The 143,733-nt window shown below is 34.5% G+C and overlaps 12 protein-coding genes, 3 long non-coding RNA genes, 1 other non-coding gene and 2 pseudogenes across 21 annotated transcripts; 8 read left to right on the top strand and 10 right to left on the bottom strand.

Annotated features, from left to right (window-relative positions):
* The first annotated feature begins 4,417 nt into the window (after window positions 1-4,417).
* Window positions 4,418-7,012, top strand: LOC125588938. 3 transcript variants are annotated; one of them, XR_007325127.1, is made up of 4 exons: window positions 4,422-4,929; window positions 5,041-5,104; window positions 5,331-5,578; window positions 6,405-7,012. It is a non-coding gene; the product is annotated as an uncharacterized LOC125588938 (long non-coding RNA). The 3 variants fall into 3 exon arrangements; XR_007325125.1 differs by having other exon boundaries at window positions 4,421-4,929; window positions 5,041-5,578; XR_007325126.1 differs by having other exon boundaries at window positions 4,418-4,929; window positions 5,041-7,012.
* A 16,930-nt stretch (window positions 7,013-23,942) lies between these two features.
* On the bottom strand, window positions 23,943-25,790 carry LOC111207061 (annotated as a pseudogene).
* Window positions 25,791-26,016: 226 nt separating this feature from the next.
* On the top strand, window positions 26,017-27,094 carry BNAC06G20540D. The gene is made up of 2 exons (XM_013854498.3): window positions 26,017-26,424; window positions 26,501-27,094. The coding sequence occupies exons 1-2, from the start codon at window positions 26,128-26,130 to the stop codon at window positions 26,936-26,938; spliced, it is 735 nt and encodes a 244-aa protein (XP_013709952.1). The 5' UTR covers window positions 26,017-26,127; the 3' UTR covers window positions 26,939-27,094.
* Window positions 27,095-31,179: 4,085 nt separating this feature from the next.
* On the bottom strand, window positions 31,180-37,145 carry LOC106381021 (synaptonemal complex protein 1). 4 transcript variants are annotated; one of them, XM_048760357.1, is made up of 19 exons: window positions 36,885-37,055; window positions 36,672-36,785; window positions 36,462-36,525; window positions 36,079-36,286; window positions 35,876-36,001; window positions 35,608-35,706; window positions 34,581-35,257; window positions 34,240-34,488; window positions 34,030-34,158; window positions 33,868-33,936; window positions 33,682-33,792; window positions 33,347-33,454; window positions 33,158-33,268; window positions 32,987-33,073; window positions 32,796-32,897; window positions 32,608-32,715; window positions 32,453-32,536; window positions 32,298-32,360; window positions 31,180-31,660 (listed from the first exon to the last, which is right to left on the bottom strand). In XM_048760357.1, exons 4-19 carry the CDS (start codon window positions 36,194-36,196, stop codon window positions 31,556-31,558), a joined length of 2,346 nt encoding a protein of 781 aa, XP_048616314.1. In that variant the 5' UTR covers window positions 36,197-36,286; window positions 36,462-36,525; window positions 36,672-36,785; window positions 36,885-37,055; the 3' UTR covers window positions 31,180-31,555. The 4 variants fall into 4 exon arrangements, with proteins under 4 accessions (XP_048616314.1, XP_013676336.1, XP_013676337.1 ...); XM_013820882.3 differs by lacking the exon at window positions 36,462-36,525 and having other exon boundaries at window positions 36,736-36,785; window positions 36,885-37,145; XM_013820883.3 differs by having other exon boundaries at window positions 36,462-36,785.
* Window positions 37,146-39,674: 2,529 nt separating this feature from the next.
* Window positions 39,675-42,001, top strand: LOC106381020 (probable mitochondrial adenine nucleotide transporter BTL2). Its single transcript, XM_013820881.2, has 4 exons — window positions 39,675-40,110; window positions 40,186-40,489; window positions 41,238-41,705; window positions 41,802-42,001. Exons 1-4 carry the CDS (start codon window positions 39,755-39,757, stop codon window positions 41,868-41,870), a joined length of 1,197 nt encoding a protein of 398 aa, XP_013676335.1. The 5' UTR covers window positions 39,675-39,754; the 3' UTR covers window positions 41,871-42,001.
* On the bottom strand, window positions 41,965-46,098 carry LOC106381019 (probable pectin methyltransferase QUA2). The gene is made up of 9 exons (XM_013820880.3): window positions 45,735-46,098; window positions 44,724-45,424; window positions 44,518-44,647; window positions 44,195-44,435; window positions 43,900-44,113; window positions 43,646-43,821; window positions 43,013-43,316; window positions 42,796-42,937; window positions 41,965-42,464 (listed from the first exon to the last, which is right to left on the bottom strand). Exons 2-9 carry the CDS (start codon window positions 45,410-45,412, stop codon window positions 42,306-42,308), a joined length of 2,055 nt encoding a protein of 684 aa, XP_013676334.1. The 5' UTR covers window positions 45,413-45,424; window positions 45,735-46,098; the 3' UTR covers window positions 41,965-42,305.
* A 28,255-nt stretch (window positions 46,099-74,353) lies between these two features.
* TRNAM-CAU lies at window positions 74,354-74,438 on the bottom strand. Its single transcript is given in 2 exon segments — window positions 74,354-74,389; window positions 74,401-74,438. It is a non-coding gene; the product is annotated as a tRNA-Met (tRNA).
* Window positions 74,439-77,121: 2,683 nt separating this feature from the next.
* On the top strand, window positions 77,122-81,423 carry LOC106381018 (RNA-binding protein 24). Its single transcript, XM_048760356.1, has 6 exons — window positions 77,122-77,644; window positions 77,915-78,038; window positions 78,466-78,586; window positions 78,955-78,991; window positions 79,272-79,551; window positions 81,021-81,423. Exons 1-6 carry the CDS (start codon window positions 77,459-77,461, stop codon window positions 81,113-81,115), a joined length of 843 nt encoding a protein of 280 aa, XP_048616313.1. The 5' UTR covers window positions 77,122-77,458; the 3' UTR covers window positions 81,116-81,423.
* A 612-nt stretch (window positions 81,424-82,035) lies between these two features.
* Window positions 82,036-84,157, bottom strand: LOC106381016 (serine/threonine-protein kinase SRK2C-like). The gene is made up of 6 exons (XM_013820876.3): window positions 83,670-84,157; window positions 83,503-83,577; window positions 83,303-83,404; window positions 83,153-83,206; window positions 82,642-83,031; window positions 82,036-82,439 (listed from the first exon to the last, which is right to left on the bottom strand). The coding sequence occupies exons 1-6, from the start codon at window positions 83,787-83,789 to the stop codon at window positions 82,152-82,154; spliced, it is 1,029 nt and encodes a 342-aa protein (XP_013676330.2). The 5' UTR covers window positions 83,790-84,157; the 3' UTR covers window positions 82,036-82,151.
* A 3,818-nt stretch (window positions 84,158-87,975) lies between these two features.
* Window positions 87,976-89,833, top strand: LOC106381014 (14-3-3-like protein GF14 omega). Its single transcript, XM_013820875.3, has 4 exons — window positions 87,976-88,692; window positions 89,015-89,137; window positions 89,254-89,370; window positions 89,462-89,833. Exons 1-4 carry the CDS (start codon window positions 88,213-88,215, stop codon window positions 89,522-89,524), a joined length of 783 nt encoding a protein of 260 aa, XP_013676329.1. The 5' UTR covers window positions 87,976-88,212; the 3' UTR covers window positions 89,525-89,833.
* A 2,911-nt stretch (window positions 89,834-92,744) lies between these two features.
* On the bottom strand, window positions 92,745-94,014 carry LOC106379333 (VQ motif-containing protein 9-like). Its single transcript, XM_048760354.1, has one exon. The coding sequence runs from the start codon at window positions 93,727-93,729 to the stop codon at window positions 93,004-93,006; it is 726 nt and encodes a 241-aa protein (XP_048616311.1). The 5' UTR covers window positions 93,730-94,014; the 3' UTR covers window positions 92,745-93,003.
* A 13,125-nt stretch (window positions 94,015-107,139) lies between these two features.
* Window positions 107,140-108,027, bottom strand: LOC106377934 (glutathione S-transferase T3-like). The gene has a single exon (XM_013818146.2). The coding sequence runs from the start codon at window positions 108,025-108,027 to the stop codon at window positions 107,140-107,142; it is 888 nt and encodes a 295-aa protein (XP_013673600.2).
* Window positions 108,028-115,420: 7,393 nt separating this feature from the next.
* Window positions 115,421-126,852, bottom strand: LOC106381013 (glutathione S-transferase U23). The gene is made up of 2 exons (XM_013820874.3): window positions 126,369-126,852; window positions 115,421-115,974 (listed from the first exon to the last, which is right to left on the bottom strand). The coding sequence occupies exons 1-2, from the start codon at window positions 126,681-126,683 to the stop codon at window positions 115,627-115,629; spliced, it is 663 nt and encodes a 220-aa protein (XP_013676328.1). The 5' UTR covers window positions 126,684-126,852; the 3' UTR covers window positions 115,421-115,626.
* On the top strand, window positions 116,890-120,382 carry LOC106450618 (annotated as a pseudogene).
* LOC125588687 lies at window positions 121,886-125,976 on the top strand. Its single transcript, XR_007324838.1, has 2 exons — window positions 121,886-124,505; window positions 124,608-125,976. It is a non-coding gene; the product is annotated as an uncharacterized LOC125588687 (long non-coding RNA).
* A 526-nt stretch (window positions 126,853-127,378) lies between the features above and the next one.
* LOC106379332 (glutathione S-transferase U22) lies at window positions 127,379-128,593 on the bottom strand. Its single transcript, XM_013819317.3, has 2 exons — window positions 128,146-128,593; window positions 127,379-127,892 (listed from the first exon to the last, which is right to left on the bottom strand). Exons 1-2 carry the CDS (start codon window positions 128,461-128,463, stop codon window positions 127,551-127,553), a joined length of 660 nt encoding a protein of 219 aa, XP_013674771.1. The 5' UTR covers window positions 128,464-128,593; the 3' UTR covers window positions 127,379-127,550.
* Window positions 128,594-128,773: 180 nt separating this feature from the next.
* LOC106379331 lies at window positions 128,774-129,653 on the top strand. The gene is made up of 3 exons (XR_007324837.1): window positions 128,774-129,220; window positions 129,308-129,358; window positions 129,519-129,653. It is a non-coding gene; the product is annotated as an uncharacterized LOC106379331 (long non-coding RNA).
* An 11,225-nt stretch (window positions 129,654-140,878) lies between these two features.
* On the bottom strand, window positions 140,879-141,845 carry LOC106381012 (glutathione S-transferase U20). Its single transcript, NM_001316205.1, has 2 exons — window positions 141,531-141,845; window positions 140,879-141,217 (listed from the first exon to the last, which is right to left on the bottom strand). The coding sequence occupies exons 1-2, from the start codon at window positions 141,843-141,845 to the stop codon at window positions 140,879-140,881; spliced, it is 654 nt and encodes a 217-aa protein (NP_001303134.1).
* Window positions 141,846-143,733: the final 1,888 nt, after the last annotated feature.

Below are 143,733 nucleotides of genomic sequence, written 5' to 3'. Positions count from 1 at the left end.
TGCCGACTGCTCCCAACTTTTCCGTGCCGGCAGTCTGAATCTTCTTAGCCTTCGGTTCGAAGACACCCCGAAAAGGCCAAGACTGGGCTAAGCGTGGACTCACAAAACTATTAGAGGCTCCCGTGTCGAATAAAGTGTGAGCTGACTTTCCTCCAACCGAAACCGATCCTACACGAGATTTTGCTAACTACACATGACAACCACAAACCAAAATACTCAAACACAACAAGTATGAAAAAGTCACATACCCGCTATCGGTTCAACTCCTTGGGGATCTCCAACTGTAAAGACCCGTGGAGCGATGGCTGGACGCTTCGGTGGTGGTGGAAGCGCTGCATTGCCTCTCCTCGGACAATCTCTGTAGATGTGACCCGGCTGGTTGCAGCCGTAACAGTTCCTCGCTGCCACTGCTGGTGCTACTGCTGCTGCTGGCGCTGCAACCTGAGTACGTGGCGGCTTCCTACAATTCTTCGAGATATGCCCAACCAGACCACAGTTAAAGCACTGGAGACACTCTCCAAAATGCTGGCGACGACAACGCCCACAACGGGGTGCTACAGTCTGCTCCCAAGGCCTCTTCTGCGACCCCGAAGCCCCTCCTGCCTTAGGCTGAACTGCTTTGGAGAACTTCTGCTCCTCACCCATACATTTCTCCTGCACAGCCGCCTTCTCTACCAGATCCTCCAAACTGGTGTAGGTAACCACACTGCACCTACCACGAAGCTCTACTCGCATCCCATCTAAGAACCTCCTGATCAGATCCTCTTCATCTATGTTGTTACCCACAAATCTGCGGAGCTGGTTAAACTCCCGCTCATACTCCCTGACAGACTTTGCACCCTGCCTCAAATGCTCGAAATCATTCTTCTTCTCATGCAAAGCTTCCCTCGGAAAATACTTCTTGTTGAACGCGTAAAGAAAATCATCATATGTCAGCTCGCCACGGTGCATCAATCTCACTCCATCCCACCAGATTGATGCATCTCCGCGCAAATACAACTCAGCGATGTTTAGCTTGAGCCTTGGTGGGCACGAGATGGTCTTCAAACACTTATCCAAATTGTGCTTCCAATCGTGAGCAACTGTAGGTTCCGTCGTTCCAGTGAAATGCTCCAAACTCACATACTTCATCTGTCCCAACACCCTGATAAATGTCTCATCAACCTCGGGCACCTGAACTGGGAATGCAGGTGGCGGTGGTGGAACCTGAAAAACTCCTGGAACCGGCTGAACAGGAACCTGAGGGTACTGCTGGACTGGAGCCGGCTGATGTGGAACCTGATGATAATGCTGAACCTGAACTGGTGGAGCCTGCTGCATGCGAATCTGCGGACCCTGCTGTACTGCAGCCATCTGTCTGGCAACCTCCTGAGCAGCTATTCGGGCAGCCTCCTGGGCAGCTTGCTGGACTGTCTCCTGTGCAGCCTGCCTAGCCGCATACTGAACCATCTGTCTCAAAGCATCCTGATCAATAGGCGGAGCCGCCTGCTGCGGAACTGCGGGCTGGACATGCTCATCCTCAGCCTCTCTAGCAACTCTGGGAGTCTGAGTACGAACAACTCTCTTCCTGGGCGCCATCTGAAGGAAAAGCGAAAAAGTTAACTTATGCCGATTTGTGGTTACCAACATTTAAGAAGGAGTGATACCGAACGGAAAGGTGCTATTTATTTTTATTTTCAAAGTTCCCAAATCCCCGAAAATATTTTGAAATCGTCTAAAATCGTTTAAACCGAATAAACCAAGGTCTCCAAAATCGCCATCCCGGGTCGGAGCCGGGACGGAACCCGCTCTGATACCAAAATGTGACACCCCGATTTACATAATAAAATGTTACGATAAGTAAATAGCTCTGATACCAAAATGTGACACCCGTCACTTTCGAAATAGTAAAAATAATTCGATAAGTACAAATATCTGAAATGTCCATATATAAATATTTGAAAGTCCACATCCACGCTTGAATTCCATAATATAAAATAAAATCTGAAACATAAAGTACGACATAAACCGAGAGTCCGAAATACGAAATAACATAAACGATAAAAGCCCAAAGGCCTAGAGGCCCGATAACGATAAAAGCGATAAAAAGATAGATGCCCAAAAGCCCAATAGTAGTAAAAGCCCAAAAGCACCGGTCCGGTATAATCACTTCTGCTCGTCGGTCTCACCTGAAAGGGGGAAAGAAGGAGGGGTGAGCGACAGGGGAATCGCCCAGTGAGGTATGGGATGCTAATCCGCAAACCACTGACTCAGTTCATAGCACTACTAAAATGTAGGCCTAGCTCTAGCATGAAACAAACACGGTGTCGATTACACCACACAAAACAATCAACATATGTCTAGAGGACTAGACATGCTACAACCAATGCGATGATATCATACCGCATTTCCTTCATAAGGATATATATCTATAAATATAATTCTACAAGCGTCGTAAGTACAGTAGTCCACTCTGTACCCTCCGCAAATCCACGGCCTAGTGCAGAAATCTCTGCACCCCGCAATCTCAAACAATGCAGCCTAGTACAAACGTCTTTGTACCCCGCTAAACACACGGCCTAGTACAGATATCTCCGTACCCCGCGATCTCTCAAACAAGGCGTAGCTAGCACAGACGTCATGTGCCCCCGCAATCACACGGCCTAGTACAAACGTCTCTGTACCCCGCAAATTCCGCGGCCTAGTGCAGATACCTATGCACCCCGCAATCTCAACACATGGACTAACATATATACATATATATAATTAACAATTTTTAGCAGCAATCATTTCAATCAACCGTTGAATCCTCTATTATCATATTTCCGGTTTAACAATCAATATCAATAACGAACAACCAAGACTCTCAAACAGACTCGATTCAAAGAGACGGATCCATGTTTCGAAACTAAACTTTCCATAATGGTAGTACTAAACTAGCTCGGGATTTAACGGAGTAGCCCTCACCTTAGCAATGAAGATAAGTGGTATATATGAACTCCAGCTGCTCAAATGGACTCCAAATCTGAAATCAGATCGAAATTTCGAGTCAGAACGCCTTTCGAACGGTTTAAAACGGGTATTTACGGAAAAGTCAACCCGCTGGTCAAAGATCAATTATTTAATTAATTAATTAATTAATTAATTAATTAATTAATCCGGTTTTATCTTAATCGATTTCCAATTGATTTTAACCGACCGGTTTAACCTAACCGAATTGAAATCAATTTAAACCGGCTAACCGATCGGTTAACCGAGTCAACCGAGTTGACTCACTGAGTTGACTCGGCCGAGTTGACCGAGTCGCCGGTGAGTCACCGGTGTCGGTCACCGGCGGCGACGGCGGAGCTGCGGCGGCTTACCGGAAAGTGGGCCGGCGGCGACGGCGGAGCTGCGGCGGCGGACGGTGGTCCGGCGGCGGAGCTGCGGTGGCGACGATTTCCGGCGGCGGCGCGTGCGTTTCACGCGCGCGCGAAGGGCGGTTTTCTGGAGGCGCGTACGGCTTCGTCCGGGCTCCGTTTGAGGCGTGGTTGGTGTCTACGGCTTCGTATCGACGAGAGGAACACGATGATGGCCTTGGATGCACGAGATTCGCAATGGTTAAGAAGTTATGGTCGATTTACTAAAACGGCCGAAACTTAACTCAAAAACATGGCGGTTTTCAATTACCTTTGGTTGCGGATGATGGTGGTGACAAGCTGAACGTGATCACGGCACACGGTTGCTCCGGCGACGAGCTCAGGTGAGCTTTCTCTCTCTTTCTCTCTTTCTCTCTCTCTCTTTAAAGAAGTTGGAGATGGTGGAGATGGTGGGGATGGTGGAGATGGTGGGGATAGTGGAGATGGTGGGTCATTACAGTAAGTGTGTACCAAACCACTTCTAAGACACAGAGCTAGCCAATCAGTTCAAATCTCTGGATCTAAGTGATAATAAGTTCTTTGCACACTAGAAATACGGGGTAAGTAACAGTAGTTTGTTTAGTTATGGTTTCTGCATCTTTGCTGGGAAGGAATAAAGACGCAGTGCTGGACGTTGGTAGAAAAGATGAGATTGACGTGGAAAGGCATAGAGTATCACCCAAACAAAAAGAAATAAATACTCTATTCTCGTACAAAGAAAGACATAGAGCACCGTGTGGATGAGAACTGGTGGACGTGGGCTTTAGTGGTAAGATTGTCTGCGTCCAGCTGGACTGGATCCTGTGGATGGTATTCGGGTGACCACTTGTGATAGTTACAAAACCTGAATAACTAAGTAGTACTTAAAACAACTTACAAACTGAACTTGAAACACCTGACGACTCAAACTTGGATCTACTAACAACTTGAACTTAATTAATTAGATACTTAATTTGGAATTGAAACTAAAAACAACTAGACCTTAGACCATGATTATCGCAACATCTTAAGTGGGTTTTTAAAGTAAATAACTCATTTAAATAAATCAAAACAAAATAAAAAAGAGATTATCGATCCTTAACTAGGGATTTTGGAAACCGATCCTTAGCTTGGTTTCCAACCACGTGTCCACTCGACGTCTCCTCCGATTCTCCGCCTCCAACCTTCCTCGTCGTAGTCTGCGGACCTTCCTCTCACCCAGCGGTTGTACACCACCATAGACGATGGAGACTTCTCGGAAGAAGAGTTTGTCAGAGCTCCTCTCGCACTCCTCTGATTCCGCGGCGGGAGCTGAGGAGGAGGCGGCGGAGGAAGAGGCGGAAACTTGCCGTCGGTTACGATCGCCTTGGGGTTGTCGAGTTTGAACAGGGATCCCTTGGGGGAAACGTAACGGCTCTCCGGTGGATCTATGGATCGTTTGAGAAACCGTCGGAGAAGAAGAAGGGGCATGTGCTTCCCATGGCCGAGATATAATCCTCACTCAAATTGATCGAGATATCATCCAACGTTGAAGAGTTGTGTTACTATCCTCTCAAATCTCTCCCCAACAATGGTAAATTGACATGCGTCTGTTCTTGTTTTGTGTTTCTTCCTCTCTTAATTATGACTTTTGCTGATTGATTCTGTAAAATCATTTGATGAGAAAATTGAACCTGATCTAAAGGTGACAGCGATGAGAAAATTGAACCTGATCACCTTCTTGTTCTTGTACACGGCATCTTAGCCAGGTATGATATGCCTTTGCATCTTGGTTCTTGTATTATAGATGCCTCTCATTCAGGTTGGGATAGTAAAAGCTTGCAAGTATTGTTGTATCTGAAATTTTGTTTTTATCATTCCTGCTACATTCTGTTTTATAGTCCACTTAATGTATAGGTATGGGTTGTTCTAGTCTTGAACTTGAGTGTATAAGCTGATTATCTGTCTCCATATGATGTGAGAGAGAGAATATAGGTTAGACAAGTTGTCCAAAAGAGCAACAGCTTAAAGAAGATTTCCTTTTTAGCACACTCCCTCGGTGGCTTATTTGCCAGACATGCTGTTGCCGTTCTTTATTCAGCAGCAGTGTCACAAGCCAGTCATGGTGCTACTCTCTCTAACTCTGGGAACTCACATCTTCCGCGAGGTAGCCTTGCTGGGCTCGAGCCGATGAATTCATTACCTTGGCAACACCTCATCTAGGAGTGAGAGGCAGAAAGCAGGTTCTATCCATTTCCTGTTATAATAATTGGAACTCATCAATTGTTTAGTATGATGTTAAAACGGTAGTTCTTTGGTCCCTCCCATTTTTGGAATTATGTGACTGATCATAGAGGAAATTGTAGTGTCCACTCTAGCTCAACCCCCATAGCAATTACTGAGTAAAAAGAAAACAATTTTTTTTTTGAGGTTAAGATTTCGCTAAAAGAAAATCAAAATGGAACAATTGTTTGTAGAGATTCACTAGAGATGTTTTTGGCAGTTCATATAATTTTAATAATTTTTTTTTAAGAAACCTTAATTAAGAAACTCCCATTGGACCACTCAAAATGGGAGTTTCTTAACTAAAGTTCTTAGGTTACTTTTATTAATTAAAACGTCATTAAGAAACCCATTAGGGGTGATAGAGATAATCATGCTCTTAAAGACACTAATAGCTTAGATAAGCACAGACAACACACAACACACGTCAAACCAATAGTTGCGTACATCTTCCTCCTCTTTCTACTTGGATGAGGAAGGTCTTGCGCCATCATCTTTGGCGTTAACCTCGTTGTCATGTTTTTCGAGCGCAAGCTTGTACATTTCACATAGTGGCTGATTCTCAACCTCTTTCAAGTGTTTGAATCTGCTACAAAGATACTCCCTAGCCTGAGTAGCACCAATCTCCTTTTTTTTACCGCCTTCAAGTTCTCTGAGGATTCTCTTCACCTCCTGTAGCTTAGTCTCCTCTTTACATGTTCTCTTCTCCTTGTTCTTCAATTGGACGATAAATTTAACTATCATCTCAAACCTAGTTGGCGGTTTGATGACATACATCTCATGCAGGTACGTGTCGACCATGTTGGGCTTAACAGAGTGTTCACCAGTCATTTCTCCTTCTCGAACCTCAACTTTCAGAATTTTCTTGTTGCAGAAGACGTTGAAAACTTTTTCATAACCCTCAACTTCGATAGAACCATCTTCAAGCAAACGGGGAGGATCGAAGTTCGTGAGTACCAATGGAGCGAGCTTTATCGCAGTGTCATAACCCATAACCTTCCAAAATTTAGAAAGCTCAAAGACTTTGGCTTCTTCAAGAGGAATACGCGCAACATGAGAGTGAGTAGTATCCACGATGTAATGGACAGCCTTGGTAGCAAGCTCCTTAAGATACTTTGACATTTTTTTTGTGTTTTTTTTCTTTCTTTTTCTTTGAAAATCGGAGTGGAGATGGTGAAGAAGAAAGCTTGTATGTTGTATTTATTTAATATCTCTACTCTATTATTTTTGGTTACGTTTGCTCAGTTTAGATAGATTTTCCCTATTAGTGCTTGAAAACAGATTATGGAGCAGATAAACATAGTTTTCCATAACTTTATGTTTTAGGGTTTAAAAATGTGACTTTTGGCCCATGTATTCAAACGTTATATCAATAAATTTTTGGTACTCTCCTATTGAAAACACAACTCAAAAAAGGACAAACAATTATTATGTTAAACTCAAAATCACCGGTTTTCTTGATTATCTACGTGCTTCAAAGGATACACGCGAGATCGGACGGTGTAAAAGAGAAGATATAGAAGTCTGTTGTTGCCGTGTGGCAGAAATTCTAAATTGCTTTTTGACACAAGTAGTGGATGAGGAGAGGTCACTTTTAACTCACATCACACTGAAAGCAAAACAATGTGCAGTGTGTTACAACTCACTCTGACCATAGATGCGTTACGTTGGTGATGAAGAATCAATTATATTGGAAGCTTGAACCACGTCGAGATTGACAATTGGGTTATATGGCGTTTGGGTTAAACGGACGATTAAATATTACTCAATGGTTTACGGTTATTGAAAACCGGTTATCAGTTGTAACTACCCTTGCCTAATATAAAAGCAAGGCTCGTGAGTTGTATTCGATATCAGAGAAAGATAGATTGTACTAGGGTTACAAACTTTAGGTCACGACCGTTGTGATCTTGGAAGAGTTTAGTAACTTGCCTTGCCATGCCCCAGGGACGTAGCCCCACAAGTGAACTCTGGGTCATCAAATAAACTATGTATTGAGGTTTGGTCAAGACGACCGGACTTGTGCAAGTTAGCCTAACTTGCACAAGTCATGCGCGTATGGACTATGGGCCTAATCGACAAAGCCCATTAGGTCAAATTCTGATTATATCAGATGGAGAGGTCACGACAGATGACCTAACACAAGGCATACACAAGTGAAACACAGAGGAGAGGCGCGGAAGAGTGGGAGTTCGAGAGAACTCGAGACTAGGGTTGGGTCTGAAGAGAGAGAGAGCTAGAGAGAACTAGGTTCTCGGTAGGCTAGCTAGGCTCTTCTATATATACTTGTATCTCTCCGTGATTTGTAACAGAGATCAAGAGAGGTTGACAGGAACTGTAACCTCTAGATATTGTACTCTTGTGTTTGATATAATGGAAGGTTGAGAGACTGATTTCTCTCTCCGGTGAGTATAGATCCTTCTTCACATCGAGGAAGGGAGGTGAACACCGGGTTAACAAAAGTGTCTTGTGTTCCTTCTTTACTTGCTTGATTCGTGTTCCGCGTACTTGATTAGGTGACTAGGTTTACGATAAAAACTACTGTAAGCATTCAGGGAACAGACAAATCCTGAACAAGTGGAATAAGAGCTTTTGGATTCCCCAACAAGTTTCTTGGATTTTTCCTAACAAGTGGTATTAGAGCGCTGGTTGTTTGGCGATTAAGGGTTTGTCTAAGTCGAAGCTGGATTGATTCTGAAGAAGTAGAATCAGGGGATTGGTAGTCCCGATCGCGTCACGGGTTCAAGTGTAACGAATCAGAGATGACGCTGAAGGATATGCAGCATCAAAGAAAGAAGAAGATGACGTTCGTGTGTGGTATGCGAAGGAAACGTCGGAAACGGAAGAAGGTCCAATCGGATCTATTGGGTTCTGGTCTGTGAAATCAGACGCAAGTAAAGGATGTTGCTGGGTTTGCGAGAACATGAAGATCCAAAGACTGGAGTAAGAACAGCTGCACAGATGAGCGTGTTCAATAACAGTGGCACAGTTGAGCGTGTCCGTGGTCTGCATAGTTAGAGATTGATTTGATGGTTGTTTGAGATGGAGGATATCTCAAGTTGAAGACAAATTCATATTAAGTCAGAACAAGGCTTATGGAGATGAAATCAAAGTCTGATCATAAATTTCGCAGGTTTAAATCTTTAGAATAAATGGTCTCATTCCAATGGAGTCACAATAAAGGTTGTGATGGTTGGTTACTCAGGTTTTGCAACGTGTAAGAAACTGAAGCTTTCAGGATCACAAGGGATGTATGTTGTCTTTGCAAAAGATGATCAAGGTTCTGGTCTGGGTCAGATTGTGAGTTGGTCAGTTTGATTGTGGAAGAGATACGCAGTGTGGTTTTAGAAAGGTGTAAAGAATGGCATTTGGTGACACTCTGTTATCTCAGGTCTAGGGGATGCCTTAGAAGTTGAAACTGGTATGTGTGTTCAGAGGCTATTCAGATTTTGATCAGTGGTTCCAGGGTTCGGGTACGAACAGAAAGTTGCAGAGAAGTGTTCAACGCGAGGAGGCGTTGATCAGGTTTGGAACGAGACAAGGTGTTGGTACTTTGAGGCTTCAAAGTCGGTTCAGTTAAGAAGATTTGAATTGCAGGGTTGCAGGTTCAGTCATAGAGAGGTTAAGGATAAGGTGCTTGTGGTTAAAACGAAGCTCAAGTGAGGATGATTAAAGTTAAAGATCACAATGGAGCTTGTAGCAGCACTTGTTGGTTTCTTATGGCAATAATGGAGCTTGTAGCTGCACATGTTGGTTTCTTGTGGCAATAATGTGACGAAACAGATGGCGATCTGTTTTGAGTCAGCGCAAGGATATGAGTCAGTCTCATTGGGTACATGAGATGTAATGTTTCTTGTTGATAGAAACATGTTGTATCTCCACGAAGAAAAAACTAGAGCAAAAGAAAATTGTGTAAAGGCCTACACAAGTATATGTTGGAGCAAATGGCCATTTGTGGTAACAACATGTAGTAGTTCTGGTGAGGTCGTGTGACTAACAAGAACAAGCCATGGGAGAAGGCGATTCAAGGTTAGAGTTTTCTTGGAGATTCTGGTCAAAAGCAGAGGAAAATGCGCAGGAAGAATCTGGTAGAACATGTTGAGCGACACTTGTTCAGGAAGCATTGTTCACTACCACAGCTAGGAGAAGCGTGTGTGAGTTTACCTTAGAGGAATTGTCATGGTGGTCTGAGTCAGAGATTTCAGAGGAACATACTCATAAGAAATAAGGGACGGCAAGCATGGTGTTATGACCAAAGTCGTCAAGGTGGAGCTCTCGGACAAAGAGGGAAAGCTGTGAATCATCAAAAGGATGAAATTGTAATCTTCCAAGGAGAAAATACTTGCAGACTTGACAAGTATGGAAATCAGGCTTGGACAGGTCACAGTCAGGTCTGTGAGGAAGAAGGATACAAGCACCAAAGATTTTTTTTTTTTTGGTGGAGTTTGCACACTGGTGATAGTGTTGCAAGACATGTTACAGCTGAAGAAACTCTCCAAGGGCTCGAGTTTGACATGGAAGAAGCTGTAAGGGTGTATCTCGACAGGTTACAGAGGATGCACGCACCAAAGGTTTCTTGGTGGAGTTTGCGCAGGGGTGATAGTGCTGCATGACAAGTTACAGCTGAAGAAACTCGCCATGGGCTTGAGTTTGACATGGAAGAAGTTGTAAGGGTGTATCTTGACAGGTTACAGAGGATGCACGCACCAAAGGTTTCTTGGTAGAGTTTGCGCAGTGGTGATAGTGCTGCATGACAAGTTACAGCTGAAGAAACTTGCCATGGGCTTGAGTTTGACATGGAAGAAGCTGTCAGGGAGTATCTCAGGAGAGCGTCACAGGCTTAGATGATGCGAGATATGGTTAAAGGATACTAGTAGTGGACTAAATCTACTGGTAACTGTTTTCTTAGACTCAGGGAATTGAAGATGAGACTTGTGTCGAAAGTATTCACAACAAGGTGGAGTTGTGTGGCGTGACCAGTTAATATCGACAGCGTTACGAGTGTGTTCAAGGTGGAGTCTTGCTGGACAGGTAGCTGTTCGAATCAGAGGATGACTTAGGATGGAAACATGTATGTTTCGGGTTCTCTGCATGGGATTCTGTAGAAATTTATTTATGTATCTCAGGGATATGAGGTGAATCAGAAGAGTCTACAAAGGTATCATAGTTGCAGATTGGTAATGATTTGTTTGAGCAGTGCTTGAGCAGAGATTCTTTGTACCAAGAGTCTTCTTAGCTGGTTGAGCTAAGCGGTGGGTTTTGTTGGCAACAGCAGCGGTGCAGAATGATGTTTAAGATAAGGTGTTCATTCAGGTTACTGTAAAAGAAGATAGCAGTGGGTCTACTGGCTGTTGAGGTTGGTTGAGTTAAAGGGGTTTTCTGATTTGAGGCAGTGGTGATTCAGGTTCCGTAAGAGTTTCAGGCAAGCATCGGCGTCAATTTTTTTTTTGCAGAAAGATTGGATTCAAAGTTTGTATCAATAGTCATCTGATACAGTACACGTTTGAATTAGAGTCACAAGAGGTTGATTAAGTCTGACATTGCTTCAAGGTTGAGGCTGAAGTGTCGATGGTAATAATCAAGTGGATGGTGGTGACTGAAGTAATAGGAATGCATGGATTTGAAGAGATGATTGTTATTGGTAGAGCTTCGGGTTTGAGGTTCCAAGGGAAAGCAACGAAGAAGTCTTCATGTTGTATCGAGTTGGATACATGTGTGATGTTGGGAGGAAACCTGTTTAAGGAGTATTGAAGTTGAGCAGGTGAAGCTCAACAGGTGGATGAAGTCGGATGAGCTTTATTCAGAATATGTGAGGCTGAGAAGGTCGGTTCTCACGAGGCTGCAAGAGATGCAGAAGGTGAGCATGTATTTTGCTCTAGCTTCAAGAATTTTTGAAGCGACTCTGAGGATTCTCGGAGTGGTCAAGCACTAGGGTGTTTGGCACTGTCTGGCATTACACGAGTTGGCAACATGGTAGCTGCAGATAGAGCTGATTAATCATCAAGGTGGAGATTGTTACGTTGGTGATGAAGAATCAGTTAAATTGGAAGCTTGAACCACGTCGAGATTGACAATTGGGTTATATGGCGTTTGGGTTAAATGGTTGATTAAATATTATTCAGAGAAAGATAGATTGTACTAGGGTTACAAACTTTAGGTCACGGCTGTTGTGATCTTGGATGAGTTTAGTAACTTACCTTGCCAGGCCCCACGGACGTAGCCCCACCGGTGAACTCTGGGTCATCAAATAAACTATGTATTGAGGTTTGGTCAAGACGACCGGACTTGTTCAAGTTGGGCTAACTTGCACAAGTCATGCGCGTATGGATTATGGGCCTAATCGACAAAGCTCATTACGTCAAGTTCTGATTATATCAGATGGAGAGGTCACGACAGATGACCTAACACAAGGCAGACACAAGTGAAATAAGAGGAGAGGCGCGGAAGAGTGGGAGTTCGAGAGAGCTCGAGACTAGGGTTGGGTCTGAAGAGAGAGAACTAGGTTCTCGGTAGGCTAGCTAGGCTCTTCCATATATACTTGTATCTGTAGGTGATTTGTAATAGAGATCAAGAGAGGTTAATAGGAACTGTAACCTCTGGATATTATACTCTTGTGTTTGATATAATGAAAGGTTGAGAGACCGATTTCTCTCTCCGGTGAGTATAGCTCATTCTTCACATCGAGGAAGGAAGGTGAACACCGGGTTGACAAAAGTGTTTTGTGTTCCTTCTTTATTTGCTTTTCTTTACTTGATTGATTAGTGTTCTGTGTATTTGATTAAGTGACTAGGTTTGCGATAAGAATTACTGTAAGCATTCAGGAAACAGAGAAATTTTGAACAAGTGGAATAAGAGCTTTTGGATTCTCCAACAAATTTTTTGGATTTTCCCTAACGAGATGTCCAGACGAAGAGCTTTGCCTTTGGGTATGGGTACTAAAGTAAAGCCCAAATAGTCTATCGATATGATTTCGTTTTGCGCTTGGTATTTTATTAACCGATTACTCCGTAAAAAAATATTTTGAGTTTTTGTTTTTTCACCTTTAGTTCTCTCTAATAGAATATATTATGCTAGGATAAGACATGCATGATGAATTTATATGAAAATTATTTACGAAATATTGTATGGAAAAATAAAATTATACTCTTGATTGAATTTTTTTTTTTTGGTCTTTAAATAATTTTTAAAACAATTTTTGTTAATTACATAATTTTTTTATAGATGAGCTGATCCCATTTTAAAAATATTTTAGGTCAAAACTCACTTATCACGTAAGAACCTAACATTTAGGCCGAAGAATCTCAGGTCTACTATTTGGTTACAATCAAACTATGCCAGCTCGATCTTATATCATGATTTAGCAATTTAAAAATTAATTATGGTTATGAAAAATTTATGTTCACATGTAAATCATATCTATCTTCAATATTTTTCTCATTTTTGTGTCATTTTTTCATTTTGGTTATTGCTCAATATAGATATTGATTTTTGAGTTTATTCTCATTTTGTTATTTGTTTTGGCCTGAGATTTAGAAAATGTTTAAGATTTAAAATTATTAAAGAGATACATACTTAGGTTAAGATCTGCGCTTTGTACAGAATAATATTTTATATTTATTACTTATTTTATGTTTTTCTGCATATTATGAAATAATAAAATAATAATTATATTTTAAATAACTATGAAATCAGTTACTATTATGTAAAAAATTAGCGTGTGCATATAAATCAAACGACCATTTTTGTTTATTCGCAATCATTTTAGGTTAAATAAATCAAAACAATCAATCTTATCTATCGTATATGATATATAATTAAATTTTAATGATAATTACATATACATATAGTATACTTTTAATATGGATATTTATTAAATGAAGTTTCTACTCATATGATTCTATGATTATTTGCATATTTGTGTAACAAAATTTTACACCAACGATTTTTTTAACGCGGAATGTTTAATGGTTTCAATAATTTATAATCATTTTTTTTAAATGAAGATTTCAAAACTAAAATATTAACTTTTCAATATATGTTCAACGCAAATATCAAAATATAAGTATTTTCATATGATGTATAGTTTAATTTAAACGATATGAAATATATATATATATATATATTAACATAAACACCTATTAAAATAAAATTATTTATTCATATGATTTTATAATCATTGTATCTTATTATAGAAAAAAAATTAAACCTTGATCACAAATGTTTATGTGTGACTCTTAACAGTTTTAGTAATTTATACTCGTTTTGAAAAGTTCAAAATACAACATATACAAAAAAAAATCTAAATTTTTATTATATGATTAATGTAATTGTGTAATTTATTTTAATAATAAATAATTAAACAAAAATGATAGAAAATATACAGATTGTTAGCAAATCTTTATTAATTAAAATCATTAATTACCATATATATTTAAATCACATTAGGTAATTCCGTAAGCTTTATTTAAAGAAAGAATATATAATAATTTCATTTTGATAAATCAATGGTACATAATGGACATACTATATAACATAACATTTCCTAACAATTTAATTTTGGACTAACTAAATTCTCAATTGATTTTCAAACCGCGCCACGTAAGCAAAATTAGCATTCTAATTACGTGATAACTCAACATAACATTTTTTTTATTAGTACAAACTGCGTGTTATAACTTTTTAAATGTTTCCTTATTAATATATGGGAGATTTTGAGATGATCTTTGGCGATTAAAATACTGGCTTCGAGTAATCAGCATTACAGATTGCGGATAATAATTCAGTTTAATGCCCCAATTAAGATGATAAAATTTCGGCTTTTTTAGTTACATTTTTCCTTAATACTATCAAGAGCAAATTGTATGTTGTGTGGTAATTAAAAAGTGACAGCACGTGTGACCACTGCTTAATAAAACGTTGGTAAAAGTCTATTAGTTTTGATAGCAATGATAGTGTTTTAAAGGGGTTTTCATTAAAAAAATATGTTAAAATATAAAAAGTAGGAATGGTAAGAAAATAATATATATATATATATCTTGTCCAAGAAACTTCTTACAAATTTTTGAGAAATTATTACCACATATCCACTTAACAATGATAGACATGTCACTAAATAGTAAAAATTAATCATATAACTAAAATATTTAAAATTAATAATTAATATCTAGAAACTTTAAGTGAAAGACTAATGGATGATGATTCTCTAATTAATCACATACCTCTAGTGCTTCCTTGAATGCGAAGAACATATCTTTGTATCTCCTGCAATATTAGAGCACCTGCACTGACCACATATCCACTTAACAATGATAGACATGTCATTAAATAGTCAAAATTAATCATATAACTAAAATATTTAGAATTAATAATTAATATCTAGAAACTTTAAGTGAAAGACTAATGGATGATGATTCTCTAATTAATCACATAACTCTAGTGCTTTCTTAAATGCGAAGAACATATCTTTGTACCTCCTGCAATATTAGAGCACCTGCACTAGAAGAATACCTCATAAAATTTCTGACATTTATAATAATAAAAAGTTAATAAAGCAAGAGAGAGAGTGTCAAATGGTCGCATAGAGACTTTGCCAATTCCTTCAGAAATTTTTTTTTTTTTTTTTTTTTAGTTTTTTTTTTTTTCATAATAAATATTTCTTAGATGACAATTTTTAACTAATCGTTTTTTTTTTGAACGAAAGCTTTAAATCGATAAAGTTAAGACGTCGTTACGGCTGAAAGTACGTAAACCAAGTAACAAGATGAGACTCCTAAAAAGATTGAGAGCGTTGGGTTGGTTGAACTTGTCTGCGGTCCATTCCTATGAGTTTTGCCTTCATGATCACTTGAATTTCCTTGATAAGGAGGTGGGCTGATCTGCTTGTTGAGTTATGCAATCTCAGGTTCATTTCAGAAATTTATATGTCACATGTTACTTTATGATGGTTCTACGTATTATTGGTTTTAATTTATTTACACAATAAAACTATATTAATATTAAACTTATCAGGTACTCTATTAACAAATTGAACCACTAATATATTCGAAAAATATATTTGAATAATTTTCTTTTAAATCCAAACGGTAAATTCTAATAATTTAATTTTGACAAGCTTTTATTTACGCTTGTTATTTTTTCTAAGCGTTAGCCTTTTTGAATAGCAAGTCGCAACTCCTATAGAAGAAGCTTCCTCATCATGTGAGAGGAGCATATGAAAAGGGTACACTAGTCATGCTTCATGCACATAATACCTGACTAGTGTTGATGTCAAACGTGTGAATGCATCAGGAAACCTTGCTCAGAACATAAAATGAAGGAGAAAACTGGCAGTTGGATCTTTGCTCGTAACCAAGAAGATGATGCATCAGAGCTCTTTAGTGTTCCAAGTGGCAGGATATATCAGGTATCCACATATCAGTAGGCATATATACAATATAGCTGGGTTTTTTTATTAAGAATCCCATTATGGCCTCTAAAGCTTACAAACTTACACATAAACATTATGGATCGATGTTCAAGAAAGAGGACTGGAGCCTTGAGCAGGAGGCTGCCTATATTAGGGTTACGGCCCATGCAAACTATATGCTTAATACATTTCATTCTAAATTTGAAAATATTTTTACTTCAAATTCTGAATAGAATAATATCAACTCTGAAAACTAATATAAATTTTTACAAAAAAAATTAAAAATAGTGAAGTTGGATATATTTTTGTTTAGCTTCCACAAGCCATTAAAAAGAAAATTAAACCTCTTATATAAGATAGAGCAAATCCATTAAAAATTTAACTTTTTATTTTGACAGCGACAAACGATTTTGCATAAAAAACCATAAAATATGCACTTTCTAATTTTTTATATTTTTATTTTTCTATATGAAATGATAAAAAATTTGCCAAAAAAGCAAAGTTGATTAATTTCATAGCTTGGTCATAGATCCATTTAATTATTCAACATTTACTCTCTTTTTTTTTAAATATGGAACGAAACAGAATCAAATTAGACATAATTGATTTTTATGACCTTTGCTATGTACATGTTATTGAACTAATTAGGCTCATCTTCCACACTTTGATAAACGTCTTTCCTCTACTAAAAGCCATAATACAGTTCTCGTTCTCGCTCTCGCAGCAACACCTATATACAATCTTCACGCTCTTCATTGGTAAGACGACCTAGTTTTTCCTTTGCCCTATAACTATAATAAACCAAAAATTCTCGTTGAAGAATTTTTTAAACACTAAAAACTTCCATGGTTAGCCGAAAGAAAAATGTCAAAAATACTCACATTCATATTTCTAATCGAGTCAAGGTCTGATGTTTGATATCCATAACGCAGCCGAATCTCCTTGCTTTTCTTTAAAAAAAAAACAAAAGGAAAAAACTCAGGTTTGTAAATAATAAATCCTTTTTGTCAAAGACACATAGAAGAGTAATATACCTCAAAAATACTTTATATAATAGAATCATTTATGCTGATGACAAAAAGAAAGAATCATTTATATTCATCATTACCTTGGTTGTTTACGATGCTTTGATTTTACTTTCTTTTCTGAAGAACAAAGCTCTTTAACATTTTTGTTAAAAATTTTGATTGGCAAATCAAATAGTTTTTACAAAAACTAAAACTTGATTGGATGAAAAATAGTTTTTGCAAAAACAAAAACCAAAAACTAAAGCAAAAACCACAAACAATCAATTTCTCATACATCTACAATAATTCAGTTTTGAACGTGGTGATAATGATTTAAAAAGTCTAGGGATTAAATATTTTGCATTTTCATAAAATTAGGATGCCAAGAACTTTTCTGTTACTTAACTTTTATTTTTAGTATTACACAAAGAACCGTTTATTTGCTTTGCTGAAAAATGTTTTTAACTAATTCTTTTTTAAAAGTTACATAGAAATAGTGAATGACACATGTCACTAATAGAATTGTCTACTGACTTCTAGTTTATACTGTTTTATTATAGTATATAAAAGATGTTTTTTCAGAGGTGATAGGGCATTAGGCCCGACTAATCCTCCCAGATCAGATGTTGCAGTTGGTAATACTGAGACATAGCATAAAACAGTCTTTTCACTGAAAATCGAACTAGAAGCACAATAAAATGGAATTCAAGCGCTAAACCAAAGCACCCAACGCATCGCACCGTTGGTAGAGGCTGCCTAATGCCTATATATATAAGATTATATCTATATATCATCGTGTCATCATATATCATCGTGAGGTATGATCATTATATCAATAGACATTTATCAGGGATAAATTTTCAACGAAACCGTCGAAATAGGTTTAGCCCATTTTAAGTGTCATAACTCTCTCCGATCCCAACGGAAAACAATTTCAGCAATCATATCATTTGCAATACGGTAAAGCACCAAACGATGTTTGATCAGGTGTGTATGATTAACCCTTTTTGGATTTGCAACAAAAAAAAAAGACATCAGCCAAACAAAATTCTTCAATTTCTCTCGAATTAAAAAACAAGGTAAAATCAAATTTACAGAGAGGGCATCGGATTAAGCTTGTATTTATTTGCGTTATTATATAGTATTTTATTGTAGCTAATTTACAGGGAGGGTATCGGATTGGTCTAATTTTTTTCCTGCCCTATATATAATAAGTACACGAATTCAAATATGTTATTCTATATAGTAGGTCTTATATATAAACCAATGATAAGAATACGCACAAATAGTCTAAATGATTATTTATAAGGGAAAATTCCTTTAAAATACACGGACTAATTTTCATTTTTTAATACAATACACGAACTATTTTGGATCCCCGTTTATTACACGAACTAATTTTCGTTGTCTATTAAATACACAAACTTTTGAAATTCGCAGGTTTTACACATGCGTTAACTATATTTAACGGCAGTGACGACGACGTTAGTGTTTAATTAACACATGTTTAAATTTTGAAAATATTTTTTAAAAAAATACACAAACTATTTTTCATTTGCTAATAAAATACACGGACTATTTTTGGATCTCCGTTTAATACACAACCTAATTTTTATTTTCTATTAAATACACAAACTTTTGAAAATTACAGATTATGTCAACTATGTTTAGCAGAAGTGAAGACAATGTTAGTGTTTAATTGAGCATGTGGTTAAACTGTGAAGAAGAATAAATCTTAAATGTCCTCCGATAGATTATATTGTTAGCTTTCTTCTCGATTACGCTTTAATAGTGTAAATTTTGTTTTTGATGAAATTTTAATTTTTTTTTATCATAGTAGAAAGAATATATGTAGAACTTAATTCATAACACTAAACTTATTTATCATAGTGTAAATTAACCTTGAATCATAATCACTACTATCAAAGCGAAGAACAAGAATTAGAAATGCATAACACTAAACTAATTCCAAAATCAGAAACTCGTTTAAAATTACGTAGTTTTCTTCATCTTTTGTTCACGACATGGAAATCGACTCCACTTTGAATCGATATAATGGGAAATCAAAGTAAAAAAGAAGAAAATAAACATATTTTGGAGAATAAAAGAGGTTGGAACATATTAGAGTGTCAAACTCGAATTGAAACTAACTCAAATTAATATCAATTGGTTGAGGGTGAGCGTGCTTTTCACAGTTAAACCACTTGTTTAATTTAAGTATTTTCTTCACTTATGCTAAACATAGTTGACATCGTCTAAATCGATGGGTAAAATCTGCAAATTTTAAAAGTTTGTGTATTTAATAGGAAACAAAATTTAGTTTGTGTATTAAACGGGGATCAAAAAATAGTTCGTGTATTTTATTAACAAATGAAAAATAGTTTGTGTATTTTAAAAAAAAATATTTTCAAAATTTAAACACGTGTTAATTAAACATTAACGCCGTCGTCACTGCCGTTAAATATAGTTAACGCCGTCTAAAACTATGTGTAAAAGCTGGGAATTTCAAAAGTCTGTGTATTTAATAGGCAACGAAAATTAGTTCGTATATTAAATGAGAATCCAAAATAGTTCATGTATTTTATTAGCAAATGAAAATTAGTCCGTGTATTTTTAAGGAATTTTTCCTTATTTATAGCATATCTATGTTTTCCGGCAGACTATTGAAACACTAGTATACTAGGTTAAGATATGCGCCTTGCGCGCGATGAACATTTGATATATATATAATTTTTATGTATTATATGTTTTTACATATTATGAAATAATAAATATATATTAAATAATTAAAAACTGTAACTATTACGTAAATAATTAAATTGGTGCAAACACATAAATAAATTTTATTAATCCAAACAATCACTTTTTCTATTTTATATGGTATATATTTAAATTTAAATGATATTAACGTGTATATATAGTCTATTTTAATATTTATATATATTAAGTGATGATTTCTAATCATATGGTGTTTTTATCATTTCTATATTTTTATAACAAAAACTTTAAATCACTGAACAAAAATTTCATTGTGGGTTTAATAATTTTAATAATTTATAATTTTTTTAGAAAATTCAATGTAAAGTTTAAAGTTTAATATTAAACTGTCAATATTTGTTCAAAGCTTTTATAAAAATAAGCAGATTTAAAAATTAAAATATTTATGTATTTAAATGGTTTATAGTTTAATTTAAATGATATTAATATAAACATCTCTTAATCTTAATATTTATTAAATGATACTTCCTACTTATATTATTGTGTAATCATTTGTATCTTATCATAACAAAAAATTTAAATCATGAATCACAAAAAATTGAATGTGAGATTTTTAACAGTTTTAATAATCTATAGTTGTTTTTAAAATTTAAAATATAACATATGCAGAAAAATTTAAAATTTTATTATATGTTTAGTTTGGTTGTTTAATTTATTTTATTAATTTAAAATTAAACCAATATGATAGAGGTTACACTAATTTTATCAAATTAAAAAAATTAACAAATATTTCTTATTCAAAATCATTAATTTTCATATATATTTTTGCCACATTAGACAATTTCGTTAATTTTATTTAAGGTAAGAATGAATAACATTAATGATGAATTTATGGTTAGTTTAATAAAATGTTTATTATATATTTAGACGATCAACCTATTTTTCTAAGGATTCTAAGATTCATTGTGGTGATAACACATGGCTATCGCAATGCTTCTCTTTTGACATTTTTAATGTGTGATGCCTTTAAAATTTATTTGACATATTTAATGTGTGATGCATTTATTTGACATTATCAGCACATCTTCTCAAACCTAATTCTTGGGCAAATCAACTGTAATCAATAAGAACATATAGCATATTTAATTTTCATCGTCACATGCATTTTGTATTAAAAAATATAATTTTCTTGTATTAACTTCACACTATAAGTTTTCATAGTAGTATACTATTTATTATATGTTGTTGACTATCTTTCATTAATGTTATACAGAAGGCGGTCGTATAACATGATAACACTGTAAGAGTCGAGACGACTTAATAGCACGAAAGGATCAAAACTTTTTGAGTAGAGGTATTTGATCACTGCGCACGTAAAAATATTGTGTCTTTTGCATGCAACCATCTGCACAAACATTTTTTTTATCTTAACAAACATATATCTTATTCGTTACGTCCTTCCCTCTCATTATAAAATTTTGTTTGATTTTTGTACACAAATTGAGTGAATAGTTTTTTTTTTGTGTGTAAATTGTCTAAATTTGTATATATTAATATATATATATATATATATATATATGTATATACATATATATATATGTCTAGGCTATTAATCAGAATAAAGAAAGAAAAAAAAAGTTCAGTTCAAAAAAAAAAAAAAAGTTTGTTTTTGTTAAGCTTGCTTGGAAATATATAAGGCATTATATCTGCATATGTAAAAAAAGAAGCTAAAACGACATTTTTGTGGAAACAAAAAACATACAATACGTATGAAAATCTTGAAAAATGATACTCCATCTGTTCCTTAAAATTATACTCCCTCTGTTTCTAATTGTAAATAGTTTTGCTTAAAAACACGAATATTTAGAAAATTGTTATTTAAAAGAATATGTCATTTAACCAATTAATTCAACCAATTATTAAAAACCTAACATTATTTCATTGGTCACACAATATCCAATAAATGAAAAAGATGCATTGAAATATGTAAAATACTTATATTGTGAAACAAACTATTTTTGCTAAAACTACTTACATTTAGAAACGGAGAGAGTATATTCTAGATTTTTCACACATCTTAATAAAACAAATTAAATTTGCATAGTTTTTTGTGTTTATTTTTTTTTCATAATTTTAAGCCAATAAAAATTTAACTAGTGCAATTAAGTTTTTTGAAGTTTGCAATTAGTTAATAAAATATGCATTGAAAATAAAAAAGATAGATCTTTTTGAAACCAAATTTTTCTTTAGAATATGCAATTTTAAGGAACGGAGGTAGTATGTTTTTTTTAGGTGGAATTGATAGTTGTAAAATTTATGGGCTCACGCATTCTTAGTTCAGATGGTTCGATACTGTGTGATTAAATTTATGTTATATTGACAAGTAGATATATACTTAATTTTGCATTTATAATCGCTTCAAAATTATTTAATGAGAGCGGGTAGACAAGTACTGAATATTTAATTCTACCACCAGAAAATAACAACTAATTTATGTCGGAATATAATTATATTAACTGATGGACTTAGGATTATGGTTCCATCTAACCATATAGTTTAATCGTACGTGTTATTGACATTTTGTGTAGCTTTCAAACACATTTTTTTCCTTATTTTATATGCTTCAGTTTATGAAGTTAAAGTTTATAGTACGAAATAAATTGTGAAGGGAAGAAACATAAATCTTAACTGTGGTTGCATGCATGGAGGAGGGGATATGTTGGGAGCTTTAAAGGCTTTGTTCTCACATCCTTTATTAATTAGCAGTTTATAGTACGTTGTTATTTTTTTCATTTGTGTTGTAGTGTTTATATTTGTGTCATTTAGGTTATATTTATGCATGAGTTTAAACTTTAAAGGCTAATGACCGATATTTTCAAACATAAATTAATGTGTTACATACTGTTAAAGTATCATCAAATTGTGTGCACTAACGCAAAATACGAATGCCAATTATTATTTTATTGGAGTTCTATATTTGCAATATACTATATAATATGATGTCTACTAAACACACTAAACGTTTTGTTTGTTCTAAAAGTAAGCAAGATAAATATAAGTCACAAACATAAACACAATCAATCAATGAAACCCTAGCCAAAAGAACATATATGGTTTTACACGATTTGGTTTCTAATTTAACACATGATCTCCTTTAGAAAAATAACAAGTTAAATATACAAATGAAGTTATCTTTAATTCATTTTCATATGATCGAGGTGGAGCTACATATATCGAATACAACTTATTGTTTTGATCATCATGCATATTCTGAAAACACCCCTACATGGATCCTTCTCTCGGTTCCATGGATTTGTTCTTCGTCATCACCAGACCGAGTTTCAATATTGGGTCTAGATCGATTCAGATCATTAAGATGGGAGAAAACAGAAGTTCGGAATTTATTAGGAAGCTAGCCAAAAGAGCCGGAAATATAACCGAAAAGCTAAGGCTCATGACATGACATAGGAGGCCGTTGCAAGCTTTTAATTGATTTTGACTTTTTTTTTTTTTTATTTGTTGTACTACTACTCCCTCCATATCATTTTAAGTGGTGTTTAAAAAAAAAAAATTTGTTTCAAAATAATTGATGTTCTCATTATTCTAGATAGAATTTAATACTATTTAAACTTTGTGATCAGTTGCAAAATACTGATTTTTTTTTATTGGTTGAATTAATTTCATTTAATAATATTTTTATGTAACCAAGATGAATTGTATAGAAGATTGTATTTTTTTAATCCAAGTGCAAAAACCTTAAAACTCGAACTAAAGTAATATAGAGGGAGTATTAATTAAGGAATTAACATATCTAAAGAAAAACAATAATAAAGTTGTGTGAGGGAAGTTAGTTAGTAATGTGTGTTATATATCCAAAAGTGGGAGTAGGAGTTAATGTGAGTATTAAAGTTGCATCGGCATTCATCAACCTTCCCTTCTCCCATCTTTAATTTTCTTTATTGTCTCTCCATTTATTGACCTCAACTCTTCTTCCTTCACAGACTCCGGTCCTATCATCATCATAATTCATACGTGATACATACATATATACATACACACATGATCCATCCACCCATAAGAATTCACCACCAAATCCAATCTGTTTTTTGGTTCTATTTAAGAACATAAGCCATTTAATGATGACGAATGATAGTGATGGCGATATGATAATGATGATGGTGGTAGAGGATAAAGGCCAAAACAGACAGAGAAATTGGTTAGAACTTCACATCTAAGAGCATCATTATCCATGATACCCATTAAGGGTCTCTTAACCATTTTTTATTAGTATTTAAGGAGTTTATTAGGCTAAGAGACTTTGTTAAGAAATTTCTACTTTTATATCCTCCATTGCAAGTCTTTAATTTTAGAGTTCTTTAAAAAAATTGTGCATTTCTCTTAACATCAATAACTTTGTAGATGATCTTCTTGTGTTACAAGTTACGTTACAGAAACTGGATTTGGATGGAGAAACAATGTAGTAAAAAAGGAGAAGAAGGTTCTGAAGCATACTAATCGAAATGTTGCCTTAGTTGCATCTCGGTTTCACTTTTCCAAGAAGCGTGAGAGGATTGTCCTCTCATTCTTTTGCTCTTCTCTTTATCTTTGATCGCAGAGCCTCTCTTCTTGGCGTCCCGGTAACGGCTGGTCACCACAAACCGGGCATACCATCCCTCTCGCGCTTGTATATGTTTTCGGCACTCCACATTGCAGACACATCCTAAAATCATGAAAAGAAAACACTAACGAAGCTCGGATGTGATAATAGGAAAGAATATGATGAAGAGACTTAATTTATACCTTAAGAGATCTGCAGCTTCTTCTGCATTAGGATTGGTTGCAGTAGATATCCGCTTCTCACCATTCTCTGAAGATGGTGGTGGTGCATCGATATCGTTTCTTACTCTCTCATGGATCCCTACTAGTTGAGGTTTTTCTTCCACGACAACACCTATAAAACCAGCTGAAACAGTCAGTACTTAACCGAGAAAACGAAACTAGATAGAGACAACAAACTCAGTTCCTGGTTTGCTATTTCACAATATGTATGCTTTAAGGTGTACCCAAACAAGCTTCTAAATCAACCTTTCACATCTATTTTCATGTTATCCCTCTATGATCCAGTGAACCTACTAAACATGGGGATGTGAATGGCACTGGTGGGGTACCTTTAGGTTTAGCTTTCTTCTTTTTGCGGGTAAGACGCTTAGCGTGCTCAGCATCTCTAGCTGTAGCTTCTTCATCAGCTTCTATACGGTTGTTTAGAAACTCAGGTGGCCATGATATCTACACATAGAAGCAACACTATAAGCTTTCTCTAGTACCACAACCAGTTTACACACTTGAAACATCAACAAGATTTCTTTATCACATAAAAAAAAACCTAAATCTCAATTACACAAAGCTACAAATCAAATTAACTTTTCTTTCCAATCAATGATAAGAAATCATTTCAGCTTCACCGCGATCTACAAAAAGAGAATGATGATGACCTGAGAGAAAATGTCGTTAGCTGAAGGAAGGCCCGAGTGTTTAGAGCCGGAGTGAGATGCAGAGAAATCAAACACAGACGAAGAAGATCCGTATCTTTCAACTCCGTGATTCTCATCATCGTCTTCGGAGTTCTCGTAATCTCTCTCCTCTGCATCTTCTTCGTCGAGGGGACCGATAGAGACGACGATTCCACCGAGATAGACGACGGCTGGTTCCATCGACGAGAGATTCCGTCAACGAGAGATCAGATTCAAGGAGAGATGGCCAGAGACAGTCGGTTTCGTCGAGGAGTCAAGAGAGAAGGAGAGAAGAGCATCCGTCGAGAAAGAGAAGAGAAAGGTGAATGTGCGACGCGTGTCCCAAAACCCCGTCTCTTGTGCACTCTAATTAATATACGTCTCTTGTTTAATTAAGCAATTTTCTTTCTTTTTTTAAAGCTAAAAACACTAAATACCGGTCATAAGAGACCGCGATGAGGCTGCTCTAAGCCTTTAAATGAGACTGTTTGGAGTTATTGAACACACCCAACTTGGAAACTCACACATCATGCTTCACATTACTTCCCCTCTTCTTCTTCTTTTTTTCTTTTTAATTCCCCCAGAAATAAAAATATCCAATTTAAAAATGCAATAGTAACTAAATATTTTAAACTATTTATCAACCATTTTAAAATTCTTATATTGGTATTTAATTCCATTACTCCATATGAACCGGTGGAGACATTAACTCCCCTGAAGATGTTCCTACATGCATATAAATAGAGACGATCTTCGTATACTTTTAAAATCTATCTGCTCATTTCCGTATAGGATCAAAGAGAGATAGAGACAGTTTAAACTTACCTTATAAGCATAAATTACTCGGTGAAACAAAGACTGATAGGATAATGGTTTCTCGACAAGAAGGAACCCTCTACACCAGAAAGAGGGATTTCACAATCTATGGGGAAGAGTTTCATAATTCATTCAAGAAGAGCAAACAAGAAGATCCATCACAGGGCAAACTTCAGAGGCATAATTCATTCAAGAAGAGCAAACAAGAAGATCCATCACAGGGCAAACTTCAGAGGACTATGATCAATGAACGACCAAAATCAGAGAGTATGAGATCAATTACCTTTGATTTTGAACTGCATCTCCACACTCATCTACCTTCAAATTGCCAAAAATCTTTAGAGGCTAAGGTTTGTATCAAGTTCTTTGTATTTGATATCTATGTGTTATGGTATGCATCTAAAACATGCATGCTTATATTTTCAGGGATATTCGAGAGCATCTGAGGATCATAGTTCATACCCCAAAGATCCCGTGATTGTTGGACGACCTAAGATGAGCCTAGACCTAGAGCTGAACCTTTCACCTTCTTACTCACCTTCAACAACCACAACGAAGATAGATGAATCCAGAAATCACAACAAGACTGTGTCATCATCGAAGGATAAAAACTTGACAAGTCAGAGTAAGAAGACAACAATTGGGACAGGGTTAAACCGATCACTGTCTTGGCTTGCTTTTGAAGGTGGTGATGATGATCACAAGGAGCAAGAGATGGTAACAAAAGTGTGCATGAAATGCCACATGCTGGTTATGCTGTGTACATCAAGTCCTGTTTGTCCCAACTGCAAGTTCATGCACCCGCATGATCACAGCTCTACAAAACTGTTTAAACCATCAAATTTGCTGAGGCTCATGTGCTAGGCTCTACAGTGGTTACTGTCTTACTGGATCTATAATATTTGTACGGGAATAATATGAGACAGAGTCTAGACAAGGACAAAGTTATGTATATACGCTACAAGTACCAAAAAACTTAATTTTATGATTTCTATGAAAGACATTCCATCTCTTTGTTCATGGTTTAGATCTCTTAACCAGTTAATATTTGCATTGAATTGTACTTGAGATGACATATACATGTATGTTAGAGCATCTCCGAAAAGATTCTCTATTATAGAATTTTGCAAATTCCATATTTGAAGTTTCAAGGTGTTTTTCTCCAAAATCAAAATTTCAAATTTAATTTCAAACTAGATTTTGATCCGCGCATCCGCGCGGATATATTTTTCAAAAATATGTTGCTATTTGTTTTTATATCACTATTTAGGATTGGGCAAACAACTCGTATCCGAAGAACCGAACCGATTCCGATCCAAAAAAGTAGTACTAAACTCGAATCGAAATTAATTAAATATCTGAATTATTCAAAATTTTGGTATTTAGAGAACCGAAACCTTATCCGATCTGAACCAAAGTATTTCAGGTATTTGAATGTATCCGAAATAGATTTATACTAGTGTTTGCCCTGTGTGTAGCACAGGAAAAAAAATTCTTACTAAAATAAACACATTTATTTTTTCATACTAAAATAAACACAATCTGATCGTGGCTTTAACATGTATTAAAATTAAAATTTTGGGTTGAATATGTACTAAACCACATAGATCATCTCCTAATAATTTTAGGTGTTAAGAGATGACAAAGAATGTTATATATATTTTCATAGTCATAAATTATGTATAATATACATCTAGAAAATAGTCGACAAAAAAAAAAAAAAAAAAAAAATACATCTAGAAAATAATAACAATTTACAGCAGTAATAAATTAAAACATCTTTGTTTACATATTTACTTTAATCTCCTCCACACAAAACACTGCCGATGCCCGATATGCTATCTTCAATCTTCTCATTCCCTAATAAGATAAGATGTTCTAGCTTTTTTTATTACCTTATATCCATGATAAACCAAAATATATCACCCAAAAAAACTCAATAACATTGCAACTTTCCATGGTTAACTGAAAGAAAAATGATAAAATATTTACTTTAGTATTTCCATGGTCTGATTTTTAAAATCTATTTGTACAGCCTGGTCGTCCCTAGCTTTCTTATGAATAATCAACTAAAACGAACTTCAAGCTGAGTCATACAAAAAGAATAAGAAGAATGACTTTGAGAAGATAAATTTTAATTGGAATAAAAATATTCATAATGCTATCTATTTTGTTGCTAACACAAAACCCCAAAAAATTGAAGAGATGAAACGATTGAGAATAAAGAAGGGAGTGCAAATAGAAAAGAATTGAAAATTATATAGAAAATGTAACAGTTTGAAATCGTGCATAAAATTAGAGATTAGAGAAAATTTAGGGAATCAAGTTATTAAGTTCAATAAATTAGAGATCGTGTGTTCATTTTCTTTAGAGACAGTTTATTTTTAAGACTGTTTTACTTTGCGATAGATTCAGATTTTTTATGTTAATAATAACTATCAAATTCTATGATTTTAATGTCGATGATTTACCCCTTCAGCCACCTCTGACGTTATAGTGATGATTCATCAAATCTTGAGTTGAGCGGAGTTGCAAGTATTTGTCATCTTCTTTCACATTTGTTCTCTCCGTCTATAGCAAAAATGTAAAAGAATCTTTAAAAACATAATTGACAAAAACATAGAAAACTGATATCCATAAATTAATAAGCAATAGGTTACGCAGTAGTGATTATGGTTGCACAATGCACATGGGTAATAAATATAAACGTAAACGTTATATTATTGTTGCAGGACTATGAAACACTTGCTTCTTCCTTTTGATAACGTGATGTACCTCTTTATTTTGATAATTCAACCTCAAATGAAATGTAAAGAAAAAAAGTTTGAAGGCAAGATGATATAAAATTTTGTTTGTTAGAGATACAACGTAGAAGAAAGTGGAGATGATTTGATACTTTATACATGAGATGAAGAAAACAGTTTGAGAAGATATGAGTTAACGTGGGCAACTTTTTTTTCGAGAAAAATTAGGAATATAGGTGGTTACAAATTTAAATTGCATAAAAATAAGAGATGAAAACAAATCAATTAATTTTTAAAAACTTTTCCACATGGCATTATTCTATTCGTCAGGCGACTTGCGAATTAGTATATAAGGAATACTTATATATATTAATTATTTTTAGATTTAATGTACATAAAAACATCCATAATATATATGATACTTTTAAGTTGGTTTAAATACTTGAAAATATATACAAATAGTCAAAAATAAATATCTAAAATAGTTAAAGTATACTCAAAACACCAAAAAACTTAAAATAATTATTGATTCTCTGTCCAAATATTTAAACCAAACCAATTTATATGTTAAGTTTAGATACTCTAACATATGGTATTCAAATTTATATGTAATATATTATTATTTTTTTAGATTTTGGAAAATTTAGAGTATATAATGAATTTTAAAAAATTAAAATAGTTTAAATGGGTTATTCTAATCAAAATCGAACCCGCAAAGATCTGAACCGAACCCAGACCAAAATTTAGAAATATCCGAATGGAGCTGAAATATTTGATCCCAAAAACCCGAAACCCAAACAGACACGTCCCAAACCCGAATGGGTACACGAACACCCACCCTTAGTCACTATTATATATCATATATGTGTCATCATATAATTAATCGTATTTTATAAATACCATCATACAAGTAACCATATAATTAATAGTATTTTATACGTACCATCGTATAAGTAATCACATATATTATATTTTTTAAATTTTATGTGAAATATAAAAATCATACTTTAAGTTGGTGTTTGAAATTAAGCTTTGTATTGTATTTTTATTATATATATTTTAAAAAAAAATATAATGGTGATTTGAAAATATTTTAGTAAAAATCAAATTTTAAATATATGTATATTTTTGAATAAATTTTTGATATAAATCAATTTTAAATTATTATTTTAATTTGAACAATGTATATCAAGTAACATAAGCCCATTACTTTTTAATATAACATAACAGACTTCCAATTTTTCTTAATAAGATAAGTCCATTACTTTTTTTTCTTAATATACTACTATCAATGTTTCCAAACAACATAGTTAATATTTTTATATTTTTTATCTATGTTGTCAAACAAAAGCTTAAAGTACTTATACTTTAATAAGATAAATTTAACTTCAAAATTATTTGTAATTTATACTATGCTCCTTATATTTGTCATAATTAATATAAATCCATAAAACTTTTGTAGATAACTAGCACATATATAAAAATATTATAGTAATATTAATTAATAAAATTTTACACTAAATATAAAATTATAAATAGAAATACATAATTAAATATTAAACTACAAAAAATAGCACATTATTACATAAAATTATTTTATTAATGCTCCATTAATTTGGTTATACAAAATTTGTTTGGACAATATTTTAGAAGTTCCGGAGAAAATATACTAGACTATTAGTGTTGTTGTAATATTTAAATTTGTGTGATAATTATATCTTCATGTATATATCTTCTTAAATTTTTTTATTAAGTTTCGTTTGTAATATTCTTGTTGTCTAATTCTACTTTTAAAATATTATAAATCTTATTTTGATTTTTAAAAAAACTTTTATGTGTAAAATTTTAATTTATAAAAATAAATTTAAAATATTTAAAATATACAAAAGTTTTAAAGATTAAAACTATGAATGAGAAAATCCTTAAGAATCATAAATGTGATATACAATTAATTATAAGGACCAAGATGCAAATAAAAAGATGAAACTTCAAATTTAGAGTTTTGAGTAGTGAAACTTCTTAAAACTCTAAATTGGAAGTTTTGAAATTCTTTATTTTTAGAACAAAAAATTCTATATTTGAAATTATAGAGTTTTTTTCAAGGTATGTTCACGAGTCACCTTTTTGGAGATGCTCTTAGAATGGGAAACTAAACATTTATGGATACTGACTATAGCTATGTTCAAGGTATGTTATGCCAGAGCCCAGAGAGTGGAGTCACTATGGCTAATATCACCGGAGGATGAAGAAAGGCTTAATTATAAAGCTGTTATACACCAAGTTATTTGAATATGGTTCAGTAGCAGCTAGCCACGATGCTTCATATCAAACGTATGGACTAGAGAAAATGACAGGATGTGGTTAACTTAAAAAAGCTGAAACATATCGTAAAGCTAATATGATCAGACACAGATTCAGGTGGAGGGAATGTTTTACCACAAAGACTCGTGAACCAGAGAAGCTATATACTGTTAAACAGGTGGGGAACAAGACCACGACGCAACCTGACATTATAAACATCAGACGGAGATGTATTTCTGTAAGACTGTAACTAGTAGTAGTAAACAAGTTCTTCAACCATACTAGTTACTCCCCCAATTAACAAATGAGAAACTCGATGCAATAGGAAACGTCGGTAATCACAAGGTGTGACCAACATTTATTTATCGAATGGTGTAGCAAAGAGCTTAAGAGTGCGGAAAACAGTTTTAGGATCCGAGCTTAGCTTAGATTCAAATCAGTCAAACGCATAAGGATCATCAGCATAAGGATTGAGGGAGCCTTCTGAAAAAAGATCTCCTAGGTTTGCAGACTGTGGTGGATGACTCCTTATGGCTGCCACCTGTACATGTGGAAAACATTCTCTGTGTTAATACACCACAGATGTGATCACATCAAACATTTACCATATTTTTTCATGTTTTGAGTTATATATATGAGAAAAAGACAAAAATAGCACTAAATGAAGTTTATGTTCCCAAACTAGCACTCAAGGTCAAAAGTCACAAAAATAGCACTTAATGTTTTATCAAAAGTCACAAACTTAGGGTTTAGAGTTAAAGGATGGGGTTTAGGATTTAGGGTTTAGGGTTTAGGGTTTAGAGTTTAGGGTTTAGATTTTAGAGTTTAGGGTTTAGATTTTAGGGTTTAGGGTTTAGAGTTTAGGGTTTAGGGTTTAGGGTTTAGGGTTTAGGGTTTAGAGTTTAGGGTTTAGGGTTTAGAGTTGAGAAATGAGGTTTTGGGGATAAGATTTCAAATTTTGAAAAATTAAAAAAATTAAAATTTTCAAAGGATAAACTTAGAAATGTGCTATTTTGGTCATTTTAGTTTTTGAGTGCTATTTTTGTGATATAAACTTAGAAAGGTGCTATTTTGGAGATTTGTATATATATATATATATAACTAATTCTGCTTCACCACTAGTTTACTTGGGCGAGATTTATACATTCCAAATATTTAGCAAGCTTCAGTGGATCTACCTTAGCGATACTTCTGGGGGTCTTGGCTTTGGGTGTAATCCGTGTAGATCTCCTCCTTGGCTCCTGTAGCCATAAGAAAATATGAATCCCAACTCAGTTGTTGAACATATCTGAATATTTAAGATGAACCAGGGTTAATGGGCAGAATAGGTTACCTCAAACATTACTGTGCCTCCTGTTTTCATTCGTTTTGTGGTCCTCCCATCGTTCGTTTCAGTTTCATATTCACGACGAGCCACCTGCCAAGTTAAATCCACAACAAATGGTGACGTCACGAGCACATGTAATGCATAGCTATCAAGTGTTTTACCTTGCTATGATGCTTTTGACTGCTCATTAAGCTTCTCGTATTTGCATTTTCAACTTTTTTCGACATCTTTGTCACAGGTGTTTCTGCTGCCTTTACAAAAGGTGAATCCTGCATTTTCATCCATGAGAATGTTATGTATATTTACATGTGCAGACTTTGACAAAGCAGAAACAATTATATTTTTCTACCTGTTCGTCGCCATCCTGCATCACTGTTGCATGCTTGCTTCTCTTGCTAGCAGGACGAGCAGGACGAGGAGCTCTCACTTTGACAGATGAAACAGAGTATTCCTACAGAATGATCAAGTTATCAAAGCCAATATGTGTTAAGTGATAGCTAAAGTATTCTTTTAGTTTATCAAAATGATTGTTGGGCTAACCTTCCTAGAGTTCAGTTCTTGCTCTTCAGGATCTTTGTCACTCATAACCCTCCATTGCATTTGCAACAAAGCTCTTTGCCTCTCTTCCTGCAACGATAACTCGTTTTAAGTCATCAGGTTTTAAACCTTTAACACGTGAAACTTTTATAATAAATCTTGATAGACACGAACTTTTGATCTTTGAAGATCTAATTCATCTTGCAACTTCTTGCATTCATCTTCATACTGACACTTGAATGCTTTCAACTGAACATCATGCTCGTTCCTGAGTGTTGTTATCCTCTGGATAAAGATAAAAAACCATATGAATACTAGAGGATTCATATCCTAATATAACTATTAAATTGTGTCTATTGGTACCTCTGTTAATTCAGTTTCAGCCTGAATCTGAGCTTGTCTCAGCTCCTCATCGTGCTTAGCTTTGAGATTGAACTCCCTAGTTTCGTGTTCCTTCTGAATTGAGAGTGTCTGCAAAACATGCAGTTTAATCAGGCTACTAGTTACCCTGCTCAGCTATAACGTCTAGACAGAAAAGACAGAGAAAGGGGACTTTGATTCAGATATCTGCATCTACTACTACTAAACCTATGATTTTTAGGGGTTAAAGTCGTAGAAATTTCCTTCTAACACATGTATAAGCTTATTCACGATTGGTGATGTTCAGAAACATTAAGTTTAAGTGGAGATTACTATACCAGAGAAGCATGATCCTCTTGAATGGCTAGCAATTGCTGCTTTGATTCGGCTTTACAATCTGAAAGTTCTTTGTCATATTTAGTGGATAATTCTTTGATAACCTTCTCAACCTGAAATCAGGACCAAGAACATGACAGAACCATTATCAAATAATTGTTCGGACGATTGAGACTGTCAGCATATACCTTTTCCTTTTCTCCATTAATAATCTCCTGTTTCTCCTCATCATATTTCCTCCGGATTTCATTAATGGCCTAAAAATCATATACGTCAAATGTTTGGGTGTGTTATATTTAGATTTTGCATACTATTCGAGCATTTATAAGGAGAAAGTGATCCAGATATACCTGGTCATTCCTCTGAGATAACTCCTTCAAGTGCCTTGATAATTCCAACTGTTTATTTTCCAGCATAAGAGCATATTGCTTCTTCGCTTCTACAAGCTTAGTTTCAACAGCTGCTAGTAGCTCCTTGTCCTGCGATGGAGTTCATATATGATGAGTACTAAAAGGTGGATAATACTCATAAAGCCTTGTCCAAGATCTATCTTGTCAAACCTCTGTGGTTTTCTGGTCCCGCTTCTTCTCATTTTCCTTGCATTGATGGATAAGAAGTTCTTTCTCTTCAATAACGCTTTGGAGCTGGTTCACCTCTTCTGACAATGAATCGACACGCAGCTGATTGCTCTGGCTCTCTTTCTGCAAAATTTCCATTTCTTCAGCCTTTCTCTGTGCATCAGCCTGAATCTTCTCATAATTCTCTTTACTTTCAAGCTCTGATGATGAAAGCTTTAGCATCAATTCTTGCTGCGAGATGTATGAACAGATTCAGTATCCCAACTATGCATTGATGATTTTGATAGAGATATGTACAAAGTGATGAACATATATATATCTACCGTCTTATTCTCTGAGGCCCTCAGATTTTCAGACAATGCTTCGAATTCCTCTTTCAGCTTTGCAATCACTGCTTCTGACTCATCATTTGTTGAAACTAGACATTTTGCTTCAGACTCTAGTTTTTCAATTGTCTGCCTTGCGGAGCAGCGTTCCTCGGCAAGTTGGGAGACCAATGACTCTTTAGCTTTCTTCAGTTCCTCTCTTTGTTCATATAACTCATTACCTGATGATTGCAGAGCTTCTTTCTGGAAGGTTACACTCAATAACTCTCCTTGGAGTTGATTGAATAACGTTTGAGCATGATCAGAGGCAAGATCTCTATCCTTTTGGAGCAACATAAGGTGAGTGCCATATAAAGCATTTAGCTTATCAAAGTTTTTCATGAACACCAAGTTCTTTTTGTCCAATTCACCCAACTCAGTTGCCAAAGAGTGGATAAAGCCCTCGAGCTTCTTGACCTCCTGGCCTGAGTTAATCAGTTTCTCAGATAGATTATCCGCACTCAGCTGAATATCCATCTTCTCTTGTTCCAAATTCTCCTTGACGCCAACAAGGTATTTGGCCTCATCTTCTTTTGAGGTTAACTCCAGCCGCAGCTTCTCAATTTGGAAGTTTATATTCTCAATGTTGACTTTTGCTTCAGCTATAGCTGCTTCAGAATTTGCTATCGTAGCATCTGCCATTAAGACGGGAAATTAAGTAGATTTCAGTCAAATACCAATACAATCATATAGGTATAACACGGACCAAAAAAGAGTATTTTTGTTATAAGTTGATATACCAGTTAAGACTCCATACATAAAGAAACTTTATAGAGCACAAATGTGCGTTCCTTTGAATAATAACCTGTATGCAAGCGAAGAACTGGCTATCTTTTTCCATCTAAAAAGTGAATACCCTTCAGAAACACTGAATTTTAAACACATTTGGTGCGTGGGTACATGCTTAAGCTATTAAATCAGATAAACATGTGGCCTAGTGCATGTAAGGAATGACAGTATGAATCTATCAGATTAAGAAATTTACCTTTCACCTTTAAGAGACTGGCAGTTCTACACTGTTCACTAAGATAAGAGTTTTCTTTCTCTTCTTTCTCGAATCGTAGCTCCTCTAGTTCCTTCTCACCTGCATGGTTAACTTATTAAATGTAACTAAAGTGTCTAACAATATCCAACAAAAGAACAACACAGAAATATTGATAAACCATATTGAAGCAATTCAATCACTTTCAAATCAAAGGCTTTCCTATGAAAGAGAAAAAACAAAAAATGCCTGAGACAAACTAACAACTTACGGCTTTTGATGTTTTCTTCAGCGGAACTCAGTCTCACAGAGAGATCTTGCATTTGCTGCTTTAAAGAGTCAATTGTTTCCGCACTAGTGGAGAATTTGGACTCAAAGAACTCCTTATCCTTCTCAGCTGAGGAAATTTAGGAAACAGATAAGGCAACATTACACCATAAGTAATTAAAGGACCAATGTGCTTCTACTATATACCTTCTTGAACCTGAGAAGCCAAGTGCTGCAGAGTCTCAGTAAGTTGATCACAGAGAGTCTTGGTTGAAGAAAACTTGGACTCCATCCCTGTCCAAAGCTTTTCATCCTCCTTTTGCATCACCCTGAGCTTAGCATTCTCGTTGAAAGCGCTCTGCAGCTTTTCCTCTAAAGCAAGTATATGATCCTTGGATTTTTTCAGCTTAGAGTTCTGCATCATGGGAAGAACTTCTGATCAAATGCACTTCTAGCTATATATCAGAGAATAACTTAACAATAACTCGAACAATATGTTCCCATCCGATAATCAAACACTCGCAAAACTGAGCAGAGATCCGATAGAACGTCAAGGAGAAACACAATCCTAGCAACACCACCATACATACCTCTTAACCACATGGATCAAACTTAAGCCTGTACAGATTCGACTGGAGGAAGCACAATCCTAGGCTAGCAACAACACCATACATACCTCTTAAGCACATCGATCAAACTTAAGTTTGTATAGAAGGAAACGGGATAAGCAATCGGAATACTAAGCAGAGATTCCAAATCGAAGAAGCACAATCCTAGGCTAGCAACAACACCATACATACCTTTCAAGCACATCGATCAAACTTAAGTTTGTATAGAAGGAAACGGGATAAGCAATCGAAATACCGCCAATTCGAGATCGGGTTTCATAGAAGCCTGTTCCTTCACCAGTTTCTCTGGAAAATAGAAGCGAAGATCATCAGAACAGTGCAATTTCAGAAACTATCGGAGCGAAATCATCAAATCGAAGCGAAACGAAACAACAGAAAGCAAACCTGCAGTGAACTTAAGATTCGAGAAGTTTCCGGAAGAGACGGAATCGTGAGGTTGACGCGAGGAGAAGGAGGATAGATTCTTCGCGGATCCAGCCGCCATCGATCGAATCTGATCCAAGCTCTTCATCGCCGGAAACCCTATCTTCTGCATTTTCGAGAGTTCACGAACAAAAATCGCAACTGTTTCTATTTTCCCGCGCTCTCTCCTCTCTCTCTCCCTCGAGTATGTGAGAGATGATTAATGGACGATGACGTTGGCGGTAGAGCCGTCCGGTATTTAAATCGTCAGAACCGAGTCAGCCCGGCATAAGGCTAAATGAAATGTGCTGACGTCAGCAAACCGCGTGATTAAAGAGGAGCCAGGGTTTGGAATTATTGTACAATTAGTACAAATACAAACGTTTCATGAAATTACACAATTAATACGAAATTACATAATTTCCATAGATTTAGCATTTCTATCATTGATTTCTTATTTTATTACAAATTATAAAAATTATAATTTTCTACTACTAGTAATTTATTTATTTTATAAAATGCATATTCATAATTATATTTACATCTTACTAAATTATTTTATGAAAATTCATATAGAACAGTTGTTTAGGAATTGTCAACGAGGTGAGTTGAGTGTGGTTCCATCCTTCAGACATAACCGAAGTCTGGAAGAAACTCTGAACATCCTTTATCATTTTAGGACCCACAATGTGCTAGTACTTTTGGTAAAATAGACCGGTCAAGCCATCTTCACCGGGTGCACTGCTCCCTTTCACACCAAAAGCGGCAACTCTGATCTCATCAGTAGATACAGGCTTCGTCATCATCTCATTCATACTTGGTGTTACTTTGGCTTGAAAACCTTCAAAAAGAGGTTCCATATCCGAGGGATTGGAGCTCATGAATAAATCCCTATAGAATTCCACTGCAATGTTACCCTTGGAACCTTCTGAATAGTTTTCATTCCCAAGGATGTCTTTCAGCATTAGCACCTTGTTTCGCATCCATTTCCTTCTCACCACATTGTGGAAATAAGCTGTGTTTAAATCGCCATCTTTGAGCCATTCAACTCTGCTTCTTTGCTTCCAGAAGCTCTCTTCCTCATTGAGTGATACCGCCAAATCATACTTCATTTTCCGCATGTGGTTGTAGTTCGGGAACTGTTTTGCAATTTTCTGCTTCCAAAGACTGCTTAAGTCTCTCAATTCTAGTTTTAGAATTCAGATGTTCTACCCGTTTGAGCTTTGATAGCTCAGTTCTACACCTTGCGATCCTGTCAAGTAGGCTTGGATCATCGCAGGGACCATTCCCGAGCCAAGCTTTGGCTATAGCTTCCTCAACACCCCTCTTCCCAATCAACCTCTTATCAAAGAAAAACCGGCATCTATTCTTTTCTTCAATTTCCAGAGCAAACTCTAAACGGATTGGTCTATGGTCAGAGGCTCTCATGTCCATATACTCTGTTTTAGAGCGAGGAAATAGGCGAAACCAAGCATCGTTCCCAAAGCTCCTGTCAAGACGACATTGCACCCATACTTGATCTCTCTTCCCAGCCCGGGATAGTAGATTCCCATGGCTGATATGTTCCTTGATCTTACATGCTTCAACCATATTACGGAAGTCCCAAAAAGTCGATTCAGACCTTACAGTTCCTCCGAGCTTTTCACCATTGTGCATCAATTCATTGAAATCTCCGATAAGGCACCAAGCTGCATCGCGCTGAATACCAATGCTTATCAACTTGTCCCAAACCAGATTTCTTCTACCAGTAACCAGATTTCCATAAACGCAGGTAAGGAAAAACTTCATAGATCCAAGTGTGATTTTCAAATCAATGATCCTATTATCACACGACAGGACTTCCACCACATAACTACTCTTCCACATTACAGCTAATCCCCCGCTCAAACCAATAGGATCAACCGTAACACACTCATCATAACCCAAACTTGTCTTCAAATGCTCTACGTAACTTTTTTTTTGCTTAGTCTCCATAAGAAACAAAAGGTCAGGAAAATACACCCGACGCATCTCCCCCAACCGTTGAACTGTCTCAGAGCTTCCTGCTCCTTGACAGTTCCAGCTCAGAACGCTCATTGGGATGGCAGCGGCTTCAAATCGGAAGCCACCGTATTGTTTTGGGTTTTGGTAGATTTGTTTGCAGATGAATTCGTAGGGTTGTCTGCCTTCCTTTTCCCTGTCGAGTCGGAGGAGAGAAAGATGTTGCAGTATCCTCCACCGGGAGACTGTTCAGTTTCGTATTAGCTTTGGTTCTTCTTACCCAAGCATATTCACTATGCTGAAAAAGTTTAATATTTTTTTATTAATTTCTATAGTTAATAATAAATTAAATTTTGAAAGAGTAACTCAAATGTTTAAATATTAATAAATATTTAATTAATTCATATAAAAATATAAAAAAATTCAATTCTTTTTTATAAATTATTCACCATTAATTCGTATTTTCACTTTTTTCTTTGGTGCCACACATAAACTTTTTATTTACACTTTGTTAAATATGTTTCAAAACATTTTTATTGATTAAATAACTGATGACTATATTTTTTAATTTGAAATCAGTTTTTAATACAAAATATTAATTAATTTTAATTAAACTACTTTATCAAAAGGGTTTTCACAGTAGATTTACCGTTGATATTGAAATTCATTTTTGTTTAACTATAGAAAACTTTGAATTTTGAATTCACTATTGATTGCTATCTTTACATTATTTTTCCATTTGGTGCTATAACAAATTAAATCAACCACTTCGACCCATGAACGGTCTGACCGGTCCTAAACCACTCAATTGACCGGTCCGCAACTCAGCTCTCCTCTACAAATCCTAAAGAATATTCTTCTTCATTATCCAAATGCCAGGACTCAACATCTTACCTCACGATCCCTCGTCTCCCTCCAGCTCCAGCGACCTATCCAATGAAGCTTTCTTCATCACAGGAGGTTTGTTTCTCGAACCACCAGACCTCTCGTCTCCCTTCTTCCGCTCCATCTCCTCCAAATGCATTTGCCCAGACTCAAAGCCTCTGCATTTCACCGGTCACCGGAGAAACCAAACCCGTCTCCGTTCCGACAAGAACTTGCTTTTCCTGTCCGTAAGCTTGAGTAAAGACGAAAAAACAGTTTCTAATGGAGCGAGGAGGAGGAGAAGCGGGACCATGAACACACGGAAGCATCTCTGGGCTGGTGCTGTAGCTGCCATGGTTTCAAAGTATGCATCTTTCGATTAGTACACATTACAATTTGACTTTACTTTTCACTGATATCTTGTTGTTGTTGATGTCAGAACTTTCTTAGCCCCACTTGAGAGGCTAAAGCTTGAGTACACAGTTCGCGGTGAACAGAGGAACTTGTTGGTGGTGGCTAAGACGATTGCGACCACGCAAGGCTTCAGAGGGTTCTGGAAAGGCAACTTGCTGAATGTTCTCAGGACGGCTCCTTTCAAAGCCGTCAACTTTTGTGCCTACGATATGTACAGAAAGCAGTTGCTTAGACTCGCTGGGAACGATGAAGCTACTAACTTTGAGAGGTTTGTTGCTGGTGCTGCTGCTGGGATCACTGCTACTGTTCTCTGCTTGCCTCTTGACACTGTAGGTTCTTACTTCTTTTTAGATCAAATATGAGACTTTAGCAGTAACAGTAAGAACATGCATGTGGGAAACATTATGGCTGCAGTGTGTTCTTCTACTGCGTAGATAGGAACCAAACTAGAGCCACTTGACACTGTAGGTTCTTACTTCGTTTGACCATTTTTAGATCAAAGATTAGACGTTTGTGTGTTTAGAGTGACATAAAGGTCAAGCATTACTGCCTTTCTTTAGAGCAAAACAAGGGTCAGGACAATAAGATCATGCACATGACTGGTCCTGAACATAGTGAAATGAAACATTCGTCTCATGTCCGAAAATTGTAGTGGTTAGTTAATGTATACTCCCTCCGATCCCAAAACTAGGATTTTCTAGAGTTAATTTTTGTTCCAAAATAATAGATTTTCTATAATTTTAAGGTACTTTTAGTAGTTAATGTTGATAAATTTATACTTTCAAGAAACATTAATTGAAAATATTTGAATTGATTAAATACTATTGGTTGATAGTTATTGGAAAATATATAGTGAAATAAACAATAAATTTAATTGTAAACATTTATTATATACTCTATAAAATCTTTCTTTCTGAAAAAGAGGGAATATCTATCACTCGCCCACAAATTGATTACTGAAAAAAAAATATGTATTGATTATTTAGTAATTTTTTTTAAGTCTTATAAATCTCAGGACTGACTCTGAACATGTATGTGGGAACATTTTGATTGAAATGTGTTCTTTTTACTGCTTAGATACGAACCAAACTAGTGGCTCGGGGTGGAGAAGCCTTAGGAGGGATCGCAGGAGCGTTCAAGTATATGATCCAAACCGAAGGATTGTTGTCTCTCTACAAGGGTCTAGTCCCATCGATAGCAAGCATGGCTCTGTCCGGTGCAGTTTTCTACGGCGTTTACGACATCCTTAAGTCATCTTATCTGCATACACCGGAAGGCCGGAAAAGACTGAAAGACATGAAGCAGCAGGGGCAAGAACTCAATGCTCTGGACAAGCTTGAGCTAGGACCTATTAGAACTCTTCTGTACGGTGCTGTAGCAGGTGCTTGTACTGAAGTAGCTACGTATCCTTTTGAAGTAGTGAGACGACAGCTTCAGATGCAGATTGGTAGAGACAAGTTGAATGCTTTGGCTATGGGGATTAATATTATTGAAAGAGGAGGGATCCCTGCTTTATACGCTGGGCTATTACCTAGCTTGCTTCAGGTTTGCAAAATAGTTCATACCGCATTATTACCAAAGTCAACGTGCATTTTCTAAAGCTTGATATGTTATTGTTGTTACTTTGTTTCATGTCTCCAGGTCTTGCCTTCTGCTGCAATAAGTTACTTTGTCTACGAGTGTATGAAGATAGTGCTTAAAGTAGAATGACAAGAAGATAATAGATTCCAAGAGCATTCATGCATCAACACAATGCAATGATAGTTTTGTTCTACTTTTGATCCTTTGAAATTGCTAAAAGATATTGAAAATGAAAATACAACTTCAACTTATTTGATAAACATCATCTTCTTCACAAATGTGGATCATATTCTTTTCACTGTATATAAATAATAAGTATTTTTAAAAATAGTAAACCTCAAAAGTAAAAATAAATCTAGATTCTGTAAAATGGGAACTCATGAAACCAGATAAAGTTACTTCACCGGCGGTCTTGCGTCCCCCCGGCGAGATATATATATATCATCTTCTTACTCCCTTTCTTCTTCCCCGTATAGCCACCACAGTTCAATGATGTGAGACTTGGAACAAAAATAAAATTAAAAAAGTAGACAAAACCTGTGTCTATGTCCTCCTTGTTCTTGATCAGATTGATTGTCTCTTGGTGATTGGTTTTTGGCAGACGAGAAGTCTCTGTTCACTGCTGCTTTCAACCTCTATGACTCTAGCTTCCCACTTCAACTGCGTTGTCAAAGCTCTGGCTGCTTCCACCAGCTGCGCCGTGTCTCGGATTATCACCCATCCCTGCACCCAAGTTTTGCTTTATTGTATGTATAGCTCCAAAAACAAATAACATTTCCAAAGTTTTGTTTTATTGTATAGCAATAAAACGATATTTTGTTCAAAAATAATACACAAAGGGAATACATTCACAAAAATAGCATTTATTAAAAGTTAAAAAATATTTTTTATATAATATTTGGATTTAGGGGTTATTGATTAGAGTTTACTATTTAGTATTTAGGGATGGGTGGGATTACGGGTGCTATTTTGGAGATTTTTTTACTTTGGGTGCCATTTTTATGATAAACTTTAAAAATGTGCTATTCTTTTGAGAGTAAAGAAATGTGTGTACCTCTGGACGAAGTAATCTATCAATCTCTGTGAATATTTGCATAAACGAGCATGAGCTCCGGAGCTTGCTTGTCTGAAGAGTCAAAAGATTGTCTGCGTGGACAAGATCGTATGTTCTCGGATAAGACGGGAATGCTTCACACCTGAAAGTTATTACAAAAACAACGCTGAGAAACTGATTCCGTAGTGTTAATGAGAATCTAACAGTAGACTCTCACCAGTCGTGCAAAACTCCGACAAAGCCACGGTCAAGGATCATTGGGAGGTGGTTTGGTCCAGCTGTAGGGACAACATTCATGACCCATACTGATTTCTTTGCTTCCAACAAGGCGGAGTTGAGGCCACCGTATTGAGCATTCATGTCCAAAACGTTTCTTAGCATGTTGTAAGGGGGTGACGGGTCTTCGTCGCCGGGTCTCTTGGGGTGATCAGAGAATATCAGAGGAGACAAGAGTGACCAGTATTCTCTTACATTTACTTTCCAGTTCTCAGCATCTTCTCCAACCACCTCCTGGTGAAGACCTATAATCAAACCACCCCCAGGAATCAAAATAAGAACCACACAAGCTACAGAAAAATATGAACTCTTAAGGCAACTGTAATTAAGAGAACTTCCATTGCAAGGATGAGGAAGGGGTTCTCAACAAAATATAAAATAGAAAATAATGGTTAAATGTTGAGAGAGTATCTCAAAACTTGAGAACTCCTTCCACTAGTGTCTCAAATATTTTGGAAGAGGTAATTTATAGTGTTTATTAATTTATCGAATATTAGTTTATAAAAGTTTCTACTGTATGAGGGAGAGGTTCTCAACAAAACATAAAATAATTAAAATATTAAGAGAGACTAACCATAGAGTGAAAGTTCAGTCTTGTTCATGTTAGACCGGCTAGGCCATCTTGTCCTGCCTTCAATGGGAATCCACCTACGGCTACGTGTTCCACCAAGACACATCTGAAGCGGTCTGTAATAAGGAGACTCGACGTCGTGTCCTTTGGAACACACAGAAGGACCAACCCCAGGCTTCCTGTTTATACAACATCTTAATGTAAGAAGACTTGATAAATATGTAGTTCATATAAGGGATGGTGTGTGTTTCACTGACCGTGCACTGTAACATTTGGTTTTGATTGTCTTTTTCCAGACAACTGTCTTGTCTTGCTGAGACAAAAGAGTCCAACAGATGCTTTCAGCAAAATCATGAACAAAGTTCCATCTTTTAAGATCCTCTTTGTTACGAGCATTTGTGAGGGGCGATGTCCACACAAAATAGCCTCCTGGCTTCAGAACTCTATCGACTTCTACAAGGAGAAGCCCATCTGTACACAGAGGAATTCAAACTTACATCAAGGCCAGGTCCTCCAAGGAAAATGGGAATCAAAATCATTCTGAAGTGTTACCTTTCTGGTCCCAATCAATACCACACGTTGAGCAATGCAACATATCAAAGGAAAGAGAAGGATATGGCAATTGCTTTGATACAAAAGAAGCAATCATCGCAGGTAAGCCCCTCTCAAGTGTTAGCTGGACTTGGCTACCTGACGCTTCATAGTTTGCTATGCACATGGTTAAAAGCTGTTTTGAGAGTAGATGTGCCCCAAAGCTACCATAACCACATCCAATATCCAATATAGTTCTCACCTGAAACAAAACCAAGAATAAAAATACCATATAAGAATCTGAGCTGAGAGGGATAATAAAAGATGAGAGTATGTTGACTTACACCAGCTTCAATGAAGTTATCATTCTTAATCCCAATCATTTGAGCAATCTGATGGGAATAATCTTCAACCTCATCAAACATAGGAGACGCAGAACGAAAAGATATCTGATCATCATCCATCATCATCATCCTGTAAAAAAACAAAACCCAAAGCTTTAGCAATTAAACCAATCAAATCAACTATATCAGCAATGCATCATCATCACCTCTTGTTGATACTACCAGAAGTCAAGACTTCATTAGCAGTAATCTTAACATTACGAAACCAGATAACATCTTTACCCGTCGGCCACCTAAGAGGAACCTTATAATCCACAGGCGGCAAAACCAAACACTCCTGTTTCGAACCAGACCCACAAAACCGATCGTTTTCATCACCGTTGGTGTAACCCATCTCAAGACTCTCAGAGACATTAAAGCAAGGAACATAGTTCTCAGCTTCTACATCACAATACTCCAACTCTTTCCACCTGCTGGGACCAATAGAGATCTCCCCAATATCCAATAAATCCGAAACGAGCTGCTCCTGCAACCTCCTGTAGTTATGATACACATGACCACCTCTCGGTGACGCCGAGATCGAAAGCGTCCACCAGAAGGAACCGGCTAAGGCGAGAACAACGATGAGAACCAAACTGATCTTGAGAAAGAGGAGAACCAATCTGTGCCTGCTCCTCGGATCACTGCCGTTGTCGCCGGTTTTGGAAGGGGATTGAGTATTGTTGGTGAAGAGGAAAGCGAAAGGAAACCGTAAGGTTAAGCTGCTGCTGTCTGTTGTAGAACGGCCTCTGATCAAGTCTGTTTTGTCTTTCATTTGAGAGTCTCGTAGATCGTCAGCGCTGTCGGAAACTCGTACTCCTCCTGAGATGCCACGTTGTAGTGGCATCGAAGACATGTTGAAAGATCACTGTTATAACGAAAAGTAAAACTCTAATCAGATGAAACTAGAAGAGATTCGGACAAAGCTAATCGATCTGATGATGGAAACTAATGTTTCTGACTGAAAATTACTGAAACTGTAAACAATAATAAAGATTCGGATCTCTGCCTGCCGCTCGAATTAAGCATCCGCAGATCCATGAATTCTGAGGGGGGGGGGGGGGGGGAGATGATCGAATCAGCTCGAGGAATGTCAGAAAACATCGAAATCTAAACCACAATCGAATCGAATCAAAACAAGAAAAAAAAAAAAAAACAGAGTGGAGAAGACACGACACCTTGTTTTTTGTTACTCCCTCGTGTTCTTGGAGCAGAAGATACAAACTGTATTTACAAAACGAATGAATCTTTAATCTTCTTCGAGATATAGAGAGAGATATGAGCTCTGTATCTCTCTATATGATATATATCTACGAGATGAAGCTAGAGAGTGTGAAGGAGAGTGAAGCAGAAGCAGCAGCAAGCGTCGTGTATGGATCTAATCTCGACAGTGCTCCTGAGAACTGAATTTATTAACAAAAAATAATTATCTCAGTTTAAGAAATGATTCCGTTGGCAAGGCTCTCGATTACCATTTTTTTTTTTTTATAAACATACAGAAATAAATAAGTTAGTGGAATAATCTCTACTCTCTCGCGTTGAATTAATAGAAAATGGAAAATCTTCTCTGTATTTTATTTTATTTTATTTTTGGGTTATGACCCGTCGTATTTAAGGGAAAAAGAAGAGAAGCTTCACATGGGTACATGTCTAATTTCTATCATGTAATTAAATCACGCTGTGTTTAATTTACTTAAATTTAATTTAATTGTTGACCTTTCTCTTTCTTCCCATGAAACATTTGGCGGTGCATAAAAACAAATTATATTTATTGACTCTTCGAATTTAATTTGAGTAATTCGACTGAAAAATTAGGAAAATGTTTAATTAGTATAGTTGACAAATTTAAACCCTGAGATGCCTAATGGAGTAATATAATTCTACCTATGATACTTACTTTGCGCTGAGTGTCTCACAAGCTTTTGTTAAAGGTTATTTTGTCGGTAGTTAGTGAATTTTTTTTACGTTATGTCGAAATTTGTTTTATAGCCTTAATGACATTTACGTGAACATCGTGAATTTCAGTAAACAACAAAAAATATATTACCCTTTTATTTTTGTTAATTATCTTTGAATTATAAGTATCATCGTAACGGCATGCGAACTACCGTGGCTAAACGACACTAGTTCATGTTGTTTTATCAAACTGAATATTTTGATATCAAATTTGGTTTATTTTGCGTTGCTTTTTATTTAAGTTTATTAATTTCTTCATTATCAATTTTAGTTTGCCAGTCCATTACTCAGCTGTGATTTCAAAATTATTAGTTCCTGATAGATCATAGTATGCCACGTGTTATATATATATACGAATGAATACAATGATAAGTTTTTTATTATATAAAATAGAGTTGATAGCTAAACTTTGAATAACTACAAAAAACACATGATAAATGCTATGAGAAAAAAAAAATTGGCCGGTTTAGGATATGCCCTTCCGATCAGAATTTGGATTATAGAACAGAGTGTGCATGTTTTCGGTTTGTTTTTTTTTTCAACATATATAGGTTTGTCTTCTCATCCAAAAATCAATGCTTGACAGAATTAAAAAAAAAGAAGAAGATATTTTATATGCAAAAATCACGATCATTTATTAGCAAACGCATTGGTAGGAGACCAGTTGCCCACTTGTACACGCCAATCACGATAAGGTTAACTTCCGAGGTAACAGCATGATTATTGGAGGTTCTTAGAGTAGAGTTCTTATCAGAATATAAAAATCCATGTTTTAACTTTTAACTAAAAAATTTAAGAACCGGCTCTTAAAACTTTTATTTAAAAACCGGTTTTTAGTTTTTTTAGTTAAAAGTTAAGAGACGGGTTCTTATATTCCGCTAAGAATATCACTCTAATAACTCCAATAATCATGCTCTAATACGTCTATACCAGGCAAAGTTCGTATTTTTTTTTAAATCCTACTTACTGTGCATTTCTTCTTTAATGGTTTCGTATTTTTACTTCATTTAAAATTTTAATTATAGTATAGTTATGAGTTATTTGATGGCTCATGCATATTTATTTAATGTATTTATAAATATGCATGTATCGTAAATTAAATAAAGTGGAAGAGGCCATAATGAGGAATTTTGTAACTTCTTGGATACGAACGAAAGTTTTGTTTACATTTTTGCATATGTTTGTACTCGTCGTGGAGAAAGATACTACGCATGGTTCAGATAACTATCACGTAAATGACAACGCACGAGTTACGAGTATAAAGCCAGGTAAATTTATGAATTTTATTGGAAGAATGTAAAAATCCATGAATAAAATGGGATCAGGTTGCTCAACAACATTCCAATGTGCAAAGAGACAACATGTACCCTTCCATGTTTGTAATTTATTGTGTTTGGGGAAAGGCATACTTCTATTGACTAAACTAACAGAAAATATTTTTTTTTGTATTTGCAATGTCCATTTTCATCTTAATGGCATGTCTTAATTTATTGTGTTTACTCTTACAACTAAAGTTATTAAACATTAACAACTATTCTTCTTCTGATAATGTTTTAACCTAGGTTGTATAGAAACTCGGATAAAAGTCTGTTTCACGTTTCAGGATCGTTTCGCAATTGGAATCTCTTGGAAATTTGTGGAAACTTATTAGAAACTCATTTTTTGAAAATTTCATTTTGGAAACTCAAAGGAAACTTACGTTTATACTTTGGAAACTCGTGATTCTGTTTTGGAAACTGGTGATTTTGTTTTGGAAACATGAAATAAACTTTTTAAATAAATTTTATAAATTGTATCTTTATTTTGAGTTAAGCTACTTAATATTTAAGTATTTGATATCTGCTATTTTAAAATTTTAATACGATTTTGATGTCTAAGTATTACTTGTTTCATTTTCGTATATTTAACATAAAATTGTTATTTGTTGATTTATATTCTTAGATAGACCAAACATTAAGAACAAATGTACTCACATGTTAATAATATATGTATGTGTGTATATATATATATATATATATGCATATAAACGTTTCCATTCCTAAAAATTTTAAAATCACGTGATATCCGTTTCCACGTTTCCACATTTCGAAACATTTCATTTCCGCGTATCCGTTTCCAATTCCATGCAACCTAGGTTTTAACTATATTACGTGGCCACTTCTATATATTATCCAGTTTACAGTTATCATAAATGTTTTGAAGTATTAGCAAAATTAATCAACTATACTATATTTTGGAGTAAAGCGAGATGTACATCAAAGAAATGTTTTTCTTTTTCAATGAATATATATATATGGTGAAAATTAAGTGTAGTTTATTTGCGATTCAAGTTAAAACTAGACTGGTATATTTTGGTTACTAAACCAAAGAGATAACGAAATAGACATATAATTCTTTTGTTTTTAAAAAATGTCATTATAACATTTTTTCTTGTTACAAAAATGTATCATTTTAGAATTTAAATACAACTATCGGCTTAATATTAATTACAAATGCATTGATTTTATAAATAATTTTATTTATCTCAAATACTATTATTTGAATATGTATAATTATAAAAACTTAAATATATTTTAATCATTTTTTAATGTGTAAAAAATGTCTAAGTGACATTTTTTGCGAAATATAGAGAGTAGTATCAGAGTTGTAAAAAAAAAAAGTAGTATCAGAGTGATTGATCTAATCGCCCGAGCTAATAAATGTGAATTAAACATTAAGGTAGGTTTCTTAATGACATTTTTATTAAAGTGGTTTATTAACTACTTAATCAGCCAGAAAATCAGAAGCTAATTAATTGCACTATCGGCTCGCATCCTATGCCATCGTGGTGTGTAGTGTATACGTATTTTACATGCAACAAATGCATGTTCATACACTACAAGTCTACAATGACTGCATAAAATACACACACGTATTGGCGTCTATTGTGTCGTTGTATGTGCCATAATACATGTTATTTTTTTGGTTTTGGATTCAAGACCGCTAGATAATTATTGGTTTTTGCGTTTTTGTCCGAACATAATTTGATGGATCTGCTATATAAAGTAGGGGTGGGAGCGTAGGCACATAACCAAAAATTTCATGTTTACCATTTTCATGGTACCACTTTTCATTTTTACCACCACTAAAGAGATATTTTCAAAAATATTTTCTTCATTAAGTGGCAAAAAACTTTTATACTCTTGTTCTATATACAGTAGAACATCTATAATTAATACTCTTTAAATTAATAATCTCTATAAATTAATAAATTTTACCGGTCTCAACTTGGCCCGGTTCAAAATTTGACACGAATCGATAAAATAATAAGATAATAATTTTTTTAGAAAATTCTATGTAAACATACGGTCCCATTAAAATTATAAATAAATAATTTATATGTATACATATTTTATATAAGTAGAACCTATCATTATATTATTTTTTTATATTCACAAATGAATTATTTTAATATTTTCTTAACACTTAAAATATTTTTGATGAAATCTAGTAATATTATATCTAAAACCACATTTTATGTTCTATGCAATATATATTATATATACCAAATAATATAATAAAATTAAGATAAATGTCAAATTTGAAAAAATAACAATTAATGTCTATACACTAAAATCAAATACTTTTCTTATCTTATAATAAATATATCTTAAAACAAGAAATCTAAATAAGAAAACTTTTGTAAATTAATATCTCTGTAAATTAATAAAATTTCAAAGTCCCAACATTATTAATTTATAGAGGTTTTACTGTATATATATAATAAATCATTATTTAAATAAATAAACACTAAAAAATTTATGTTTTCGAATTATACTTTTTCAAATTCAAACTTTTTTTATAAATGTCTTTTTCGAATTTTTGTTTTCAAATTTTCTTTTTGAAAATCGAAAAATTATGTTTGAAACTATTTTCGAATTTTTTTAATATATTTTTTAGTATTTATATATATATTTATTAGAATACTAAATTTCATATTCCAAAAACCTTACCCCACCCCTTAACTCTAAACCCTAAGTCTAGATTAGTTAACCCTAAGGGTATAAATGTCTTCTACCATTCATTAAAAGTGAAAGTAAAAGTGATTAGTGTAGACATGAAAAGTGGTACTATGAATGTAGTATTTGTGGTAATTTCTCTCTAAAAATTGGTATTTTTAACAAATATACATACTTTTAATAGATATACAATTTGATCCGTAAAAAAAAATATAATAAAATTTAAAAATGAAAATGAAAAATTTAGTATAAAATAATGATATTTCTTTACATTTTTTTAAAAACTACGCGCTTTTAAAAAATGTAATAACGAAATAATTAATTTAGTGACTAAAAGTATTACAAAACTTATATGCATGTATATAACACATCAGATCTAACATTTTTATAGATAAAGAAATTACCAATCAGGCCATATTGAGAATAAATTTATTCATATATAATTTTGTATTAATTTGTCAATACTTGACATAATTACGCTTATATTAATGAAAATAACTATCAAAATTATACATCTCAGGAAAATATATTAAAAATCATGTGAATTCTCAACATGTTTAACTATACAATAACTATTTAAGAAATATTGTACTTGCTGATCTAGGTTTTCTAAAATATAATTTTGGCTCGCCGAGTTTTAGTTGAGTATGTATATTGATGACAAAATAATATATACTATTATTACCGCCCCGCTACCGACGGTCAATTAGCTGTTTTAAAATTATTTAAACACTTTCATAATTTTCAATCAGAATATATTGTCCTGCAAAAATATATCTGAAGAGTGACACATAATATTAGCAGTGTTGCACTAAAATAAAACAATTGAAAAAGTACAGCAATAACTCATATTATTATAAGATGGTACATGTTTGTAGGATTTTAAAAAGATAAATAAAATCTATAACAAAATATATAATATAGTTAATACTTTATTTGATCCATTAACCTTTTTCAATGATTTCCTTCAAAATTAACAAAAACTTAATGTATCTTAATATAAATTTGGATCTGGTTAACCCAATAAATTTACTGTTATACTTTTTTACAGTTTTATTTTTGTAACAAATTTTTTTTACAGTTTAAAATATCGATTTCATTGACATTTTTACTTTACCTAACATATTTTTGAATACCACACATTCAAAACAAAATTAACCAACATTACTCATTTTATAGTTTGTTTTATAAGATTAAAATTTACAACTTTAATATGCTTTTTATCAAATTATAATGAATTGTTATGTCTTGGTGAAAAATTGCCATAGTCGACCTTGTAAAAGTGTTATTGTCAAAGTTAATTGCAGTTATGACTACTGAAAAAATATTGTTTCAAATTTCAACGAAGTAAACATTCATCCATAAATCAAAATTTGGGAAGGGAACATAGTAAAAAGTGAAAAATATGCAAACCTTATTCGTCAGGCCAATGCTTGAGGCTTGTCCCTTTAGTAAAGTGGAAGATAACTGCATGAATGTAGTTATTAGCTTTTCACCAGAATAATTGTGTTTATGCTCCACCCGATCTCTCCAAACCATGACCTGTAAATTAATTGATAAAGGAATCTTCTAAGTTAGCTATACTAAAGTGATCTAAAACCTATACTCTTTTCATAATCATTGTATTTGTATCAATTTCTTCAGAATCACCATACAAGTATCAATCTTTTCTAATGTGATTAAAACTCCACTGTCACAATCCACTTTATGCTTTGAAAAAGGTTCAAAGACAACTGTAATCAACTGTTACGTTATGATCTAAAATCCTGCCGTGGTGGACTTTAAGTATTAATCCAAGAGATGAATAACAAAAAAAGTTTTGAATTGGTGCATAAAAAGGAAGAAAGAGGACATAGAGAAACCGGTGGAAAACAAAACTGAAAATTTAGTAGAGAAAAAAGAATACGTTGTTTTGTTTTTGCTGATAAAGAAGATAAAAAATTTCAGTAGATTTAAAATATTTACGAGAAGAAAACAGTTTAAAATCATGGTCAACTGCTTTAATCGCAGATTAAATTTATTTTCACAAAAAAAATAAAATTTAATTGCTTAAAATCAGGGATTGAAAGATTTTTCTTTTAATCATCAATTTTTTTTATTTTTTTAGAAAAGATTTTCCACATGTAAAATTTTTATTTGTAAATTGACTTATGCGTTAGTATATAAAGGATTCTAATTTTCTTTTTACGTTTTAGAGAAGCTTAAATAAATAAAACATAAACTGTAATTTATGAATTACATTTCAGAGTCATAAGGTTAATTTCTATTAAAAATAATCAAATGTATAATGAGACAAAATATAGAATCAAAGTTATAGTGAGATTTTCCTTTATAAATATTAGTATTTGTGATTCGCTATATATTTAATGGATATTAAATTTTAGTATTTTTTTGATTCGTAAAGTTAGGATATTCTATTTTTGGTTGAATAGAAACAAATAATATATCAGATCAGATTTTGTGGATATTTTGTTAGACCCTAATATAAATAGTATCCCTACTGTTTTTTTTAAGTGTCATTTTAATATATCTTTTTGTTACACAAAAAAATAATTTTATAATTTTAATGCAACTTTCAATTTAATATTAATTATAAATACATTGATTTATAAATAATTGCCGATAAAAAAATGATTTATAAATAGTTTTATTTATCTCAAATATTATTAGTCAGATATATGTAATTAATTAAAAAGTTAAATTATTATTTAACCTTGTGAAAATGTCAAAGCATCACTTTTTGAGATGGAGTATCAAAGAAAAAATGGCGTTTTAAAGTGTGATAAAAATAGATAAACGGCAAAAAGTGGGTCACATGGGAAACGCGGTTACATGTCGGTGGCTCATCACTTCTAACGTGGTGGATTTGACCATGTCTGTATGTACAGAGGAATCACATTCTTTTTTCTAAAAACAGATGTTTGGGTGCAGGATAAGAATAAACGTGGATACGTTAAGTGTGCACAGTATTCGAGCTCGAGTGTGCACAGCAGCGGACAGTGAGAAAGAAAACTTCACGGATCCGTTAATCTGTTGGATCACATGTGCTGTTTAGCTTTTTTTTTTTTTTTTTGGTCAAAGTGCTGTTTAGCTATATTACTATCTCACTCTCTTGACTATACAGAAAATATGCGATTACTTTATACAAAATATACATGTTATACAAAAACGGTTTTTCTTAAATAATTATATTTTATGTTTTCTATACATTTTTGTTAATGTAATAAATTATTAACTTCGATAAACTTAATTATATTTATTGATTTTTTATTGGTTTAAAATTATGAAAATATATAATCACATAAAATATATTTATAATTAAAATTTAATATATTTTTGAGTGTGAAAATTTCAAAACATATATAATAAGGAATAATTAAAATTTACGGATGGAAAACAAAAACAAAACATAAAAAGAACCGAAAAAACTTCAGAATTGAAGTGGTACTACCGACGAGCATTGTGAATTGCCATTGTTTAACATGGTATTTTTATGCGATTAATGAAAAGTGTTTTCCAACTTGTTCCCAATGTCTACGTAGGTCGTCGTTGCCAAATTGTAATCAGAATTTTGTTTGTGTGTACATATATATATATATATATTTTTTGAACTTTGTACATATATATATATATATATATAACATTTTGGTTTTATATATGGATCTAAATAACGTGACAACGTGTCATATTCTAGTCAAAGGTATCACTGAAACCAAATGTTACATACAAGATGAAATAGGTAAAGATGTCATTCAGGCTATGAAGTTGCATCGCCATCGGTTATTAATTCGTAAATATTTTACTCAAGTTTTACCAAAAAAAAATATTTTTTTTTTTTTGAAAAAAGGGCTACCAAAAAAAAATATTGTACTAAAGTGTGGGAACTATCAGAATAGAAGTTTACCAAAAAAACTATCAGAATACAATGTATGTATTCTAAATTAGATATGTACGCTCTAACTTAAGGAGGATAAAAGATATTAGGATAGATTTCATATTGTAACTTATTTTTCTTATTTAGATTAAAACTTAATACCTTATCGTAGACTGCATAGCTTAAAATTGCTAGGGAAAGAACGCGGGGACGATGGTTGATTTATATCAAATAGTCGTATTTGGAGATAAATTAATGTTAACCACCACCAGGCCGATATTTACTCAAACACTTTTCCAACAAAAAGAATAATTTTTTGCTAGCATATTAGAAAATAATTTGAGTGCATTACCTAATGGGACGCATTTTTGTCTTTCTTTACACATTAGAACACTTTGTGCTGGAGATGCACTTTCTCCTTACGGCCGGCAACTGCTGGACATATACACCCCTCGCTGGCTTAACTAAAACAAGAAAAAAAGTTTTGGCGTTTTGTGTCTAGTTAATGGGGACCAAAATAAATTTGGTTTTATTTCTATCCAATGCGCTCTGCCTAGTAAAATGTGTTTGACGTGGTGGTTGTGTATTTCGTTAAGTCTAGTTTAGTTAGTGTTTTTTTAGTTAGAAGTTGGTTTCTTTATAGTAGTTATTCTGGTAGTTTATTTATAAAAATAATTTCTACAATAAATTACAATTTTTTTCTCTACGTTTTAACATCTATTTTCACATATATATTTTTCTATTTAAAATTTATACAAAAAATATGTCAACATAGACGGAAAACGTGTGGACGGTAAATAGAGACATGTATGCGTGGACAGAAAGGAATGTACATATATGTACACAAAACTAGTTAGAATTAAAGGAAGAAGATACAACAATTAAAATGGTATCCATGAACTAAAGATGTTACAAAGAACTTAGATGAAAGAGGCTTACACAAAATGAAGATATATATATATATATATATATATATATGTGGATATAAACAAAAGTGTTGTGGACAGACGAAGTGTGGACGCTTGTCCAGATGCTTGTTGGGGTATCTGTCAGTTGCAAATAATCTCGTGGGGGAGACGGGGATCATGTTGAAGGGTTCCTATATTTGAAAGAGGAACCGAAATTATTTTTCAATTTAAAGCAAAATCTGAGATTTGAAAAATAATTTTTTTTGTTAATGAAACGATAGTACAAAAGGACAAAATACTAACCTCTGAAATTCGTTTTGCTGTGTGGCTGGATGCGAAGGAAGCTTCCCTTTCTTCTTTGACTTTGATTTCATCATGATTCGAGACAGATGAGCGAAATAAGTATGATCTGAAGACGAAAATCGAAGAATTAGAACGAAACAAGTAAAGATGGAGTGCTAAATGCAAAATCAAGCGGCAAATATTAAGAATCCATGTGGTATGCGATATTGAGGAAGAAGAAAGAAAGGATTTCAAAAATTAAGGTTATAGAATTGGGAAAAGTGAATCTGTAAATCGAAAGTGGTCCTGGAGAGAGAATAAATGTTTCTTTTTTTAATTGTTTATTTAATTTTTGTTTGGTTGCGTGAAAAGTAGTTTTGGTTTGTTTAGTTAGAAATATGTAGTTATGCTTTAGTTGAGGGTATGGAAGACATTAACCATAGAAAAAATGTGTGACATGTGAGAAGTGTCTTTGTGTGTAATTGGAAACTCAAAATGTGTGAAATAAATGTATAGAGAGTAAAAATTTCAAATAATTTTCACAAAAAGAAATTAAAGTAAATAAATAAATAATTTATTTAATACAATCGTCACATGCGACTTGTTCTCTGTGTTCCACGGATAAAATTAGTATCGAGAGTCCGAGATGGGATTAGGCATGGACACGGATCGGATATCCGGGTTTTTGAAGGTATTTGTGATTTGCTTCGCATGTAACGGATATCTAATTTTTCAATTTGCTTTGCTTCAGAAAAATACGGATATTCGGAAAAATGAATATCCGAAAAATAAATAGTTATTTGCGGATATTTACGAATACTTACGGACATCTCATATGTTTTCATTAATACAAATAATCTTAAAAATTGGAAATACTGTCGATTTCTGATGTATTTTTACAAATATATAGCACTCTACATATTAAAAAAATACTTTTGTAATTTCACACATATTAAAAATATATCAAATTTAATTATATATATTATTTTTTATAATCAACTATTTATATAATTTTAAACAAAAATTACTTAATAAATACACTTGAATTTTAGAAATTTATAGTTTAATTTATTATTACCAAATAAAAATGTATAGAAAACTTGAAAATGTATGTTTTAAAATAAACTTTTAAAACATTTATCTTTCGATAATGAAGGGAGTACTAATGTATTATCTTCTAAGACCATCTCCGATGTATTTTGTTATTTTCACATCTAAAATAGAAGAACTCTATAATAGAGATGAAATATGTTCCAATGTATTCCTCTAAAATAGCAATTTCTAAATGTAGAGTAAAAAATATAAGAATGCTATTTATTTCTCTATGAATAGAGGAAAAAATAGAGATCTCTATTATAGAAGAAAAAATAGAGGTTGGTTAGAGCAATTTCACCTCTAAATGCTATTATAGAGAAATGGGTTAGAGATGCTCTAATGTCATCACTAATTTACATAGATATTACGTTAAATGTTCTAATAATACTTAAGAAACATAACCACTAATTGGTTCCAAAAAAAAAAGAAAACATAAGCACTAATCTTTACCGGTTGATCAATTACAATGGGATGGTCAGATTATAGAGAATGACAAGCTGAAGGTATAGTGGTAAAAATTAGTAATTGTCGCTATGAAATTGCTAAATGACGGAAATATAATATCCTTATGGAAAGGAAAAGATAAATGATTTACAGAAAACTCTCGAAGATGTACAAACAGACAACAACATGTCACATGAGGATATTCTAGAGGTATCCAGGAAGTTACAAGATGCATATAAGGATGAAGAGGATTACTGGCATCAGAAAAGCAGGAATATGTGGTACTCATCTGGGGATCTCAACACAAAATTTTATCATTCTTTAACCAAGCAAAGACGGGTTCGTAATAGGATTGTGGGGCTACATGATGCTGCGGGAAATTGGATTACAGAGGATAATGGTGTGGAAAAGGTGGCAATAGACTATTTTGAAGATCTATTTAGTACCACTTCACCATCGGAGTTTGATAGTTTTCTCACAGAGGTAACACCGGGTATCACACCTCAGATGAATCAACGATTGTTAAGAATTGCAAACGAAGCTGAGGTTAAATAGACTTTGTTTATGATGCACCCAGAGAACGCACCAGGACCAGATGGCATGACTACTCTTTTTTCCAACACTCTTGGCATATTATTAAGGATGATCTGGTTGATATGGTGAATAATTTTCTGGTTTCTAGAGAATTGGATTCAAGGTTAAATATTACTAACATATGTATGATTCCAAAGACGGAGAGACCCACAAGGATGACAGAGCTGAGGCCAATTAGTCTATGCAATGTGGGGTATAAAATTATTTCGAAGGTTCTGTGTCAGCGGTTGAAATATGCCTCCCTTCTCTCATATCGGAAACTCAATCGGCATTTGTTTCAGGACGATTGATTTCTGATAATATTCTTATCACTCAGGAGATGTTCCATGGATAGGGAACCAATAAGGCATGTCAAGGAAAGTATATGGCAATTAAAACGGACATGAGTAAAGTATATGATAGAGTGGAATTGGATTTTATCAAGGCCTTACTACATAAGATGAGTTTTGATCTTCACTGGATTAAACTAATGATAGAGTGCATATCATCGGTTCAATATCGGGTTCTACTAAATTGTCAACCATGTGGTCTCATTGTCCCACATCGTGGTGTACGTCAATGGGAGAAGGAGATCCTTTATCTCCTTATTTATTTATTCTGTGTACTAACGCTTTAATTGCAAACATAAAAAAGGCGGAGAAAGGGCAACAACTAACGGGAATGAAGGTAGCTAGAGCATGTCCATCGATATCTCATTTGCTATTTGCGGACGATAGCCTCTTCTTTTGTAAAGCTCATAAAGAGGAGTTCCAAACCATTTTCAAGATTTTAAAGAAATACGAGGCAGTATCAGGTTAACTCATAAATTTTGATAAATCTTCAATCCAATTTGACCACAAAATTGAAGAATCGGCCAGATAGGAGTTAATAGATATTTTGGGTATCCAGAATTTAGGAGGAATGAGATCTTAATTAGATTTACCGGAAAATATCGGAGGTTCGAAGATACAAGTTTTTAGCTTTGTACACAGGCTTGTGCCTCAGTTATAGAAAAAGAAACGTTTGATTAGGGCAGCAAAATAATTTCAAAAATCTAGGGCATCATTTTATTTAAGATCAAGGGCATAATAAAAGCATGAGTTTATACTATAAAAAGGTGTTGTGGTAGTTAAGATAAAGAAAAACCTGGATTTATGATAAAACATGGATTATTAAGTTATAAAATATAGATAATTGTTAATTACTAATAGTTTTGGATTTATTTTCTAAAATATTTTTAAAGCTAATTTTATAAAATTTTACTTTTGTTTAAATATGACATAAGAAACATTAAATTACATAAGAAACATTAAATTACTTCCGCGGGTGAAGGCAGGCCGCCGCCGTATCACGCCCAAACCTACCAGGCCATTTCGTGGGTGAGGATCGCAGGATAAGTGGGTCGCGGCTTGTGGGCTTATTTCGCAAGACGTGTTCGCGGGCAAGAGGTGGTTGCGGCCGTGGTCCGAAACAGATCATTTTACCATTTTACCCCTTTGTTTCTATGCTAGTATAAATACATTGTAAATCTAAGTTTAGAGATTATCTTGTTATTTATCAAATCAAAAACCACTTTGGAGAGAGATTTAATTTTGATCTATATCTTTTATGTTTGCTTGATTACTTTGATCATTGATCATGTTTAGTCTTAAATCAACCAATGATTTAATATCTATCATGATAATGAGTGGGTAGTCATCTTTGGATTCATGGGTTAGGATGATTAAGTGATGATTTAGAGTGTTTAGAGTTAGATTAATATGTTTCTTTGCTTGATTGAGTGATCTTAATGCTAGTCTAGATTCGGCCTCTTTAGATTAAAACTCTAGACATTTCATTACCCGAAAGGTGTTCGATGAAATGTCTGAGCCAATTCAACTTGCTCTTTGCTTACCCTACCAAAGGTATTTGATGATAGGGAAGTTTAGATAGTTAAATGACATGTTCTTAATGATTGTTTGATTGACACAAACCAAAGGCATTTGATGTTTGATCAATGAGAGTAAATGAGAGCATTTATCTTGACAAATAACTTATTTAGGATTGTTGTCTAGACTTAAGGAAATATGTTGATTGATATCTTGCCATTTTAGATTGGAGTTTAATCATCTGAAGTCAAATTCATATACCCATGATTCCTCATTTATCCTATTGCTTGAAAGTTTGTTAATTTGTTGTCTTAGAGTCTTATTAGTTAGATCAAATCACTTCACTACATTGAGTGCACTTAGATTAAGTATGAACATGTATTCTATTTGCATTGAAACCACTTAGAATTGGATTGACTTTTAAATACTACATTGATTTGATTTTAGGATTAGATAAAATCCATATCAATTTTATAGACAAACATAATCCAAACGTACAAAAGTAATTAGTAAGAAATATGCAAAATTGAGAAAAGAAAATAAAAAATAAGTGGAAGGTCACTTATTTGAGTAATTTAGCTAAAGTTTCATTAGTGTTTTTACATCAAAAAATTTGAGTTTCAAATTCCAAAAAAAATTGTATGCAAATTTAATGGAAAAATATTTATGAAAAACTTTTTATCATAGTGCAAAGAGTATTGTCAAACGTGGATCTCATACGACAGTTTAAATGACACAATCAGACGTGATCAATCCTCACTAGACAAATAGAGTTGTCTGCTGTAATATTTTTCATATTTTGTACTAATAATTATTCAATGTTGAAAAATAAAAAAATAATTGAATGCTCCAGATATTGATTACTAGGTAAGTCAATTTTACATAGACTTTGACAATAAACCGGCAAGAAAGCAAATGTAATTGTGCATTGGTCTAGTTTTGTAAGTTTGTGTAAATTATCATGCATGTGGCAGCCGGTCCGGTTCATTGCAAAAAGGATTTATACTATATTATGGTATAAGAAATTTCTGGTCTACAAAGATTATTTGGACCTAAGGTCCAAACACCTCTTAGTTAACAAATTTGTGTAAATCGCTTAATAATAAGTACACTAGATGATAATCCACGCACATGCACGAAGTAAGTTTTCTATACTAATATTTGTTTATTAAATGGTTTTAACATTTTGCAACGCTACGATCTATATCGATTGTAAAAATGACGAATACAAATGTTGGTATTTTAAATGTATCATCGTTGTTGAAGAGATAACGTATTACAACTCATTTGAATTATTTTTCAAACTTCATATGCACAAAAAAATTAAGTTTTGCGGCTGACACAAATCACCAAAACCAGATAAACAACATCGATTGTAATATGATAAAAGTGGATTATATTTTCTGCTCCCGATTTGTTTTCTATTTATTCTTCATAAGTGATTTCATTTTCTACCTCCAAATTTGTGCTTATGTTCGCGTTTCTGTTTCACTGATATGAGTTTTCTATCTTTTTTTTTTCTATAAATTACATAAGTATCAATCAAAAAAGATGGACATCTGTAGAAATAAGTTTCGCTCCAGATACATATCTAAGAATCAATTTTTTGAATAAAATCACCGGCAAATTCTATTAAAAGTTTAGTGTTCAAATATAATATATCAAACTGTTATAAAATATAAGTTCAGACCCGAAATATAAATGTATGTATAGTATATATTCACCAGTTCGGTCTAAAAAACATTTCATTCTAGAACAATAAAACAAATTACTTATTTTATTAATGTATGCTTTTGAGTTTTAGTTACTTAAAAGTATACTGATAAAAAATATATAATATTTTACCATTCTAGTATATGTAAACTATGTATAAACTAAAAGTTGTTTAATTTATTAAATGATAAACCAAAAAAACTTATAATAAATAGTTCAAATCTCTCATTCTTACAATTATAATAGCTAGATAGGGTATTATGGAGAAACAAATATTAGAATAATGATTAAATCTCTCGTTCTTTGAACAAAATCAAAAAGAGGTGATTGAAATCTTGTCATGATATTTCATTAAAAAAAATTAGTAATAAAAATCAAAACTAAATTATTTAATCTGAAGAAATAATATATATATATATAGTGCTTCCAATATTAAAAATCACTTTGATTTGAAGAAATGTATTTATGGAATTTTCATGATCGAGTAACATATTAGAAACCACTTATTTAAAAAATAATTTGTATACATAAAAGTATATACATTATAGTAAGCACATAAATCAAAACCAATACCTTTTGTTTATTTACAATCATGTTTTTGGTAAATAAATCAAAATAATTTTTTTTTACTTTATATGGTAAATAATTAAAATTTAGTGATATTGACATAAATATATATATACAGTATATTTTAATATAAATATTTATTATTGACTCATATGATTTTATTAATATTTATATATTTATTGTAACAAAAATTCAACATTAAAATATTTAGATCTCAATAATGTTTCAATGCAAAATTTTGAAATTAACATTTTTATATATTTTTATATAGGATATAATTTAATTTAAATGATATTAATATATATATATATATATATAATATGAATATCTATTAATGAGACTTTATATTCATACGATTTACGATTATTTGTATTTTGTTTGAATAAAAAAAAGTTAAACCATTGGTTGCAAATTTTTCAATGTGGGACTTTTACTTTTTTTTTGTAATTTATAGTCATTTAAAAAAATTCAAAACATAACATATAAGAAAAATCTAATTTTTTTTATTATATGCTTAATGTTATTTTTAATTTTTTTTAATAATATAAAATTAAAAAAAATACAAAAATTGTTATCAAATATGTATTATTCATAATCATTAATTGTCATATATATGTTAATCATATTAGGTAATTCCGTAGATTTTATTTAGGGAAATAATTGAGAATATTATTTTATACACTACTAATCAATTTTATAATTAGTTTAATAAGAAATATAATATATATTTATATTGATCAACTTATTTTTCTAAAGATACTAAAAATCATCATGGTGATGACACGTGACTACGAAAATATGTTGTAATGCACTGGGATCTAATAAGTACATGTTAACAACCATGATTCGTGAGCATACCTCCAAACTGTCATAGACTCATATTCACACGAAACAAATTGGTAGCTGATAAGTATTATTTTACGACCAATGGCAAACCATAAGTCAAATGTTCCGCATTACCTAACCGTGTTGTCGTGGATCTCAACCTGATAGTTGACTTGAAGCAACTTGAACTTAATTATATATTGGATCTAGATGTTTTTGATCACAGGTTAATGTCGAGTCGCTGTTCTTACCTTAATGTCAGTGCCCTATGTCCTAACCTCACTACGCTTTTCACTCGATATATAACTATACCACCCACATTTTTACACGAGCTAATTCTTCTAAGTATCTCTTATGTACTAAAACACGAGTTACCTAACCAACGAAATTTTGATGTGTCATTGTATTACAAAATTAAAAAAAAATAATTTTTTTTTTGTTTCAAATAATTATGTATCTAAAAAAAAATCTAAAGTTACCTAAAAGAAAAAGAATTTTATTTTTTCTCAATCAACCGCTTCTACTGTCAGACACGTTCAAAAGAAAAAAATTCTAACTCTCTACGTGAATTGCTCCTTCTCCTATATTTATTGTTTTTCTTTTTTTTTTCTCAATAGTTTCAGCTTCTTTGTTGTTTTAGTTTGGTTTGAATGTGACAAAGATTTTTTTAAAAGTTTATTCTTTTTTTTCAGAAATCAATTTTCCATGATTCTTTCTACATGATTCAAGTTGAAGATTTTGTCAAACTACACTTTTTAGCCTTAATATTTCACCACAACGTGGAAGATCAAAGCATTACTACCAAAAGCATGAAGCCATTCCCAGTGTCAAAAACTATGTGGAAAAAGGTAAACACATTTTACATTTCAAAATTATGATATCTAAAAATCTATTTAAATAGATTAAACTCAAAATTTTCCATATTTATTATATAGAAAATAGATGGAATTCAAGCTTCAATGAAATAGAATTTGATTTGAAAAAAAAAAGAATTAGGAAAAGGATAGTGTGATTAGTTTCTATCTGGACATACAAAAATTTCCATCAATTATTTAATTGTAATATTGGATTAAAATTTATTTTAGATTTCAAATATCAAAATATTTTCAATTAAGTTTAAATTATCATAATCTCATTCCAATAAATTTACAAAAAAAAAAAAGAGTGTATCAAATATGATCTTCTATACCATATTTTTATGTGTATGTTATATTTATAAAAACAAGCTTTCAAGCATGCATGATGTATTCATTTCTCAAGCACGCATGATGTACATATCGCTTTAGATATAATATGTAACATTTATAGTGAAAAATATAGAATTATTTTTTAAACTATATCTATAATTTTATTATCTTTAAAATTATAGAATTATTTTATCAATTTTTAATGGCTCTTTAATTTTATAAAAATCTAATGTTATTGAAAATTGAATTCTTAACAATTTAACTTATAAATTTATTTATTTTTCAAAATATTGCATACATCTTCAAAGATTTTAAAATCATTATCATAAAATATTTTCTTTGACTTTTTAAATATAAAAAATTAATACTCTTTAGAAATTAACAAATCTGTTTTTTTTTTTTTTGACAACAAGACATTCACACACTCATATTGACTCTGTAAACCAAATTGGTAACTCCACATCCATGTGAACGACGAAATACAGTTGTTTTCTAGCACTGCGTGCCAAGCTATCCGCCCGTAGGTTCTCCGTTCGAGATACATGAACGATGTCTGAGTTGAGGAAACTTCTTCGTAAAAGGTTGATATCTTCCAGATAACTTTCAAATGCTAGCCATTCTTCTGGTTCCGAAACCATCTTCACCAATTGAGAACAATCCGTTGCAAACGTAACCTGAAACTGTCGTAAGTTCTTCATACATTCCATTACCCAAATCAACGCCTCTACCTCCGAGTGAAGAGGTGAGAGACATGCCCTTACATTTCTTGCTCATAATAAACCATCAAAGCCCGGTAAGGTACTATACCATCCTTGTCCCGAAAATAGTTCCTTATCTTTCCATGAACCATCTATAAAACACCATCGTCCTGGAGTTTCTAATGTAGGTCTGATCTGTACCTGTCGCTCCCTCTTCTGATTAGTGGGTACCTATGTTTCAGCCCAAAATACTGATTCCAATTCTGATAAATTAAGTAACAAATCTGTTATTTTAAAAATCAAAACTCTACCTAAATTCAATTCGCTCAACTTCTCCTAATTCTAATAGAACTGAAGTATCATATACAAATATTACAATAAAATACATGGACATTTAACATCCGACAATCAATTTTGCTACAAATCATCATATTTTAACATAACAACTAATCATTTTTTTATTCATGTACGTAGTACGGGATAATATACTGGTACTATACTAACCCAAGTCACAAGTGGGCCTAGTTCGGTGCTAAATAAATACTTTGATTTGAATCATAATTCTTTTTATATCCCCTATATATTATTTGAGAAGCATTACAACTTTTTTTTGTAGCCACATGTCATCACTATAGAATCATTAGAGAAATATGTTGGTCCATCTAATTATATAATAATTTTTTTATTAAACTAACAATAAATTCATCATTAATGTACTTTATTATTTCCTTAAATAAAATTTACGGAATTACCTAATGTGGCTAAATTATATATGACAATTAATGGTTTTGAATAATAAATATTTGATAAAAATAGTGTATCTTCTATCATATTTGTTTAATTTTAAACTATTAAATAAATTAAACAACCACAATAACCATATAATAAAAATTTAGATTTTTATGTATATGTTATATTTTGTATTTTTACAAACAGCTATAAATTACTAAAACTGTTAAAAGTCTCACATTCAAATTTTATGATTCATGGTTTAAAATTTTTGTTATGACAAAATACAAGTGATTACAAAAATTATATAAGTAAAAATTCTAATTTAATTAATTATTAAGATTAATATATATATCGTTTTAAATTAAACTATAAACCATATAAAATACAATATTTTAGTTTCAAAATTTACTTTGAACAATTTTTTTGATAAAATTTTTGAACGATCATTGACAACTTATTTTTAAAAAATTATAAATTACTAAAACTATTAATCCCACATTGAAAATTTTGTTATCAGTAATTTTAATTTTTTTTCTATAAAAGAAACAAATTATCAAAAAAACTATATGAGTAGAAATCATCATTTAATAGACATTGATATTAAAAATATACTAAAATATATTATCTATGTTAGTATCATTTAAATTTAATTACATATCCTATCAAATATAAAAAAAAAATATTTTTTGGATTAATAAAATTGATTTATATGTTCGCACCAATTTAATTATATATTTAATAGTTACTGACTTTTAATTATTTAATATATATTTATTTTTTCATAATATGTAAAAATATTTAATACATAAAATAATTTACATATATAATGTTGATTCCGTGCAAGGTGCAGGTCTTAACCTAGTTATCATAGTATAATTCATAACTATAATTAAGCCTATAACCGTAGTTGGGGACAAAAGTCAAAAGTCTTTACGTATACGTTATGTATTGCCAAGTCATATAAGCTGTTGGAATCAATTATACGAATATTTTGAATTCTTCCGTAAATTTTCAAAATACTTTCCAAATTTTGTCGTTAACTATTAGCCTGTTTATTTTGGGACCATCTCCATTGTTATTGTAATTTTCAGCATTTTCTTATAGGAGAATTGGCAGATTAAAGGGTGGCAAACACTTATTTTTCAGTCGTCAATGGGCTAAATCATATATGTGAGTGCTTTTTACGCGCTTTGTTTAACTTTTTTTTTTTAACACTGAATTTCAAAAATAGAGTTTGAGGGGCCTTCAAAAAGGGAACCCAACTACGATGAAAGAGGTTTGAGAGCCCCTGGATAAACATGGAAGAAGAAAACCACAAATGCCAGTAGACACCGTAATAGAGAGCGAAATAAAGAAATGGCGTGAAATATAATTTTTATGAAATATAATTTATATTACCGAAATAACACCTTTTAGAATACAACTTATCTTTTTTTCATTTATAAAGATTCATTGCAAACTATAACTATGTTTTTTTCCAAATCTAAGAAATCTAAGCATTCTAACTACACATGTAATAATTTTTTACTGTACATGCATTTTTATATGGTTTCAAAAAATTATGAATATAAAAATCTCTTAGCTTTATAGATTTAGTAAATGAGTAGACATATATCTTATTTGGTCTTGATATATATGTAATTTTGTTACAGCCAATATCATCAATAAATGTAATTTTCTAATATCATCAATAAAGGAATATAGGTCTAAATAAGATAATTTTGTTACACATGTATATTAAAAACAATTATATAAAATATGGCATATTTTTCTACAAAATGAGTTTCCGTGCGAATTTGCACGGGTTCCTTACCTAGTATACATAGTTTTCGTAAGAGAAAAATCAAACATGTTAGTAAATGAAAAAAATAGAGCAAACAAATTAAGTAAATTAACACTGCTAGGTTCGAATTCAGCAGCTGCGGAAAGAGAATTCAGCAATCAGCTCTATGGCGTAAGAAAATTATGAGCTTTGGTCCATCTTTTGAATTAAAAAAAAAAGATTAAATAGACACATTTAGATATTACAGTTTTTGGAGGAATATGTTCAAGTGGAAAAGACAATATCGTTCTTTTAAGGAAACAGAGTCAGACTTAGTAGAAGAAACTGTTCAATGTAAACATAGAATTATAATCCAAAGCGGTCAAAGCACAGGCCTTATTGCCCACTCAAATCCAAGTTATATATATTACGATGTTTTCTATATCGTATAGTTTCCTATATTCTCTTGTTAAAGTTATGTATAGTTTCCTATTAGTTATAAGAAAACACGGATGTTAGACCGTCATTGGAGTTGTATAAAGTTTCAGTTGTATAGCTTAATAAAACCAAGTCAGTTTGATATCCAATTCTCCATGGTATCAGAGTTAAGATCATTCTAAATACAAAATATCTATCGTTCCTCTTGTTCATAGTTTGGACAAGTTCTTGTTCTTAGTCAATCTGTTCAAACTAACCTAATATCGTCAGTGACGATGTCTGACCTAAGTTCGGTTACTAAGGTTGATAAACCTGTTGCAGAAGGGCCCCTTAGTACCTCTCCGTATGCTCTCTATGGTTCCGACAACCCCGGAGCCATGATCACACCTGTTAAGCTAACCGGGGAGAATTACAATCAGTGGGCAAGCGAGATGCTCAACGTCCTTCAGGCAAAGCGTAAAGTGGGTTTTATTAATGGCTCTTTGAAGAAACCTCTTGCCGATGATCCCGACCATGACAACTGGATTGCAGTGAATTCCATGATCATTGGTTGGATTACGGCGGCTATAGAGCCAAACGTGAAGTTGTCAGTGACGTTCGTAAGCGATGCAAGTCAGTTGTGGTCGGAGTTGAAACAAAGGTTCTCAGTTGGGAACAAAGTCTGTATTCATCAACTTAAAGCTCAGCAAGCGGCATGTCGACAAGAAGGTCAAAGTGTGCTTGAATATTATGGCAGATTGTGTTCCTTGTGGGAAGAATATGCAGTCTATCGTCCCCTGCCTATGTGTACTTGCGGTGCAGCTAATGAAATCAGGCAAGGAAGAGAGGACGACAAAGTTCACCAGTTCATCATGGGTCTTGATGACTCTCGCTTTGGAGGTCTGTGTACATCCTTGATTGGTATGGATCCTCTGCCGACAATTGGAGAAGTGTACTCCAAAGTTATACGAGAAGAGCAGCGTCTAAATTCTTCTTACGGTCATGAGCAGCAACAAGATGCGATAGGATTTGTTGCTCGACAAATGGAGATGGCGTCTCCAAAGTGGTTCCAGGTCCGACACGTCAATTCTTTGAAACAAAAATCGACAGACTCTCTTCTCTCATTGCGGACGAAGTGGACATGAGAAAAAGGATTGCTGGCAGTTGGTGGGATTTCCGGAATGGTGGAATGAGCGATCCGATCGTACTGCAGCTGGTCGTGGACGAGGCAGAAGTGGTCGTGGTGGCAGAGGCAGAGGACAGACGGCTACGGCACATGCTACCAGCTCAAACTCATCGCCTTTCCCATAGTTTACACAAGAACAATGGAAGGTTCTCACTCAGATGATCCAAGAAAAATCAGGTTCCGATAAGTTATTCGGTGAGAAGAAATATGGTGATGTTATTTTTGATACTGGAGCTCCTCATCATATGACCGGGAAGCTCTCTCTGTTGCACGATATTGTACCCATACCACCGTGCTCAGTAGGCTTTGCAGACGGCACAGTACGTTTGCTATGAGCATGGGAGTTCTTCCCCTGTCGGGGAAAGTATCACTGACGAACGTCCTCTATGTGCCATCCTTGAATTGCACCTTGATATCTGTCGCAATATTTCTAAAGCAAACAAACTGTCTTGCGACTTTCACAGATGCTATTTATGTTTTGCAGGACCGTTTTTTGAGGACTCTAATTGGAACCGGTGAAGAGCGTGATGGGGTATACTACTTAACAGATGTGGCTACAGCAAATATAAACACAGTGAATGCTTCTCCAGATCAGTCATTGTGGCATCAGCGTTTAGGACATCCTAGTTTTAATGTGCTTTCGGTTTTACCTTTGTTCTCTTCTTCTTCTACTAGCTCACGCCACTGTAACGTATGTTTTAGAGCTAAGCAAACTCGAGAAGTTTTTCCAGACATTATTAATAAATCAGTTTATTGTTTTTCATTAATTCATGTCGACGTATGGGATCCATACCGTGTTCCTTCTTCTTGTGGTGCTGTATATTTTCTTACTATTGTTGATGATTTCTCTCGATCAGTGTGGACGTACCTTATGCTTGAGAAGTCAGAAGTTATGACAATTCTGTAAAACTTTCTCGCCTACACAGAAAAACAATTTGGTAAAGTTGTTAAGATGGTGCGAAGTGATAATGGAACTGAGTTTATGTGTCTCTCATCATATTTTCGCGAGAAAGGTATTATACATCAGACCTCGTGCGTTGGAACTCCTCAGCAAAATGGTCGTGTGGAGAGGAAGCATAGGCACATACTTAATGTTGCCCGAGCACTACAATTTCAGGCGAGTTTGCCTATAACGTTCTGGGGTGAAGCCGTCATGACCGCAGCCTACTTGATTAATAAGACGCCAACTGCGATTCATAAAGGTCACTCTCCATTTGAGGTCTTTCATGGTTTTCAACCAGACTATACGCAATTACGGGTCTTTGGGTCTGCCTGTTACACTCATCGCCAAGCAAGAGACAAAGATAAGTTTGGTGAGAAGAGTCGTTTGTGTATCTTCGTAGGCTACCATTTCGGGAAAAAGGGTTACAAAGTGTTTGACATGGATCGTAACGAGTTTATAATATCTGGAGATGTGGTTTTTCGGGAAGATGTTTTCCCATATGCAACACGCAAGGAACCAGTGTCAACAACAACTTTGGTGGACATCGTTGATGATGACTGGAGCTACAACATAGTAGCGGCTCCGACTGGTTCTTCGGACAGGGGTAGTTCCTTACCTGCCGATCATTCTCTTGATGTGCCAGCTGATTCATCGATCTCTTGTAGTACTGGTGATGGAGTTCTACAGGCTGAACCAGTTGTTCAGGACAGTGGTTACATCGAAGAAGAGGTTATAACAACTGCAGCTGATCTAACTGGCGATGATAGTAGTCCCCTGCCGCCTGAAGAAGATCTTGGTCGGGGTAAACGTCAGCAAATACCGTCTGTTAAACTCAGGGACTATGTCACATATAATACATCAGTGAAGAGTTCTACCTCAAGTACCCATCACGCTCCTTCGGTCTTCGCATCTCAGTCATCGTCTTTGGTCCAAGGTAATTCACTTTATCCATTAACAAAGTATGTTTCTGATTCTAACTTTTCTCCACAGCAACAAGCTTTCCTAGCTGCAATTACAGCCGCAGTTGAACCCAAACACTTTAAGGAAGCTGTTGGAATCGATGTTTGGGATGATTCCATGGTTGACAAAGTAGTTGCTCTCAAAAAATAACATACGTGGGACATATGCGATCTACCGCCTGACAAGGTTGCACTCGGAAGTCAATGGGTTTATAAAATCAAGTATAATACTGATGGTACGATCCGGAGACATAAATCTCGAGTTGTAGTTATGGGAAACAAACATGTCGAAGGGGAAGACGATAATGAAACATTTGCTCATGTTATTAAAATGACAACGGTGCGTATGTTCCTTCGTTTGGTCGCAGCAAATCAATGGGAAGTTTTTCAAATGGATGTCAACAACGCTTTCCTTCATGGCGATCTCGAAGAAGAAGTATACATGAAACTACTGCATGGATTTCGTCATTCTCATCCCAATAAGGTTTGTCGTCTTCGCAAGTCATTATATGGTCTCAAGCAAGCTCCCCATTGCTGGTTTAAAAAGCTCTATGATGTGCTGCTTAAGTTTAGTTTTATCCAGTCCTATGATGACTACTCATTGTTCTGCTACAGTCGCAAAGGAATACAGCTGTGTGTGTTGATATATGTTGACGATTTGCTTATCAGTGGTAACGATAGTCGTATGGTACAAAAGTTCAAAGAATATTTGAGTAAGTGTTTCTCTATGAAGGATCTGGGAAAACTCAATTACTTCCTTGGTATCGAAGTAAGTCATGGTCCAGAAGGTATATTTCTCTCTTAGCGAAAGTACACTTTGGACATTATTGCCGACACAGGAAACCTTGGCTGCAAGCCGGCGGCTACTCCTCTCGAACAGAATCATCAACTAGGCAAGGTTGAGAGTCCCGTCTTGGCTGATCCGGCAAGTATAGGAGGCATGTCGGCAGGTTATTGTTTCTTCTCCATACCAGACCCGAGTTGAGTTATTCGGTTCATGTTCTCTCTCAGTATATGCAGACGCCCAAAGAAGCTCATTGGGAAGCTGCGCAACGAGTAGTGCATTTTTTAAAGAATTCTCCTGGCCAAGGAATCATGTTAAGCTCGTCTAAAGATATGTCCCTCTCCATTTACTGTGACTCCGATTGGTCTTCTTGTTGCAAAACCCGTCGTTCTCTCAGTGCCTTTGTTGTTTTACTTGGTGATTCTCCGGTCTGTTGGAAGACAAAGAAGCAAGATACAATATCCCATTCTTCCGCAGAAGCTGAATATCGAGCTATATCTGATGCTCTCAAAGAAGTTAAATGGTTACGTAAACTGTTGCATGGATTCGATGTCAAACATGCTCCTACTCGCTTCTTCTGTGATAGTAAAACAGCTATCTACATTGCTACAAATCCAGTCTTCCATGAACGTACCAAGCACATTGAAAATGATTGTCATGCGGTTCAAGACGCTGTAAAAGCTGGTCTTATTAATCTCCATCACATACGTACCAAGGAGCAGGTCGCAGACATTCTGACCAAGGCGTTGGGACGAGTTCAGTTCAATACTTTATTGTCCAAGTTGGACGTTTGTGACCTGCACGCTCCAACGTGAGGGGTAGTATTACGATATATTATATATCGTATAGTTTCCTATATTCTCTTGTTAAAGTTATGTATAGTTTTTCTATTAGTTATAAGGAAACACGGATGTTAAACCGTCATTGGAGTTGTATAAAGTCTCAGCTGTATAGCTTAATAAAACCAAGTCAGTTTGATATCCAATTCTACAATATAACTCAAATTTCCACCTCCCGTTTTCGAGAAGTTGATGGCTATCCGACCTTGTCCGGTTGTCCCCTGCTCTTGAACTTGCTTAGCATTTTCCTTTTGGAAAATTATATTACACCGAAGAAAATTAAATTGCATTCAAATTCATTTATAAAATTCCTTACTATAGATCACTTTTCTACGTTTTATGATTTAACCGTAAAGGGAAAAAAGAAGATTAAAATAATCATAACTGAGAGAGATGGAGAACAATATTTTTTTTTCCATCTATTTAGTTTTATTGATGGGTCAACAGAGCATAAAGCCCAGTACAAAATAGCATAAAGTCCGAGAAAACAAAACAGTAAAGTCCGTCAGGGGCAAAAACAAAACAAGCCCAAGGCCCAAAGTCATAAACTGAACGGTGCCACTACTGTACACGCGTCCAGCAACACTCTTGCCCGCACACGTGTTGAGGCCCCCGCCTCACTGAGACACGCGTCAGCCGATCACCACATCGGTACCCGAAACGTCAAGGTTAGCCGGAGAAGATGAAGAACGGCCACTAGTTTCGCCGGAACACACCGGATCAAAACACCGTACCCGTCTTCAATCACCAAAATATTCCAACGGAGAGCTCCATCGAGGACAGTCCCGAGATCTCATCCAAAGCCACTGGAAACATCACTGACGATTTAAAACCACACCCAAACCAATGAATTTCACCCTAAGGCACAAACAAGCGAGCCATCGCACACACTCCGATCTACGAAATCACCAAGGATTAAACCGCCTACAATCAATCCTTCCTCGCCGACATAACAGCATGCGACACAAGACTCAGATCGAGAGGCACAGTAACAATAGAGAGCACATAATCATAGATCGGTTACACGCAAAGACAAAGCCAGCGATGACGGTGCTGAAGGAGCCACCGCCTCCCGGAAACCATAAGCCGGCGAAGAAGAACTAGAAAAACTTCTTCTTCCCAGAATCAAACCCGGTGAAACGGGAAACTAAGCCGGAGAGGATCCGACAAACAAAAAAACCCGATCTTTCTCTCTCCTCTGTGTAAAATTCTAGAGAGGGAACAGAGCAGAGAGAGAAAGTCCTTTTGTGTATTTGACACTTAGATGGAGAACAATATAAAAACCGAAGAAATGGATCATATATTTTCTTTTTTTGGTAATCATCAAATAAATGGATCATATATCTCAAAGAAAAATGAGTTTTTCGAAATAATCGAAGGGATCATTGTGAAGAATTTTTTTTTTTTTATAGCTAATGATCACAAAGTAGTATCGATCTGCCATCAGTCATGTAATGCTAATTTAAATACATTGAACTCTGAAAACAAACACGATGGAATGCATCAAATATATTATTTAATCTAAGAAAAGGTGCTTTAGCGAAATTCTCCAAGGAATAATATGAAATGAATAGTTTTTTTTTTTTTTTTTTGCATACGACTTACATTGGTGGGGCTCGCCCTCTCCCACGTCAAAATATCATAAAAAGGCATCGTCACAGTCTCTCACTCGTTCTTATGTTGCCTTTCCATGTGGATCACTCAATAAATCAAACCATTTTCTATCTGTACAAGCCAATCATTAATTATTGTTCAGCACTCCAAGATGAGATTTTGAGTGACTAAAATTAAAGATATTAATAAATCGATTGAATTGAATAGAAAAAGATAGACAGGTTGTCTATCGAAAAACCGGCGATTTAATTTTAAAACGATGTTGGTGTGATGGCATTCATATAAATGTGCATATGTAGGGACGAGCTATACAAATGGAACTTAAGGAAACATGTGAGAGAAATGAAGAGATAGAGAAATAATGACTGATGAGCCTCATAAAAGTATAAACCATATCATGGAGTTTTCAAGTGATGATCAAGAGGAAAGTATTATTCGAACCTAATCAGCTTACCAGAGGCCCAAATATGGTTTTAAAGACTATACAATTTGGGCCCATTTTATAGGAATCTCATGAACTTCTCTAAAAGAAACAAAACATTTTTCAAAACATGTTAATTTGATATAAAAATATGGGGTGAGAGAGGCTCGAACTCTCGACCTCAGGATCACTCAGTAGCTATGAGACCTACGCGCTAGCCAACTGCGCCACCACCCCAGATGCTGTGTACTTCGGATTTAAAATTAACGAAGCTTCTTAGCTTTCTTTTGATTTCCTATATAATCCACATGTTTGCACCGTGCAGACGTCACGTCCAAATGTATATGCAACTGAATCCAAGCTAACTGAATTTAAAATACAGTTATTTTACGTCTATCGTTGTTTTAGCGTAAAAACATAAGAAACACAACTACTTGGCGGAGCCGCATAGACCACCAGCATCTCCGACCCAACCTCAAATCATCAAATTTTGAGGGTTTTGCCATTCCAACCCAACCTCAAATTCTCAAATTTTGAGGTTTTGAATAGTGACACTTCAAATTTGAAATTTTACTATTCAAAACCTCAAAACTACTATTTATTTTCTTTTTAGTCCTTACAACTATTTTCTTTCACAATTAAATCCACTAACTTTATTTAGAATATTTTAAATACACCAAAATAAAATAAAATAGAATAAATATTACGTAACATTAAAATAAAATTCACACAAATAGAAAAATACATTAATTAAATCTCACACAAAACAAAATTCACACAAAGAGACAAATATATTAAATAAAGCTCACACAAAATAAAAATGTATTAAACAAATTTAACATAAATTAAAGCAAATTACATAATATAATTTTCTAAAATTTGTGTGTATGTGTGTTGTTTTACTATATATGTGTATTATTTTTATTATATAATATTGTAATATTGTACGTTGTATAATATTTAAAAGTATGTTTTATATATATTTGTAAAGTTTTATTCTTATTTAGTAACTTTTGTTAATGTCAAGGACTATAATGCAAAAAAATAAACTTTTAAGGATTTTTTTGAGGATTCACGGTTGGAGTAACCACCCCTCAAATCTTTATTTTGAGGTTTTGCTCTCCTTAAAATGAGATCTTGGGTTTGAGAGGCTCTAAGTGGTGGGCAGTTGCCCCTGATGGCTTTTCAAAATTACATGTATAATTTTATAAACAACTTCCATTATGCTATTCTACCCATAATTATTCACATCAATGCCCCACATAGAAAAATTCTCTGCCTCCGCCCCGACTACTTACAGAATTATTATGAAAACGTCAACAACAACACAATGGAAGTAATTTTTGAAAATACTTTTCTATGAGAGGCCATACTTGTTATTCGAGCATCGAATGTAATTGTTTTTATTAGCGAAATTCGTCTCATATAATCTAAGAACGTGAAATTTAGATTATACACCAACTAACATGGCTTGAAACCACTTTTTCAAAAAAAAAAACATGGCTTGAAACCGCATATGTGATGCATTTTTAAGTATGAGACCATCTTACTTTAGCATTTTACCAAAAAAAAGCATGAGACCAACTATTTAATATTGCACTAGACACTGAATTTGGATAATTAAATAAGGGGATGACTACATGATCTTCTTCTCTTTTACTACATGATATTTATGATTTTTAATCATAGTTTTATAGTTGTAAGTTGTAACTATGGAGCCATGATGGAGGATGAGAAATCGTCAAATCTATCCGAAAGTCAAGACCCTCTTCGTCAATATTTTGATTTAATTTTTCACTCGTGGTTTGGTGGAAAGAATAATGGACTTCCACTAATCATGAAAACTCATTAGAGAATCTGTTTTGCTTAGTCAATAAATAAATACTACCCACGCATCTACACTTTATATTATTTTTATAATATGATTGAGTTCAGCAGCTAACATATTGTATTTATATAATATGAAGATCGGGTTGTCAGATTAAGATAGCTACACATGTCCTTCTTTATAATTTATAAACCCAAATCAGATTATAGGATCAGGAATTATGCCCCATAATATATTGAGACTAAAGAAGAGAATTAGAATTGTAGAACTGTATGAAAATATTGATAACAGAAAGAATGTAATTCTAAACTCCAGACTGTTTTTTCGTCCGTTCATAGCTAGCTTTCCAGTAAGCTAATGATTAAAGGGAAGGTTAAGTACATGTTAGCATGAGAGAATAAGGAACAAGTTCCATTATTCAATTATTTTACATGTGCATTTAAATTAATATTGTAAAATAATATATTAATTTCAGTGTTAAAAGAAATTAATCTATTTTTAGTGGATGTATCACACGAAAACTATGGAGACGCGCAGGAGAAATATAACAAGAGACCACCAACTCAAAAGAGAGCATGAGAAAAGATAAAACAAAATATTGAACTTATAACACAACTGTAATTTGACATGATCCGCATATTACTAAATGTACTATAGTGAATTAAGAAATATTATCCTAGATATTTCCCTAATCAGATACTCTTTTTACTATAAATATATAAAAATAAAATATTCATTATATATTTCTAATAATGACAGATTATATCATATATTTGTTTCCTTCTAAATCCTTGACTGAATAACGTAAAATCCAGTATTAACATTTATAAGTTCACTACTAATAACATACTTAAAATAATTCAGATTCTTTAAAATCGACACTTGATTATATTTCTTGTTAACAGAAATCAATTACAATTTACAGTATAAGTAAATATTATATATTATGAGATTAAGTATAGTTAATAGAGAATTAAAACTATGTTACATTTATTTTTGGAACGCTAAAACTATGTTACATAATCGCTATAATTAAAATAGAATATTTCTCTAATTATAAAAAATAGAGAAGAAAAGTTGTGGAGGAGCTATAATGTTAAAACCTGGCAAATTAGACAGCGGAGATATACTCAAGTGCTGTCTTGTCAGACTACTCTCTCTCTCTCTCCTTCTCCTTCTCCTTCTTCTCCTTCTTACAAAACCCTCCAATCACTATTCTAATACTCGAAAGCAATTTTATTCATTCTCTCTCTTCGTATGTGTAGAGTCGCCGAGTCGGAGTCAAACACGACATCGTTTCAAGGGTTGAAATTGCAACCTTTTGATTGGTCTCACTTCTCTCTGCCCAACCAAAAACAACATTTGATGATATAAAGAATCTAAGTTTGTACACACAAATCTTCTTTCGTTTATTTTTTTAATAAAGAAAATGTATCCAACGAGCTATTACCGATCACCGTTCGGAGACACGACTTACACCAAAGTGTTCGTTGGAGGATTAGCATGGGAAACTCCCACCGAAGAAATGCGTCGTTACTTTGATCAGTTTGGAGAGATTCTTGAAGCCGTCATCATCACTGATAAGAACACCGGAAAATCTAAAGGCTACGGTTTCGTAAGTTCCTTTTCTTGATCCCCACACTCACACTTAGTGCCGGTTTGACATTTAAAAAAATTCATAATATCTCAAGTTCAAATAAAAATTTGTGTTCTTATTGTTCTTTATATAAGTTTTGTATACTGTTCTACTACATATAATTAAAGTTATATATCGTATAAAATCGTCATGTCTTAAGCGACGGATTCCTTTGCCTATCCTTCGGACCGGGTCTGCTCACACTATTTGATTAATGGTTTATTTTGGTATTTTTCGATCGTTATTTAGGTGACGTTCCAGGAGGCTGATTCTGCGACCAGAGCCGTGGCAGATCCTAATCCAGTGATCGACGGGAGAAAAGCCAATTGTAATATTGCTTCTTTTGGACGGCCTCGACCATCTCCACCTAGAGGTTTGTGTATCAAACTTAAAACTAAAACCGTAAAATGTATTTTTCTTGTTGATGATTATCTTTTATTTGATGAGTTTTGTTTTCATCTTTGCATATTGATATTGTTTGGTACGTTATCAAGAGAATAGTTTATCTTTTTGTTGTTGTCTTTTTTTATCATGTAACGTTAACGATATTAGCTGTAACCATTCAAATAATTAGAATAAGTTCATTGTTCAATGATGTTTGTTCGATGATGTTATGTGCGTAGTTTAGATATCCAATAAAAGCGTGACAAACCAGTCGTCATATACAATATCTAAAATACAAATTTTGTTAAAAATAATTCTTCTTAAAACAAAATATCATAGAAATGCTAATTTTGAATACTAGAGTACCAAATGTGAATTCCATAATAGATATTTTCGTGTGTCCTGTTTCGTTATAGGCCGAGGACAAAAAGGAAGTCCGAGTCAGTACCAAAGTGGAGGACCATCAGCCTATACGGGGATGGCTGCACCGCTGCCACCGGCTTCAGCTGCCCACCAGCTCATGTATCCTTCCTATGGGTGAGTCAGTATATATTTTCTTTATTAACTGGCTCCAATGATTCAAACCCTCATGTACAGAGTTTAGGAGAGAATTATAAATATTTTGCATAGATAATGAGATGATGGTCCATTGCGATTAAAATGGTAGGAGACAATTTAATGCGTCATTGGAGCCACTTGTTGTCAGGCTGTAAATATCACAACATGAGAATATATAGATATTAAACCCTGCATTATATTGAGATGTTCCTTACCGTGCAAGAAGGTAAAAGAAGATACAAATGAGAAATTATTTTATATAATAATGTTTCAGATAAAGTATTTAACAAGTAATTTTCTGAATTTTTGTTATAAATTAAGGGACATTGAATTCTTCGTTTTTTCAGGTACACCTATAACCCTGATCAATTCCGGTACCACCAAGTCAGTTTCTCTTTCTCTCCCCTACATTCTTATGATACAGACGCACATATATACACTGACATTCACATATGCATACCCAACATAAACATGAAACAAAATCCAATTTAATCATGAAATGCAAGATATGAAGTTAATAATGGGATTTTTATGTACAATGTATCCTGCACATGTCGACCACTTACATAATGCATGAAAAACATTAGCACATGCATGTTTGTTGTAACACATATGATAATGATCATATTATATACACATGCTACGGGCAATGTACAACACACAGTTGCAACAAGCACAGTACTATCAACAGCAGCAACAACTATATGGAGGAGGAGCAACATCACCATCAGCAGCAACCATAATGGCTTCTCCTTACTATTACGGTTGTTCTCTTCCAGCTTCTAGAATGCCATACCAACACCATCATCCTCATCTTCCTCAACCGTATAACCCTCAACAACAACAACAACAACAGCATCAACGGTTTACTTCTTCTTTCCTCGTTTACCCATCCAGTTCACCTTTTTCATCTCCTCTCCAAGGATTACTCTCTTCTACCGAAGGTGCGTATTTAGTTTCTTTTAATTATTTTTACATGCTATCAATCCTACATTTAAAGAAAAAAATGATAATAAAAATTTCACAATACTTCTTAAAAGGTGATTTAAATATATAGATGACTGACCTAGTAAATATAAATATGGTTTGTTGCCACCGCTTGTCAATAAAAAAATGTCATTTTAAATAGGTTGGGGAGAGTCACTCACGTGTTAGAAACCCAAAACCTACATTTGAACTAAGACGTGGTCCAATCCAAGAAGTAATTGAACCACATCTTAGAGCATCAACATCGGAACTTTTTAACAAAATGTGGAATTTACTGACGCGTGGATTCCACAAAAATTTTAAAAACCACTACCAACAAACACCAAATAAAGATCGGTAATTGGAGGGTTTTGGCACTGTTTGCAGGTCCCATCGACACGTGGCGTCCCGCAATTGGTTCATTTTTAATCTTTTTTTTAAAAAAAAAAAAAAAAAACCAAAAAAAAACTAAGGATCGCTTATGCGATAATCATGTTCTTAGTTTGAACGAAACATATCAGTTAAGTGTTTGGAAAAAAATAAAATATACTCCCCCCACCGTTCGTTATTATACGACGTTTCAAAAGTTTACACGTAAATTAAGAAAGATAATGGAATCTCTATTTTAACCTTCTCGGTTAGTGTTTAATGTTAAAATTGACTTTGTATCATTATCAGCTATGAGGGTAAACAAAGTTTTATTATGTCATTATATGCTTGGGATTCCGTGAACGTCAGATATAATGATACAAAAAGAAAGCACTTAAACGTCATATAATAACGATGGGAGGTAGTATAAACATGATTAATCCGGGGTTATTAGAATGAGTTTTTAGTGGAAGTTAAAAAACTGTTTCTTAACTTCGCTAAGAACCAAATTCTAAAAACCTCATGTACCTTATTTAAGAACCAGTTCTTAGCTTTTTTAGTTAAAAGTTAAGAAATAGTTTCTTAACTTCGGATAAGAACCCATTCTAAGAACCCTGGGTTAATTATGGTCTACCACTCTGTTGAGTAGAAAAATAGAGTATGGGTTTCAACCAAATAGGTGAAGAAATAGAAAAGAAAAGAAGCGTGAATGATTGGAGAAGAACAGTGAATAAAGGATCCATGTGGAATGAGCTGTCTATTTTCACTACGTTGGTATATGTGTGTCTCTTCTCCATCAGCTGTCAATTTGGTCGCCTTACCAGTGAACTCACCATACACAGACAACATCTCTCCACACCACACACACATATATGTTTTGTACAGTGTGTTGTGTGTTGTGTGGATTGTGTCGAAAATCAATAGTGGTCGTTTCAATTGTTTTTCTGTCACCTTTTTCAATTTAATGATCAAATTTATTATTTTACAGAAAAATTGAATAAAACTTTGCTTAAGATTCATATAAATCAGACTAAACTGCAATTAGTATCTGGTTTATGTTTTTTTTTGTCTTCTCCAGAATCTGAAGCACCCCAACAAGTGTCAGCAAAAGTTGAAGCAACAACTACACCTGAAAGTACATCCAGCAACAACAAAGAACCAACTTCTTCTTGATCTTTTTCATTTCCCCAATTTGTACGATCTTCACATTTGTCTCTCTTAAAAGATTCAAAAAAGAGAAGAAAAGAAAAGAAAACAGCTAATTTCTTTTTCAAAAAAAAAGAACAAAACAGCTAATTCATTTATTTCTCCAGAGCTATGACTTGAGACCCAAAAAAGTCTCTCTTTATAATACTCGTGTCATAGTTTTTCTCTGTTATTTTTTTCCGACAGAATCTATATGTAAATGGAGAGTCCTTCAAATAATTGTCTCTTTATAATACTCTTCTTATTCGTTATTTTTATTCTAATAATTTCAACTTTATGATATATGATTCGTATTCTTGCTTCAGTGATTCTACTATATATTTTTGCTTCTTTTTATCCTCTTAGTTTTTTTTTTTGAAATTTCAACATATATAATCCAAGTGATAAATAAAAAAGTTTGTAGAGAAATTTGAATACCAATTTTCAAAGATACATTCAATTAAAAATACTATATCATTTAAGTTTAAGATTTAGTGATTATTGTTTAGGATTTAGTATTTATAGAGTGGGGTTGAGTTTATAAACATTTATAAATGATTTTTAAACATGTATAAATGATTTAGGAAGATTGATTTTGTTTTTTCATAAAATATTTATGAAAATAGTTATCATTTAGAGGTAAATTTGAAAATTAGTATAAAATTTGATATAAAAGTAGAATTCTCTCAGAATTGTATGGATATTCGTTGCATGTATATATATATATATTCTGAAATTGTGATTTTTGTAATATTTGAGTTAACTTTCATTCAAAGCCATCTCAGAGAATAGACATTTTTCTCATATTGATGAGGCCTAAAAGGCAAAAAAAAATACAAAGGTTTAAGTCCATAAAGTTCTTAAACCCATATTTAAGCCCAATTCACTGAGAATCAAACACCTCAACATAACATTCAACCACTGCGTTTAAAATAATCAAAGCTATAAAGATCATTACAATCACGTTTGTGCAAAGCTTATGAACATGCAATCTCCTTTTAGTAATGAAAATAATTGTAAATGGTCACAAAGTGCAAACGAAATCACCAGTTTCGATATCATCGTCATAATCAACATCCAAATCATCAAGATCCATGCTACTTCCCATAGCACCACTACCGCTATCACCAGAGCCACCAGCACCGGAGAGTCCAGAAGCTCCAGTGATCGCTTTACGAGCTTCCTCAATGATCCACACTATCTCTTCCTCTGATTGAGATGGGTTATTACTTCTCGATGATCCTTCTGACATATCAACCGGCAAATTCTTGAGAAACCAAGAATGATTCTTGATCTCCTCCATAGTTATTCTCTGTCCACCAGTCGAATGTTAGTTAGAATCAAAGCTTAAAACCATCAATTACCAATTTATTAAGACTTTTAATTAAAAAATTATAATCTGAGCCCATCTATATATACTAACTGTTAAAAGGGTCCATGATCAATGTTTCACTTAGCTATGCAGACGAGCTCTGCAGTAAAAACTCAAAATTAAGATAGTATAACTTATTTACCTTTTCAGGGTTGGCCACGAATATTCGAGAGAGAAGATGTTTGCATAGATCAGAAACTCGGACATAGTCAGGTATAGAATACTGCGACCTCAGGATCCGACCGATGGTCTTCCTGAAATCTTTAGGATCAGAAGGATCTTCAAAAGGGTAAGCACCAACGAGCATGACATACAAAGTGACTCCACAAGACCAAACATCAGCGATCTTGCCATCATACTCTCTTTTGGAAAGGACTTCAGGTGCAATGTAAGCAGGTGTTCCCACTGTTGTCTTTGGTTGAGAATGAAGAACTCCTGACTTTGAGTATCCAAAATCACATATCTTTACACGTGGTGCTGTACTTCCATCTAATAGCGTGTTCTCTAGCTTTAGATCTCTATGGCAAATGTGCTTATTTCATCAATTTAAAAACCAAAAACAAAAAAAATGAAGAAACACTTTTTAATTTCATTGCCAAAAAGGAAAATGTGAAAACACATTTTTATTTATTTAAATGGGATGATTCTCTTACAAGACTATGACAGTAACTAACTCCTGAGATTAGCTGCTGGAAGAAAAACCTTGCCTGAAACCATAGGTTATACACAACCTTCCTTGTTCAAATTATTTATTTTTGTAAAACAATTTTTATTTAGATAATGATGATTAAAAAAAGAGTGACCTCATCTTCGCCGAATCTACCGGCACTACAGATTCTTTCAAAGAGTTCTCCTCCGGCGGCATATTCCATTACTATAGCCAAATGTGTTGCCGTCAACAGAACCTTATTATAAAACAAGAAAATACAATTATGTAGCTTATGAAGAATTAATATAAGGTAAAATTTAATAAAAGAAAAAAAATATACATGGTTGCGTATACCTCCTTGAATCTTATTATGTTGGGATGGTTGAGTGACCTATGGTTCATGATTTCTCTTTTAACATGTTCATCAATCTTCATAACATCCATAAAAATAAACATATTCAGTCATACTTCTTTAAATTAGCTCACATGGAGACTGGGACCAGAGTAGAAAAGAGACAAACCTTATGGCCTCTCTCGATGAACTTAATAGCGAAAAGCTCTTTAGAAACTTTGTCACGAACAAGCTTAGCCACTCCGAAATTACCAGACCCAATATCCTTCACTATATCATACCTCTCCATAGTCTGCTACACAACAACAACAACAAAGCTTCTTCTCTGTTTCTGTTTATGCTCTCTTCTCTATAAGAGTGCACTTTTTAGGGACAAGGGCAGAGATGAAGCAAGCAAACACACGTGTGTATGTGTATATATATATAAGAGAGAAGTGGAATCCAGACAGAGCTCCTCTGTTCTTGTTCAGAAAAGCTGAAGAACCAATTAAATTAATTGGAGGAGAGACAGCTTGAGAGAGATTACTTAACCAAAAAGGAACAAACTTTTGGAAGTATGTCACCAGAATTTTAGGAAATGATGTAATAATGCAAAGCGATTAAAGATCGATCACACATTTTCTTGATTTGATCTTCTTGGGAACCTGCTTTGCTTTTGGAACAGAGTCACTGCTTTTGACTTTGCTTGTTTGTATGTTTCTGCGATTAAGGATCGATGGAGAATTTGACACGTGTTAATTGTTTATGAATTTTAAGTTGCCAACTAAATGTTTTTAATTTGACATGGATACGAAATAAATTCAATCATATTTTCCATTTGAAAAATTTACATTGTTTCAGAAAAATATATTTTTTATATTTCAATCTATTTTTTTTATCAATTAATAATGAAAAATTGTAAACTTCAAGAACATTAATTGTATTTTTTGAAATATTATTGATTTAAAAATATAAAATTATAAAAAATTATACATTAATAACTAAATTTTATTATATTTTATTAATAAATATGAAAAATCTTAAAACATGTATTGTTTTGAAACGGATGGAATATAATTTATTTTTGGGGGGAAGGACAGAGAAATGAGTACATTCTTCTTGATCTTTTGCATTTTTCCAATTTGTACAATCTTCACATTTGTCTCTCTTAAGAGATTCAAAAAGAAAACAACAAATTCATTTATCTCTCCAGAGCTATGACTTGATCCCCAAGAAGACCACTCAAGACTGCCAAAAGTTAAAAGTGAGGAATTTTAAGTTGCCACCTACTATTCCTGCCCTAAAAATCCTTTTAGTATAGTTTATTTTTGTTCACATAAAATATCATACACCGGTTAAAAGAGAAAAAAAAAATGTTATGAATATAATTGGTGTGGGGGAGGGGGGGGGGGGGGTTATTGAGAGAAATGAGTGGACGAAAAAGATTCTTCATGCATAGATTTGAAATAGGTATAAGAAATATTCATAAAGTATACTTTAGGCTTTTTGTTTTATTGCCGTTTATGCTGCTTATAGTGTATTAACTTTTTTGTTGTTATTATAATTTTTTTTTGTTATTGTAACTTATGTTGTAGGTTATTCATATGATTTACCAGATAAACTCAAGGATGTTTATGTGCAGCTTTTCTACGAAAAAGTAAAAAACAAAGCCGTTTATGCTGCATGAATTTGTGTAGCATATATTAATGTTTGTAAGCTTAAAGAGGAAGATGGTGTTAGTGTTTGGCTTTTAGAAGAATCCAAATTAGTGCTAGGGCTCAAGTAAGTTTAGATTGTGGGTCTAAAGTATCAATATTTTCCTTTTACAAAAAAAAAAAAAGTATCAATATTTTCGAAGGAAAAACGTTTAGGAAACAGAAGATTCTAATCGCCTACCTTGAATGGTTCGGAGTAGGAATATTGTATCTGCTGGCTTTCGTGCTGCTTGGTCGGATCTTAGCATCTAAAAAGGTGGTCCACGGGTTTTGTGGGTAAGGATCGTCCGTGTTATCGGAGCAACAAAGAATGATTCTGGTTTTGTCGGCGGGTTGTGTACTATGTTTCTCAACACACATGTTTTTAATGTGCTTTTTCATCCAGTAACATTTATTTAAAAAAAAAAATGAAGGTAAAATTATATTCATCTATAGCCATGCGGTACATCTAATGCAGTTCTATTTGTCGGGACACTTTACATTAAGATCAACTAGCATCTACTAGCAAACTAAAATAATAGAAATTCGGCATATTTTATATCGTCTGATTTTCTCAATAAATTTAACCGATTCTTGATGTTTTGTCAGGAGAGTTTGAGTAGGGAATTTGACTTCACTTTTCTTCGAAGCCTCCTCCTCTTGACATGTCACAATCAAGCTCCCTTTGGCTTTCCATCATTAAGCTCATTCTCCAACCATGCTTCTACTTTGTTTGGAGGAGAGGAAAGCTTGTATTTTTTATAGTCTGATGCGCGACCATACCCTCTTGTTCCTAGCAGCATCACTTATTCTCCTTTGTTAGAATTCAAAATATTTTGTATCAAGTCTCTTTGGTTATCTTTACTCTTCTAATTGTATTTGAGTTGTTATATTTTTTATGCTCAATAAATTGATTATTATAGTATACAAATTTTTTTTGATGAAATGTTAAGTTATTGATCATCAGAGAATTAAATATTTATTTACAGCCAAAAAATGATAAACATCATCTGCAAATCTATCTATGCTCAATGTGAGCTCCGAACCAGCATTGGAAAAGCCCTTGGAGCCTGGTTTATGATAGTAGCATGTAGACAAGATTCTCTGTCTGATAGTTATGTCGATAATCTTTGCAAGTTGACCCACTAGGTGAACAGGTTGAGAGTGCCTTCTACCATTTTTTCACGCTAGTTAAATTGCATAAAGTTTAAAATTTAAATAAAAGATTTAATTAAAATGATTTGCAACAGGGCCTCTCAGATATTATAACAAACTTAATGAGTTCTCAATATGGTTTTTTCATATCATATATCTAAATATAAATACATAATATATATAATTTGGTATTTTAAGAATAACTAGAAACTCATGCCAAATTATTATAAATGTTCAAATACAAAGAAAACAGCTTGTGTGTATTGATTATTTGGTCCCACTGAAAATAACATTTTCCAAAAGAAATTCCAAAAGACATTTCTAAACTTAGACCCCATTTGCTCATTGGTCGGTGGTAGCTGTAATGACTGTGAGGCTGAGGTTCATATTCCATCGAACTAAAATTTCCAAACTACAATCCAAAGCGGTGAAGCCGGCCCTGACTTCATTGTGTATCTCTAACGTGCAGTAAAATCCTTACGAAAGTAGGGGTGGACAAAAAAACCAAACCGAACCGAGTCAAACCGAAACCGATTCAAACCGAACCTAAGTTTATTTCAAATCATTCGGTTGAAGATTTTCCAAACCGAATGGTTCGGTTTTAAACCGAACCGAACCGAGAAACCGATGTGTTTTTGTAATTATTTAAATTAAAAATATTAGTAATACCAATATACTAAAATTCTAATACAATACCACATATTTTCTATTTTTCATTTATTAACATATATTATTCTAACCGACTATGTAATCATTAAAATATTTGATTTAAAAAAATAGTAAAGTTTGTATCTTTATATTCTTATATATGTAAACATGGATGTTAAATCTAAACCTAAAACCTAAAGCAAATTTTATTAAAAACAAAAGTTCTTATCCACAGCGTCACATGGAAGATGATTTTTTGCAAGTTTTTTTAGTAATGATATAAAAGACATTACTAATGATGTTGGGTTTTCTTTGTTTTAGTTAACTTTTATTTGTTTTAATTCTTATATAGTTTTGTGATTTTTTAAAGGTTTTTATTTCAGTTTTATATTGAATTTAGTTCACATATTTTATGTTTACATAATTTATTCCTAATTAAGAAGAACCTAAATAAACTGATCAAAAAAAATAAATCCAACCTAACCGAATACAAACTGAACCGGATATAAACCGAACCAAACCAAACTAACTATGGTTTATTTAAATTGGAGAAATACTAAAACCGAACTAACCAAACCGAACCCGAACCGAACCGAGAAAATAACCGAAGTGCCCACTCGTAGAATTGAGCTTTGTTCTAGTTTCATTACGTATTTTAATTATTTTCTATTTTTTTTCTCTAACAGAACAAGGAGAAATTTTCATCTTTCATTAATGAAAGTTTTCTCGTGATCCCGCTGTGGAACTATTTTGAAAAAAAATATAGAAAATATTATTTTATATCTATATTTATGTAAAATAATATTGTTTTACTTTTATATCTATATTTTTCTTAAAATATGACTATTATATTTTTAATATAGAAATGGATTGAATATGCTCTAATAAGCAATAAATATCATATCGAAAAATATTTATACATTTGTTTGTTTGCCGGATTTATTTCAAAATGACATGGCTTATATATTTTTAATTGTTTGGTGTTCAAAAAAGAATTCTTAATTGTTTTCTTTATTTTTGGAACAATAAAAAAAAAATACCAAACAGGCCTAAAGAAACAGAGAAGGACGAATCCAACGGCCCATATTCAATCTTGGTTCCAAGTTTCACTCGTTTCCTCTAAAGCGCATTTATCGCGTTGCCTCTCGCTTCACCTACACAACGATTCTCAAATCGATTCGTCAAGAATAATCAATCACATAAGATCAGATCTCAGATCTCTGAAGAAGGAAGAAGATGGCGGTTTCTGCGCGTGAGGAGTTCGTGTACATGGCCAAGCTCGCCGAGCAAGCGGAGAGGTACGAGGAAATGGTAGAGTTCATGGAGAAAGTCTCCGCCGCCGTCGACGGCGATGAACTCACCGTCGAGGAGCGAAACCTCCTCTCCGTCGCTTACAAAAACGTGATCGGCGCCCGCCGTGCCTCGTGGCGCATCATTTCGTCGATCGAGCAGAAGGAAGAGAGCCGCGGCAACGACGACCACGTCACGGCGATCCGCGATTACAGATCTAAGATCGAGACGGAGCTCTCTGGAATCTGCGACGGGATCCTTAAGCTCCTCGATTCGAGGCTCGTCCCTGCCGCTGCTTCTGGCGATTCCAAGGTGTTTTACCTCAAGATGAAAGGTGATTACCACAGGTACTTGGCTGAGTTCAAGACTGGTCAGGAGAGGAAAGACGCCGCCGAAAACACTCTCTCCGCCTACAAAGCTGCTCAGGTAATCTCTCAGATCTAAGCTGCGATTCGTGGTATTCGTAAGCCTTTGTTGATTAGATTCGATTGATTTAGGGATTTGCATCGTCTAGAATAGTTTGGAGATGAAAAAGATCTTTGAGCTTGCCTTTGTTGCGATTCATGGAATCATAAGCCATTTGATGTAGGGATCTTTGAGCTTTGAGATTGCCTTGGTTTCGATCTATGCTACGATTCGTGGTTTCATAAGCCTTCATGTATTGTTTCGTTAGGGATCTTTGAGCTTTGAGCTTTGAGCTTGCCTTGGTTTCGATTTTGAGCCTTTGTTTGTGACTCTCTCTTTACAGGATATTGCGAATGCAGAGCTCGCACCAACTCACCCAATCCGTCTAGGTCTGGCATTGAACTTCTCTGTGTTCTACTACGAGATCCTTAACTCTCCTGATCGTGCCTGCAGCCTCGCCAAACAGGTACTTGCCTTGCTCAATATCCTAGCAACTCAGTCATAGATCCACTCAACTTTGCTGTATTATTATTGTTTTCCTCATCTAATCTTTCTTGTCCTTGTTGTGTATGTATCATGAAGGCCTTTGATGACGCGATAGCAGAGTTGGACACTCTAGGTGAAGAGTCATACAAAGACAGCACCTTGATCATGCAGCTTCTCCGTGACAACCTCACTCTCTGGACATCCGACATGCAGGTATGTTCCCTTCCCATATAATCCTTTCAAAACCTCTTCTATTAGTTTCATGGGCTAAGGTGTATATATTTTGGTGGATGGTAATTACTAGGATGATGCTGCGGATGAGATCAAGGAAGCATCAGCTCCAAAACCAACAGAGGAACAGCAGTAACAATCTTTTGAGTGAACTGCTAAGTTTCTAGGGGTTTGAAACTTTCTTCTCTTTCGTCCATATGTTTCTTAGGTCGTCGCTTGCTGATTCGCTTATCTCCAAGCTTTTTTATTCATTCATCATAACTCTGGCAAGTCTGAACTATCAATCATCTTCTATCTCAGTTGCTTGATTTTCTTTTGTTTTTCCTTTTTTTTTTGTGGGTTAATGATTTCAGTGTCTGCCATTGAACCTTGCTTTGTGTGTTTCTCATCAATTTGAAGATACTTTGTATGTCTCTTATCTGGTAAAGCGAGTTACTTTCTGAAACCAATCATCCATTTTGATTATGTAAAAATATTCAACAAAGGGAACAGTGAAGTGATTGTTATAGCTAGCTATCCAATACCTTCTCTCACCCAATGAACCAATCAAACAAAAACATTAAATATCGGATTTGAATAGAGAATTGTATCCAATTTGATCGACAAGGAGATGATCAACCATATACATTAACTGTCAAGCTTATAAGGATTAAGATCGTGTTGCAGAAATGTATTCCTTTCTTTGTGACATGAACAAGTAATTTTAAGAGTGTTTTCCTGATGGACAGTTTCCAAGTTTTTATTACTTCATAAAGCAGTTTCACCTATTAGTATAGTTTATTTTGGTTGTTTACCTTGATGCTCTCAACTAAGACCAAACCAAAGTTACATTTTCTAACCAATGGGACCTATTATTTTTTCTCTCCTGACTTTCTTCTCCGTTAATCTTGTTCTTTCTTTCCTTTCTAACAAAAAATTGATTTTAGAAACTCATTCTTCAACCCCTCCAAAACATAAATCTTAGATCTTTTGATTTTTTTTTTTCCATCGGTTTTCTTCTCCCAACCTAGATAAGTCAATTATAAAAATCCAGTAAGTTATGAGTCACGCACTTCCGCTAGAATTTCCGTCCAATCGTTAGCTTCTTAAAATCCATTACCATCCCTACAGTGAATCACATATCTGTCTTTCTGATTGATGAATCATGCTTTATTTCTTCCTAAGTAATTAAAGGTGATTCATTTATCTTAACTTCACATTCACATGGCTATTTCAAAATTAACTATCCGTTGATTGGGATATTAAAACTTGTTTTTTTCTTGGTTTTGGGCTCTAATCAGTTAATATATATATAATATTGGTAACTTTTAGAGGTAAAAACACAAAATATAATGAAGATTGCATGTTAAAAATCAGTGGCGGCTCTGGGATATATTTGCAGAAAACTCAGGAAACCCTAATACGACAAAGATGAAAATATTACAAAATTGCCACTCATTAAAAGAAAAAAATTCAAATAAAATTTATGTAAATTTAGTGTACATGTAAACATCATAATTGTGGACAACATATGAATTTAATGTACATGTGTACAACATAGGTTTGCGGACACCGAAACAAAATAACCCAAAAACATGTCCACATATATATATAGATTTAGTGTACATGTAAACATCACAACTGTGGACAAGCGTGGACACCGAAACAAAATAATGTTTCTTTCTATATTCAGAAGATATGTCTACCATTGTAGCTACGCCAAAGTCGATTACTTTTCTACCATTGATGTTGTTATCATAAAATGTCACTATTACACCATCATCAGAAGATATGTCTTACATATCTTAAAAGATAGATTAAGAAACATAAACAATAATTATATGCAAGTTCTTTTGAAAAAATAATACGAAGAATCATATTTTAATTTAGAAAAAATAGAAAGTTTGGAAGAAGAAAGAGGAAGAAGAGAGAGAGAAGAACACAAAATAATAATAAAATTAATATTTTATTATTTGGGGGGGGGGTCATTGGGAGATGAATTTGTGTAGAGTTTGTGAATTTTGAGAGTTGATAGATTTAAAAAAAGTTATGTGGATTGTGAAAATTTATATACATTGACTTATGAAATTTGATCATAACTTTTTTAGATTGATATAGATTTTCATGAATTTGTATTACTTCTTTTCTATCATTTTTTTGTAAAATAAATATATAATATATTTATTTTCTAAATCATATAGCATGATTATTTATTTTTTGCTTTCAAATTAAAAATAAAATAATACTGATACATATAAAACTGAACAATTTTTTAAAATAGCCATTTTAAAAGATTTTGTTACAAAGAGAGCATTTTAAAGAAAAAATAACTAAAAGAAGTTTCATTAAAAATGTAAAAGACTATTTTACCCCTTACGGTATAGATGTATAAGTAATAAAAATTAAAAAATAAAAAGTTGTTTTATATATATTTTTTCCAAATTCGAACATTTTTATAATTTTTCTATTTTTTAAAAAATATTTTTTTCAAATTTTCTTTTTGAAATTCGAAAATGTTTTTTGAAACTATTTTAAATTTTTTTAAAAAAAAATTATTAAGATTTGTAAATCTAATTATTATTATTTATATTAAAAATGTAATATTTTAAAAAAATAATTATATATTCAAAAATGTAAAAGTATATAAATATAATGAATTATAGTTTCGAACATATAATTTGGATTTAAGGTGCAATAGATATTTGGTAAGAATAATTATTTTGTTTTCTAGTATTTTTATTACAAGGATTTTGAAAATCACATGGATACATATGATATTTTGAAAGTTGAGTCTTATGAGTAAAAATAAAAAGAATTCATCTCCCAATAACACTAGATTTAGTTAGAATTAGAGAATCAATAATAACTAAACTTTTTGAATAATAAGAGATTTGAATGGATTTTGAAAATTCTTAAACCAATAATAATGGATTCTACTAAGATTTTTGAAATCCAAAAACCAATAGCAATAGATTTTTAAAATTCACAAACTCTACACAAATACTTAGTTAGACTTTAGTTAGATTTCAATTGATTCATTAATTGGGAAGAATAAAACGTGTGTTGGAAGAAGAAAAAGTGTCTAAGAAACATAAAATGTATTATAATGTTATTAAAAACTTAAAACTGTCATTTACGGTGTAATTCTTTCTAATTTTAAGCTTTAAACAGAATATTTAAAAGTAATTAGAGCACCCACATCAATGAACTCCTCTTGGGGTTCATCTTTTTAATTTTTTATTATTAATTTTTTTTTCTTTTTGATTTAAAAAAAAGACACTAATCGCGGACCGCCACGACACTTGGAGTCCGAGTTACAGTGATGAACTTTAGGAGAGAGAGGTTCAGCCCAGAAACCTTTAAAAAAGAGGAGTTCATGAGATTGAATTATTTTATTATTTTTTTTCTTGATCTCTGCTTGAACTACCCATGAACCCTCAATTCGGAGGTTCTTAGAGCTTTAAACAAAAGTAAGCATCCACCACTAAATGGTGTACAAAATTATTTAGGGCTAGTAAGCGGCAGCGTCGTCGGAAACCCTAGTTGACCTGACACCGGTGATAAAAGTAAACTTGGTGAGAGTAACCCATACGGTGATTTTGGCGAATTCAGACATCCGAATGGTAGTGGCGCCGCCTACAATGGCGGAGGAGGACATGGAGGGGAACTGCTGTTTTGCGGCGGCAGAGCCTTTTCATGTTGTTGTTGGTACCAGCGAGGCGACACCAAAGGAGCTAAAGGCGATGAACCACATAACTCTCTCCTATTCGAATCCATAGCGAACATGGAGTTCTGAAGGTACCGCATGTAAGAAGAGACCGGAGATTCCGCCGCCGCGTGAACTGAAGGTAACGGAGGGAGAGGAGAAAGCGGCGCCGTCGGTCGAGGAACAAATCCGCCGGTCCAGTCATGATGAGCGTCGTTTAGCAAACTAGGCGGGCGGTTGATAACGTGAGCCAACGGAGGAGGACGGATCCTGTGTAGACGCGAACTCTGTTGAGCCTTAGGGTGGTGAATCGGCTGAGCAGAGATCCGTTCATGCGCTGGTGAGCCTGTGAGTTTCTGAACAGCGTCTCTGAAATCGTTCTTGCTGATGTTGTAAACAGGAGGCTGATGCGGGTGGAGATTCCCGTGATTAATTGGCGGCTGAGACAGCGGAGGAGGAGGAGGTGGTTGGTGATCAGTTTCTTGATTCACGGCCGCGGAGACGGAGGAGGAGGGTTTTGATATCTTGTGGGAAAGCTTATGGAGTTGTCTTAGGTAGTGATGATCTCTGCTCCCTGTGTTGTCACCGGTGCTACTCGTTGCGGTGGCTGATAAGGCGGAAGAGTCGCCGGAGGAGTTGCAGCTCTTATCCATCATGTACAAAATCGAGTCCTTGTTTCTATTATAAGCTCAATCTCTGTTTTGTTTTCTCTGCCAGATTTGGTGGAGAGATAGATAATGGAGAAGACCAAGGTGATGAGAAAGTTTTATTCCTGATATTAAAGATATTTATAACAAGAGAAAAAATGTTTTAAATGTATGATTGAAGGCTCTAAAATATAATTTGTCTATATGTGTATGGATTCTCTCCATTGGCCTATTAATGTGTGTTAATGTGAATGAACATATACCTCCAATTTTCTATTCTGGATCAATTGTAATTTTATAATTACAGCATTTAGTTCGGTTGCATCTGTTTGTTAAAAAAAGGAAAGGAAAAGATTTTTTTGAGTTCTAATCAGTGTTCGAAAACGCGCTAGGCGTTCATTACGCGTTAGATAGCTATCGTATATCACCTAAACGCCGTCTAGGCGGATACCTAAACCGTATTTTAGAACATGGGTTGTAATTAAGCTATTACTTGTTGGTAAATAAACTAATTAAACTATTACTTATATTATAAATCATGAAAACCTTATTTAGATAATTATGCAACCGACATTTTTACATGAACGTACTTTCTGTTATAAAAACAAAGGAAAAGTGTATATTTATTCATAACATAGAGGTTCTTTATATATGAGATTACATCGTCATAGATAAATGAAAAAATTACAAATCATAATCTGGTTCATAACACTTCCCCTTGGATGTCATAATCATTTAGAGTTTGTAATGTGCTTTAATGTTGCCTCATTAAAATCTTACCAGGAAAACCCAATTGGGACAAAACCATGGTGAAAGAAAAAGAGTACAACACACATTACTCCATCTGATTTGGACATTACTGAAGGTCCTTTGGACCTCTCCAATTTTCTACAATCTGTGGGTGATGAAGATTTTTGGCAGAATATGTTTCGTCCTCGAACATGATAGTTGGTTCTTCTTTATCATCGGCCATGCCACAATCTGATCGAACATATTGAGTCATCGACCTCAAATACATACACACGAAATCTTGGATGATGTTGCTGTGATATGTGTGTACCACCATGTGTAAAACATAACCTGTCTGAAAACAAATCAACAAAACCAAATAACCCCTCTTTGGGCTGGTTAGTATAAAATAAATCAAAATCAAAGGCTTCTTCATCGACCTTCTTATGGACCAATCAAATCAGTGTCTAAAACAAGACTTATGCATCGTCCATCTCAGGACTAAATGGACTTCTTTATCGTCCACCTTTGGACTGAATGGATCAGTGTCTAAAACAAGTGATCTCACGCCTATGTACTAGATAATGAGTGAGACTGGTCCATATTAAATCTCTTGAGTACCCTTTTCTGTATATACTATTTGATGCACAAGGATTTCATTGTTAATGTACTAAAGCTGTAATCTCAAACAAAACTTTGTTTTCCAAGATCTTTCATCTCAAACTCTTTCTTGAGATATTCAACTGTTTGGAAAATTGTATCCAGAGGTTCCTAGGATATTCAGATCATATAGTTTGATGATTATCAATATTGTTCTCGAGAACTTGTTGTACTTTCAGCTCAATTCCCTCTAGTACTTTCATTATCCAGTGGACCATATAAATATGCAGTCACTACATCAACTTAATGGAAGTCTAATTTTCTCTCTTATATAGCCAGACTTATGAGAAATCTAAAAGTAGTTGCATCCACCACATGCGAGTATGTCTCCTCATAATCTATTACTGGTCTTTGTGATAATCCTTGTGCAACATCAGCTTTATATCTCACGATTTCTATTCCTCACAAGACCCATTTATATCCACTGGTTTTAACATCATATGGCGTCTTAATCATATGGCCAAATACGCATTTCTTCCTTAAACTATTTAACCCCACGTTTCCATTCAATCCAATCTGTTCTACGAGTGCGCACTCTTATATTGACGTGGGTTCATGATCCTCGCTTATATTCATAAATTCAAGTGCTACCTTGTATGCAAATAAATCATCTTATGTCGACATTCCTTATTGGTTCCATTATGTTCCAGGCATGATATATTCGATTGAGATTCATTATTATCAGGACCTTAAATACTTTGCAGCTTGGCGTCCCAAGCTACATTGTTTGGTACATGTATCTTAGAGCCGGCCGACCTTATCTCCATGTCTGGGATGGTTTCCTTAGTAACATCGGATTTGGATTTTGATTATCATTCTCTGCACCTTTCTTTTATTTCCGAGGATTCTTATCTTTTGGAACCTATTTGGTCTACCACGTTTCATACATTGTCTAGACTCTGTAGCAACTTGACTGTGTCTCTTCTTGGACATCAAATTCGTTGATGCTTTACAAGCTGGTTTATATATGACTTAGTCATTCTTTTTCGGGTCAACAAATGTGTCTGACATTTGATTAGCTAGCTTTGTAAATGTATAATCTTTGGACGTCTATTTCACAATCTTTAGTCTGAGGATCTTGCCAAGACATTGATGGTTGATTCCATTCTATTTCTTTTATCATTCTTTTACCAGCTTTATTATTTTTTTCTCCTTCTGGTCTTAAAATAATCTGTGTACCTGGCCTCAAATATAATCACTCATAGTTGGGTCAAAGTACTTTATTATTGTGGGAGAATCATATCCAACATATATCCCCATCCTCCTTTTGAGGTCCCATCTCAGTTCTCTGTAGTGAAGCAATTAGTACATAGACATCACATCCAAATGTCTTATGATGGGGTATGTCTGGCTCTTGACCCGTTAATAATTATGATAGGGGATATCTATGCTCATTAAATGGCCTGATGCGTATTAACTTAGGTGCATGTAAATTTTGTGTGGCCCAAGCTGTGAATGGGAGTTTTGACCTCATAAGTTATGGTCTATCAATCAGCTATTTGCGTTTTAAAAGATTTCGGCCAAGCCGTTTTTGGTATTGACATGTATCACAGAATTTTCCACACTTACCCCCATGGACATACCATAATCATTTAAACGCTTGGGACATGTATTCACCAGTATTATCTAGACATATAGTCTTTATTTATGAAAAAAGGCTCGTAGCCGTTTTACTGGTGATGGCCTAATGAGTTTCCCTTGTGTACATGCTACACACGTGAGATTCTTTGGGATAACTCTTCTTATCTTTTAATGTGTGTCTTTTGAATATCAATTTTCGCATCATGTTTGGACCAGGATGGCCAATCCGGTCGTGCCATAAAGTGTATATTTTCGCAGGCTTTTAGCCTCTATCATACTGATCTATGCATAGTCTAGGTCAGTAGAGAATGTAGGTATAGTCTTTAGGACTTATTATGGCATTGGGCGATTTTATACATATATCTGAAGAAACTCTTTGTTTCCTTCGCCCATTGTTTCAATATGGAAACCATTCATTATTATATCTTTAAAACTCAATAGGCTGCTCTTGCTCTTAGAGCTGGGTGAATATAATGCATCACTGATTTCTAGATGCATACCCTTAGGCAATAATATATTAGCCTAGCCATAGTCTTCTTTCAGACTGGCGATACCTGCTTTAGTACTTATATTGGCGTTTTTCAGTGTACTCATATAGAAAAATCATTCTAAGCAGACAATGTAATAGAAATAAATTCAAGGAGATAAAAATCAAAGAAAGCATACAAGCAAAGCAATCACACAAGTTTGATGTCAAAATCAGATTATCAACTTGATTCTTTTAGGCAATCATAAGTCTCATATTCCATAAGATCATCTTGATCATGTTCGAAATTATTTTCACCATCTTTATAGACCAACTGGGTTTCAAGATTCTTCCCTTTCAGACTCTTTTTGATAGAGGTCACAAAAATGTTTGGGAGTCCTTCATATCTTAACCCAATGGTTCCCCATTTCACATCTATGGCACACTGATTTGGTCGAGCTTTGTGGTTTAAAGGATATACCACAGCCACTGCCTTGACCATGGCTCAAATTGGGTTGATACCCACGGCCTCTACCGTAGTGATTCCCACGGCCAAATGTGTTATAGTGGCCATGGCCACGTCCTTTCCACCCTCCACGGCCATGACCGTGTCGTCTATCATTCTGGACGTGGTTACCCTTTTTTTTCCGGCCTTATTGGTATCAGGTAATGGGGTTAATCCAGAAGGTCTTAATTCACTGTTTCTCATCACTAATCTATTATTTTTGTCCATCTAGCAATAGACTCATCCACAGACTTATAGTCCTGGATTCTGGGATTCCTCCAATCAAATAGGGCATTTGGTAATAACACCGTTCTTTGGTGATCATATCTCGATTTTTAACTCTGTCCAAAGGTCTGGAGGATTCTCTATAGTCAGATACTGATCTTTGAGACTCTTAATAAGATGATGGCTAATAATTAATATTGCCATGTATCAATCTTTCTCATTGGCATTATTGCCTTCTATGATACATTCACCAAGTTTTTTTTTTTTTAACTTTAGGATAATCTTTGTATCCAATGCCCACCGTAAATAATTATCTCCAGAGAGATTTAGGGCAGCAAAATCCAAGTTGATTTTTGACATCTCAAATCATATATCATTCAATATTTAGGTATAATTTTCATGCGGCCTTACTCTTAAAAACAATCAATTCGGATTTCAATCTTATGAGGACAATGAGACTATCAATCTTAAAGACATTTAATCAATCAGTCAATTTCTAGCAAGTCTCAGCAATACTATTTCTATGTGCTCATAATATTATGGTTTATCAAGACTAGCAAAAACGGATTCAATTAATCATGCAATTATGGTTTAACAATCAATGAATTTTAGCAAGACTAGTAAAAAGATTTATTAATCACTCAATCAGTTTCAAGGCTGATTTTAGCAATACTAGAATATAGATTTCAAGCATGAATTTCAATGAATCAGTTTCAAGGCTGATTGGTATTTAGCATAAACCATGTGTAAATAATTTATCTAGTATCCGAATTTATCAAACCTCAAAAACATATAATCAGATCAATCAATTTAATCGAACTTAGCATACAATCTTAAACCTCAAGACATTAGATTTTATCATGAATCTATCAACCTAGCATACGGATTCTCAATTCTCAAAGATATCCAAATCAGATTAATATAACTTATCATACGTATTATTTAGGGTTTTTATTTAAAACAGATCATATTACAAAACTATCAATCCTAGCAGATGATATTAAACCTCAAGAATCATGCAATCAGATCATTCGGATTTTAAACAAGTAAACATCAATTAATCTATCAACCTATCGGATTATATAAGCAAAGCAAGCTAGCAACCTATCAGATTCAATCGATGTTTTAACAGGCTGGTCGGTTTAAACAATTTTAAATCAGATGAACAATTAACCAAGCATGATGAGAAAATAAATCTATCAATTTAACGGTCAAACAATTCTAGCAACATAGCATCAGATTCAATCAGATTTAAAACCTCAATGATCAAAACCGAAAACAGTTTTAATTTCAAAATATTCGATAATTATAGTATAATTAATTCTGATACTTATATTATTTAGGGTTTATAGATATAGGGTTAGGGTTTATCGGATTTTAACTTGTAAAAACCGATTTGGGGTTTTAATCATGTAGGAACATGATTTAGGGTTTGGGGTATTGAACTTTTAGAGCTTTGATTTACTCAATTAGGATTTTTGATCTATTACCTTATGGTTTTGATTCATAAAGATTAGGGTTTTAGGGTTTCATTCTTTATCAATCAATCCATGTTCGCTTATGGGTTCTTAGGTTTTGAATTACCTTTTAACCTTAGATGATTGTTGAATCGGACCACCAAAGGAGTTGATCCGCGAGCTGGACACAAACAGGACGCAAGCTGGAATGGATCGAGTCGCTTCTGTCGGGACGCGGTCGTCCTTTGTTACTTGATCGGGAACGCCTTGATCGTCGGACGCGAGCTGTCTGATGCTGTCGCGAACGAGGAAGAGGTCGCGTGCTAGAGCTGCTCTCGGGTCGCGAACGTCTGAGCTAGGATCAGGAACGCCTTGGGCTAAAGCTGATCGGGGACGCGAGCTAGAACAGATGCGGGAACAAGAGACGCGATCGGGGTTTAGGGTTCGTCGGATCGCCGGATAGGGTTAGGGTTTTAGGGTTTTTTGATTTGGGTATTAGCTTAGGGATTTAGAGTTCGTGCTGATAACGTGTTATAAAAGTAATGGAAAATTTTATCTTTATTCATAACATAGAGGTTCCTTATATAGGAGATTACACCGTCATAGATAAATGAAAAGATTACAAATCATAATTTCTTGGTTATGAGCCATCCACAATCTGGTTCATAACACTTTCTAAGTTTTTACTTGAGATTTTAACTGTCATAAATAAGTTAATTTTCAGCTTAGCAAGTAATTCAAATAATTTTACCACAAAATAGTGTAATTCCTTTTTCCATAAAATATCAGTCTAAGGCCAAGTGGCAAATAGATGAAATAGTAGTATAATACAAATGTATTGGGTTAGCGGGTCGGGTTATTCAACGCCCATTTTAGTCAAAATCCTCTAAAGTATTACCGGAAACGATGTTCGTAAAGCCTTTACAGCACCATTATCCTAGAGATCCTAAATGGATCTCTTATTTTTTAATACTTTTTAATTGTAAAAGTTAATTAAGAGACCAAAAAATTTACGTGCTCCATTGCAAGTCTTTTATTTAAGGGTTCTTTAAAAAAAAATTTAATTAAACACCAAAGTTTTTTGATTTTTCTTATTAAACTTAATTTTTTTCTTAAAACATAGTATAATATAACATTTTAAACATTGATTTTAAAATAAAAACATAAAAAATAAATATTGATCAAAATTTTCATCGTCTGATCCCTCAAAAATGTTATGAGATGAGGATGCCATATATGAAATTTTGAAAATTTTGTGAAGACAAGAAGAACGGAAGATTGAAAATTTTGCTTTTCAAGTGAATTGCAAATATATATAGAGAAGGATGGAAGTTGTTGTGAATTGCTTGTGAAGATAAGTCGAAGTAGAGAATGGAGTAGATTACTCTGTGAATTGCTTTTCAAGTGAATTGCAAATATATATAGAGAAGGATGGAAGTTGTCACTCGTAAACTATATCCGTGAACTTTAACAAAAGACTACAAACACCACAAGACTCCAACTCTCTCTGTCACTCTTGTACACCCGTGACACAAATACAATTCAATGACACAATTACAACTCAATGACTCAATTACACAAGACAATGAAACAACAACTCTCTGTCACTCGTGAATGCTCCACTCCAATACCCGTGAATGCTCCACTCCACTTCACCACCTGAAACAACAAGAATGAGAAACACAAGTCTTTTAATGATCTAGAACACAAGACAGTGAAACAACAAGACGCTTGAAACTTAAACTACAAGGACAGTAACAACAAGAAACTTCAACTACAAGGACAGTAACAACAACAAGCTCAAGGAACCGAGACAGTAACAACAACAACACAAGCTTTTATATTATCATAAACTTAAACTACAAGGAACAAAGAATTAAACCGAAGGTTAAGCAACAAGAAACAACTTAAAAGTTTGAAAGTTTTTAGATTTACCTCTGTTGCAACTGGAACCCGACTCATATCACTTGATCCATCCATGTAAAGGCAACAAAGACAGAACAATCAAAAAAATAATCAATAAACAGAAGAGACAGAACAAATCAAAATTGAAGAACATCAAACATAAGCTTTATTTGACCCTTTCCGTTCACAAGTACAAGAAAATACTGAAACACCATTTAATGAAAACAGAAAACATGTGGAACTCACATCGACTTTCCATGCCTTGTTCTCCACTTTCACCTGCAGAATGCAAATGAAACAAGTAGCAATCAGAAGGTACAAAACATTAACATTCTTGCTAGCTTCGGCATGAGTTGCTTCATTCGTTTTGACTTGGTCACTCTGATCTCTCCTTACTAAAGTCACAGTACAAAACAAATGGTTCGATCACTATAAAATCAGTCCAGCATATAATCAACAATGTTCGAGAAGCAAGTTTCTATCTTTGACTAGGAACCAAAAGCAGAACATGGCTTTTAACTATATCCCACAAAAAGAAACGATTTTTAACTATAATCAAGCGGAGATAGACGAAAAGGAAATGCCTTTTGCTACAAATCAGCAATGCCAAAGGGCACGATGGTTAGAATGTTAAAGAGTTATTCAATCGAGACTCTGTAATGCGGTGGTTGCATGAGGACTGATCTGCCTCCATCTCTCTGTAAAACACACACAAACACCCATTGACTTTGAACTTTTGATGATGAAGAGCATTCCGCCAGAGAGAGAGAAAGAGATGATAGCCCTTGGTCAACACGTGCCTCAAAAGACCGTCTCTTAGACCATGATTATCGGGGTCCTAAAGTTGGGTCCTAACCCATTTTCCGCCCAAAAATAAATACAAAATGGTGATAATGTTCCGGGACGGGCCTTAACCAAGGTCGATTTTTGCTCGTCCTTCCTTGCCACCTGTCGAGTGGAGATGAAGCGGAAAAGTCGTGTAGGGGAAACTCGACTTTCTCTTCCCAAATCGATCTCACCGTCTTCCGATTCTCTCTCGACGGCGATGCATGCGGCGATAAAGTACACCGACGATTTCATCCCGAATCTCTCCCGGATCCCTCACGAGTCTATCCCGAGTCTCTCTCCAACCTCATTCTCCGCCGATTTCAATCTAAAAGGTATGTGTTCCTCTTTCGTTTTCAAATCCTTAGGATGTCGTTGTCGATCTAGTTCCTCCGCATGTTGGTTTCGTAGATTCTTTGTTGTGATGATTTGTTCGGTAGATTAGATTCAGTTTCTCGATCTAGTTCCTGCGAGTCGGGTTTCGTATATTCTTTTTTGTGATGATATGTTCGGTTGATTAAGTTCAGTTTCTCGATCTAGTTCCTCCGCATGTTAGTTTCGTGTGATTCTTTGTTGTGATGATATGTTGGTAGATTAAATTCAGTTTCTTTTATTGATGATGATGATCGTTGATGTTTTCTTTGATATTGTTTCGTCGATAGCTTTGTAGTTGATATGGTTTCTGTAATTTCTTGTTAGGAAACTTGATAGGTTTTAGATTTGTATTGAAGTTCAGTATAAATTATTGCCTCGAATGCTTGTTGTTTTTGATTTTTTTGAACGAAAGTTGATAGCTTTTAGTTCTGTATTGAAGTAACTAAACTTTTAGTTCTGTATTGAAGTAACTAAAAATTAGTGATAAGACTGTGAGTCTTATGAACAAGATTGCCATGTTTGTAGTTTGGATTTGAAGTTACTTAAACGAAATTGTGTTCTCTGCTTGTATTGTAGTTCTCTTTGTAGCTTATAACTTTTGTAGTTGTAGTTTAGTAATAACTATAGCTGATAGCTTTCGTACTAAAATTTAATGATCTATTAAACTAGAGCTGATAGCTTTGTAGTTGTAGTTTAGTAATAACATCTGATTAGACATAGGTAGATAATGGTTAGGTGGTTATGGAGTTATTACATGTTAAAGTTTCTCCTATTAAATCCCATACTTCAGCTTTATTATCTCCAAATCGTCTTTCTCTTCTCTTTCCGAACAAGAAAACGTTCTCATTCTCTATAATCTCTTCTGTTCTTCTTCCTATGGATCCAAGGAATCCATATAGCCAGAATTCTGGTTATGTGGGGCTTCTTCACAACGTACAAAATAATAATGTTCAGGAAAACTTTCCTTATGAAAGTTTTCCTTCCAGTGTCGACATTGGAGCCTCAGAAATGCCTCCTTTCAGTTCCCAACAGTCTGAGGCTACATCCCAACCTCAGGACACACCTGTGGATCGTATGGTGAGAAGGAAATGGACGCAAGGTGATGACGAGGTACTGATTAGTGCGTGGCTAAACACATCAAAGGACGCTGTTGTCGGAAATGAACAGAAGTTAAGGACCTTCTGGAAACGCATAGATGAATACTTTGCAACAACTCTTCATGAGAACATAGAGAATGTTCATTGTAAGCAGAGGTGGCACAGAATCAATGATCAGACGATCACCTGTTTTTGATGACATTCTTAACGACATCGCGCCACAAGTAAACTATTATGTCAATGAAACAGAGTACCATCTGGCATATTATCTAACAGATGGTATATATCCGAAATGGGGCGACTTTTATTCAATATATCCGACTACCACAAACTGAAAAGCAGTCATTGTTTGCTAAGTCCCAAGAATCAGTTCGAAAAGATGTTGAGCGTGCCTTCGGAGTCCTGCAAGCAAGATTTGCCGTTGTCAAAAATCCATCTAAGTTATGGGATAAAGAGAAAATATGAAATATTATGAGAGCATGTATCATACTCCATAATATGATTGTCGAAGATGAACGGTCATCATTCACTCAGTATAACAAATTTGAGTTTCAAGAAAGAGAAAAAGTGGATACATTTTCCGTCAACATGCCTTTGAATCTCGGCAGTACAATGGATCGTCGAACGAGCCTTCGGAATAGACATGCCCATGAACAATTAAAAAATGATCTGCTTGAAAATATATGGGCTAAATTTGGACATTTTCCAAATAACATATAATTTATATGTTTCTATGATTTGAATAAGTTGTGTGTTTGCTTTTATTTCTGAAGTTTATTTTTTTTTAATGAAATGTAATAAAATGTTTGTAATTTTCTATTAAATGAATAAATTTTTTTTTCTTATTAGTTATTCAACTTAAAATGGTAATATGTTTTATCTTATATATGTTGCTAGTTATTTCAAAAAAAAAATTAAACCTAAGGACCAACAAAAAGTCCAACCAATAATCACCATTTTCATTAAAAGTCCTTAACAATGTCCTTATCTAAAAATAACAATAAAAAACTCTAAGGACCACCAATTAAATCCCATTGATAATCATGCTCTTAGAGCATGTTCAACCCAAAACCCTTTAAGAGGGTTCTTAATGATTTTTTTAGCAATAAATGAAGTTTAAGAACCTTTGGTAAGAAACTCTCATTTTGAAAGGTCCAATGGAAGTTTCTTAACCAAGGATTATTAATTTTTTTTTGAAAGATAAAATTTATTTATTAAAAAAACATATTAAAAGATAACATTTAAAACATAGATTTATAAAAAAACATAAAAACAAAAATTAGTACAATAAGACTAAATTATTTGAAAAAACGTCTGAGCTTAGTAGTTGTCTTCATCACCTTCAAATTTACGCCATATATGTTCAACCAAATCATCTTTGAGTTGTTGATGCACGCCCATCATATTGGCGATATTTGTCGGGATATCTGTAGAATACGTGAAATCCACATGTGAACTTCCGGTGTCTGCTCCTGGTTGGAAATCTGAAACATCAAATTGAGTGTATCCATCTCGTTCGTCTTCTACTATCATATTATGGAGTATGATACATGCTCTCATAATCTTTCCAATTTTGACTTTATCCCAAAAAAGTGCGGGATTTTTAACAATGGCAAAGCGAGCTTGCAAGACTCCAAAAGCACGCTCGACATCTTTTCGGGCAGCTTCTTGATGTTGAGCAAATAAACCCGCTTTCGGACCTTGTGGTATTGGAATAGATTGGATAAAAGTTGACCATTTTGGATAAATACCATCGGTGAGATAGTAAGCCAAATGATACTCTCTTCCATTGACAGAGAAATTGACTTGCGGAGCTTGACCTTTTATGATGTCATCAAAAACAGGTGAGCGATCAAGAACATTGATATCATTTAAGGTACCTGGAGGTCCAAAAAACGCATGCCATATCCATAGATCATACGAAGCAACCGCCTCTAAAACGATGGTGGGTTTTCCCGAACCACGTGAATATTGACCTTTCCAAGCGGTGGGACAATTCTTCCACTCCCAATGCATACAATCGATGCTTCCGATCATCCCGGGAAATCCCCGATGCTGACCAATATCAAGTAGACGTTGAAGATCATACGGGGTTGGTCTTCTTAGGTACTCATCACCGAATAAAGATATAATTCCTTCGACAAAATGTTCCACACATGACCGAGTAGTAGTTGAACCGAGTCTGAGGTATTCGTCTACAGCATCAGCCGCAGTTCCATATGCCAAGACACGAATGGCTGTTGTACACTTCTGAAGTGGAGAAAGACTAAGCCTTCCGATAGCATCTTTCTATTGTCGAAAGAATTCAACTTCTTTGAAGAGTAGAGCAACAATATGCATGAACAATGGCTTGTTTATTCTAAATCGTCGTCGGAATAGATTATCAGGATATGTTGGAGTATCACTGAAATAATCATTCCATAGACGTACATCGCCTTCTTCACGATTTCTTTCGATATGAACTCGTTTTTTCCTTCTTCTCCTTTGTTCTTCTTGATCACCATAATGAATTACCAAATTATCGAAAGCTTGATCAAAATGTTAATCAAAAATTTCATCAAAATCATCATCAAGTGATTCATCAAAAGTGTTTTGAGAAGACGAGGCCATCAGAGGAGACTTGTTTACGAGAGAATGAGAATTTGAGAACGAGAGGAATTTGAAATGGTGAGATGGTGATATAAGAACGAGTTTGAGAAGGTTTTATAAACAAGTTTGAGAAGGTTTTATAAAGATGGTTTGATGGTGATATAAGAACGAGATGGTGAAATGGTGATATAAGAAAGAGATGGTTTGATGGTGAAATGGTGCTATAAGAAAGAGATGGTAAGATGGTGAGATGGTGCTATAAGAACGAGATGGTTTTATAAGGATGGTGATAAACAAAGACGACAACACAAGTTTAATAATGAGGAAGATACACATCTTTATAATAGACAACAAAGACGACAACTTGTGCGTGACACTACAAGACAACAAAAGACCCTGTTCGTGACACTTTGACACACTACAAGACACTTTGAGACCTTGCCTGTGACACTAGAAGACACTTTGAGACCTTGCCCATGACACCACCATACTGCAAGACACGCCAAGCTTTATATCAACATCACACAGACCTTGCCCGTGACACCAAAAGACTGCAATATCACCAGCTTGACCTGCAAATAATGACAAGTAACTGAGACAGAGACATAATATATATCAAACATGAGAGAGAGACCCGAGATAGACTTCATTACCTCACAAGCCGAAATGACATATCAAACATGAGACATAAAGCCGAGATAGACTTCTTCTTCCACACCATTGTTAACCTGCAAGTTAGGAGAGGCAACAAGAGATGAGCATATTTATATCAAACAGAGACAGACTTCAAACAGAGACATAGACACAAATCAAACATATCAAACAGAGACAGTCTTCAAACAAAGACATAGCCACAAATCAAACGTATCAGACATAAGCATATTTATATAAAACATATCAAACATCCGCATTACAAGAACAAGAAACTACAGAACATGAAAGACAAACAACAGAACATAAAATATGACAAAGAGCTGGGAAATTAGACAACATAAACTAAAAGACTTAAGACAACAAGTCATTGATGAGCTTCTTCTTCAGAGATTCTTCATACTCAGCTAGGGGCTCTTGTTTAGCAATCAAACTGTCAAGTAGCTTCATCTTCGAAATCTTTTCTTTCATAGTCAGGTCCTCCTTCTTGATGCTCCAGAGTGTCTGAAACTCAGACAATGGCTTCCCCTCTGCTATCTTCTTCTTGCCCTGGCCCTTAGAAGCCTTCACACCCGGTGGTCGGTTACTTCCTTGATCATCCTCAGCAGTGGTGGTTTCATTAGCGCGAGAGCTTGATGACTGAGCACTGTCATCACACTTCCTCCTTTTAGCGTTTCCATGGGCTTTAGAACAAGAGAGCTCACACCATTTTTGGTCATTGCGTAGCTCTTTCCAAGCGTGTTCGAGAGTAAACTTTTTGTTGTGGTTGTTGAAGTAGATTTCATGAGCTAACTTCAGAACATCATTCTCATTTTGTCCTAAGCTTTTCTCTCTGCTTGCGGCCTCGTAAGCCCCACAAAACTTGTTCACACCATCGTTGATCTTCTGCCAGCGCTGTTTGCAATGGGTTGGCTCTCTGCCTTCACGGCCTGAGACCTTAGGACTTGCAGCAAAGTAAGCTGCAATCATTTTCCAGAATGTACCGCATCTTTGCTCGTTCCCCACCACCGGGTCTTTGCTTGTGTTCAACCAAGAGCTGATTAAAACAACATCATCGACTGGCGTCCACACCCTCCTTTCCCTACGCTCTGCTGGAGTCTCTGTAGTCGCTTGAAATGCAAACACCGGGGCTTGTGATGAAGATAGTGAGACACTATCTTGAGAAAAACCAAATACCATTTCTTGTTGACTGTTAAGCAGTTCAACAAACTTGGAGTTTTGGCTACATGGATTAGAATCCATCTCGGAAAATGGAGAAGAGAGACAGAAGAGAATGAATTCAGAAGAGAGAAAGAAGATAAGAAGAGATGGAGATAGGAGAGGAGAAGATAGGTGTTTTATAGAAGCGAGACAAGCAAAGATCAATCAACATCTCACAAGCAAAGATCAATTAACATTGAACACAACCAACTACATTGAGTGGACACATATCTAAGTCATTAAACCATATTTATTACCAAAACAACCATTCTCTAACATCATTTACTATCAAACACGATCACATCCATTAATCACCAAGCTCAACCATAATCTACCATCAACCCTATCAACTAATTTAATTCCGGTTTCAATGACATCAAAGAGACATGTCATACCTGCTCAGTTATTGGAGTCCCGGTCATGGAAGAACCTTGCCCATCTCTCCTCCCACTCGCTTGATCCATCCATCTTCAAAGAGACACACTGAGACAAATTAAAATGAATCAAAAGATTAATCACCGTGGATCATGAGACATAAATCAACACAACAAACAACAAGAAAGTTGAGAAAACACGTGATCCAAACAACAACGATTGGTTACTTCTTTGAGACAAAAACCAACACCACACAACATGCAACAGAACAAACAATCTAAGCCATGCATGAATTGAATGATTCAGACCATACAAACAAAGCAACTTAGCTTTAGCGTCGGAGTGATTCTTCATCCATCAGAGCTGCAGAGAGAGAGAGTGGAGTGACCCGCCGTCGACGAGAGCCAGATTGAGAGAGGTCGCCGTTATCACAACTCCAAGAGACCCACCGAGACAGAGACAATGAGAGCCGCCAAGAGAGATAGAGAGAGAGAAAGCTTTCTTCGTCAATCAGATCGACGGAGAGAGAGAGGCGGAGTGATTCGACCTCGAAGCGAGCCACCGACAGAGACGTCGCCGTTTCCCCTTCTCGATGAGAGCCACCGAGCCAGAGACGATGAGAGCCGCCGAGAGAGAGAGAGAGAGAGAGAGAGAGAGAGAGAGAGAGAGAGAGAGAGCGGTTCGTCGTCAATCACATCGACGGAAAGAGAGAGGCGGAGTGAAAGAGAGAGACGGAGATGACAAGAGTCGCCGGTAAAGAGAGCCAGAGAGAGAGAGTTTGAGCAAAAAGTGAAACGTCGAAGGCGAGACAGAGAGGACAAAACACGGACGGCTCTTGTTCTTTTGACGCGTGTCTATCAAGACCCGCTTCTTCTTTTCCTTAATTAAGAGCCGGCCCTTGATTAATATCATGTTTTTCTTTTTTTTTAAATGCAGTTAATGTTAAAACCCCCCCTTAAGGACCAACGTTAAACATGGTTTTATTGTGTCTAATTAAGAAACGTTCCTTCCCATTAATCATAATTTTCTTTTTTTAATTGCTATTAATACTAAGAAACTTAACTAATAGACTCCGATAAAGATACTCTAAGCGGGGGTTCTTAGGGTGGTGTCCACCAAAAACCTCTACCTTGACGATTATAATGCTGCTCTTAATCATGAGTTCTTATCCTCCATTTCTCACTCCACCTAAATCTTCCATCCAAGTCAGCAAGCGACTTAACTAACGGCTGACAGTTATTACGTGACTTTTAGCCATTTTCTTTTTTCAATTTGCCTCTAAAATTCAATTAGGCAATAGAGGCACTAAGGTTATGAATGCGGAGGCCAGATCATATGGGTTGCATCATATGGGTTGGATGAGAACTGCATTTTAACTCTCATTCATTATTTTTCTGTTTTAAAATTTGTTTTGCAAGAGATATGCATGCAGATCATATTTTTTCGGGCATAAACGTTCGGGTACCCGTTGGCGTTCGGATCGGATTTTTCGGATCTCGGTTCTTTTTTTATAACACCTCCTATGTCTCATTCTAGTAAATTTGTAAGTACGGGTCGGGTTCGGATATAACACATCGGGTTCGAATCGGTTTTATATCACATCATAGAACTCATAAAGTAATCATATATCCTTCGGATTCAGGTTATATCGGATCAGTTCGGATATACCCGAAATAAAATCTAAAATTGAAAAGTAAAACCTTAGAAATATATATATTTATTTATATATAATTAAGTATTTAAGGCAGTTATTTAAAATTTAAATACTTATTTTTAGATAACATATCAAAATAAATATGAAATTGAATATTTGAAGTATATATTCATGTTTCATATAATTATATTGTATATTATTTTGGACATTCAGATTGGTTTCTTCGGATATTTTTTTCATATTTTTCGGTTTTTTCGGTTTTTCGGGTTACCCGTTCGGGTTCAGTTAATAACACGTCGGATTCGGATATGTTTTGTACCACCTTACAAAATCCATTCAGATATTTTTTATATTTTGGACATGATACAGATCGGGTTTTTCGGTTCGGGTTCAGTTCGGATTTCGGATTACTGATATTATGCCCAGGCCTAGATTTTTTTATCTTTTTCTGAAAAAAGACAAATCTCTTACATGCAGTTTTATCTATTAGCATTTGGTGGTGGTTCACTCATTTTTCTTTTTCTTTTGACCAATAAATGATTTTATTACAAAGTAATAATATATTTAATTTTATTATATAAAAAACACATTTTCATTCTATTTTACTCACAACTTTTACAATACAAAATTTTTTAATTGTCAACTTTTTTTTTGTTAGAACATTTATCTAAATTATTTATATGATGTGTGCGTTTTTTAATTATGTAAATGTATAATATTGTACTTAAATATATATATATATATATATATTAATGGAAGATAGACACATTTGGTCAATTACTAATATTTTCATATTTTAATTTTAAAAATACAGTTTCATAACTTTAATGCAATATTTATTGTTATTTATGTATTGTATTTATATATTATTTATTTTATTGTAATTTTTATTATTTAAATATATACTCTATTTTTAAATTGCTTTTCTCATTATAAATTGTAATCAGACTTAAAATTGTAACCTGATTCGATATCAAAATAATGTATTTTTAAATTCAAGTAAAATATTGTAGTTCTTTAAAAATCATAAAATTTTCATATATTTCTAATATCTGTCTGAATAGATTAGTTTTCTTCATATTTTATATCATTTAATTTTTTTCTATTTTCATATCATTTTAGATTCTAACAATGATATAAAATTGTATCAAAATAATTTATAGTTATACTTATATATATAGTTACTTAATTTAAAATTAAATTAAAATTTAAAATCCGGTTAGATCCGTTTGATCATTGATCCGACTATAATAATTGTAATAAACTGTTTGATCTGTTTAATTTGTACTTGATTCGCGTGATCTGCACTTGATCCGTTTGATCTGCATGATCCGTGATCTGCACCGCTTGATACCATTCGAACTATGACTTTATAAGAGGCTCAGAATAAATAAATAAATACATATATATATATATATATATATATATATATTTGAGGACTGGAAATCCATGTTTCTACGGCTTCTTATCAGGACTGAACCTGCAATTAAGTACACTGTTAATGTTTGATTAGTACTTGTTTGTAAGTGATTAGCATGGGTTAGCTTACTCAGATACCTATGCGTAAAATTGAAAGGGATGATTCAATAAAATGATATTTTAAATTGGACATCGTAACGTTAAAATTTTCTATAATTTCATGACTAATTACCTATTTCAGTAAATACTATGTGGAGTTTATATTTCCCAGGAGCCTGGTAAAAAGCCACATTCATTTACGTAGTAACATTCGTGACAAAAAAAAACAATTACATAGTAACATAGTTGTAAACAGTAATACATCATACATGGATTGTGATACTGTGTTTTGGAATTGGATATAAATATATATTGTATGACTTGATCATTGTAATATATACTTTGACTTTTTATTATATTTAGAGCATCTCCAATGGTGTTACCCACCATTGGAGTCCTTAGCCATATTTTAATATATTTTTTTCTTTTCTGAATAGTTAAGGACTTTGATCCTAATTATATGTCCAATGGTGTTACTACTATGAAGTCCTTATAATTTTTTTTTTTTTTTAAGAAATTAAAAATTATGAAAGTTGCAAAACATTAAAATTGAAAATTCATTTATTGAATGATTAAATGCAAACATACAATAATTATTCATCTTCATCATTACCAAACTTGTTCCAAATATTTTCTACCAAATCATTTTTCAATCGTTCATGTAACTGCCTATCACGAAGATGAGTCCGTATAAGAAGCATATTAGCGAGATTTGGAGGCATCTCGGAAGTATTGGGTGCATCCACATTCGAACTTCTGGTCGAGGTTCCTTCTTCAAATTCTTCAAATTCAGATATTGGTATATCCTCCTTTGGTGTCCATTTCTTCCTCTCTTTGACAGTACACTCATCGGAACATTGGCTGTTAAAGCAAAGGGGTTCCGATGAGTCAAGCTCAACACACCCTTGGCTAGCTAAAAGGTTTACAAAGCAAGTGGAGTTTTCCATTTTCGGATTTCACTCTGTGTTTCTCTTGTAGAAACGCAGAAGATTAAATAGGGATCTTTAGTTCAACTCTATTTAATCCTAGTAGGAAACTGTCCTATCATAACAGCTAGAGAGTGAGTTAATGAAGTTTTCGTTTGAAAGCGAGATTTAATGAAGCAGTATGGATATTATTTGCTAACTGTCCTATCATAACAGCTAGAGAGTGAGTTAATGAAGTTTTCGTTTGAAAGCGAGATTTAATGAAGCAGTATGGATATTATTTGCAAACTCCTACTAATTTCACACGAGGCAGAGATGAAGGATAATTTAATCCACTAACCTCACAGGGCTCTCTCGAGTTCAGCCACACGCATAAGCAGCATTCTCACCTCGTCCTGCAGCATTCTCACCTCGTCCTGAACATACATCATACAGTTATTACAGAACTATAGTCCTACCCACATATAAGTAAAGTCCTAAAGACATAACAAATCACTCATCACTCACCTTAACTGCCTGGCACTCTCTCAGAAGCTTCGCCTGCTCGTGATACCGTTCTTTGAGCCTCTCAACTTCTTCATGAATAGCCGTAACCCATGGTTGCCTGAAATGCAGCCCATCATTCTGCAAAAAAAGATAAACATTTGTCAGAATATGAACCATAAAAATAACCAGATTAATTACAGTACATACCTCAAAGTCTTGCAGATAAAGTATCTTTTTCCCGGGAGGTAGTCGTACGTATCATCTTCATCAACGGTTTCTTTCGTGATTGATCCACAGGGGCAAATTTTGGGAATCCCCTGTTGCGCATTTGCAACAAAATCGATCATGTTGTAGTACTCTTTTTGTGCTTTCTTATCGCGAAGTTCTTCCTCCATTTCAAAACCTGCAAGGAAAATCATGTTATCAGATTCATAATTAGCTATAAGGATAGCTTAACACAAATGGTTTCGACTATCCTGAACCCGTAATCGATTTACAAATCAATCTCGAACCGTAAAATTATTTATAACTCTTCACGGAACGTAAATCAATCCAGAAGTCAATCCCAACTCAATTTCAAACCCTATATCTATTAAAACCATACGATAGAACTCTCAAACAACAAAGAACCGATTCGAGATGCAGAAAATAACAAACCTAGACGAAAACCGTAAATCGAAAAAAATCCCCAATTCGATTTGAAACCTAAAATCGATTTTTACCACACGATAGAACCCTAGAACTGACTAATCAACATGCATCAACACCTAATCCAAAAATATTGAGTTAAGAGCACGCGATTTACCTTCACCGTTTCACGATCTCTGAATCGCCTTTCGCCTTCGGGAGAGTTTTTTTTTCGAGACGGAGAAAGAGAATGAATGTTTTTTCCACATACGAAACACAACCCCTACCACGACCACTCCCGCCTTGCCACGTGATTAAGGATTTGATCCTTAAACCCCTTAGTTTAGGATCAATCCTTCGGTTACGACATTTTAAAATTATTTTTTTAATTGCTTTTACCTAAGTTATCGCGCTTAGGATTCATCACGAACCCGCGTTGCGGGTGCTCTTACATTGTAATATTATTAAAGATATACTCTTTCTATTCTGCAATGTAAGATGTTTTGGTAAGTACACACTTATTAAGAAAATTATTTTTTATCATTAAAATTATAAACTAAAAACTACTTAACCAATTATAAAATAGAACTATTAAATTTGATTGGCTACACAGTTTTTGATAAACTTAAAGTTACCTAGAAAGATGAGAACATCTTATATACTGGAACATAAAAATTATTCTAAACATCTTACATTTCAGAATAGAGTGAGTATTTTTATAAAATAATTATTAAAGAAGTATTTTTAAATTTATAAAAAAGATATGTAAAAACATATAATTTTATCAATATAAGTATGATACATCTTTCTAAAGTTTTGAAACTAAAATATTTTTGTATTTGTATATGATATATAGTTTAATTTAAAAGCTATTAAATTCTATTTATTTTTAATCTTAATAAATTTCATATTTATATGGTTTTATGATCATTTGTTTCATATTATTAAAAAAATTAAATCATTGATCACTAAATTTTCAGTACAAAACTTTTAATAGTTTTAGTTATTTATAGTCATTTAAAAATTCAAAATATAACATATGCGGAAAAATCATAGTTTTATTATATGACTAATGTGATTGTCTAATTTATTTTAATAATGTTAAAAAAAATGTAGAAGATATACAAATTGTTATCAATATTTTTCACTTAAAATAATAAATTTCATATATATTTTAATCACATTAAGTAATTCTGTAGTTTTTATTTAAGGAAATAATAAAAAGAAGTTTTTGTGTTGATTACTTATTAATTTTATGATTAAATTAATGAAACATATAGTATATGTTTATATGAACCAATATATTTCTTTAAAGACTAAAAAATATTTTATTGATGACACATGGAATAACTTGCAGGTTTTAATATTTTTCAATTAATATAGAAGGGATGTGGTTTACATATTCCTTAACTCATATTCCAAATTTATATATTGGTTATAAGTTTTGGAAAATTTCTATTTTATTAATATTAATTTGAAAAAAAAAACTCAATTGTCTGTTAGCAATGACATGCTCTTGAAGACCTTAACTCAATATTGGTTATAAGTTTTGGAAAATTTCTATTTTGTTAATATTAATTTGCAAAAAAACTCAATTGTCTGTTAACAATGACATGCTCTTGAAGACCTTAACTCATAAATATAATGACGTAAGCAATGGCCTAAGCATTTTTCCTGCTGATGGATTTCAAATTATTCTTGTGTGCTAGTATAAATGAAGAAATTTACTATTAACATTTTTCTTTTGTTTTACCAGTGTAGATGTCGTGTTATATAATTTTTTTTCTATTTTACAATTTTTTTATTATTAAATGAATTATGGGTAAATAGATAATTAATAGTGTTGTCATTTAAAAATGTAAAAAATTTAATGTTTTTCTTTTCGTGTACATAATTTTGAAACGTGTTCTACTAAAAAGAGAAAGAAAGAACATTATTTAAGTTTCAAATTTATTTTTGAATCTCAAACACACCAGATTTCGAAACCAGAAGGAAACAACATGAAAAAAGAACAAAGCAAAATATAACATATCATGGAACGTTCTGGAGATGAATCTAGTTGATTCCTAAAATATTCTTCCGATAGTCAGAGACTGACTTAAGCACCTTATCTGAGTCGGGCAAGACCTTAGCCACACTCTCTCTTTTCAAACACCTCTCTGCCCAAGCAATTAGCTTAGGAAACTCTGCTACGATGCTGAAGTTTGCTACCACCTCGTACGTACGAAACCAACTATAGAATCCGATAAAGGCAATGTCCACGAGCCCAAACACGTTTCCTCCAAAGAAAGATTTGTCTCCGAGCTCGGAGTCAAGGGTCTTGAGTACTTCCATGAACTCCATCTTTGCTGTCTCTTGTTTCTCCCCTGTTTCTCTCTGTAAAGCCTTGCACGGTCCGGCCGTCTGATCCCATACAACAATTAAGAACGCATATTGAACTATTATATTCATTTTTAATACTAAAAAGTTTAATGTTTTCATGTGTATATATTAAGGGAAAGAAGAGCTTCAAATACTTTTCCTTTATATCTATTCACTGTTATTACATTCCTAGTCTCCGGTTGGCTTGTGGCGAATCATTGGATATTGGCTCAAAACCTTTTACTCTAGCTCAGAGGCTAAAGAAAGCAAAGGAGTGTTGCAAGAGGCTGAATAGGGAGGAGTTCATTAACATTCAGCAGAGAACAAAGATAGCACTGGAGGAGTTGGAAAGAATTCAATCTTCGCTAATGACAACCCCAACGGAAGCTTTAGTGACGGAGGAATCCATTGCTAGGGATAGGATACATGGGCTTTCTTTGCCTCTGCTCAAGAGAACTTCTTCAAGCTGAAGTCGAGGATTCGATGGCTGAGAGAAGGAGACTCCAACACTAAATTCTTCCACCGTGTAGTCCTGGCCAATCAGTCTTGGAATGCTATTCGATATATCAGAGATTCCACTGGTCTGAGAATCTATAATCAGCAACAGATCAAGGGAATGGAAGTGGCGTATTTCAAGAACCTACTAGGCTCAGAGAGTAGGGGAATAGTCCCGATGACAATGGAGGAGATACGTGAAATCCATCCGTTCAGGTGTTCCACCTCTCTGGCTTCAGAGCTTACTCGGATCCCATCTGAAGAGGAGATAAAGACAGTATTTTTCCAGCGGAATTTTTCCTTGAAGCCTGGGAGATTGTAGGTGATGAAGCAACACAGGCAGTGAAAGAGTTCTTTACCTCTGGGAGATTACTTAGGAAGTTCAATGCTACAACGGTTGCTTTGATCCCCAAAGTCACCGGTGCAGATGAGCTTTCTAAATTTAGACATCTTTCTTGCTGCTCGACCTGTGTTTAAAATGGCGCTCGCCATTGCCGCCATGGCGCGAGGCGCAGTCAAGCGATGGCTCTGTCGCCACGTACCACCTAGGCGAGGGTGGGTTCCGTAAGGCGCGCGCCATGGGTGCCTTGTCGAGAAGGCGAGCAAGTCGAAGGCGTGCGACATGGCGAGATTTACGTAAACCGTATCTAAACCATGTAAGCCTTAATTAATAATTAAACTCTAAGACTTAAAAAAAAAACTTGACCGTCGGGATAACCTAAACGTCTAAAAAACAATGAGAACCCTAGGTTTATAAAATAAAAGTTACGTAAAACATAAACATAGATCTCAAGGTTTTTTGCTTAAGGTTAGAACTCTCTAGTCTCTACTCTTTTGAATCTCGTTTATGCTTATTCTTCTTATTGATTCTAGTGTTCCTTTGTCACAGATTAGAACGTACTGCGGTTGCTTTGGTCGGAGTTTAACACACACGGTTAGTCTTTTATTCTCTGCATTTTTTTTGTTTTCTTTTTTGTCTTCATTCTGTCTCATTTTTGGTCAATGATCACAGTCTAGTTATGGATAATAACTTATGATCAGTATGGTTATTTTTACTTTGATCACAGTTTTAATGTCTGATGAGGCTGGGGGTAGTGCTACACGTCGTGAAGTTGATCCAGGAAGAAAATATGGGATCATGTTGAATAACAATTCCAACTCTTGGAAGTGTATCTTCTGTAAGAAGAACTTCAACGCTGGAATTTCACGTCTCAAGCAACACTTGAGAGGGGATCATAGGAATGCCAAAGCTTGTACTTTATGTCCACCACATGTGAGAGAGGCGTTAATCAAACACAAGCAGATGAAGGATGATGAGATAGCTGCTCGTAACTTGGCTCTTCAAGAAGAAGAAGAAGGTCTTGACGAGTATGATGAAGAATGCGGGAAAGAAAGTCAGCCGCGACGGTCTGTCCATGCTAAGAAGAGGAGAGTTAGAGGTCCACTGGACAGGTATGTGATTGTTCCTCCTCCTGATGTTTTGCAAGGAAGGAAAGATAGAAAGAGTACTCTTGGAGCTGCTTGTGATAAAGAGGCAAGGGAAAATGTATGTGGAGATATAACTAGGTGGTTTTTGGATGCTGGTCTTGCGTTCAATGCAGTCAACTATCCTAGTTTTGACAAGATGATTCAATCAATTGGGCTATATGGACCAGGATTGAAACCACCAAGTATGTATGAATTAAGGGTTCCATTGCTTAATAAAGAAGTGCAGAACACTCTTGTCCAAATTGAGGATAACAAGAAGGAGTGGGCTAGTAAAGGATGTTCACTTATGTCTGATGGTTGGAGAGATTCAGTGGCTAAGAAAGACATTGTCAACTTCCTAGTTAATTCCCCTAAAGGTTCTGTTTTCATCAAGTCAAAAGATGTTTCCGAAGTGGTACGTATGATCTGAACCAGTATTTATTTTCAAAGTTTATATTTCTTTGTTTTAACACTTTATTTTTTTTAGGTGAAAGATGCAACGTTGTTGTATAAGTTGCTAGATGATATGGTTGAGGAAATAGGAGAAGCTAATGTAGTTCAAGTCATTACAGACAATGCAAAGAACTACATAAAAGCTGGTATGTATAATCTGAACCAATATTTATTTCCCATCTTTGTTTTAGCATTTGATATATTTTTTTGTAACACTAATATAAAATACTTAAATTCAGGAAAATTGCTTGAAGCAAAAAGACCTCATCTCTACTGGACTCCATGTGCTGCACATTGCATTGATCTAATGTTGGAAGACATTGGAGAAATTCCAGCATTGAAGAATGCAATGAAAAAATGCATGTTCATGAATGGATATATCTACAGCCATGTCCCTCTTGTGAACATGATGAGGAAATTCACAAAGCAAAGAAATCTGCACAGGCCGGCTATAACAAGGTTTGCTACTTCTTGCATAACCATGACTCAGTTTCTCAAACAGCAGAAGCCTTTAAGGGATATGGTCAATTCTGCTGAATGGAGTGAGTCTAAATGGCCCAAAGAAGCTGGAGCAAGAAAAGTTAGACAGTATCTTATGCAAGCGAGTTTTTGGAAGAATATTCGGCGTGCTCTGAAGATTATGACTCCTCTTGTCAAAGTACTTAGGATGGTTGATGGAGAGAAAAAACCAGCTATGGGATACATTTATGCAGCCATGGACAGGGCAAAAGAGACAATCGAAAGGGATTTCAAGTGGAATAAAGAGAAGTACGAAGAAGCCTTTGAGATCATTGACAAAAGATGGGAGTGTCAGCTTCACCATCCTTTGCATGCTGCTGGGTATTTCCTAAACCCTTCAATCCATTACAAATATCACGATGATGTACGTTGCGCCGAAGTGGAAGGGGGCTTGTACAATTGCATTACTAGGTTGGTTTTTTAAATTGTGTTTTTGTTTTGTATTAATAGGTTGGTACACATTTTCAGATGATAGTTTTGTTTGTGTTTCATTAATAGGTTGGTTCCAAGTACAGAGACTCAAGACAAGATAATGACAGAGTTGGATTCTTTCAAGGACGCTTCTGGTATCTTCGGCCACGACATGGCCATCAGGCAAAGAGATATCAAAGCACCAGGTAACACAAATTTGAATTACTTTAAGATAATTGATCTAAATAAATACTAACAATTTTTTTTATTTTAATAGCTGAATGGTGGTCTTGTTATGGATCTTCTGCTCCAAATTTGAGAAGCTTTGCTGTTAAGATCCTTAGTCTGACTTGTAGTGCTACTGGTTGTGAAAGAAATTGGAGTGTTTTCCAACTTGTAAGACTTTTAATCATTTTTATTGTATATTTGTAAGTGATTTTTTTTTAACTTATAAGTGTTAAACTTGATTTGTAACAGCTTCATACAAAGAAGAGAAATCGCCTAGCACAACATCGGCTGAACAACATGGTTTTTGTGAAATACAACAGAGCTCTAAAACGCAGAAGCTTGAGAAGTGTGTGCGCCACCAGAGATCCTATTCTTTTGGATGAAATAGATGACAGCAATGAGTGGTTGATTGGAAGAATGGATGGAGATTCATCTGATAATGATGATTTGGTGTGGGGAGATGATGATTTGTCATGGAATGTTGTGAGCCAAGCTATGGGTGTTGAAGAACCTAGCTATTCTACTAGAGGAGTTGGAGCAAAAGGTGCAAGTTCATCTAAAACAGATAAAGGAAAAGGTATTGCTAGCTCAAACCAGAAGCAATCATCTGCGCCTGGTATGAGATTGGTTGATGAAGATGATGAGTTGGAAGAAGATTTAGATGAAGATGACCTTGGGTATGAAGATGTTGAGTACGATGATGAAGATGACAATAATGGTGTTTCTGAAGATGAATTTTAGGTATTGGTTTTGAGTTATTTATTATGATATTATCTTTTGGTTTCTACATTTGAGACTTTGTTTTTGGGTTTTCTTTTTCAATAATTTTGTTTTGGTTTAACTTATCTTCAAATAATAAAGTTGCATCTTATTTAAATTTAGTGTATCAATCATTGCATAAGTGTTTTCTACGTTTCTTCTACAAAACAAGACGTAAATAAAATAACGTAACGTAAATGTTCTTCAAGGCGAGCGCCATATTGCGCCATGGCGCGAGGCGCAAGGCTCGGCACGTCTCGCCTTGGTGCGCCATGCGCCATTTTAAACACAGTGCTCGACAATCTATAAGGTTATTGCCAGACTGTTAAAACGGCGCCTCAAGCTCTTTGTGCCAGAAGTGGTGCAAAATAATCAGGTGGGATTTATCAAGGGTCGGTACCTGTGCGAGAATGTACTTCTAGCTTCGGAGATGGTTACAGGATTTCACAAAAGGGGTCCAACGACTCGGGGCTGTCTGCAAATAGACTTAATGAAGGCATATGATAACCTGAATTGGGAGTTTATACTCAATATCCTCACCGCTTTTGGGCTCCCAGAAATCTTTATTGGTTGGATAAAGGAGTGTATAACTACAACATCCTTCAGCATAGCCTTTAATGGAGAGCTTCTGGATTGCTTTCCAAGAAAAAAGGGGTTGAGGCAAGGCGATCCGATCTCTTCTCTATTGTTCGTTATAGCTATGGACATTCTCTCCAAGCTCCTAGACAGAGGAGCTATGGGTCATTCGTTTGATCTTCATCCTCTTGGGAATTCCCCTCTAATAACACATATTAGCTTCGCAGATGATGTGTTATTGTTCTTCGATGGAACGGATCAATCACTACAAGGCTTGCTCGACATTTTGGATAGTTTCAATATGAGCTCTGGGTTGGGGATTAATAGGAGCAAGACTGCAGTATTTTTTGATGGGGGGAGACATGGCCCGCAATCGAACCTCTGCAGCTGCTCATGGTATCTCTCAAGGTTCCTTTCTGATTCGTTATCTGGGAGTTCCTCTCACAACAAAGAAGTTAAGGAGACAATACTATCAGCCTCTCTTGGATAAGATCCATTCTCGGTTTACTTCTTGGACAGTTAAGCATCTCTCGTTTGCGGGCCGTTTACAACTGTTAAAATCAGTCATATACTCCACTATATCCGTCTGGGCTTCTATTTACCTTCTTCCAAATGGCTGCCTCAAGGCATTGGAACAGATGTGTAATAGCTTTCTTTGGAAGGGGGTCCCAACAAGAGCTAGAGGAGCAAAGGTTTCTTGGGAAGCAGTGTGTTCATCTACGAAATCAGGAGGCCTTGGGTTGAGGAGACTGAGCCTTGGAATAAGATTTTGGGGTTGAAGCTTATTTGGTTGTTGTTTGCCTCATCTGGGTCTCTATGGGTTTTGTGGACTCGGTTAAACTTGATTCGAGCTGAAAATTTATGTACCCTGGATGCTACTAGATCTGGTAGTTGGATTTGGAAATCGCTATGTAAACTCAGGCACTTAGCTCGACCTTTTGTTGTCTGTGAGGTTGGCTCAGGTAGAACCGCAAGCTTCTAGCATGATAATTGGACCTCCTTACGCTCCCTAATAAACCTAACGGGTGAGATGGGGCAGAGGTTGAGTGGTCTGCCAGTGGACGCGGTGGTAAGAAACGCATAGGTTGATAACAATTGGTGGGTCAGCTCTTCAAGATCAAGGAATCCGGTTATAAGCTTTCTAAAGAATTGCTTACCTGATCCCCGAGCAGTAGTGTTGTCTGAGGAGGAGGACTGTTTTTTATGGCAAATTGGAGATAGGACTCCTGTTCCAGATTTCTCTACTTCTCTCATGTGGACTCACCTCTATGATCGGCTGCCGGAAGTGACTTGGCATAAGTCAATATGGTTCAAATGAAGGATACCGAAGCATGCGTTTCTTTCTTGGTTGATAGCTCTAAACAGATTATCGACAAAAGACAGGATGAGCCAATGGGGTGTGCCAGTCTCCTCCACTTGTTTGTTGTGCGGTTCTGCTGATGAAACTCAGCCAACATCTGTTCTTGGAATGTGATTACAGCAAGGAGGTCCATACCTTCTTCTTCTCTCCGATCCATCTCTCCCCTCCTCCACTGATCATGGATGTTCTAGGCTGGATCAAAGCTCCCACTCGAGATAGTAACATCAATCTGATCCTAAAGCTCACCTTTCAAGCCTCTATCTATATGCTTTGGAAAGAAAGAAACTCAAGAATGCATAATCAGTCTTCTCGACCGGCAGTTTCTCTCATACAAGAGATTCAACACCTGTTACGAGCAAAGATGGATATTCTCTCTAGAGATCAGAGGAATCTTCCTACCACGGCCACCTTTTTATCTACTTGGCGTCGCCTTTATACTAGCTCGTAGGTAGAGTATTTTTTTGAGTTTTGTAAGTGGATTAGACGATCTGCGTTTTTGGAGTTGTACAAAAATAATATGAACAAAGAATGTTAAGTTAAATATATATATATATATATATATTAAGGGAAATGAAATATTTCAATTTAAGTTTGTTTATTCAAAGTATAATGATTATAGTGTACGTGGAATATTTTGTTTATTTTTATAATTTGGAACCGGTTCATGAAATTTTGGGGTTATATACTTAAAAAGAATTTTAATAAACAACTTTTAAAATTTCCGAATTTTGGGCCAATATTTCACTAGAAATAGCCTTGTTTTTGTGTATATACATAAACATAAAAGAATGAGTATTTGTAAGTGATTATAATACTATTATTTTCATTTTAATACTAATATAATGTTTTCATATATATTAAGGGAAATGAAATATTTCAACTTAAATTTGTTTATTCGTAAGTATGATCTACATTATAATAGGGCAGTTGCATCACTCCTGATGCGACACGTCAGCGATATGTGGGTCCCACTTTTAAAAAGTGTGAAAAAAGTGTCAAGTCTATAACTCGAACTCAGGTTATTGAGATCTAAACAACAACATTTATACCACTGAGCTAAAGGATTCTACGTACATTGATGGCTGAAATAAATATATATTTATGAAGGTCGGAAACTTTTGCTTCTTCGATTTTCTCTGTGGGATCCACACTTATTTATTTTATCTAATGATTTAATATATAAATACTTTATAACTCACGTTTTGAAATGAGTTTCGCTAAAAAAAAAGCCCAATAAACCTCTTTGGTCTGTAAGCGTTCTCTTCAATGGAAGTTTAGGGCTTTCAATTTTTAATCATCGGTTCATGACTCATCTAAGAAACACTGATTGGCTCTTTGAGTTTCATGAATCAGTTTTTCTTCTTTAGTCTCTACATCTCCTCATCTTTAATAAATTCATCATCGGTTCTTTTATTTTGCCTGATAAATCATGATTGTGTGGTTTTAATTTTCTTTGGTCATCCTTAGCTTGCATCCTTTGATCTAACCAAGAAGAAGAAGAAGACATTTATCGTTCAGGATGTCATCGAGGACTCAGCTGAGTCACACGGGAGACATACTATCCGTTGCCTGATTGTTCAAGAAGAGTTTATGTGATGTGAAACATATTTGTTTCTTTTCATCAGTTGCTTTGTTTAATCTTTTTTCCTGCAAATAATGATGGTTTTGACAGTTCATTCACGGGAGCCAAGAAGTAAAAGAAGAAGAAACCAGTGAGTGTTTGACATTTTATGTCTTCCTGAGTTTTTTTTTTTCCATTCATTAAACTTGGATTTTGAAGATTATGTGTCTCACATTCTTTTTATTTTGATGGTTGTTAGGTTGAATGAAGATTATTGAATAAAGAAAATGTTGATGCTCCTGAAGATTTGGAGGGTACTTTATATTTCTTTCTCTGATAATTCTAGCGACATAAATTTGAACCTTACAGAGGGTATATTGCAGAGCATCCTAATGATGAGGAAGAGGTGGAGGGAATTGATCTGCACCAGCAACGTTACCCTTGGGAGGGAAGTGACATGGATACTTATACGACGAGGTAAGCATATCATTAGATGGTTTGTGGTCCATCTTTGAGAGCCGTCGATTGTAAGTGTCTATCATTTTGAAGTTGTACGACACTGAGATGTAAAAAATTACTAATCACGATTACCTTATTAGCAGAGTTCTTTTGCACAGTTATTATCAATGGAATTAACACTGGAAATTGATGGTGCTATATTTCATGTTCCAAATGCTAACGCAAGCTCCAATGTTGATTCTCAGCTTTAACATGCCAAAATCACAATGCAGTGGGTGTTGTAAGGTAATTCAGTAGGCACAAATGTTCAGTTGAAAAAAATTCTAAACTGTATTTATGCATTAACCTTATCATCCGTAACATAATAATATGTTTTTTCTGTGCTAGGAACCGTTTGTAAATAAATGTCTCAGATGTATATGACTACTTAGTTTGTTGCTTTTGACAGTGAAATCACTAAGTTTGCAATGTGTTAGGACAGCAAAAACATCTCAGCTGATGGTTATCTTTACAATTTCATTGGTTTCTTTTTCTTATTATGTTGGATGGATTATTTTAGCTAACAAATACCGCAACAGAGCGCTGGCAATAACTCTAATAGATTTATATATACATGTAGAATTGGAAGTTTGGTGAGAACAGGAACAAGTACTTTTGTCACGCTATTGGACAGTTATACGTCATTTCAAGAGAATTGATTTCTTATATTTCCCATAATCAGTAAGATTTTAACTGTTTTGTCTACTTTGCATTCATACCTCATTCTCCATCTAACTTCTCGGTGCTACTATATAATGATCAAGTCATTTTCTGCACAAATAGGCAAGTGGGGATGTTACGTTGGGTGCTTGGTTTATTGGGCTTGGCTATACAAAGTCTGTTGTGACTCTAAAACTTTTAACTCATTTAACATTGATTCTGATTCTTGGGAGAATTGCAGATTGTGAATGAAAGGCACAAGCAGGGAACATATGTGTAGTTGCGTTCGACTCGACATGTAGCGGTATCTGCAGATCCGCTGATCCCATTGTGGAGGTTAACATGCAATGTGTTGACCTGAAAATCATTATTTGGAAGCTACATTTCGAGGCATTTCCTCAACATATAAATAGACCATAGACAGAGTTTGATATTTATAATACTCAGTGATCATGGAGTCTGCAGAAAACAGTCCTTTTGCATATTCTATATGGAACCAAGAGATATGTCCTTTGTTTGATGATTGTATTATGATAGCTACTAGCATAGGAGATGACTAGAGAAAGAGAAATGAGTATGAAACTCTTATATGGGTAGCTTTTGTAAACACATTTGGGTTTATTAACAGTTGTGACAAGCAATTATGTTTATAGTAAAGGAAACCCGCCGCAGCGTCAATAACAAATGCGCCTGTTTTTTTGTTGTTTGGGATTGAAATAGCTTATGGGTTTTCTAAATCAATATAATTGATTTGACTAAAGCTATCTTGGATGACAAAAAGAAGGATTGCAGGTTTAATAACTTCCACTTTAGATTTTAATTTCAACTAAATTATAATCAGTCTTTTATCCATATCATCTTAGTTATAATCGTAAGGATTTATTAGAATAAATAAACAGTTTCAACAATATTTAATATGTGATTTAATAAACAAAAGAACATGTAGGATTTTTAGGATTTAAAAAGATTGGAGACAATAGTTAATGAATATGAAAAGAATACGAAGCAGATGATGAAAAATGATTCGAGCAAATTAGTGGCAACACAGAGGTAAGCGTTATAAAAATATCAATCAATAAAGAATGGAAGAAGAATGAGCAGGGTTAAGTTATTACACAAGCCAAAACTAAGACAAATCAAACGACAGAACGTGAAAACAAATGTAAACAAGATAAGAGGAGATGGTGACGATAAAATGCATTGAAAAACTGAATGGTAGATTAGTAAGGAAAATACAAAAATAGATTAAAATGCAAAAACCCTAACGATCCGCAGTGATTATAATGTAAGCGAAAAAATTTCATGCAAAGCCGGTTCATCAATATTTCAGGCTAATGTTTCACTAGGACCGGCTTTGTTGTTTGTGTGTACACAAAAACATACAAGAATGAGTATAAGCAAGTGATTATGATGCAAAGAACTCAAATAACCAAAAGTGAGAAAGAAAACCTTCTTGTCAATGTAATCTGACCAGAATCTCGCCTGAGCTCTCTGGTAAGGATCAGAAGGGAGAATGGGGTTTGCGTCAGGCCAGACTTCGTCGATGTACTGTACCTGGATGATGGATTCGCAGATCGGTTTGCCTTTGTGAATCAAAACAGGAATCTTCATGTGAATAGGGTTCATTTCAAGAAGCAAAGGGCTCTTGTTACTCAGGTCTTCTTCTCTGTATTCATATTTCACTCCTTTCTCCTCTAGAGCAATCCTTGTCCTCATCCCAAACATGCTCGACCAGTAATCCAAAAGAATCACCTCTTCTGCCATCTTTAGTTGTTGGTGAAGAAGAAGAAAGAGTCTGAAATTTTTGGTAATTATAGAGCCAATTAAGAAAATGTGTAGTGTCCACCTATTCTTGGCAATGTCACTGGTAACTCCAAACTAATGGAGTCTAGAGAGATCCTGAGTCAGTGATTTGCTATATCTCTGTACTTGTGTCATGTCCAACTACTCTACTTCCTCGTTTGCATTATTGTACCCTAGTTAGGTGGGTGTACATGTAAGTATGTAACACGTGATATTAATTAACGTACAAATGATACCACCTAGTTAGTACTTTGTTTTGGATCATGTAGAGAGTTGCAGCACAATGTCAACGTCAGGCACGATCAGAACATCAACCAAAATGGCTCTTGTTACTTGGATCTTCTTCTCTGTACTCATATTTCACTCCTTTCTCCTCTAGAGCAATCCTTGTCCTCACCCAAACATGTTCGCCTAGTACTCCAAAAGAATCACCTCTTCTGCCATCTTTAGTTGCTAGTGAAGAAGAAAGAGTTTGATAGTTTTGGTAATTATATAACCAAGAACATTGGTTTTGGAATCAAATTCTCCATAAACTCTCTCATTACAACTTTTTACATAAGGGAAGAATAAATGGACCTACGATTGTTCAGTTAGATTAGAGCTTCTAATCGGTGATAAGTGGATTATCCCATCTATTTTATATATTACTTAAGATCTTTTATAATTTACGATGTAGAATACTTTATTTATAATAAGAACCATTTTCTTGAGTCACAAGAAACAAATATTCTTTGGAGAAAATAAAACTGAAAAAGATAAAACAGAGAACAAAGAACAAAGACGTGAGATGGAATCAATTCACAAACCAAAGATGAAAAAGGATGCAATTTAGACACAATATATCTTGCGAATCTTAAAGGCGAACTCAACGATCTTCTCAGGGTCAGGGACAGAGTTAACCACGCTGTCTCTTTGCAAACACCTCTTGGCTGAAGCCATAAGTGTTGGACACTCTGGTTCGATGCTGAAGTTACCGCATTTCTCAGATGCTTCGAACCACATGTAATAACCAGTCATGGCAATGTCTATGAACCCAAAGTTATCTCCTCCGAAGTAGGGTTTGTTTCCAAGCTCAGACTCAAGAATCTTGAGTGCTTCAATATACTCTTTCTTGGCCTTCTCTTGTACCTCGCCTTTTGTTGACCATATCTTATCCGCTGGTTCGTAAACCTACAAAACCAAACTAGTCTTAATTTCACATATTGTCTCAAAATAATAGAAATAGAATTTGGATAGGAGTGCCGAACTGACATATTTAAAAATTCATAATGCCCTACGCTCAATTAAAAATTTGTGCCCTTATTTTTAATATAATTTTTTATAATATCCTAAGTTCAATTAAAATTCTCGCGAATTGTGATGCCATGAGCGATGATTTTTGTTTTCCTATGGTCCGGACGGACATAGATAATAGGATAGGTACCTTGGTATCGATAAAATCGACCCAGAATCTGGCTTGAGCTCTTTGGTAAGGATCAGAAGGGAGGAGGGGGTTCTTCTTGTCTGACCAGACCTCGTCGATGTACTGGACTACGTTCATGGATTCACAGACCGGTTTACCGTTATGGATCAGAACCGGAATCTTCTTGTGAACCGGGTTCATTTGAAGAAGCAAAGGGCTCTTGTCCCTCAGATTCTCTTCTCTGTATTCAAACTCGACACCTTTCTCTCTCAGTGCGATCCTTGCTCTTACACCGAATGGGCTTGGCCAGAAATCTAGAAGAATCACCTCATCAGCCATTCTTGGCTAGTCTTGTAATAATCAAAGACGTTAAAAAAAGAACTCTGATCAAAACTTCCGAGTAATAAAAACTGTAGCTATTTCGGGTTATTTGTATTCATTGTTTTCTTTGTCAACAACTATTGTTAATTTAATTCAACAAGAATTGAAATTTTATATTAGGTTTTACAAAATGCTTAGGCCACTGCTTACGTCAGTATACTTATGAGTTAAGATCTTTAAAATCTCAAAGCTTCTCTCTCTCAAGGAAGTCAAACGTTGGAGAGCTTAAGAATAATTTCTGTGACTTAAGAATAATTTCTGTGACTTAAGAATTAAAGAGCAAAACATCATCTTTATATATAAAGATATGTTTTCTCCCTCCTGGTGAGGACACATAGGCAGCCACTTCACAAAGTCGTTCAACCTCGAGCTGAGACGTGTCTCAGAAGAGTAAAACTCGGCGTTTCATTTAATCTGGTTCAAAATGGGCTTTGGTAGTTCGATGTGTGTTGGGCTTTTAGTTTAGAAGTTGTATCCGGCCCGGGTTACTTGAGATCGCCCTCTAACCCTAATTCTGATGAAAGAAGAAACGAGCTCCATCCTCTTCTTCGTGCGGCTACGAATCGGTGACGTCTTAGCTTCTCCTCTCCATGTTAAACGGTCCGAGTTATGGCTGTATCGAAGCGTCATCTTCTTCAATGCCCTCATTAACAGTATCTCTCCACTCCACTCCTCATTAACCCTAATTCAATGAATATCCCATTACATCGATTGAGTGAGTCTTCGACTATAAATATATAAGTTTCATACCCTGCAAATCATCACTTTGATCCTTTCAATCACTGCATTTTTAAACTTTCAGAGACAAAAATGGCTGCCTCCTCTATCAAGACATAATCTGTCTGATTCTTAGGTATGTTCAAGTCTTAGCTTTAGGTCTGTTCAGATGTTACAGAAAATTTTGTTTTCTTTTAGAAAGTTCAAAGCTTTGCTTGAAATTGAAAATTTTGGTTTTATGTTTGGTTCTTGGTGATGATGAACTTCTCTGCGTACCTTTTGCGTCTTCTTATCAGATGAGTCCTTAACAGCCTTATGAATCCAGTTTAAGGGAATTTCGTATTGACTATTTGTTATTAGCTGGTAACCGCTAAGTTGGTGATCTGATCCGGATCATACGTATCTGTTTTATATTAAACGTTGTTTTCGTTTTTGCAGATGGATATAACTTCTTCGTATAATCAGAACAATGCTTGACGATGAGATTCAAGGAGAAGAAGCTTCAGAACCTTCTCTTAAAAGAAGAAAAGAAACTGAAAGACCAAGCTCTGCTCTTCCACCAAACCCAAGGTAATTAATTGCTCATAGAGCAAAGGTATGTGCAATGCAATTGTTGTTTCTGTAAATTTGCAGGAACTGAAAGTGGCACTTGAAACACGTACGTACGTGAGATAGCTGAGTGTATTTTGGTTCCTTTTTGTATTTTGTTCAGCTCGAGTTATATGTGTGTTTAGGACTTTAAGTGCAAGTTGTTTTCTCTTCTCTGTTATTTGTTGTAAACTTGTGATGTGATCATCTTTGGACTTTGATCAAAAAGTTAGTACAATGTGGGTTCGAAACCTTTTTCGAGTGTGGTGTAATATGTTTGAAACTGAATATTTGTTTGGAACTTTGAGCAATTGAGTAAAATTATTTCTAATAGGTGAAGGGAAAACTTCATGTCAGCAGATTATTTAAAGAATTATAAATTCTTCCATAACTTTTGTTTAATTAACATCTAAACCAAAATTTTAACACAATTTATAAAAATATTCCGTAAACATTTATTCAATGCTATATTTTGAGCACAAAATATTTTTTTGTCAGTTGAATACAAAATTACAATAATTTCTAAAGTCGTGAATAAAATTTTAACACAATTTTATAAAAAATAAAAGTTAAACTTATTTCTTAAACAATTAAACCAAATATTTTAACACTATCCCATAAATATTTCATAAAATATGTTTTTAACCATGAGTATGTTTTGAACCAAAACTAATTGTCAATTTTAAAATCATAAATTAAAATTTCAAGGCATTTTTAACGATAGACAAAAGTAAACTATGGTTATACTAATATATCTGATAATTTTATATTATACTAATACATCTAGAACACAAATACTTTTTGTCAATTGAATACAAAATAAAAATAATTTAAAATCATGAATGAAATTTTAACAAAATTTTATAAAAAAGTTATATATCAGGGTTGTATTAATATATATATTTAATATTTTCAACATCATAGGAAGAAGATAAATTCGATAACAAACAGAATGTATATAGATATCGTATTATCTTATTGTTTTAAAAATTTAAATATACATTAAAATTAATTTGAAATAAATATAAAATGTTATTATCATTTTCTAAAAATATACTTACATGTGAATAATTTAAAAGGAATACGAAATCATTTAACATTGTACATCGCTATAAATACATTATAATTTATCTAAACTAACAAAATTAATAAATTTAGTTATATTAATATATTTGTACTAAATTAGAACTTCAATTTAAATGATATAAATTCGATGACTAAATATCATTCAGTCTAAATGTATAGTAATTTTTGAACATTTTATATATAAAGTAACTAAATTTAAATCAAAGTATAATATTTAATAAATAAAATAAATAGTTGTTTACTAACAAGATATAGCTAATTTAAAAATAAAATTAATTAATTATAATAAATTCAATGTCAAATAAAAATTTTAAAATTAAACAGTATCACTTATTTTGAAACCCTAATTATTAATTCAGATAACATGATTTATTTGATTTAAAAAATGAAAACATATAAAGTTCAAACAAGCATATATATATATATATATAGTTACAATTTCTATAGGTTTTCCTTTACCTACCTATTTTAAGTAATCTTTATTATAATAAATAATGTATTTCTGCATTGTATAACTTAATAATTAAAAGAAAAACGTATAAAAGCAAAAAGTTGCGCCAAATTAAAAAAATTAACATATAAAATTGATTCATGTTTTATGTGTTTAACATAATCGAGTACAGTTTTAAAACTATTTTACTTATTAACAAAGTTAAAATAGAACAAATATTAAGAACAAAGTAAAACAATAACAGTTTTATATCTTTTTAATGATGAAACATATATATTTTTCTTAAATAATAATATAAATATAAAAATGCAATGAAAAAAAAAATTAATTGAAAATAAATTAAGCATTATAATTATTTTATTAAAAATTAATGCAAAGTTTTTGTGTCTTTCTAAACCAGAATTAATATTAGGAAAAAACAAACAATTTTGACAACGAAACAAAGCCGTAACAAGGCTAAAACATCTTTGCATATTGGCAAACACCAACTGTGGTAAATGTAACTATCTCTATGCCATAATTTTTCTATGCACATAGAACATGAGGAATGCATAAAATTTATGGATCGTCATGAACGACAAACCGAGATGTCTGAAGCTCATAAATGATGGAGTAGATCAAACGTTCCTTATGCAACATATCTATAATGAAAATGAAGTGTTATGGAACTAATATGATCTTTATAATGCTACCAAGAAAACACCACCTCAATAATCTGGAAAATTGATGCATTGATTTTTATTACTATAAACAAATGGAGAAGTTTTTGGAGTTGGTTCTGCGGTGAGGAATAAATGCCTACACTCATCGACTGCTATTCAATTTTCACATTTTCCAGTTACAATATTTTTTTATTTTGATTAGCCTTGCTTTACCGTCTTTACATTCAATATAAAATTATACTTTTAATAATAAATGCAACTTCAAATAATCACCATTTCCATTCCAATAACATGTCGAAAGACTATGATTTCATCACAAAAAGTAATTACTCTTATAACATACACAAAAAATTACTGACAATTCAATCCTTCCGAAACCAAAATATTACAAACCACAAATAACGCACCGGATATGAGATCAATTTTTTGTTAAAAAAAAACAACATGAAGACCATTTGAAGCCTACACAACATATCAATGCCACAACTTTTTAATATAGAAACAACTATTGTAAACAAGTAAAATATATCTTATCACATATAATCCATCTTTACTTACAACTTTCTAGAAGACAAAAACCATTAAACATCTCTTGAAAATGCAAATCTAAAATACAAACCACAAAATCATACAAAAAATAATAACATAGATTACGAGTAAAATATATCTCGCCCGTATGACGAACCGACCCTAGTTGAATATAAAGAAAAACAAACGTCCAAGTTGTAGAACAACACTCCACTTTACAGACACGAACTGTATTGTTAGACACACAACATTCCAAAAGAACTGAACTCTTATAATTGTACCTTTTTTTCTTTGCAGTCCCATTAATCGAAGATTTAGAAAATATTGGTGATGGAGTACTTTTTCTAGTCTTATTAATTATTGTTTTCCATGAAAGCAATTTTAAAGCAAGAAGATTTGTGCTCAAGTGAGCTTAACAAAATAGATAATGAGATATGAAATGAAGTGGTTCACAGAGCTTTATTCATATGCAAGAAAATAAATGAAAGGAAGAAGATAAAGTTGTCACCAAGATAAAGATGATTCAAGATTGATTTTCATAAAAGATTGAAAGAGAGAGTTGCTTGTTGTCTAGGTTACTCGCAAAGTTCTAATAACTTTCTTATTTATACAAATCTACTTGTAATGAAACCCTCACACAAATGGGTCTATGACACGAGTGAGCTAAACATTGTGTTGGGCCTGTGGTTAATATTCCATTCATATACTAATATTTTCAAAAAAAAAGATTCGTAGTGGAGTCTCCACTCAAAGCCTCGAAGCGAACTGAGCATAATCTTTAAGCCTTTATAACGCACTATCTTTTTGGGTCAGTTCCATGCGTCATCACTGTTTACGGCTTTTATGTTAAAATCTTTCCCTACAATCAATCCTAAGAAACAAAAGAAAAAAACAACAAACAAAGCCTAACACAAATAATGGATTAGAGGTATTTTTAGTGGAATCTTTAGAGAGTGCTTATGTTGCCATGGCCTCCCAAAAGTGACTGAGAACCCAACACATTTTGTACTCGAAAGTAAAAAGGTTCTCTCTTTTTCTGTTGGGCCATCACTACTTGCATGATCCTATCGTGGCTACCTACTCTATTTGTCGGTTTGTATTAATATTATTGTCTATTGCGTTTGGTGGACTCAATATTGAGTTCCTCAATATTTTCTATCTGCTGAATGGAAAAAATACAATATCTCCTAGCGAGTAGCGAGAACGTGGCGACAAGCAAACAAGTCCCACATGTTCACGTTAAATATTTTGAAAGGGACGCTCATCCAAGCGATTTTATTCTAATAAACTACTCTGTGTGTGGAAGTGCATGGAAGCTTCCTTAATTCAATGGTTTGACTAAGGGTTCATTAATGTTTCTACATCAGGAGATCCAGGTTTCAATTCCCGGAGAAACCGATTTATTAAACAATTATGCAGGCTACGGAAGAAATGATTATAAGAAATCTTCAATATGGTGCAAGTAAACTCGACCACGCGTGATCTTCGTAGGACGGTTCAGGTGATGCAGTTAGACGTATATTTTTATAAGGCATGTAATATTGTCGGTTGTCGGATCGTCTAAGTAATATTTCTCATAATTGTAATATCATAATAAATCAGCGTTAAAAAAAAAACTACTTTGTGAATACTGTTGTAAAAGAATGGAGAATTGTCTGTGTATTATTAATAAACAATAGAGGTTCCTTATATAAGAATTACAAGTATAGGAAAAAGGAAATTATCCAAAACCTAATACAACAGAAAATAAGAAAAGATCTAAAATAGATAAATGGAAAACGTCCTAAGACTAAAATCGGTCAAGAGCCGACTCTCTCTCCTCCGACGCCGACTCTCTCTCCTCTTAGTCACGGCCACGGCTGGGCCTAGACATGGCTCTTGGGCCTTCTCTTCTGATCTTGGTTAATAGCAATCCACTACATGATTTATAACACTCTCCCTTGGATGTTATAACCATATGGGTTTGTATCATGCACGACGTTGCATCATTAAAACCTCTCTAGGAAAACCAAAAACCCAAGGTGGGAAAAAATGGAAACCGAAGACAGGAAAAAGAGTACAACACATGACACTCCCCCTGATGAAGGCATCACTGAAGATCCTTCAACTGGCGCATTCCTATCTGATGAACCAGCTTCCTGAACGTTGAGGTCGGCAGAGACTTAGTGAACAGATCGGCCGAATTGTCACTGGACCGAACCTGAACCACTTCAACTTCTTTAGCTTTTTGCAGGTCGTGGGTGTTTCTTTAGAAGAACTTAGGCAAGATGTGTTTCGTTCTATCTCCCTTAACGTATCCATCTTTGAGCTGAGCTATACAAGCTGCATTGTCCTCATAGATGATCGTTGGTTCTTCCTTTTCCTTTCCCACGGCCATGCCACTCTCTTTTATGATATGGCCGGTCATGTTCCTCAACCACACAAGCTCTCGGCTTGCTTCAAACATGGCTATGATCTCGGCATGATTAGAGGATGTGGCCACTAAGGATTGTTTTGTGGACCGCCAACATACTGCAGCCCCACTGTGTATAAACACATAACCTGTCTGAGATCTAGCATTGTGTGGGTCAGATAAGTACCCAGCATCTGCATATCCGGCCAAGCTATCTCCTGGTCGGCTCATATAGAACAAACCGTGGTCGGTTGTTCCTTGCAGATATCTGAACAGATGTTTTATTCCGTTCCAGTGCCTAAGTGTCGGACATGAACTGAATCTAGACAGTAAACTCACGGCAAAACTGATGTCCGGTCTTGTATGACTAGCCAAATACATTAAGGCTCCAATGGCACTTAGGTAAGGTATTTCCGGCCCGAGCATATCCTCGTCCGACTTCTTTGGTCCGAATGGGTCTTTATCTAGGTCTAAGGACCTCACGACCATTGGGCTTGACAAGGAATGAGCCTTGTCCATATTGAACTGTTTGAGTATCTTTTATGTATATGTCTTTTGATGCACAAGGATTCCATTATCCACATACTCAAATTGCAGTCCCAAACAGAACTTAGTTTTTCCTAAGTCTTTCATTTTGAATTCTTTCTTTAGACATTCGACCGTTTGGGAAATCTCTCCAGGGGTTCCAATGACATTCAGGTCGTCCACATAGACAGACATAATCACGAAGCCCTTGCTGTCGAATCTCTTTATAAAGATACATGGACTTATTGGATCGTTCTTATAACCCTCTTTCATTAGGTACTTTGATAATCGGTTGTACCACATTCGACCTGATTGTTTCAAACCGTACAAGGCTTTATTCAGCTTAATGCAATGCTGTTCTCGAGAACCTTTCTTATCTTTGAGCTCAATACCCTCTGGAACTCTCATATGAATTTCATTATCCAGTGGACCGTACATATACGCAGTTACTACATCCATTAGGCGCAGATCAAGATTTTCTTTCACGGCCAGACTGATCAAGTATCGTAATGTAGTTGCGTCCACCACAAGGGAATAAGTTTCCTCATAATCTATTCCTGGTCTCTGTGAGAATCCTTGTGCTACAAGCCGTGCTTTGTATCTCACTACTTCTCCTTTTTCATTTCTCTTTCTCACAAAGACCCATTTGTATCCCACTGGTTTGACATCTCTAGGGGTCACGGTTATAGGGCCAAAAACGTCTCTTTTCTTTAATGATTCTAACTCCACGTTTATAGCTTCTTTCCATTTGATCCAATCTGATCTTTGCATGCATTCATATATGGACGTGGGTTCTAGATCCTCATCTTTTTCCATGATCTCAAGTGCTACTTTATAAGCAAAAATATCATCGACGTCGATATCATTTCTGTTCCATTTCGTTCCAAACATTATATGATTTATAGAGATCTCTGAATTGTCCGGCCCTTGTGTCCCATGATGTTCGGCGTCCCGAATCCCATCATTTGGAACAGTCGGATCATTTAGCATGGCCGGCTCACTCGGCTCGACCGTTTGGGTCGGCTCGGCCGGTCCATCAATGTTCTGGACGGTTTCCTTGATGCTCTTGAATCCAGCACCTCTCTTGGACTTCTGAGGCTGTTTATCTTTGGAACCAATAGGTCTACCACGTTTGAGACGTTGTTTAGACTCTGTAGCTACTTGACTTTGTCCCTTCTGGACATCTATTCGTATTGGTGCATTACAAGCCAGGATATACGATTTTGTCACTCTATTTGGGTCAGCAAATGAATCTGGCAGTTGATTAGCTAGCTTTTGAAGATGTATAATCTTTTTGGACTTCCATATCACATTCTTTAGCCCGAGGATCTTGCCAAGATATTGATGGTCGAGACCATTCGATTTCTTTGCTCAACCGGCCGTTATCTCCCCCTAAGGTCGGATATGTGGACTCATCAAACTGTGAGTCTGCGTATCTGGCCTTAAACAAATCACCTGGCTCAAGATACTTTATAATGCTTAGGGAATCATATCCTACGTATATTCTCATCCTCCTTTGTGGTCCCATTTTAGTTCTCTGTGGTGGAGCAATTGGAACGTAGACGGCACATCCAAATGTTTTGATGTGGGACACGTCTGGCTCATGACCCGTAAGTAACTGGGATGGCGAATATCTATGCTCACTAGATGGCCTGATGCGAATCAGTTCTGCTGCATGTAATACGACATGTCCCCACGCTGGTACCGGGAGCTGTGACCGCATGAGCAATGGTCTGGCTATCAGCTGGATACGTTTAATGAATGATTCGGCCAAGCCGTTCTGTGTATGTACATGTGCCACGGAGTGTTCTACGCTTACCCCCATGGACATACAATAATCATTAAACGTCTGGGACGTAAACTCACCAGCATTGTCTAGACGTATAGTCTTTAAAAGAAAGTCTGAAAAGTGTGATCTCAGTCTTATTATCTGAGCAAGCAGGCGTGCAAATGCCAAATTTCGTGTGGACAGTAGACAGACATGCGACCATCTGGTCGATTCATCAATCAGGACTATGAAATACCAAAACGTCCCACTAGGTGGGTGTATTGGTCCGCATATGTCTCCCTGAATCATTTCCAGAAAATTTATAATCTCTTTATTAACTTTGGCTGGTGATGGCCTGGTTATGAGTTTTCCTTGTGCACATGCTGCACATGTGAGATTGTATGGGACAACTCCTTTGAACGTGTGCCCTTGTGAGTTTATCATCAACTTTCGCATCATGTTAGTACCGGGATGGCCAAGCCGGTTATGCCATAAAGTGAAATTGTCGCAGGCATTAGCCTCGATCATACTGACCTTTGCATAGTATAGGCCAGTAGACATTGCAGGTAAGGTTTCTAGGATCCTTTTATAGCCTTTGGTGATCAAAATTATGTTAAGGAATTCTTTATTTCCTTCTTCCCATGTTTCAAGATGGAAACCGTTCAATCTTATGTCTTTGAAACTCAATAGGCTCCTTTTAGAGCTTGGGGAATACAAGGCATTTTTGATCTTTAGATGAGTGCCCTTAGGCATCAACACATAAGCCTGGCCGTGACCTTCAATCAGGCCGGCTACACCTGCAATGGTGTGTACGTTTGCACTTTGCATTGTGAGATTTAAGAAATATCTTTTATCTCTAAGTATTGTATGACTTGTGCCACTATCCACCACGAGTATGCTCATCTCGTCATTCATTTCTATAAATAAGATTTCATTTTTCAGAGACTTCAAAACTTTCATTTATTTAAAGTTGCGGAACACCAAAATTAAAAACATCAAAGCAATCATAAAACAATCATAAAGCAATAAAACAAGTCGTATCGAAAAATTTAATCTTTGAGACAATCAGAAGTCTCAAAATCCATCAGGTCGTCATTTGCAACATCAGATTCTTTATCAGCCTCATAACCGGAATCATGGACCATGTGAGCCTCCGGGTTCTTGTCCTTAATACTTTCTTGGTAGAGCTCACATAAGTGCTTAGGAGTTCTACAATTCTTGGCCCAATGGTTGCTCATCCCACATCTGTGACAAACGGATTTGGTCGAGTAAGACGGTTTGGATATACCGCCTCGACCTCGTCCATAACCGCCTCGGCCACGGCCGGGATTGAAACCACAACCACGGTTATTGTGGTTTCCTTTCCGGCCGGCCAAGTATCTATCTCGGCCGTTCGAGTAATTGTCACGGTTCCTGTATCCACCACGGCTCTTGCTGTGTGATCTCTTATCATTCTGGATGTAATTGCACTCGTTGGGATTTTTCTTTTCAACTTCATTGGCCTCTGGTAATGGGGCAGATCCGACAGGTCTAGCTTCACTGTTCTTCATCAGGGGCTCATTGTTTGCCTCGGCCAGTAGCAGGCACGAGATCAGATCAGTGTATGTGGCGAAGCCTTTCATTCGGTACTGCTGCTGCAGGATTATGTTTGAGGAATGAAACGTAGAGAATGTTTTCTCAAGTAACTCTTCTTCGGTTACTACTTCACCACAAAGTTTCAGCATGGAGACCGTCTTAAACAAGACTGAATTATACTCATCCACTGACTTATAATCCATGAATCTTAGATTCTTCCAGTCATTTCTAGCCTTTGGGAGTAACACCATTTTCTGGTGATCATATCTATGCTGTAAAGCATCCCAGTGGATTTTCCATCGTAATGTACTGATCTTTTAGACATTCAATGAGGTGATGGCGTATAATACTTATATCCATGTACCGATTCTTATCGGTCTCATTGTTGCCCTTGATGATTGTATCACCAAGTCCTTTTGACTTTAAGCTGATCTTTGTATCTAGCGCCCACTGCAAGTAGTTATCTCCGGTGAGATTAAGGGCTGCGTAGTCTCTATTTGAGATTTTCGACATCTGAATCACATCATCATTTCAATTTAGGTTCACAATGTGATCATGTGGCCGCATGGTATAACAAGCTCGGCCACTAACTTGTCTTACGCATCTATGAGAAAACAATCAATCTAATCGACCATGGTGCAAGCAATCAAACCGCACGGCTATGTAGTCAAGCAATAGGATCGGACGTGTAAAACTAATTGACCATGGTGCGAACAATCCTAATATATGATTCTACATGTGCTAGGGGGAGATAACGGCCACACGGCCATATTAATTTCAATGCAATAAGATTCGAATTCATATGTTTCTACATGTTGGTCGATTTTAAACAATACGAATGCAATTCAATTTCAGATTCATATGTATAAAGACAACCTTAGCAATTTATGAATTTAGGGTTTCAACTTTAAAACTATGGCTGCCGGTTTTAATTAAAGGTTTCAAGGCCTTTAGGATTCAAGTTCTATATCAGATTACTTCAATCAATCTAACAATCCTAAAACCTCAAACATCAAACAATTCAATCAATTAAAAACCGAATTCAGTCCTTTAGGGTTTAGGGTTTCGATTCCTAAATTTAGGGTTTCTCAAAATCAAATCAGGAACAATCAATTTAAGTTCTAAGGAATAAATTTCTATATTTCTAGTTAAGATATTGCCGATTTTAATCTTGTAGGTTTTAGGGTTTTTGATCAAGATCAAAGTTTCCATAATTATGGATTAGGGTTTATGATCAATCTAGGTTCTCAGATTAAGTTTTACCTTTGTTTGTAGGGTTTAGAACCGGACCACCTTTAGAGAGAGAGAGAGGACGAACGGATGCAATCAGGTCGCGGATGGGACAATCGCGGGCTGGAGGCGTCTCGGCTGCGAGCTGCGCGGAGATCGGGTCGTCTCGAGTGCGATCGCGTCTTCGGGTGTTGATCGCGAGCTGGACGGTTCTTCTGAGCTGAGAACGTGATCTGAGAACGTCTAGGCTTCAAGAGGGATCAACTGAGTTCTTGATTGAACTAAGAACAAGATTAGAGTTTTGGGTGTGGTCGCCGGTTTTGGCTTTTTAGGGTTTGAGAGGTTTTGATTTGTCTCAGGGATCTAGAGACGATTGTGCTGATAACGTGTTGTAAAAGAATGGGGAATTATCTGTGTATTATTAATGAACAATAGAGGTTCCTTATATAAGGATTACAAGTATAGGAAAAATGAAATTATCCAAAACCTAATACAACAGGAAATAGGAAAAGATCTAAAACAGATAAATGGAAAACGTCGTAAGACTAAAGTCGGCCAAGAGCCGACTCTCTCTCCTCTTGGTCACGGCCACGGCTGGACCTAGACTTGGCTCTTGGGCCTTCTCTTCTGATCTTGGTTAATAGCAATCCACTACATGATTTATAACAAATACGACTTTATATTTGAAAATATATTTTATTTAAAAATGCATTACTCAGGATCCATACAACACCACCACACAAAGGCCGACGCTTGCCCTCACGCATTATTAGGAAACACACAAAAACCAAAGTTAAAAACAGACTACAGCATCATCCGAAACAGAAGGCACAAACAAGGTTTTATTCAGATCAGAGATTATTCTTCCTAAACTCAGCGGCGTACGCAACAATTTTCTCTTGGTCAGGGAGAGACTTAGACACACTCTCTTTCTCCATACACCTCTTAGCCCAAGCAATCAGTTTTGGACTCTCTGCCTCGATGCTGAAGTTACCAAACTTCTCGTATGCTCCGAACCAACTGTAGAATGTAATCAGTGCAATGTCTACATATCCAAAGCTATCTCCACCAAAGTAAGGTTTGTCTCCAAGCTCAGCTTCAAGAATCTTCACTGCCTCAATAAACTCCTTCACCCCTGCTGCTTGTTCCTCACCTTTCTTTCCCCATATCTTGAATTGGGCATCACTAAACTGTACATCCATTGCGCATTGTAATTAAACATCGAGTCATTATTTTAGAGAGTAAAATAATTGTCAGAATGCTTTTAAGACATCAAATAAGCTTTAAGATGAGTCTAGAAACAAAACCAGTATTCTAAAATGCGGTTGCGATGTACACTATCCTGATTTCATGATATACAGTACAATGTTATATGCGGATTTAAATCGTATAACTTTTCTGAAAGTAACAATTTGCAAACTTAACCCAAATTCATCTAAACCCTAACTATTGGAAAGTTTTAATTAAAAAGACTTATATAGGGCACAAAAGGAATTTGGTTACCTTCTTGTCCACGAAATCAGCCCAAAACCTAGCCTGAGCTTTCCCGTAAGGATCAGAAGGGAAGAATGGGTTCTTGTCAGACCAAGCCTCGTCCACGTACTGGACAACATTGAGGGACTCGCAAACCGGTTTACCGTTGTGGATCAGAACCGGGACCTTCTTGTGAATCGGATTACTCTGGAGGAGCAAAGGGCTCTTGTTCGTGAGATCCTCTTCTCTGGCCTCGAACACAACACCTTTCTCCCTCAACGCGACTCTAGCCCTCATACAGAACATGCTTGGCCAGTAATCAAGAAGAATCGTCGAGTTCGCCATTGGTTTAGATCAATAAAGCTCACAAAGAATGATATGCTCTTGATTTATGTTCGAGATGAACAAGGCAGTGTGTGGTTAAGAAAGGTGCGAGTGGATAATGATTTTTATAGGGGAAGATAGGAGTAGGGGTAGGCGTTCGGATACCCATTCAGGTTCGATTCGGATCTAATCGGGTTTCGGGTTTAAAGATTTCAGCCCCGTTCAGATATTTCTAAATTTCGGTTCGGATCTTTGCGGATTCGGTTCGGATTCGGATAACCCATTTAAATTATTTTTAAAATTTTAATATTCATTATGTGCTTAAAATTTTTCAAAATCTATAAATCAAAATAATATATAAATTTGTATAATATATGTCAAATACCTAAAATTAAAATATAAATTGGTTTGATTTAAATATTTGGATAGAAAATCAATAGATATTTCAAGTATTTTTGGTGTTTTGAATATATTTTAGCTATTTAGACATTTACTTTTGACTATTTATGTATATTTTCAAGTGTTTTAGACAATTTTAAAGTATCTTATATATTTTGGATGTTTTTAATATATATTAAATCTAAAAATAAGTAATATATTTAGGTATATAAATCTATTTCGGTTATATTCGGATACAGAGATACTTCGGTTCGGATCGGATTTGGTTTTGATTTTTTAAATACCAAAATTTTGAACCCTTTCAAATATTTAATTAATTTCAGTTTAGGTTTTGTACTATTTTTTGGATCGGGTTAGGTTCGGTTTTTCGGATCCGGATTTTTTTGACATCCTGTACAAGGAGCATCTCCATCAGCGGAGTTATCACTCAAAGTATCTACGATTTTTTTTTTGTTATGTCACATCAACTTTATTAAAAAAAAGAAACATCAGAGCATTTTTAATGCAGTATTATATTAATACCATTTATAACAAATGAAATTTTAAAATAGAACAAGATAAATCGTACGTATTAATAGGGTATTTTAACAGGAAACGAGAACTTCCCGCCTAAGAAACAGATCTCAAGTTTTTTTTATCTGTCTTCTCTCTTTTAACTTTATTTATTTATTTATTATTCTCTGAGTAAATGATGCTCATGGTCGAAGCATAAAACCTTTTAAAAGTATAGAAGTTCATTTTTAATGTCGTTCACTTTTTTGTTAGATAATTTCCCGCCTATATAATATATGTTTCACAGGGATATTAACACTTCTTTTTAACTGACTAATCTACAATTTACTCTTATGAATGGCTTAGATCTAAAGTCCGGTTAAATTTCTCTAGTCAGTAACCTGCTTCCCATGCGAATTTCAGGATGTAGATTTCTCTGGAGCTCCACGAAAACTAGGCAATGTCACTGGTAACTTCAAATTAGTGGAGTTTAGAGATCTTGAGTCACTGGTTTGCTATATCTCGATACTTGTGTTGTGTCCACCTACTCTACTTCCTCGTTTGCATTATTGTAACCTAGTTAGGTGGTGTACATATAACACGTGCTTTTGATTAACGTGCAAATGAGTCAGTACGTATTAGTTTATGTATTTGTATCTTGGAGAGAGTTATATCATACATAATGTCTATGTTCAGAGTCATTGCTAACAAAACGTTATTATATTTAGGTTGGTTATTCTATTATTGGGTTGCAGTAGTTTGTACATTTAAAATTAGATGCACAAAAAGGGGTTAATATGCATTATTCTAATTTTTATTAAAACTTAGCTCATTTCGCTTACAGTTTTTAAAAATAAACAACTTAAAAAAACTATACTGCTTTTTAGGAAGTGAGTATAGAACCTATGAAAATATTAATGTCTGTTAATATTTATTTAATTGACTCTTCTAGATGACGACCATTTGAATTGCAACCTTGGTTTGAATAAATACAAATTGATCCGTTGATCAGCCTGGC

The sequence above is a fragment of the Brassica napus genome, chromosome C6, assembly GCF_020379485.1.
Source record: "Brassica napus cultivar Da-Ae chromosome C6, Da-Ae, whole genome shotgun sequence".
NCBI lineage: Eukaryota > Viridiplantae > Streptophyta > Magnoliopsida > Brassicales > Brassicaceae > Brassica > Brassica napus.
The sequence above is the reverse complement of the archived record's forward strand: the minus strand, read 5'-3'. Positions and strand labels throughout refer to the sequence as shown.

What these genes read in the sequence shown, in the direction of transcription:
- BNAC06G20540D (XM_013854498.3), top strand. Translation starts at nt 26,128, where the DNA reads ATGGTTTCTCGACAAGAAGGAACCCTCTACACCAGAAAGAGGGATTTC. An exon ending in AAAAATCTTTAGAGGCTAAG is followed by an intron (nt 26,425 to 26,500) that starts GTTTGTATCAAG and finishes TTATATTTTCAG; the next exon opens with GGATATTCGAGAGCATCTGA.
- LOC106381021 (XM_013820882.3), bottom strand. Translation starts at nt 37,035, where the DNA reads ATGCAGAAGATAGGGTTTCCGGCGATGAAGAGCTTGGATCAGATTCGA. An exon ending in GGGACCAGAAAACCACAGAG is followed by an intron (nt 34,159 to 34,239) that starts GTTTGACAAGAT and finishes ACTCCATCGCAG; the next exon opens with GACAAGGAGCTACTAGCAGC. An exon ending in TTAATGGAGAAAAGGAAAAG is followed by an intron (nt 33,793 to 33,867) that starts GTATATGCTGAC and finishes TCCTGATTTCAG; the next exon opens with GTTGAGAAGGTTATCAAAGA.
- LOC106381020 (XM_013820881.2), top strand. Translation starts at nt 39,755, where the DNA reads ATGCCAGGACTCAACATCTTACCTCACGATCCCTCGTCTCCCTCCAGC. An exon ending in TCTGCTTGCCTCTTGACACT is followed by an intron (nt 40,490 to 41,237) that starts GTAGGTTCTTAC and finishes TTTACTGCTTAG; the next exon opens with ATACGAACCAAACTAGTGGC. An exon ending in TATTACCTAGCTTGCTTCAG is followed by an intron (nt 41,706 to 41,801) that starts GTTTGCAAAATA and finishes TCATGTCTCCAG; the next exon opens with GTCTTGCCTTCTGCTGCAAT.
- LOC106381019 (XM_013820880.3), bottom strand. Translation starts at nt 45,412, where the DNA reads ATGTCTTCGATGCCACTACAACGTGGCATCTCAGGAGGAGTACGAGTT. An exon ending in TCTGGTAGTATCAACAAGAG is followed by an intron (nt 44,648 to 44,723) that starts GTGATGATGATG and finishes GTTTTTTTACAG; the next exon opens with GATGATGATGATGGATGATG. An exon ending in GACTGAACTTTCACTCTATG is followed by an intron (nt 43,317 to 43,645) that starts GTTAGTCTCTCT and finishes GTTTGATTATAG; the next exon opens with GTCTTCACCAGGAGGTGGTT.
- LOC106381018 (XM_048760356.1), top strand. Translation starts at nt 77,459, where the DNA reads ATGTATCCAACGAGCTATTACCGATCACCGTTCGGAGACACGACTTAC. An exon ending in TCGACCATCTCCACCTAGAG is followed by an intron (nt 78,039 to 78,465) that starts GTTTGTGTATCA and finishes GTTTCGTTATAG; the next exon opens with GCCGAGGACAAAAAGGAAGT. An exon ending in ATTACTCTCTTCTACCGAAG is followed by an intron (nt 79,552 to 81,020) that starts GTGCGTATTTAG and finishes TGTCTTCTCCAG; the next exon opens with AATCTGAAGCACCCCAACAA.
- LOC106381016 (XM_013820876.3), bottom strand. Translation starts at nt 83,789, where the DNA reads ATGGAGAGGTATGATATAGTGAAGGATATTGGGTCTGGTAATTTCGGA. An exon ending in GTAGATTCGGCGAAGATGAG is followed by an intron (nt 83,207 to 83,302) that starts GTCACTCTTTTT and finishes CTATGGTTTCAG; the next exon opens with GCAAGGTTTTTCTTCCAGCA. An exon ending in TCGTGGCCAACCCTGAAAAG is followed by an intron (nt 82,440 to 82,641) that starts GTAAATAAGTTA and finishes ACTGGTGGACAG; the next exon opens with AGAATAACTATGGAGGAGAT.
- LOC106381014 (XM_013820875.3), top strand. Translation starts at nt 88,213, where the DNA reads ATGGCGGTTTCTGCGCGTGAGGAGTTCGTGTACATGGCCAAGCTCGCC. An exon ending in CCGCCTACAAAGCTGCTCAG is followed by an intron (nt 88,693 to 89,014) that starts GTAATCTCTCAG and finishes CTCTCTTTACAG; the next exon opens with GATATTGCGAATGCAGAGCT. An exon ending in CCTGCAGCCTCGCCAAACAG is followed by an intron (nt 89,138 to 89,253) that starts GTACTTGCCTTG and finishes TGTATCATGAAG; the next exon opens with GCCTTTGATGACGCGATAGC.
- LOC106379333 (XM_048760354.1), bottom strand. Translation starts at nt 93,729, where the DNA reads ATGATGGATAAGAGCTGCAACTCCTCCGGCGACTCTTCCGCCTTATCA.
- LOC106377934 (XM_013818146.2), bottom strand. Translation starts at nt 108,027, where the DNA reads ATGGATTCTAATCCATGTAGCCAAAACTCCAAGTTTGTTGAACTGCTT.
- LOC106381013 (XM_013820874.3), bottom strand. Translation starts at nt 126,683, where the DNA reads ATGGCAGAAGAGGTGATTCTTTTGGATTACTGGTCGAGCATGTTTGGG. An exon ending in CAGATTACATTGACAAGAAG is followed by an intron (nt 115,975 to 126,368) that starts GTTTTCTTTCTC and finishes GTATGGGATCAG; the next exon opens with ACGGCCGGACCGTGCAAGGC.
- LOC106379332 (XM_013819317.3), bottom strand. Translation starts at nt 128,463, where the DNA reads ATGGCTGATGAGGTGATTCTTCTAGATTTCTGGCCAAGCCCATTCGGT. An exon ending in TCGATTTTATCGATACCAAG is followed by an intron (nt 127,893 to 128,145) that starts GTACCTATCCTA and finishes TTGGTTTTGTAG; the next exon opens with GTTTACGAACCAGCGGATAA.
- LOC106381012 (NM_001316205.1), bottom strand. Translation starts at nt 141,845, where the DNA reads ATGGCGAACTCGACGATTCTTCTTGATTACTGGCCAAGCATGTTCTGT. An exon ending in CTGATTTCGTGGACAAGAAG is followed by an intron (nt 141,218 to 141,530) that starts GTAACCAAATTC and finishes ATGGATGTACAG; the next exon opens with TTTAGTGATGCCCAATTCAA.